The 144179-nt window shown below is 41.6% G+C and overlaps 1 protein-coding gene across 1 annotated transcript; it reads left to right on the top strand.

Moving 5' to 3' along the window:
• Positions 1–28047: 28047 nt before the first annotated feature.
• On the top strand, positions 28048–143814 carry LOC129696341 (protein EFR3 homolog A-like). Its single transcript, XM_055634160.1, has 24 exons — positions 28048–30330; positions 49156–49293; positions 53175–53251; positions 60843–60970; positions 63768–63918; positions 73609–73730; positions 76838–76987; positions 84211–84348; positions 90203–90281; positions 92895–93030; positions 97201–97350; positions 102324–102432; positions 105899–105950; positions 107020–107192; positions 109647–109722; positions 111881–112042; positions 114258–114389; positions 119246–119307; positions 124242–124369; positions 133741–133829; positions 135354–135402; positions 135665–135768; positions 136475–136524; positions 139504–143814. The coding sequence occupies exons 2-24, from the start codon at positions 49203–49205 to the stop codon at positions 139607–139609; spliced, it is 2514 nt and encodes an 837-aa protein (XP_055490135.1). The 5' UTR covers positions 28048–30330; positions 49156–49202; the 3' UTR covers positions 139610–143814.
• Positions 143815–144179: the final 365 nt, after the last annotated feature.

The raw sequence follows: 144179 nt of genomic DNA, 5'->3' as shown, positions 1-144179 counted from the left end.
TCTAGGGTACTGTACTGTCCAAATCATCTTTACCCCATTGTGTACATTGAACTTTAGTTATGGAAATAGTGTGCTACAATGCTGAGATCTATATTCTGCACTCTATCTTCCCCTTTTGTGTACCTATTGTCCTTGAGTTTGACTTGATTGCATTAATGTATAGTATCATATGACCTGATTCGGATAACAAGCTTGTTACTGTACCTGATTCACCACACATGACAATAATACATCTAAACCCAAACCTGACGTTTGGAGACATAAGGAACCGCATATGTTGAATTCTTTGCCGCGCCTCAACCTCTCTTTTCCAGCTTTCTCCTACTATAAACCGTCTGAAGAAGGATCCCGACCTGAAACATCACCTGTACATTTCCTTCACAGATGTTGCCTGATGATGATTTGTTCCTCCAGCACTTTGTATTTTACCATGTAGTATATTGTGCTAATGCTAATCTACATTTAGATGTCACTTAAACAGGCAAGAATAAAAAGTACAGGAATAACTCAATAGGTCAGGCAGCATCTCTGGAGAACATGGATAGGTAACGTTTCAGGTCGGGACCCTCCTTCAGATTGGGCTACTCCTACACTTTATTTTCTTTTTTTGTAAACTGGCTGCTGTTCCTTGTTTCGATCACTTAAACAGGCACTTGGCTCACAACAAGACACTTCACAGGCCAATACCTGAACTTCCTGAAGTGACTAGACTGCACTCCAGTTGCACAATGCAGTATTTTTTAAATTAGTGAACTTAAGGACTAATGAGGAGGAAGACTCGCCTCCAGACTGGTTGGGTTCAGTCGAAGATAGACACAAAATGCTGGAGTAACACAGGCAGCATCTATGGATAGAAGGAATGCCGTTTCGAGTCGAGATCCTTCTTCAGACTCCGTTTCGGGTCGAGACCCTTCTTCAGTGTTTTCTTTAGATGGCCTCCATCCTATAGATAGACACAAAAAGCTGAAGTAACTCAGCGGGCCAGACAGCATCTCTGGAGAGAAGAAATGGGTGACTTTTCGGGTCAAGACCCTTCTTCAGACTATTAATGGCAATTCTGTCTGAATGGATGAAATGAAGCAAATCTTGGTGTTGTATGCATGGACCGTTATAGAGGGGATGTCCGTGGGAGGAATTATACATGCACACATGCACATACACACACACAAACACACTCGCTCATGTCTGCTATCATGCTCCCATGGACATTGCCTCCACAACAGTCCAAACATACAACTTCCATGAATAGGATTCATTTCAATGCTACTTTATTGTCACTTCCCCCCAGGTCCTGCATCATTCTCGGCACCATTCCCCTCCCCGGCCGGCACCTCTTCATATGTTCATAAGTTCATAAGTGATAGGAGTATGATTAGGCCATTAGGCCTATCAAGACTATTCTGCCATTCAATCACGGCTGATCTCTTAACTTCTTAACCTCTTAACCCCATAACCCCTGACAGTACTAATCAAGAATCTATCTATCCCGGCCATAAAAATATTAAAAATATCCATTGACTTGGTCTCCATGCAATGACTTCCACAGATTCTGAGAGTCATTCCTCAGAGAGTAAAAATTAAGCGACAAAATAATATTTATAAGCAGTAAAATCCACAGACTTTTCAATGGCCCCAGAGCAGTTCAAGTCATTATACAGTGATATACAAGGAAATATAAAGTTGTACATGGGAAAAAATGTACAAGAATATAAATTATGAGTAGGAATAGGCCGTGAGGCCACTCAAGACTGCTCCACCATTTACGAAGATCATGGTTGATCTGGTTGTAACTTCAATTCGGCATTCCTATTTGTAGTAACATTATGTATCAAGTATCTAACTTCCTCTCCCTTAACAAATATTTAAAGACTTTGCTTTCACTGCTCTTTGAGAAATGGAGTTCCAAAAATGTATACATTTTTGTAAGAAAAAATAACCACTTTGTCCTACTTCAAATAGACAAGCATCTATCTATATCTATCTATATCTTCTATCTATCTATCTTCTATCTGTCTATACTCTATACTATTACTAATACTCTCATCTTGTCCACTTCCGGTTTGCGTTTTTTTAAATTTGCGCAAAAACAGTACCATATATCGCTAGGATTTTTTTCTCCTCTGCTCCAAGCGCACCCAGTTTGGTTCCGATCGGTGGAATATATATATATATATATATATATTGTAATTTATTAGAAGTGTACAAAAAATATAACCAACGGCATATGACACAATACAGTTATTGTACAGCTATAGTTAAGAGAAAAGAAAGGAGAAAAAGCAAGAGAGAGAAAAGGTGGAATGTGCAAGGATAGAACCCATAGACTACCAAATTAGTGTAGCCAAAGAGTGAGTAAATATAAGAAATAAAAAAGGAATAGAGAAATAAAATGACAAAAAAGAAAGAAAGAGAAAAGTGATGATATACCTGCCTCGCATCCCTCGCCATCCATCACCCTACCCGTATTTAGATTTAACTCCAAAATTGTGTTGCACCATACTATCCTTGTAATAACTCAATGTATGGTGTCCATGTCTTCGAAAAGTGATCTGGTTTTTCTGCTAAGACGAGTCTAATATTTTCAAGATGTAGTGTCTCAGACATGTTTGTAATCCACATTTTAAGAGTAGGGACAGATTTATGTTTCCAAAATTTGAGTATTCGTTTTTTTGCCATTATCAGGCCATAATTAAGGAAACGTCTTTGAAATAATGATAGCTCAGAGCAGGCTTCTGATGTATCTATAATAATCAATTCCTTGTCGGGATTCAATTTTGTTTTTAGTGTTTTTGAGAGAATTTCAAAAATTCCTCTCCAAAAATTATGTAGCTTTATGCAAGAGGCGAAGGAATGTGTTATAGTTGCTTCCTGAAGGAGACGTTTATCACAAATAGGAGATACATTTGGAAAGATCTTATTCAGTTTAGACTTTGAGTAGTAGAGTCTGTGCAGTTTTTTTAATTGAATTAACGAATGTCTAACGTTAATTGAACAATTGTGTATATATAAAAGGCTTTCTTCCCATCTGTCTTTTAGAATTTTTAAGCCAAGTTCCTCGTCCCAGGCTCTTCTAATTACTTCTGACGATGGGACTTCTATATTTAAAAGGGTGTTATACAAATATGATATTAATTTGTTTGACTCCGAATTTCTATTCATACATTCTTCTAGTATGTCTGGCAGCAAAGTTTGGTAGTCTTGGGTATATGTTTTCAGTTAGTCTCGAATTTGAAGGTATCTGAAATATTGATTACCTTTCAGGTGATATTTCGACTGTACTCCTTGAGAGAGAAGAGTTCCCATCTCATAAAGATCTCAGAGTTTTTTGATTCCTAATCTTTCCCAATATGTAAACGTTTTGTCTAAAACAAAACAAACAAGGTGGCTTGAACAAAGGATTATTGGCACACACACATCCCCCCCCCCCCCCCCCCCCCCCCACACACCCCCCTCCCCCACACACCCCCTCCCCCACACTCCCCCTCCCCCACACTCCCCCTCCCCCACATTCCCCTTACCCAACACCGCCCCTCCCCCACACACCCACTCTCCCCCACACCCTCCTCCCCAACATACCCCCTTCCCCCCCACCCCTCTCTCCACTCCCTCTCCATCCCCCTCTCCTCACCCCTCTCCCTCTCCTCACCTCCTTCTCCCACCCCCATCCCTCTCACCCCCTACCCCCCTTCCCCTTCTTTTCCCCCTCCCTCCACACTCTTCCCCCCTCTCTCCATTAACCATCTCCCTCCTCCCCTCCCCGACACACCTCTCTCCCCCCCCCCCCTCTTTCCTCCCGTCCCCACCCCCCCCCTCCCTCTCCCCCCCCTCCTCCCCCCTCCTCCTCCCACCTACATCTCTCTCTCCCCACCCCCCCTCCCCTCTCCCTCACCCCTCTCTCTCTCTCCACCCCCCCCCCCCTTCCCACTCTTCCCCCCCTCCCTCCACTCTTCCCACTATCTCCCCTATCACCACACATCTCTCCCCCTCGCCCCTCTCCCTCTCCCTCTCCTCACCCTTCTCCCTCTCCTTCCCCCTCCTCCCCCCCCATCCCTCTCTCACCCACCCACTCCCCTTCCCTCTCTCCCCCCCCCCCCTTCTCTCTCTACCCCCCCCTCTTCCCTCTCTCCCCCCTCCCCCCCCCTTCCCCTCTGTCCCCTCTCCCCCACCTCCCCAACCTATCCCCCCCCCCTCTTCCCTTTGCTCCCCCTTACCCCCCCCCCCCCCTCCCCTCCCCTCCCCCTCCCCTCTTCCTCTCTACCTCTCTCTCTATCCCTCTCTGCATCTTCGCTACGATACTATATCTTTTCCCCCCCTCCCCTCCCCCCTCTCCTCTCCCTCTTCCCCCCTTCCCCTCCCCCCCCCCTCCCCCCTCCCCTCTCCCCTCCCCCTCTTCCACTTCTCTCCCCCCCTCCCCCCCCCACTCTCCCTCCCCCCCCCCCCCTCCCCCCCACCCCCCCCCTCCCCCCCTCTCCCTCCCCCTCCATCTCTCCCTCCCCTTCCCCCCTCCCTCCCTCGCCCCTCCCCCCCCCCCCCTCCCCTCCTCCCCTCCCCCCCCCCCCCCCTCCTCCCACCCCCCCCCCCCCTCTCCCTCTCCCCCTCCTCCCCCCACTCCCTCTCCTCACCCGTCTCCCTCTCCCTCTCCCTCTCCCTCTCCTCACCCCTTCTCCCTCTCCCCCCCCCCCCTCCTCCTCCCCCCCCCTCTCCCCTCTCCCCCCCCCTTCCCCCCTCCTCCCTCTCTCCCCTCCCTCCCTCCCCTCCTCTCCCCCCCCCTTCCCCTCTCTTCCCCCTCCTCTCCCCTCCCCCTCTCTTCCCCCTACCCCTCCCTCCCTCTTCCCCTCCACCTCCCTCCCCCTCTCCCTCCCTCCCCACTCTTCCCTCTTCCAACCCCCTTACCCCTCCCCCTCTCTCCCTCCCCCTCCCATCCCCCTCTCCCCCCCCCCTCCCCTCCTCCCCCCCCCCCTTCCCCTACCCCCCCCTCTCTCCTCTCCTCCCACCACTCCCCTCCTACCCCCCCCCCTCTCCCCTCTCTCCCCCTCCCCCCTCCCCCCCCGCTCGCCCTCTCCCCCTCCCCCCCCTCCCCCCCCTCCCCCCCCCCCTCTCCCCCCCCCCCCTCTCCCCCCCCCCCCCCCCCCCCCCCTCTCCCCCCCCCCTCCCCCCCCCCCCATCCTCTCCCTCTCTCCTCACCCCCCCCCTCTCCTCCCCCCTCTCTCCCCCCTCCCTCCCCCCCTCCTCCCCTCCCTCCTCCCCCTCTCTCCTCCCCCTCCCCTCCCCCCATCCTCCCTCTCCCCCTCCCCCCTCCTCCCCCCTCCCCTCCCCCCTCCCCCCTCCCCCCCTCTCCCCCTCCCTCCCCTCTCCTCTCTCCCCCTCCCTCTCCCCCTCCCCCCTCCCTCCCCCCCCCCCCCCCTCTCTCCCCTATACCCCCTCCCCTCCTCTCCCCCTTCCTCCCCCCTCCCCCCCTCCTCTCTCCTCCTCCCCCCTCCCTCCCTCCCTCCCCTCTCCTCCCCCTCTCCTCTGCCCTCTCCCCCCCCCTCCTCCCCTCTCTCCCTCCCCCTCCCCCTCTCCTCTCCTCCCCCCCCCCCCCCTTCTTCCCTCCCCCCTATCTCCCCCTCTCCCCCCCCTCTCCCCCCCCCCTCTCCCCCTCCCCCCCCTCCCTCTCCCCCCCCCCCCCCCCTCTCCCTCCCACCCCAGATTCTTACTCTCCCCCTCCCCCCCCCCCCCTCCGGATTGTCTCCTCTCCCCCCTCTCCCCTACCCCCTCCCCTCCCCCTCCTCCCCCTCCCCTCCTCCCCCCCTCCCCTCCCTCCTCCCCCCTTCCCCCCCCCTCCCCCCCCCCCCCTCCCCCCCTCCCTCTCCCTCTCCCCCCTCCCCCACACCCGACCCCCTCCCTCTCTCCCCCCCCTCCCTCTCTCCCTTCCCCTCCCCCCTCCCCCTCCCCTCCCTTCCCCCTCCCCTCCCCCCTCCTCCCCTCTCCTCTCCCCCCTCCATCCCCCCTCTCCCTCCTCTCCCCCCCCCCCTCTCCCCCTCCCTTCTCCCCCCTCCCCCCCCCCCCCCCCCCCCTCTTCACCCCCCCCCTCCTCCCCCCCTTTCCCCCCCCCCCACCCCCTTCACCTCTCCTCTCCTCCCCTACCCGTCCTCCTCTCCCCCCTCTTCCTCCCCCTCCCCTCTCCCCCCTCCCCCTCTCCCCACCCCTCTCATCCCCCTTCCCCCCCCCTCCCCCTCCTTCCCTCTCCGCTCCCCCCCTCCCCCCGCCTCCCCCCCCTCCTCCCTCTCCCCCTCTCTCCCCCTTTCTCCCCGCTCTCCCTCCCCCCCCTCTCCCCTCTCCTCCCCCTCCCTCCCCCTCTTCTCACCCTCCCCTCTCCCACCCCATCTCCCTCTACCCCCTCCCCCCGGGTGGTTGTGTTTGGGGGGTGGTTAGTGTAAAGTGTGATGCTGCAGCCCGTCCCCACAAACGCGCGTTGGGGAAACAGACCCAACGGGTCTGCACTTGGTCTAGTGGATACCTAAAAAATTACCCCATTAAAAATCAAATTAAAATTCACATTTACCAAAAGATTATGTACTTAATTATCTGTTACAAATAATCATTCCCACTGAGACAGAATTATCCATTCATGTCGATCAAATTAGACATTCAATATGTAAATTATTATATTCTCAGTTGCCAACAAAGTAAAAGTGCAGGATTTGACTTGAGAAACCCGTTTTCTGGAGGATACACTTTTAGGTCTAAGTTTAGGTATATACAGTAATTGTCATATGTACTGAGGTACAATAAAAAGCTTTGCTTTGCAAGCTGTCCAAACAAATCAGATATGCCACACATAGGTAGACTCAGTTCATACTCAAGTACAATAGATAGGACAAAGAGGAAGATACGGGGTTCAGATTATTGTTCTCAGCTTTGTAGCACGTGGTAGCACATCGGTTCAATAAACATGTCCAAGTCCAATGCCCCAAATGGGATAGAAGTGAATCAAATAATACCCATGGTTATAGAAGGACCATGTAGAAGTCTGATACCATAGGGGACATCATCAGGCTAGTGGACTAACGAGGGCACAGAAGGGATTCATTGGGGAGAGGGATCACAAACTCCATTGGGAGTTCAGCAGTGTTAATAAGACTTTGCCAAGTGGCACAAACTGTGATTATTACTCAGATACGAACCCAGGCAAGACACCCAGGCACAGGATGTTTTTCCCTGGCATGCTTTGTTGTGTTAGGTTTCCTTCATCTGCGATACATTTTGTTCATCTGCACTTCAATGTCTACCTTGGTGAATCTCAGTAACATACTTTGTTGCTGCTGCTAAGACTGTCACACACTTGCTTAGAGCTAACTTAGTTTTGTTTAGCTTAGTTTAGAGATACGGCATGGAAACAGGGCCTTCAGCGATCCTCACACACTAACACTATCCTACCTTGTACACACTAGGGACAATTTACAATTTTTACCAAGCCAATTAACCTACAGACCTGTACATCTTTGGCGTGTGGGAGAAAGCTGAAGCTAACGGAGAAAACCCACACAGGTCACGGGGAGAACTTACAAACTTCATACAGACAGCATCCGTAGTCAGGATCAAATCTAGGTGTCTGGCACTGTAAGGCAGCAACTCTACCGCTGCGCCACCATGCCGCCCAGAGTTAGCAAAGTCCAACTTGTAATCAGTACTCTAAATGATGACATCAATTTCCAAACATACTAAAGAACAAGCTTAACTACATTAAGGCCAGTTCTGCTATTTTACAGCTCTTTTCTTCGGCTAACTTTCCTCACACAGGGAGGGTGATTGGTATAGGGATGAGCTGCGTATGGAGTTAGTTAGGGCAGGTACAATAACAACTTTTAAAAGACACGTGTACAGGTACATGGATAGGAAAGATTTGGGACTAGCTTAGTTTGGTCATCTTGGTCGGCATGGATGAGTTGGAGCCTTTTGGGTTGGATGATTATGACTCTATGTATGTGGATAGAAGAGGGTTTTACATAGACTCATAAATATGCAAGGATTGGAGTGATATGGACAATGCACAGGCAGGAGAAATTAGTTTAAGTAGGCATCATGTTCAGCACGGACTTCATGTTCAGATGAAGTCAACAGCTTCTGTGAAGTACACATTTATAAACCATGTTATACTGTAGGGTGGGACTAGTGTAGATGGAGCAAGTTGGGCCAAAGGGCCCATTTCACCTCTGTATAACTCTGTGACTATGACTATGGATATAGATTTTTCAGCATCTCTATGGGTCTTAAATAATTATTAATGTTAGCAATATCTAAAATGCCTCCGATGCCTGTATGCTTTATTGATGATAGTTAATTCTCATAACAAAATCTAACTGTATCTGCCAAAATTCTGCATTAAGGAAAATGATTATTAAAACTGAAAACCTTCTATATTTACAAGTATGTTATCAAACCTACATTTGTGTTGACTGGAATAATTTTGTTTATCTCTGTAATTACCCATGGCTACAAGATTCATAATTAATAAAGATAAAATATTGCTTGACTAAGACATATAATTATTTATAACCTTTCCAGCAATTAATTATTCATATTCGGTATGTTTTATTATTATTGTTATATCTATTTTTATTATTATATCAATTTTAAGATCTGATATTTATAGTACAAGTAAAGGCCATTTGCTCCAGGTCAATATCACTGTTAATGCTTCCTATGACGATCCTACCACCCTTTAAATGCCAACCAATCAACAGAACTTTCATTTATTTTCAGCCCCATATACATATACAACTTCTCCTAAACATATCCATGTTAAACATTCCAAACACTCTTTGGGATATTGAGCTCCATATTTTAACCACGCACCAAATTGCCTTTGAATTTCATAAGGTTATAAGGAATGGGAGTAGAATTAGGCCATTTGGCCCATCAAGTCTGCTTCATTAAATCATGGCTGATCCATCTCTCCCTTCTAACCCCATTCTCCTGCCTTCTCCCCATAACCTCTGACACTTGTACTAATCAAGAATCTATCATTCTCTGCCTTAACAATATCCACTGACTTGGCCTCTACAGCCGTCTGTGGCAAAGATTTCCACAGATTCACCACCCTCTGACTAAAGAAATTTCTCCTTATCTCCTATTAAAAGAAGGTCCTTTAATTCTGAGGCTATGACCTCTAGTTCTAGACTATCCCACTAATGGAAACATCATCTCCACATCCACTCTATCCAAGCCTTTCAATCCAAGCTTTTCTAATTCAATTTATCAGCAAATGTCTGATATTTATGGATCTTGGTTCTTGTCATGGAAATATATGTTCTGCTTTAAAGCCTTTCATAAATTTGCATTAGATTTTCCCGCAAACTTCTTTTTTCAGATCTAAAGGCTCGGAAATGTTCAATTCTTTATAAAAGGCTTACCATTTCAGTTCTGATGTAATTCTAGCAAACCATAATTTTCCATCATTTATCTTTTGCTGCAAATTGTTATCTTTTTCACAATGTGAAAATCAGAGCCTGTTTTTTTTGATGGGCATTGAAGCCATGCTCTATAATAGTAAGATTAAACGAGAACTTACCAGTTCGAAGTTTGATCTGTATTTTATGAGGAGTTACGATGAGGGATTACGTGAAGAACCCGCTCAGTGCGCAGGCACGCGCTGCATACTTCCAAGCAGCGGTCTGGAATCACAGATAGACACAGTTATTTGAAGTAAACATAGTAAAGATTAAGGAGACATCAGTTTACTAGTTTGATCTATATAATGAGGGTGGGAGCGGAGGGCACGTAATCCCTCATCGTAACTCCTCATAAAATACAGATCAAACTTCGAACTGGTAAGTTCTCGTTTAATCTTACTATTTTACTTCGGAGTCACGTGAGTGATTCCGTGAAGACTTCAAAGGTCTGTGATTTCAAACCGTGTAACAGTTTTTATTTCACTCACTGCCGAAGTTCTTGAGGGAGGAAGTGTTATCGTAATCAACCAATGGATCTGTTTTTTCAAGAAACAGAAAGGTATTTATTAACAATAACAAAAATAAATAGCTCCCCCGAGCTTAAATTAAATATTTGCAGTTTGTAATATTCTGTCTGCAAATAAGTCAGGCTTTATCAACGGTTTATTATAAAAACATTCTGAACGTCGTTTCCCTCGACCATCCTGCCGTATTGAGAATGTGGTCAACGGGACGTCCATTCGTTCAGCCGCTGATGTCGATGCTGCCCTAGTGGAATGGGATTTAAATGTATTAGTGTCTATTCCGGCAGCTTTCAGTACCTGTTTGAGCCACCGTGAAATGGTTTGGCTCGTTACCCCGCCATGAGGTTTCTTGTGGCTGACCCATAAGGCTTTTTCTCTCCATCTGAGATTGTGGGTTGTGTCTATATATTGTTGTAGATGGGTCACCACACACAACCTTGGCTCTGGTGGGTAGGCCCGGAATACCACCAGAGGGTGATCTATTTATTTTCGGGGGAGCTATTTATTTTTGTTGCTTGTTTAAACCTTTCCTAGAATGATAAACGTAATCTGGGCGTCTGGGGCTTTGACCAGACCAGAATGTTGTCCGTATCTGGTCTGGGGCAGCAACTGGATCTTAATTTGTGCAGCGACTGCCCTCTGAGCCATTAAGTGCCATTAACATGAGCGTCTTTAATGTAGATATCTCGAGGCTGAGGGATCTAGCTCGTGGCCATTCCCTGAGGTATGTCAATACCACACTGATATCCCAAACATGGGTATACCTGGGTTTAGGGGCTTAATATTAAAAATGCCCTTCATGAGTTTTACCACCAGAGGATGGGATCCCATGGCCTGCTGTCCTGCTGGTTTTAGGTAAGCAGACAGGCCGCTTTGTGCTGTATTGATGGCACTGTAACTGATCCCTTCGTCATGGTGTAGATGGGCCAGGAACTCCAGCACGTCGGTGGTTGTGGCAGTTGTATATGTTGTCCCTGTTTCCTGGCAGTACTTCTCCCATTTTTGATACAGGTTAAATACTGCCTCCTGGTGGATGTTCGCAGGGATGCCGACATGGTGGTGATAGTTCATTCGGATAATCCCAGTCCCTGGTAAGGTCTATTCAAAACCTACAACCCAGGAGTTTGATGTTTTCATGGCATGGGTGGCTTATGCCTGATACTGGGTGAGTCAACAACCGTGGTCCACTAGGGAAATCCATAGGTGACTCGACCACTATGTCGTGTTGAAATGGGAACCATGGCTGTGTAGGCCAGTCGGCACCATCAATATCCCAGAAGCAGAGTCCCATCTGTATTGGGTCCCGACTGATGGGCAGAAGGGGGGCAAAAAACCCAGAATTCCCCCCCTGCAGCGTGTAGGCATCTACCGCTGCTGCCTCTCGGTCGGTTCCCGTTGTCATACATAGGTAGGCCGATTCCGTCTTGTTGCAAACAAATCGATATCTGGCGTTCCATAGGTGCTTAATCACTTTAGCAAATATTTTGGGTGGCCGATCCATTCGATGTTATCATTAAATTTTTCCGTGACCTGGTGTCTGCCACTGTATTTAGCTTACCTGGTAGATAGGCAGCCGATAGTAAAATATGTCTTTCGACACACCATTGCCAGATCTGATTGACCAATTTGTCGCAGGATGCTGATTTTATCTGCGGACATATGCGCCGGGAGCCCCACCGTAGTATCCCTGGAGAGAGACCGCTTTTCGGGGCTCCTGCAACGGCGAATTCTCCCGCCCGAGTTGCGGGGTCGAAGAGCTTGGAGCGGGCCTGACACCACTGCCCCCCCCGCGCGGCTGGAATGGCCGCGGGACTTTACGAGCGCACACCTGTGCTCCAACACCAAGACCCGCATGTGCGACCTCGCCCCCACCCGGCGTGGCTTCAATGGCCGCGGGACAATCGCCATCGCCAGCCGGGGGCTTTGACTTTGACTCTGACATCGGGGGGGGGGGGGGAGGGTGCAGGGGGGAGATAAGTTTTTTTTTGGCCTTCCATCACAGCTATGTGATGGATGTTTATGTAAAATGTAATTATGTTGTGTCAGGGTCTAATTTGTGATTAATGTAGTGGCCCCAGAATCGTTATTTCGTTTGTACCTCTATATCTTTGTAAATGACAATTAAATTGACAGTCTTGACTCTCTTGACCACCCCGTCTCGGTGAAGAACTGCGACGAACCATGGCTGTGTAGGTCAGTCGGGCACCATCAATATCCCCGAAGCAGAGTCCATCCTGTATTGCGAAGTACCCGACTGATGAGGCAGAAGGGAGGGAAAGCAAAAAGCAGAAATTCCCCCAAATCCAGCGTGTAGGCATCTACCGCTGCCCCCCCCTGGTCTGGTTCCCAAGTCACATACATAGGTAACTGGTGATTCCCCCTTGATGCAAAACAAATCGATATCTGGCGTTCCATATTGCTTAAATAACTTTAAAAAATATTTTGGGTTTAACATCCGCTTCGATGTTATCATTAAATTTTTCCCCGTGACCTGGTGTCTGCCACTGTATTTAGCTGCCTACTAGATAGGCAGCCGATAGTAAAATATGTCTTTTCCGCGGACACCATTGCCAGATCTGATTGACCAATTTGTCGGGGGCTCCTGCATTTTATGACTCCCCCCGCCCGGTTAATATAAGCCACCACCGTAGTATTATCAATCCGTAACCGCACATGCAAGTGCTGCATTTTAGATGCATATGCTTTTAAAATCATAATAGGCGCTCAACATTTCTAAATTGATGCCCAGTGTGTGTGGTAATGATGACTCTGGTTTAGTCCATCTGGCTTTAATATGGGAGTTAGTTGCTAGTTTGCCCCCCCCCCCCCCCCCCCAGGCTTGAACACTGGCATCTGATTAATAACTCTGAAGTAGGGTTAGTGGGGATGATAGGGCTGAAACTGTGCCACACATTTTCTGCCTTCCCCACCCCCCCCCCCCCCCCCCCACTGTAAAATCTGATATAGCTCCAGTGGGTAATTTGTGTGATTCGATCATAGTGACAGAAACGGCGTTTTAGTGCATGGGTCCTTTTAAATTCTTTGTAGATTTTGATAGTGCAAAGGTCCGATTTGTCCATGGTAGTAGATGGCTTCAACCTAGATTTATCTGGAGTAGGACGAAACCCAGTGTTTCAAGGAGCTGTTTTGTAGCTAATACTGCTGCCACAGCCAATTCCTTTGTTTCCCTACTATGAGAATATCATCCAGATATGCTATGACAATATGCTTTTGTTTCCTTAGTATTCCCATGGCTACTTTTAATATTTTGGTGAATTGTCTAGGGGCTGAAGTTAGACCATTGGGCAATGCTCTATACTACCACAGCTGCCCCAACCAGATAAATTTTAGGTATCTGCAATGATCCTTGTGTATGGGTATTAGATAGTAAGCATCTTTAATATCAATGCTTGCTATAAATTATCCTTTGGAGATCAGTTGTCTGACAGTAACAAACGTCTCCATCTTGAAATGTATATACTCAACAAACTTATTTAGTGATGTTAAGTCTATGATGATGCGACTTCCACCATTTTTAGGTTTTAGTGACTATATTCGATACAAATTCGAAAGGTTCATGTTTGGTCTTTTTGATGACCCCCTTTGTGATAAGCATCACCAGTTCTGCTTGTCCCTCCCGCTTTTCTTCCTCGGAGGGAGTAAGTTCCCTTAGGGGCCAATGTTGAACTGGCGGTAATATCTCTGATATAACTGAATTTTGTATCCACTAATGTTGTTGAGTATATACTAGTTACTCGTGACATTACCCCATGCTTCTTTAAACAAGTGTAATCGCCCCCTGTTAGTAGAGCACCCTTGTTCTCTATATGCTGGCAGGAACCAGACCCACCTACCTCCATGGTTATGGGTATTCTTCTGTTTCCTCCCGGTCCAACGAGTCTTACACGTCGTATGACGTGGTGGGGGTGGCGCATTTTCCCTGGGGCCTGCTCTGGGCCCTGGCCTGAAAGGCTTACAGGATTGGCATGCAGGCCCCGAGCTTTCACCAGTACCATAAGGTATACCCAGCTGGTGGATGCATTAGAGGTACTGCTGACTGGTTTACGTGTGGTGCTCATTCCAGACCCTGCCGCCTTACCCCGATATTTTTGACACGTCGTCCAGTTTTTTGAAAAACTTTGTTTGAAGAAGGGTTTTCGGCCCGAAACGTTGCCTATATCCTTCGCTCCATAGATGCTGCTGCACCCCGCTGAGTTTCTCCAGCTTTTTTGTGTACCTTTTTAAAAACTTGGCTTGATCACGGATCCTGCTGTCTGGCTAAGTTGTTGTGTCGGCGTTCTCACAGTCTTGTGAATTTTGGTTGAAGGCAGGTTTTATAACTTCCTGAGAAGTTGCGGGGCACTGCGAACAGTAGGGTCAGGTGTTTTGCCATACTACCCTGACCTCTGGAAGAGCATGTGAATGATAGCCGACATCAGGCATATCAAATTCATTTTTAAATATTGGGTTTTTTGAGAGCGATGCTCAATGTATCCCCCAATAATGGTGGGCACTTTGAGTAATGCAATTTAGGGGAGGCGTGATGAATCCAACACCTCATGACTACCTGTCTTGGAGAGGTTCTTTGAAAAGAACAGGTAGTAAGCTGGTCTGTCAGTCGAGACTGAAATTTATCTCGCTAGTGGTGAAGCCACATAGTGGCCACACCCAGCAGCTGTTCCTGATCCTGTACCTCAAGCATACTCCCGATGTTGTTCAGCCAGTTCACCCTCTTCTTGACCAGCCCAGCTCTAGTCCCATCAATCCCTCGACAAGGGAGATGGCCAATGCAATAGCACTGGAGTGGGAGTGTTAGCTCCCTTGGCAGTTTTTCTGGAGTTTTTAGCTCCATGACCTCCTCTGGCTTGGGGAAACAGACATTCTTGTTTTTTGTTTGAAGTCCCATCTTCCGTGTCTGTCTCCAGCCTGAGGTTTGGTCCTACCTTGTTGATAGAGGCTGTCTGCCGTTTTTCGGGCGGCATTTCAGCGGTTCTCGGGCGGCGAGTCTCCTTGTCGGGAGTCTGCAGGGGTGCCGGCCGGTTTTTAAATTTCCCTCCAGTCCGCTGCTGTTAGTCAGACAGCTGTTTTAGCTGACCGGTTATCAGCGCAGCACCCGTGTCTGTGGACCGCAGTGTGTGCGGTCCCGTTACCGCCTCTCCCCCCTCCACTGTCGGCTCCTTCGCTGGAGTCGAACGGGGGCCGCTTCCCTCTGCTGCTTTGCTCCCCCTGGAGCAAAAACACAAGGAAAAGACCGATGAAGGTAAGTACTTACCTAACGTTCCTTTCTTTCAGGCTAGTAGCGGGAGTACCCGACTCCCGTCTGGCCGCTGTTGCACTGCTGGCGTTAATGCCGCGCCTGCACACTGAGCGGTTTCTTCACGGAATCACTCACGTGACTCCAAAGTAAAATCATTAACTCTCCAAACCACTCTCCGTTGACATTTTCAGTAAAATTTGAGGGAATGCCGGGTAAAAAATGTTTTTGGAGGTTTAATACACATATTTTAAATGACGTGCAAGGCTATCAACATTTAAAACAACAAATGAAACTTTTTTTCGATACAAATGATATACCAGGTACTGCGCCTTCTTTATTATGGGAAACTTTTAAGGCATTTATGAGAGGAATTATAATTTCATATCAAAGTTTTCAAAATAAAAAGAATAAGACAGAACAATTGTTGTTAGAACAAGAAATCAGACAGTTAGAGTTGGATAATGCCAAAGATTCCACAACAGATGAACACAATAAGATAGTATTACTGAAATTTAAACTTAATCGAATTTTATCGGCAAGTGTAATAAGATTATTCCAAATTACAAAACAGGAACATTTTGAGTTTGGTGACAAACCACATTTTACATGGACACAAATGAAAGCATCAGACTCATATCCGCATTGTTTTGGAAGGATCTCATCAGCTACAGGCAATGCTACTCAGAAGAATATGGACAAAATGGGCTAAAAATGCACTTCTGTGCTGTATGACTCTATGATGATTCCATGGTTCTACCTGCCTGTTTCCCATCAGGTGAATGGTGTGAAAATGGCTTCTACTGTTTCATTTGTTCAATAAATATTTGGAGTCATAAATCTTTCAATTATTAATAAACAAACTAATCAAAAAAAGCCATAAATTCAGGCAGTGAATACTTTTTAAATTATATGGCCATTATTTAACATAATTTGCCATCATTATCATAATTTATTCTAATTTATTTTGCATTATGCCCAAATGTTTCACTCCATTGATGGGCTCAGAATTACTTCCCTACACCTTTTTCCATGTTTCATCTGTCAGCCTTCTGCTCTTTGTCTGACCCTCTGACATTGTGGACTCGGTGGGCCGAAGAGCCTGTTTCCGTGCTGTATCTCTAAACTAAATTAAATCTCAGTGAGTTTTTGATTCTGCCTTTCAACCTTTTTGAAGTACAATCTGGACTTCTGTTGATCAAAGCAATCAGAACAAAGATGCTGCAGAGCAATCATGTTCAGATTCCTTAAAATCTGCTGCATGTGAACTTTTTCCCCATCAGCTGCAGGGTATTTCATTTCTGCTGTACTATTTCTGTAAATGTTACTCCAGGTGTGACATTTCTACTGCATGCGATACCTTCCCTCTGGCTACAGTTATTGGTTCAAGATGTGGCTACTCTTTGACTGCCTGAGGACATCGAAATATTGTATTATTCTGTATTATGTTTCTCTCCAAATCCCACTGCTGATGAATGCAACAATAATTTTCACAATTCAAATTAAAAATACGAAGTTTAGTTTGATTAAAAATATCTAAAAATAAATTTAATGCAAAAAATAGCCTCACTTTCAAAGAAACGTAAAGCAAATTATTAGCAAACACAAAGTGGATAATACAGTATATATATATAAAGTAAAATAAATGTGAGATTTAATTTTTAAATGCCTGAAATGGATAATGCCCTTATCCCTTGCCATTCCAAACATTATTTTTGCAACTGATCATGAATGTGCAATTGAATTTCCAATATTTGTAGATATTTTAGTTGATGGTATTGGCCTTTCTTGTTGCCTTATTGAACATAGTCAAACAGTGGTATTCCTGAAATAATCTCTGTCTTAATTAGTGAGCACTTTGGACCATGTTCAAATTAGACTATTGCGAATAGGCAAGAAACATTGCACTGAGAATAATCCAATTTACATCAAATTCGTCAAGTTGTGATTATAAGAACAAAAGACAAGAGACATAAGAGCAGAATTAGATAATTTGGCCCAAGGAGTATGCTCTGTCATTTCATCATGGCTGATCTATTTTTCCTATTTCCCTGCCTTCTCCCCATAACCTTTGACACCCTTACTAATCAAGGACCTATTAATCTCCATTTTAAAAATACCCAATGACTTGGCATTCACCGCTGCCTGTGCCAATGAATGCCACAGATTCACCACCCTTTGACTAAGGAAATTCCTCCATATCTTCATTCCAAAGGTACTTTCTTTTATTCTGAGTCTGTGCCCTTTGATTAAGCTCCTGATGAGCCAGATGCTAAACTGTTAGGATTTCAGAACAGAGTTTTTCTGCATGCTTATTTTACAGATTTTAACAGCAAACCCACAAGTACTGCCACAATGACGTGTCTATGTGCAGGATTACTTGCTTCATAAAATTGCATAGGTTTGCATACCCTATTTTTGAGCCCTGTATACCTACCACACAATAAAATCAGACACTAATGATTTGAATTTCTTACCAATTATATCTTGCTTTTATTTATATACATGCCACTAAAACAATAAACTTTGTGAATATTAGGTTACATTTTCTCACAGCTAATGTCTCAAATGATCATGTTACAGAATTAAAGATGTACTTATTTCTTAGAACAAATGGGTTTCATCAAAAGTTATTGAAATGTCTTTACAATGATAAAGCTTACAGGTAACGTCTTAAATGTTTATTTTAATGTATAACATTATTTTCAGAAAAACTCAGAAAATAAAAACACTAAGATTTAGTTTTGTAGTGGCATTGTGTCTCATGAAAACTGTCCTGCCAACGTGAGCATATCTATACTTTGAAAGATTCAGCTTTGTCAGGTTCTTCAATACCATTAACATGTCTGCCATTTCAGGAGTCGGTCATTCGGCCCTTCGAGCCTGCACCGCCATTCAATATGATCATCCAACTCAGTATCCTGTACCTGCCTTCTCTCCATACCCCCTGATACCTTTAGCCACAAGGGCCACAACTAATTCCATCTTAAATATAGCCAATGAACTGGCCTCAACTACCTTCTGTGACAGAGAATTCCAGAGATTCACCTCTCTCTGTTTTTCTCATCTCGGTCCTATAGCCTAATGAAACCATACGATTTATTCTATGTTCCAAGGTTGTTAACTATAAATTCACCCACAGTGTACGAGAAGGGGACTATTGTATGAATGATAAAATTGGAGCTCTTGTGGAGATGAAAGTATGATGAGCGTGCAGTCAAGACATATAACAAACCTCTATTGCATTCTAATATTTCTATGTCTGCAAGAGATAATCAAAAATAGACACAATAAGCTGGAGTAACTCAGCAGGACAGGCAGCAGCTCTGGAGAGAAGGAATGGGTGACGTTTTGGGTAGAGACCTCCCTTCAGACCAAAATATGGTTATAGTTGAAAGACTATAAAATATTGATTATAGATAACCACACAATATTGAAACGCTGTCAATGTGAGCGGGTAGATACAGGTTGACTAATTTGTTTTTTTTCCCCCTTTAGATGAGATATACGATCTCTGCATTTCAATGTGAGGATTGATGTTTTCTCAATGTCTGAACTGTAGTCTGATGAAAACATACAATTTATTCTATGTGTGTTTGACAACATGACAAAACATCTGTGTTAACTGGCAAATAAATCAATTAATTCTGTCAGCATATATGAATCTGAATAAAATATATCTCCACATTTGTTTTAAAAATAGCTCTTTTCACAAATTAAAGCAAAATGATACTGGATTAAAAATGAATGTGTATGATTTTTTTTCTTTGTAGCCATTTTGATATTAAAAAGAATCGGGGGTGGCATGATGGAATCAGGGTGACTGGGGCTTCATGATGTTAAAGGCCGCAGGCCGGCCGTCGGAGCTCTTAAAGTCCACACCGCACCAGCGGCTAGAAGCTCCGCAGTCCACGGCTTCAGTATTTACGCACTTACGTAAGAATGCTGTTCATCGATTACAGCTCAGCATTCAACACCATTATACCATCAAAACTGATCACCAAACTCGGTAACCTGGGCATCGACCCCTCCCTCTGCAACTGGATACTGGACTTTCTAACCAACAGACCCCAGTCTGTGAGGTTAGACAAGCACACCTCTTCAACCCTCACCCTGAACACCAGCGTTCCACAGGGCTGTGTGCTGAGCCCCCTCCTCTACTCCCTCTTCACCTATGACTGCACACCTGTACATGGTACTAACACCATCATCAAGTATGCAGATGATACAATGGTGATTGGCCTCATCAGCAACAACGATGAGCTGGCTTACAGGGAGGAGGTCCAGCACTTAGCAGCATAGTGCGCTGACAACAACCTGGCCCTTAACTCCAAGAAGACCAAGGAGCTCATTGTAGACTTCAGGAAGTCCAGAGGCGGCAGGCACACCCCCATCCAAATTAACGGGACGGAGGTGGAACGTGTTTCTAGCTTCAGGTTCCTGGGAGTCAACATCTCCGATGACCTCTCTTGGACCCACAATACCTCTACTCTGATCAAGAAGGCTCATCAGCGTCTCTTCTTCCTGAGGAGACTGAAGAAGGTCCATCTGTCTCCTCAGATTCTGGTGAACTTCTACCGCTGCACCATCGAGAGCATCCTTACCAACTGCATCACAGTATGGTATGGCAACTGCTCTGTCTCCGACCGGAAGGCATTGCAGAGGGTGGTGAAAATTGCCCAACGCATCACCGGTTCCTCGCTCCCCTCCATTGAGTCTGTCCAAAGCAAGCGCTGTCTGCGGAGGGCGCTCAGCATCGCCAAGGACTGCCCTCACCCCAACCATGGACTGTTTACCCTCCTACCATCCGGGAGGCGCTACAGGTCTCTCCGTTGCCGAACCAGCAGGTCGAGGAACAGCTTCTTTCCGGCGGCTGTCACTCTACTCAACAACGTACCTCGGTGACTGCCAATCACCCCCCCCACCCCCCCCGGACACTTGTTATTATTTATTCAAATCATTTGCTATGTCGCTCTTCGATGGAGATGCTAAATGCATTTCGTTGTCTCTGTACTGTACACTGACAATGACAATTAAAATTGAATCTGAATCTGAATCTGAGTATGTTATAGGCCGCAGGCCGGAGGTCGCGCACTTCTTCTAGCAACCCCTGGCAAAGGCTCGCCCGCTACACGATGGAAAGTCCACGCTGCGCCCGCTGCTGAATCTCTGGACCCGACTCCGGGAAAGGCCACACCAATCCAAGCTGTTAGGCCGTGAGGGAGGGCGAAATGCAACTTGGAGAAAAGCCGCATTCCACCGAGTTAAGTGATTAAAAAATAGTTTCTCCCAATTCTGGCCCCCACCCCCCCAACACTAAAATATACTTAAACACACTAAAACACACTTTTGGACATACTAAAAACAAAACAAAAGTGGAAAGGACGAACAGCTGCTAGCGAGGCTGCCGGCTCGCGGCGCCACCCGTCGAATCATGTGTGTGTAGGATAGCGTTAATATGTTGGGATCGTTGGTCGGTGCAGACTCGGTGGGCTGAAAGACATGTTTCCACGCTGTATCTCTAACCTGACCTTACCTAATTAATACTGTTAGTTAGTTCATGTTCATCTCAACTTTCATGGGCACTTGATGTGGAATTATTTTTGATGGAGAAGATCAAAAATTGATCAATGTACATAGTCTAGGCATCAAAATAAGTAGTAAAGTACTTTCAAAATAACTCAAGAAAGGAAAATGTGGATCCTATGAATATTCGTTTCGTGAACACATTAAATAACTTAAAAAAATAACTTATTAGGCACATTTTGTTCCAATATTCAATGATTCTTAATTAATTTTAACACACAATAAATTTGTCGAGAAATTAAATTCTAATCAACCTTTTCTGTCTACACTGGTTGGTGGTTTATTTTGTGTGATCCAGAAATATCCAATAGTTCACATACTTTATCAGGACCTGGCAGACATCTTTTTTCATGTGAACACTGATAGTGCTGCTCATGATGAAATACAGGGAACAGGCTCATGAAAGCACTTCAATAAATGCAACCAGTATCGTCTATTTACTTGTGCAGCCAAGCGTCCCCATGTTTCATGAATTGCTAGCATAAGATTGTGCTAGCATAAGATTACTACTTAATCATTCAGAGACACAAGAAACTGCAGGTACTGGAATCTTGAGCGAAACATGAAGTGCTGGAGGAACTCAGCGGGTCAGGCAGTATCTGTGGAGGGAATGGCCAGGCAGTGTTTCGGGTCGGGAAGCTTTATCATAATGAAGAATGGTCCCGGCTTGAAAAGCCACCTATCCGTTCACTCTCAGAATACTGCATGACCCGCTGAGTTCCTCCAGCACTTTGTGTCCTACTGAATCAATCACCTGACACTGATCAGGCTGGACAATAATGTCATATAACTAGATAGTTAGTTAGTTAGTTTTGTTTATTGTCACGTGTACCAAGGTACAGTAAAAAGCTTTTGTTGCATGCTAACCAGTCAGCAGAAAGACAGTATATAATTATCATCAAATCAATCATGGTGTACAGATACATAATAAAGGGAATAACGTATAGTGGAAGATAAAGCCCAGTAAAGTCCGAGTAACGATAGTCCGAGGGTCTCCAATCAGGTAGAAAGTAGCTCTGGATTGCTCTCTAGCTGTTGATAGAATGGTTCAGTTACCTGATAACAGTTGGGAAGAAACTGTCCCTCAGTTCAGTTCAGTTTTACTTCATTGTCACATGTACCGAGGTATGGTGAAAAGTCTTTGTTGCATGCTAACCAGTCAGCGGAAAGACAATAAATGATTACAGTCGAGCCATTCACAGTGTACTGATACATGATAAAGGAATAACGTTTAGTGCAAGGTAAAGCCAGTAAAATCCGATCAAAGATAGTCCGAGGGTTTCCAATGAGGTAGATAGCTGTTCAGCACTGCTCTCTGGTTGTGGTGGGATGATTTATTTGCCTGATAATAGCTGAGAAGAAACTGTCCTTGAATCAGGATGTTTGCGTTTTCACACTTCTATATCTTTTGCCTGATGGGAGAAGGGAGAAGATGGAGTGGCCAGGGTGTGTCTTGTCCTTGATTATGCTGCTGGCATTGCCAAGGCAGTGTGAGATATACATGTAGTCAATGGAAGGGAGGTTGGTTTGTGTGATGGTCTGGGCTGTGTCCACAATTCGCTGCAATTTCTTGTGGTCAAGTCAGGTCAAGTCAAGTTTATTTGTCACATACACATACGAGATGTGCAGTGAAATGAAAGTGGCAATGCTCGCGGACTTTTGTGCAAAAGACAAACAACAAAACAACCAAACAAATTATACACACAATCATAACACACATATTATTTTACATAATAGATAATGGAAGGAAAAACGTTCTGTAGAGTTAGTCCCTGGTGAGATAGTCGTTTACAGTCCGAATTGCCTCTGGGAAGAAACTCCTTCTCAACCTCTCACTCGGCCTAATGCACTACTCTCTGCAGAGCCTTCTTGTCTTGGATGGAGCTGTTCCCAAACCAAGCTGTGATGTATCCTCATAAAATGTTTTCTATGGCACTTCTGTAGAGGTTATTTAGGGTAGTTGGGGACATTCCATATTGTCTAAGCCTTCTAAGGAAGTAGAGGCGTTGGTGTGCTTTCCTGGTTGTTGCTTCTATATGGGTAGACCAGGAGAATTTGTTGCAGATATTGACTCATAGGAATTTGAAGCTTTCAACCATCTCTACTTCGGCACCATGAATGTGTACTGCCTTGCTTCCTGAAGTCGACCACTATCTCTGTCTTGCTGAAATTGAGAACATGGTTGTTTTCTCAACACCAAGACACAAGGCTCTCAATCTCCTTCCTGTTCTCCATCTCATCATTAATTGATATCTGGCCCACAATGGTGGTGTTGTCTGCAAATTTGTAAATTGAATTAGATTTGTTAATGGCTGCACAGTCGTGGGTGCACAAGGCATAAAGAAGGGGGCTGAGAATGCATCCTTGTGGAGTACTGGTGTTGAGCATTATCACAGAGGATGAATCGTCCCCTTTCCTCACTGATTGGGATCCCTGAATCTGGAGGCATGCTTTTTCACACTTCTATACCGCTTGCCTAATGGGAGAGGGGAGAAGAGGAAGTGACTGGGGTGAGATGTTCTTTATTATGTTGGTGGCCTTGCCGAGGCCCTGAGAGGGTTAAATGGAGTCAATGGAAGGGAGGTTGGTTTGTGTGATGGTCCGGGCTGCATCCACAATTCTCTGCAATTTCTTACAGTTAAGTTAAAAACACATGTTGTCTCAGAAATCAGCCAATTAGACAGGGAGGTCCAGCAAAAAATAATTCTGTGTGCAGAATGCTATATTTAAAGCTCGGATGTTGTTCATATAGGATCGATCTGCAGTAGTTTAAAATGATGGGGAACAAATAAATATAGAACAGAGCCTTATACTTGTTAGTGAGCTGAACCTTGGCACAAGGAGACTGGGTGATGGAAATGGGTAGAGGGATGGCAGTAGAAGTCTTAAAAGTTCAAGAGGACTTACAGAAAGTGATTGAAAACTGACAGCTATGTTCGGTGGCTGACAGTAACAAGCATTCTTCTGACAAAAGCTAGAATTCTGTAACTGACAGAACAAGGAGTTTTTATTTGTTATTTAGTTCACAAGGTATATGTTTCTCTAACAAGGACTGAATTTATAGACCAGCAATAATGGCCCTTGAGATATATATATCAGAAAGAACAATATGATCCTTGAACTGAAGTATCAGTTTTGCAATCCTTTCACATCGTCATTAATTATGGTTGGCAGTTAATCAATCGCCCTCAGGAGAAGCTTCTGCAAACATCCTGATCCTATATGATAGCAGAGCCCTTAATCCTACCAAAGACAAGTTTGCCAAACTCTTAAGTCAAATGTGTTGAGTGGAGAATGCATCAGATTGATTTTGAAATCCGCATGATCATGGTCTTCCATCAATCTGACTATTATGTCCATGACAGGACATAATCAATGCAGCAATGGCTATGTGCCCTCAAAACATCCCAGCTACAGGAATGATTTGTGTTGCGCAACAATCTGCATTCTTAGGTTTAAGTTTAGCTTTATTATCGCTACGTGTATAGAGGTAGAGTGAAAAGTTTGTTTTGCCTGCCTTCCAACCAGGTCAGATAACTATACACAAATATAATTACGTCAAACTCAAGAACAATAGGTAGGGCACAGAATTCAGAATCTCGATTCAACTGATCTAAATTAGAGAATTGTCTGCCTACATTGAAGGAGGATTAATTCAATCTGACCAATTAACACCCCAAATTTTATTTTTACTCGTCGACCAAGTGGAGCACAGGAAGCTGTGGTGTGATTTTATAGAAGTGTATGAGATCATGTAGGGGAATAGATAGGGTGAAGGCAAAGTCTTTTACACAGAATAGGGCAATCAAGAACCAGAGGACCCAGGTTTAAGTTGAAAGGGGGAAGATTTAATAGGAATCTGACGGGCAATCTGTTCACACACAGGGTGAAGGGTATAGGGGAAAGCTGCCAGATGCGGCAGTTGAGGCAGGTGCTACAACATTTAAAAGACATTTGGACAGGCACATGGATAGGAAAAATTTAGAGAGATATGGACCAAATGCATGCACATGGCACCCGTGTAGATGGGGCATCTTGGTTGGCATAGTTAGGCCAAAGGGCCTGTTTCTGTGCTGGATGTCTCTATAACACTATGATATTACATTACTGTAACAGGCCCCGACGAAAGATGAAGTGTTGTTTCTCAGGTCTGTGTTGGGTCTTGTTATAATATTACAGGAGGCCATAGACAGACCACTCAGAGTGAACGTAAATTGGAGAAATAAAGCGGTCGACCACCAGGTCACTCTTGTGACCTAAATGTAACTGCTCTGCATTCGGTTTTCCAATGTAGAAGAGACCATATTTTGAACATTGATTGCAATCTATCATATTGGAAGAAGTGCAAGTGACACTGCTTCACCTAGAAAGGCTATATCCTTGGAGGGTGGGGAAGGAAGAGGCAAAAGTTGCTTCTCTAGTGGTGGATGGGGATGTGTGAAGATGAAGAGTAGTTGATAAAGCAGATCAGAGATTTGCAAAGGGAATTGTCCATTCAAAGTGCTAATAGGGGAGGGGAACAGGTGAACCACGGTGGAATCTTGTTGGTGCTGGCAGAAATTGGCTGAAAAGTTGAAGGATGAAACCTTAAATGCAGGCGCAGGCAGGATGGTAGCAGAGGGCACTCCATCCTTGCTTTACCCAAAAGAAGGGGTGAGAGAAGACGTGAAGGAATTGGTTGAGAAAGACTAAAGCGCTCTGTTCAATATAGTGGAGGGGAATCTTTGGTTCAGCAAGAAGGAAGACATTTCAGAGGCTCCTATAAGAAAAATCTCATAATCAGAGCAAATGTGAGAGTTGGAAGAATGAAATGAAGTTCTTACTGGAAAAAGAATAGAACCAACTTGACCATACTCTAGACCAATGCTTCTTAAACTGATGAATGGTTCACCCAAGGGTGAATGAAACTAGAGGGGTGAATGACTTAATTTATTCAGATATCTATATATTTTTACATACACAATAAGAAAACATTGTTTCTAAGAATCTAATTCTAAGCTCTTTTTACTAACTTTACTTTATGTAAACTAGATAAATTCTAAAAAAATTTCTATTCTTATTTTTTTGTCACTACCATTTGGGAGGATGGGAGGGTGCCAGATATTCAGAACTGAGCAACAGACAATGTTGTGATGATGTTTTGAGCATGCATGTGACATATACATGTCAGTACGCATGCACAACTTTTAAAATATATCTGGATTTGGACGAGCCAGCTTCTGGGGAGAAGTATACCAAATATGGCAAGTTGATATTTGATGGTATTGTGAGCTTTCGTCGGGGAGTTATAGAAGGTTATATTGGATACTAATATATTAAATCACTTACTCATAGTTTTTTTACCTAGTTTTCCAAGAAACAAATGCAGTAATCAAAGCCCAAAAGGGTAGGATGGGGCTGAAGCCCAGTGTTTATGTTCACATGGGTTTATTTAATCATTCTAATAGAATGATTTTCCAACTCCAGTGGTAATCACAACTTTTTTTTCACTCCTAGTTTTCTTTACATAATTTTAGGATGTTCACAAAGTTAAATAAAATAAACACACAAAATGAGTTAATTTATATTTTTTGCTTATGTGAAAATAAATTATATATAAAATGATACACATGGGAGAATAAAACGAAAGTTAACAAAAAACATAAGAAAATTTAGTCGAGGGTGAATGAAATTTGGTGAATGACACTGAAATAGTTTAAAAAGCACTCCTCTGGACAGGAGTTGCTGATCTTTGCTGTCTGCATCTGCATCTTTCATCTGCACTACACTGCATTTCGTTGTCTACTGTACACTGCACAATGACAATAACGTTGAATCTGAATCTGAATCTTTGGAGAACATGGATGGGAGACCTTTCAGGCCCGAAGAAAGGGTGCCGACTAGAAACATTGACTATCCATGTTCTCATGCCCTGCTGACATACTGTAACACCCTGTGTCTTTTTTTGACTATACTCTCATTTGACAGCCTGACGAGCTGGGTGGATCCTCTTCTCCCAGGGGATTTAATGTCATTCGCCTGCCTGACTTGGGCAGAGATGCATCTTGTATTCCTGCACAAACTTGTTCTACAAGATCAAGGTGGAAGGACTCGGTTGGTTGGGTCTGGCCTTGGAACAACATGATCCCGAACCATCCTTCGCACCGAATCGATGAACTTCTCAGGTATAACAACAAAAAAAGGCGGAGAAAAGCAATTTAGCGAAAGATCAACAAACTCTACCTCCAGCCTTGATCCCGCCCATTGGTGACGGCAAAGGAAGGAAGTTCCGTTCCGTGCCGATCGCCGGAAGTATTTTCCCCTTCTGTCCGAAAGCTGCAGTGAAATATGTTTTAAAAGAGGGGGGAAGAAGGCTGAAGATTAATACAGCGCTGCGGTGGCAGGCAGGCAGGAGGTAAAGGGAACGGTGGAAGCTGCGTGGAGGGTGAGGCTGTGGGCGGCGGTGGGACGCCAGGCCCTGGCGGTGAGACGAGGAGGGTGGACTCCCCCTCATCCAACCCCTGGGACTGCTAGAGCCACCCAGGCCTGGGCCACTGCTGGCACTTGGGGTTGCTCCCACCCTGTTACCATCGGGGGATCTGGGGAGAAATCACCGTGTGTCAATGTTCAAAACGTTGCATCCCCCACCTTCTGTCCCTGGAGGGGGAATCACCAGTGTTTACCTACCTACCATTGACCAAAGCAGGCTTGTCCCCACTGATTCAAGTGGTGAAAAAAACTGAGGATGGGGGAGTGGAGTTCAGATTCAGATTCAATTTCAGATTCAATTTTAATTGTCCTCAGCTGCATTTCAGCCCTCAGCTACCAATCATCCATTCAACATTTACCTGATTATTATCTGCTTTGATCTGTTGTTTTCACACCTTACCCTTCCACATATCTACGTCTTCTCCCCTGATTCTCAATCTGAAGCAGGGTCTTGACCCAAAACGTCACCCATTCCTTCTCTCTAGATATCATGCTTGACTCCCTGAGTTACTTCAGCATTTTGTGTCTATCTACGGTGTAAATCAGCATCAGCAGTTCCTTCCTACACATTAGAGTCAAGCATGGTTGTTTGTGGAAAGTGCTGGTTCTTATTATTGATGCATAAACTTCTTGTGGTTTCCAGGTGATTAAATGATTCATTAGACACCTCAAGTAAGTCTCCTGGATCGACTGAAGGAGTGCATGGTTGCCAAGCCCCAGGATGCCAGCAGGTAAAAATAGGAACAGCTCTACCGCTCTCCGATGTCACAGAGAAAACATCTTCTGTACTTCTCCATATCTTTTGTGAACCTTTATTGTGAATAGTAGGTGATTGGCCTGTATTCAAGGCTTTAATACTCGGGCATTATAAAAACCTAGATTTGCAATTTACTATGTTACCTCATTGACTGTATTAATAATGTGGGGGCTGCCTAGTGTTTTGGAGAATATGTTTTAAAAAAACTGGTATTTGTAATAACTTCTGAATAGTTGAGAGAATTTGTTATTACTTCCTCCTTGAATATATTAATATGGTTGATATGTTAACTTTAATTCAAAAGATTGTTGGAACAAATGTAAGTTTTGTCCAATTGGATCTACAGGATAATTTAGTTTCTAGTTATGACAGCTTCGGCACACTAGTCTTTAGTTTTCAGTTAGTATTCTCATTGGTCCTTTGCAATGATTTTGTTTAGTGTTTTGTACTTAAAATAGTCACATAGTTTAAATACAACTGAAATTTGGAGTGACATTGCTTAATGTTATGTATGTATAGATGCAGTAAGAAATAACAATCCGTTTCAGTATTTTACAATAAATTGCAGATTATACCTGATACTGTTGCTTTTAAAAGTAATGTCCACTTACCATGTTTATAGTAAATTAACATTTCAAAAATAGCTTAAAAGTAATTTTGACATGTTTATAGTAATATATGTATGGTGGAGATATGAGGCTCCTATAATCTGGTCCTGTAATCTGGAGTAAAAGTTAAATTGCTGCAGGAACTCAATGGGTCAGGGCGGTCATGGTGGCGCAGCGGTAGAGTTGCTTCCTTACAGCGAATGCAGCGCCGGAGAACCGGGTTCGATCCTGTTTACGGGTGCTGTCTGTACGGAGTTTGTACGTTCTCCCTGTGACCTGCGTGGGTTTTCTCCGAGATCTTTGGTTTCCTCCCACACTCCAAAGACGTCCAGGCATGTATGTTAATTGGCTTGGTAAATGTAAAAATTGTCCATAGTGGGTATAGGATAGTGTTAATGGCTGGCATGGACCCGGTGGGTGGAAGGGCTTGTTTCCGCGCTGTATCTCTTTAAACTAAACTAAAACTATGGAGGTGGATGAATGATTGAATTTTTGGGTCGAGACCCTGCATGAAGATCCCAAATGTGAACAATCCATCTGCCCACACAGATGCCACTTGACCCGCTAAGTTCATGGAATATAGAATAATGCAGCACAGCAACAGGCCCTTGGGCCCATGAAGTTAGTGTCAAACATGATGCCAAATTAAACTAATCACTTCATGATCCATATCTCTCCATTCCCTGCATAGATATATGCCGATCAAAAAGCCTCTTAAACACCATTCTTGTATCTGTTACTACTGACTGCATTCCAGGCATATACCACTTTCTGGGTGGAAAACCTGGCCTGTACATTTCCTTTAAATTTTCCTCCTCTGGCCTTCATGGCACGCCTTCTGGTATTTGACATTTCCACCCAGAGGAAAATCATATTATGACTCTTAACTCTATACCTATTATTATTTTATAAACTTTTATTAGGTCTCCGTTCAGCCTCTGAAATTATTGAAGAGAGCAATACACGTTTGCCCCACCTCTCCTTGTAGCTAACACCTTCTAATCCAGGCAGCATCCTGAAAAACCTTTCTAAAGTCACTACATTCTTCCTGTAATGGGACAACCAGAGCTGCACATAGTATTCCAAATGTGACAATCAAAGTCCTATAAAGCTACAATGTGACTACATAACACCTATATGCAATATCCTGACTGATGAAGGCAACCATCCCATATGCCTTCTTTACCATTGTTTTCCCTTGTATTTGACCTCCCGAAGTGCAGTAACACACTTGCCCACATAAGCTCCATCTTGGTAGTGTGGTAGAGCATAGAGATCTAGGAGCGCAAGAATATAGTTCCCTGAAAGTGGCATTGCAGGTACATAAGAAGGCTTTTGGCATGTTGGATTTCAATCAAGGAATTGAGTATAGAAGCTGAGACATTATGTTAAGTCACAAAAAGGGTCTCGACCGGAAACTTCACCCATTCCTTCTCTCCAGAGATGCTGCCTGTCCTGCTGAGTTAATCCAGCTTTTTGTGTCTATTTTTGATTTTAGATGTTTAGTGTTTGAACTAAATAAGGGCGGTCACAGTGGTGCAGCGTTACAGTTGCTGCCTTACAGCGAATGCAGCACCGGAGACCCGGGTTCGATCCTGACTACGGGTGCTGTCTGTACAGAGTTTGTTCATTCTCCCCGTGATCTGCGTGGGTTTTCTCTGATATCTTCAGTTTCCTCTCGCACTCCAAAGACGTACAGGTTTGTAGGTTAGTTAGCTTGGTAAATGTAAAGATAGTCCTTAGTGGGTGTAGGATAGTGTTAATGTGCGGTGATAGCTGGTCGGTGCGGACCTGGTAGGTCGAAGGGCCTGTTTCCGCGCTGTATCTCTAAAGTAAATGTTAGTCCATGATAAATTTAAAAAAACAGCATTCCCTTACTTTATTGGATGTATTACTAGATTTGTACAACCTCGGAGTGCATAGGAGTTCTGTTGTCTTCTATCCAATAATGGGAAAAGTGCAGAATATGGTTGTGTCTCAGCAATTACAGTTATGTTTTGATCCTAATCACGCTGAATAACAGTGGCAGTTGCGTTGAATGGTACCAGACTAATAGTTGGGGGACAAAAAAGGAGAATGCCTAAACACTCAGTGTGGTCAGGCAGCGACCACGGGGAGAGTTGCAGAGTCAGAATTTTCCTTTTCGCTTTATTCTTTGCAAATGAAGTAGACATAATTTTTTTTAAATGGAGTAAAAGGTCATAATTTTATGTCTTAGGAGCAGGTGGGCAATTTGGCCTATCAAGTCTACACTATTCAATCATGGCTGAACTATCTTTCCCCCTCAACCCCATTCCCCTGCCTTCTCCCCATAACCCTTGACACATTTACTAACCAAGTGTCTGTCAATCTCTGCCTTTAAAATACCCAATGACTTGACCTCCACGGCCATCTGTGGCAGTGAATCCCACAGATTCACCACCCTCTGACTAGAGAAACTATTTCTCATCACCTATCTAAAGGTACGTCCCTTTATTCTGAAGCTATGCCCTCTGGTTCTCGACTCTCTCACTAGTGGAAGCATCTACTCTACATTCGCTTTCGAGGCCTTTCACCATTTGTTGTTCAATGAAGTCCTTCCCTCTTCCTTCTAAACTCCAGTGAGTACAGTGCTAGTGCTGTCAAACGCTTATCATATGTTAACTTAATCATCCTGCATAATTCTCGCAACCTCCTCTGGACCCTCTCCAACGCCAGCACTTCCTCATATTTGGGGCCTAAAACTGCTCACAATACTCCTAATGTGGTCTAACTAGTGCCTTATAAAGCCTCAGCATTACACCCTGGTTGTCTTCCCTATTCAAACTGCCTTTTCACACAATTCAAAATAAATAAATAAAAACCGGCAGTTCATTATTAAGCATGCTCTTTTAAAAACTGTGTTCTGCAGTAAAATTAAAATGAAGCCGAGTTTAGGAGCTTTGTTGATACTTTGTCCCCAAAGCCTCAGAAATAAATCGTTTTATTTCGTAGCCCATATTAAATAACAATTTAGCTAATTTCACTTTAAACTGCTATGTTCAAAGTGATTCCTCCCTGAAACTATACTAAATGAAAAGGCAGTGCTTGAACTTGGAAGGTTAATATTTTGGTAGCTGTAAATGTAAGCTATCATGTCATTATTAGTTGTTATTCATAGGAATGCTTGCAAGAATGATTAGAAATGGCATTCCTTCATTGCAAGTGTTCAATTTGTTTCTTTGTTTGCATTTGTGTTTTCCACTTGCTTTGTATAATGGTAACGGGTAGAGTAGTTTTTGATGGTTGTGACATATTCATGTTAGGAGGGATAAAACGCTGTTCAGGCACCGCTAATACATCTAAATGAGAATGCTTCTTATGACAAAAGCATTTTGCTTAAAAATTGTTTAAAAAAGCATTGTTTACATTTTTTGCCAATTAAATGGGCGTCACGGTAGCGTTGCAGTATAGCTGCTGCCTTACAGTGCCAGAGACCCAGGTTCAATCCTGCCTATGGGTGCTGCCTGTGCGTTGTACCATGACCTGCATGGATTTTTTCCAGGATCTCCGGTTTCCTCCCACACTCTAAAGACGTCCAAGTTTGTAGGCCAATTGGCTAGGTAAAATTGTGCATTGTCCCTTCTGTGTGTTGGATAGTGTTAGTGTGCGGGGATCGCTGGTCGGCGTGGACTCGGTGGGCCAAAGGGCTTGTTTCCGTGCTGTATCTCTAAAAAAAACTAATTGCATTCTACTATCAGGACTGAAACTCCCAGCCAAAGGATGACCTTTGAAGTTCACTACATTCATTGTCTACAAGATAGAAACATAGAAAATAGGTGCAAGAGGAGACCATTCAGCCCTTCAAGCCAGCACTGCCATTAATTGTTATCATGGCTGATCATCCACAATCAGTAACCTGTGCCTGTCTTCTCCCCATATCCCTTGATTCCGCTAGCCCCAAGAGCTCTATCTAACTCTCTTAAATTCATCCAGTGAATTGGTCTCCACTGTCTTCTGTGGCAGGGAATTCCACAAATTCACAATGGGTGAAAAAGTTTTTTCTCATCTCAGTTTTAAATGGTGTTCCCTTTATTCTTAGACTGTGGTCCCTGGTTCTGGACTCCCCCAACATGGGGAACATTTTTCCTGCATCTAGCTTGTCCAACCCTTTTATAATTTTATATGCTTCTATAAGATGCCCTTTTGTCCTTCTAAATTCCAGTGAATACAAGCCCAGTCTTTCCAATCTTTCCTCATATGACAATCCCGCCATCCCAAGGATTAACCTTGTGAACCTACGTTGCACTCCCTCAATAGCAAGGATGTCCTTCCTTAAATTAGGAGACCAAAACTGCACACAATACTCCAGATGTGGTCTCACCAGGGCCCTGTACAGCTGCAGAAGGACCCCTTTAGTCCTATACTCAAATCCTCTCGTTATGAAGGCCAATATGCCATTAGCTTTCTTCACTGCCTGTGCTACCTGCATGTTTACTTTCAATGACTGATGTACAAGGACACCCAGGTCTCGTTGCACTTCCCTTTTTCCTAATCTGACACCATTGAGATTAGGAAAAAGGGAAGTGCATGAACCATTAAACTATTTTCTAATTAATTGAGAATAAACCAATTGATACACTTTTACTAACATCAATAACATAAAAACTGGTTATTATGGATTAATTTCTTAACAAATACAAATTAAAATGTTCATTCTTTAATGTGTTAATCATATACATAATTAACACCATTTACAAAACAGTTAGAATTTTAGGTCCATGCCAGCACACAGGGTGCTTATCTACCTGCTGATCGCAAATAATTTCTGAGTCAGTCCACTGTGGGAATGCTGATCATAAAACCTCAGTAGCAAAGCCGTCTGATGTCACTGTTATCACATGTGGTTTGCTTGCAGAGAAAATAAACGGGAAGAACTATTGGGGAGAAAAGTTTGTATAGGTTTGACTGTTAACGAAGCCAAGCTGGCCTGCTCGGAGAAATTGAGAAATATTGAAAAACTATTTAAAAATGAAGTTAAAAAATTCAACATTAAAATGTTAATGATGGCATCAGATGAAATAATAGTGGATTTGATTTAATAGAATTTTACTGAAGGTACTTGGTTAGCTTTCAACTTTATGCTGACTGCAACAGCAGCACCAACCTTTAAACTATCCAAATCATGGCTGTGCGGATATATCCGAGCCATGCATTTTAGAGTGATTTGAGGATTCAAATGGAAGTGAAAGCATTAGTGTAAGTGTGTTAATCCAATGGATGCATTTAGTTACAATTATTACATGGGTCATTTTTGAGATAATTTTTGTTTAGTTATTGTATTTTTGACATAAATTTCAATTTTTGAGGAGGCAAATGCCAAGTTTTTTGCAAACATTTTGTAGCTATTTCAGAACAAAGAAACAACTTTACTAGTTGGTAGCTGTGACCTGTACTTGTACCATGTGGAACAATTTGTTATTGAACTCCTCCAGGGGAAAGCTAACACAGGAGAAATCATGATGAGTTGTCTTTAGCCATATAACGTACAATAACAATTTGACTAGAGGAGATAAACTAATTTTCTTTCACATTTCATAAGCCTCCTTAACAAAGTACAGATGGTATACACTAGCCATGTCCACTGGCTTTGGGGAGAAGTGAATGTAATGATGCCAGTCAAGTGGACTAGTTTATCTTGGAAGTGTTGTAATAATAAATACCGAAGGACAGATGAGTCTGTATAGTGGCAAATGGATTACTCTATATGAGCTATGAGACATAACAAGTTAGAATTCAATCTAAAAAAAATCTTATTGAGTATTTCGACATTCAATACCTTGATAATTGTCTTTGTATCCTGGAGATCAAAAATCTGATTCAAATATTCAAATATCTGATAGAAATGAAAGAAGAGGGATGTGAATAGTCAACATTTTGGGGGGGAAATAGTGTAACAATGTTACAAAATTTTGAGATTTTAAAAATCAAGTCTGTAAATTATCCCATCAGATAAAACAAAGTTTAATTTGTCACCTAATTCACTTTCATATCTTCAGTATTAAAAAAGGTTATGGCCATTTTCATACTCGGAAATTAGTATCTTGTTCTCTATTGCTTTTCCATTGACTTAACACAAAAGCTGTGATCGCGGACAGTCAAATGTCCATAACTTTCTTAAAAATTAAGAGAACTAAAATAAATTTTCAGTTATTATAGATTGAAGCATTCTGAAACAAATATGAAACAATCTTACTTAGATGACTTGAAATTAAAGCATATAATTAGTTACCTAATTGTAGCTAATTACAAAATTCAATTACTAGATCTAAACATCTATCAATTTCTTAAGAATAGATTAACATTTTTAAATAGCGTGTCCAAATAACATTCACACAAGAATTCACAATAAATATAATTTTTAAACCTCATTGTCATGGATTTATAGGCCAAATGGAAGGAATTTAATGTTTAATACCTGTAAATTAATGGCCATTTAAATCATCTAGCGAGTGGGTTTTTCTGGAACGCGACCATTTGGATGTTGCGGTTTGCAGTGATTTAGACCCCCATATCTGCATGAAAAACACTGCCGGTTGGTATGGGGACTAAATCACCGTTTCGCAACTTAAAATGTGAACTAAAGGTATCTTAAGGGCCACTTTTATACACAAAAATAAACCGCTTTCTTTTACCTACCTACCTGAAATCCGCCCCCGTTGTCGGGGTTGACTGCTTTAGAAGCTGATTTTAAAATTACTCCCAACACTGAATGAGTAGGGCGATTGACAAAAAAAAATAGACAGAACGCCTGTCGGAATGATTCTTCAGCAAAAGCTTGCACTCCAACCAAATATAATCCAGGACAAGGTAGGAAAAAAAACGCGTTTTAACCCCGCCCCCCCCAAAGGCGCCAAAATCGCGCACACGGCCAGTGGCAGAATTGCAGCACCGCTGAAGGAAAGTATTGTAACATACCTAAATAGTGTCTAGGCTAGAATTATTGGTCTTTGTGTATTGGAAATAACATTGTGTCTTACTGTCAATAAGAACACCTAGATCGGGTTGCTACTGATTGACCACATCCCAGTCTACAAAACCATAATACTGAATTGGCTTGTTTAGTTTCGTCTCTAAACTCCTGGGCTTTTTCCTTGAGGCCCCCCTCTATCTGCAATCAGCTTCAGACCCTCCTGACCGGCAGACCTCAGTCATTTAAAATTGATCATAACATTTATTTTGTCCTTGCCCGCAACGCTGGTGCGCCTCAAAATCCTGATGTAATACTTGATAATCATTTTTACTGTCTACAATTCCACCTATGTTCGTGTAATCTGCAAACTTACTAATCACATAGACAAAAAGGAACTTCAGATGTTGGTTCACAAAAACTGCACACTGTGCTAGGGTCACACAGTATGTGGAAACCATGGATAGGCGACATTTAGGGTTGGGATCCTTTATTATATGGGATTATAGTAGGGGGGAAAGTTAGAAGAGAGGTGGTGCTGGGCCAAAGTCTGGCAAGTGACGATGCAGATGGTGGTGGGGTTGATTGGAAGATGGTTGGACGAAGTCCACAGATGAAAAGACAAAAAGTGAGATGAAGAGATATGCATAGAAGAAAGGCAAAATCTGAAATCTGAGAAGGGAATATAGGTGGAGGGGGTTGGGGAGTGGAAGGAAGGGAGACATGGGTGCACACCCAGTTAGCAACTGGGAGATCCAGCAGGCCTTGGCGGACAGAGCAGGGGTTCGGTGAAATGGTTGCCTATTCTACTTTTGGTGTAGATGTAAAGGAGACCACATTTGGGAGCACTAAATGCAGTACATGAGGTTAGGGGAGAAGTAGAATCGGGCCTTATACATTCCCATCCGAAGATAACTAACAACAATGGGCCCAGCACCGATCCCAGAAGCTCACCATTAGTTACAGGCCTCCAGTCCATAAAGCAACCTTTCATCACCGCCCCCAGCGTCCATTAAGGTATTTCTGTAGTCATACAAAGCTGGAGTAATTCAGCGGGACAGGCAGCATCACTGGAGAGAAAGAATGGGTAACGTTTTGGGTCGCTTTTTGTGTCTATCTTCGGTTTAAACCAGCATCTGCAGTTCCTTCTTACACAAGGCATTTCGGTATCCAGTTAGCTGGCTCTCTAGATCCCATGCGATCTAACCTTCTAGAACAGCCTCCCTGTGGAACTATCAAATGCCATGATGAAGTCAGTTTGCATTACAACAGCAAGGGTTAAGTATTGTCAAGGTATGCTACCCTGGTCATTCCCTTTTCTTTCTTCTACTCTATGGGAAAAGATACAGCAGTTTGAAGGCTTCGAAGTACTGACTTGAGAACAGTTTTTCCTACTGCGCTTAGACTCCTGAACCAATCGCCTCTTTCATGCCCCTTCCTGGAGGTGTTGCCATTCTTAACTCTTCCTCATTCGATTATTCCATTATTATTCCTGATTTTTTTTGATTTTTTTTTAACCAATTCAGATTGCAATATTCTTCTAATTGGAGACCTCTGAACTAATTTTAATCGGTCTTTTTCTTGCAATGAATGTTGTACCCTTTATCCTCTGTGTGCACTGTGGACAGCTTGACTGGATAGCATGCAACAAAAGCTTCACAATCTACCTTCGTATATGTGACAATAATAAGCTAAACTAAAACTAAGCTATTTTGTACTTATCGTTGTATTCATCATTACTGTATGTATACCATTTACTCTAAATGATGTACCGCAAGGCTTATTGTGCTGGGTCCGCTGCTGTTTACAATATACATCAATGATTTAGATGAAGGGATTGAAAGTAACATTAGTAAATTTGCAGATAACACAAAGCTGGGTGGCAGTGTGGAGGATGCTATGATAATGCAGGGTAACTTGGACAGGTTTGGTGAGTGGACAGATGCATTTCAGATGCAGTTTAATGTGGATAAATGTGAGGTTATCCACTTTGGTAGCAAAAACAGGAAGGCAGATTATTATCTAAATTATGTCAAGTTGGGGGAAAAGGGGAAGTACAACGGGATCTGGGGGACCTTGTTCATCAGTCAATGAAATTAAGCATGCAGGTGCAGCAGGCAGTGAAGAAAGCGAATGGCATGTTAGCCTTCATAACAAGAGGAGTTGAGTATAGGAGCAAAGAGGTCCTTCTGCAATTGTATAGGGGCCTAGTGAGACATAGTGAACGGCTGGGCTTGTATACTTTGGAGTTTAGAGGGGTGAGAGGGGATCTTATTAAAACGTAGAAGATTATTAAGGATTTTGACATGCTAGAGGCAGGAAACGTGTTCCCGATGTTGGGGGAGTCCAGAACCAGGGGCCACAGTTTAAGAATAAGGGATAAGCCATTTAGAACTTAGACAAGGAAACACTTCTTCACACAGAGAGTTGTTGGTCTGTGGAATTCTCTGCCTCGGAGGGCGGTGGAGGCCAGTTCTCTGGATAGTTTCAATAGAGAGCTAGATAGGGCTCTTAAAGAAAGCGTAGTCGAGGGATATGGGGGGAAGGCAGGAACGGGGTACTGATTGGGGATGATCAGCCATGATCACATTGAATGGCGGTGCTGGCCTGAAGGGCCGAATGGCCTACTACTGCATCTATTGTCTACTCTGAGTTGCATGAGACAAGGAATATAATTGTACCCTGGTGTATAAATCTAATGTATATCCTACAATGTCGTAGGTATTCACATGTAATCCAGGTCACTTTTACTGTTGTTTTTAACATAAATAATTTAAGTGGACACGAACCTGCAGTATCTTTTATATGGTGTTGCTTCTGTTTTGGTTCCTCTTAAAATACTGCATTATAATGAAAGAAATACGTTAATTACACAATACTTCAGCTTGGAGATACAGCATGGAATTAGACCTGGATCATCGATCACCCATTCTCTGTTTGAATGTTCCATGTTATCCTACTTTCCCACTCCATACATACTAGTGGCAATTTACTGAGGCCAATTAACACACAGACCTGCACGCCTTTTGGATGTACATGGAAACCGGAGCACCTAGAGGAAACTCACGCAGTCGCAGGGAGAATGTGCAAATTCTGCACAGACAACACCAGAGGTCAGGATCGAACCCGTGTCTCTGGCACTGTGAGGCAGCAGCTCTGCCAGCTGCACCACTGTGCTGTCCAAAGCTGCAGCTTAATACATTAACTTGAATAAATAAAAACATTCCTTCTAATTCGACCAATATGCATCCTTTGTACACAATCATGCTTCAATTATTTTTTTCCCTCATTTCTCATCATAAAAAGTCCCTGTAAAATTCAAAGTGGTCAAGTTAAAGTTGTAAATATTTTGTTGCCAATGGCTAATTTTTCTCTTCAAGTTCTGATTACAAATATGAAATGACATTGCTTCAGTTTTAAACTCCAAATTAGTGATACAAAATCTTACTCTGTATTATAGTGAGCTGATGTACAGTACATTGTTTTAAAAAAAAAAGCTGTATTGACTATTATGATAGTGGAAACAACTAGTGATTTTTTTTTTTTAGATCAAATTTAAAATGCCTGTTGCTGTGTACCTTTACTAAATATAATACCTATTGCAAGTAGTGACAGCTTGGGGTTCAAGCAGAATGCTTTGTAACTGAAAATATAGCATTTGGCTATCCAGGGTCTTAAATGAAAAAAAGATTAACAATTGTCTATCTGCTATGACCTCGGGTTAACTCAAATCACTTGATGGTCAATGAAGCGTTTGGAAATGTAATCTGTGTTGCAATGTAGGAAATCTTGGTTTGCCCTCCATTGTATTACACCATCTGTTTTAGTTTTCATCTGTAATTAGGACATTGACTTCAAAGGGTACAGAGAAAGGTCACTAGATTAATTCTTAGTCTAAAATTTATGTAGTCTTGAATGGCGGAATGGGTTATGTGTCTTGAACTGTAGTTTAACATGCTAGTGGCAGTTTATTAATATTTAGCGGATAGCATAAGGGCCAAATTACATTTATATCAAACTGGTAATTTCAACTGAGTAAATTGGCAGGGCACTATCAAGTGGAAAACGGGTTAGTCACGAACAGTAAATGTTGATTTCCTATGCTACTACTTATGCAATTGCCAAAGGGATTAAAACAAACCGCAGTTGATTTTCTATCCTGATTGGCCTGGGTTTATTTTTGTTTTCCACCTTCACGAGGTAGAGTAATGCCCCTGTCCCACTTAGGAAACCTGAACGGAAACCTCTGGAGACTTGGCGCCCCACCCAAGGTTTCCGTGCGGTTCCGGAGGATTTTGTCAGTCTCCCTACCTGCTTCCACTACCTGCAACCGCCGGGAACCGCACGGAAACCTTGGGTGGGGCGCAAAGTCTCCGGAGGTTTACGTTCAGGTTTCCAAGTGGGACAGGGGCATAATAGATGTGATAGTATAATGTATAATAATAGCCTAGAGTAGCCTGAATGTTGCTGAAGGTGTTGATCACAGATTCGCATGTTCACATATTTGTAACTAGATGCCATAACCTGAGACCTGAGAAACATTTGGAGATGCTAAATGTAACAATATCAAAAATAATGGCAGTTTAAATGGATGTTGGTATTTCGGAGCACGGACTAGATGCCAAATGTTTAAAGTACCTTTGAAATCAAGAAGAGTAAGGAAGGAAAATGTAGACGCAAGGAACTGCGGGTGCTGGTTTACTAAAAAAGACGAGTGCTGGAGTAATTCAGCAGTAACATCTCTGAAGAGCATTCAGATTCAGATTCAGATTCAATTCTAATTGTCATTGTCAGTGTACAGTACAGAGACAACGAAATGCATTATAGACAATGGTGATGGAAGGAAGGAACTGCAGATGCTGGTTTAAACCAAAGATGGATACAAAATGCTGGAGTAACTCAGTGGGACAGGCAGGATCTCTGGAGAGAAAGAATGGGTGACGTTTTGGGTCAAGACCCTTGAAGAGATGTTCCCTGTCCCACTGAGTTACCCCAACATTTTGTGTCTATGGATAGGCAATTGTTCGGCTTTGAAGAAGGGTCCCATCTGTAACGTCACCTATCCATGTTCTCCAAAAATGCTGCGTGATCTGCTGACTTGCTCTAATACTGTGTGTCTTAAAATTCTTAAATTCTTAAAATAAACTATTTCAATGACTTTCCAATGCATTGCTGAAGTTGGAAGTGCAGTCTTCTCAATGGGTATTTATTCACCCATAGTAAACATTTTGTTGCATTTGAATCCCTTTAAATTATTAGTCCATTTACATTTTCAACCCAACAAAAGCACACAAAATATTGTGCTTAATTCAACATCTAATTTAAGATCAGCATTACCTTGTAGTGCCTGGGTGCAATATTGATCATTAATTAACAAATCAGTTCAAGTTTGAATTTATAATAGCAGAATTGATAAAGACCAACCATTTGATGTGTTGTATTTTGACTTTGGGAATGGCTTTCATAAGCTGTTGCACAAAAGCTTTAGTGAAAATAGTAGTGTACAGAATTAGTACATCATTATCTACCGGTACGGTTTAACGATTAGTGAAAATTTAGGGCTGAAATAAACAGATCCTTTTTTGGATTTGGAGGCTATGAATCTCCATCAGTAAATTGGATCAGTGAATCAAGATCAACACTAAATGCTGGGGTAACTCAGCGGGGCAGGCAGAATTGCTGGAGAGAAGGAATGGATGATGTTTCGGGTCAAGACACTTCTTCGAGAGTAGAATGTAACAGATGGTGAACTAATATGGAAGAATATGCAGTTATTCACTTTGCTAGTAAACAAAAACAGGTTGTGTATATAAATGTGTAGGAAGAAACTGCAGATGCTGGTTTGAACTGAAGATGGGCACAAAAAGCTGTAGTAACTCAGAAAAGGAATGGGTGACGTTCAGACCATCCGAAGAAGGATCACGGCCCAAAACGTCACCCATGCCTTCTCTCCAGAGATGCTGTTTGTCCTGCTGAGTTACTCCACTTTTTGTGTCTATCTTTGACATCTTTGTGTATATAAACGTTGAGCAATTGGAATGGTGTTTGTGATCAAATGAAATGAATCACTATCTGAAAAAGGCAGTGTTAAATAGATTATGTCAGCTAAAATTGAGTTGTTAGCGAAATTAGTAGCAATGCATGCCAAACCTTGCTCAGGTAAACAACTAGGTGTGTTGGAAGAATGCTTAGGCTGTCTTGGAAGGACCGGTAAATCATGAGACCACCTGCGGGGTCATTAAGATAACCATTTGCCTTCCCAGAGACATTTGAGACTAGCTTGGCGTCTGATACGACAAATAACTTGCGTTATTTTGGCACAAGGATAGTTAGTTTTGAAACCCGTTCTTGTATTAGTGAGACTTGTTGCTTTATTAATAATTCTCCTGTATTTGCTTTAATAAATAAAGTTGTTCATACTCTTCAATATGTTCTTCCTCCATTTGTTGATCTGAATCCTTGAAACCACTCCAGGAATGAGTGTGTTAACCAGGGCTCTCACTTAACTTTTTTACACTGTTGCCAGCCGGGCAACCCAGGCAGCTTTTTGGGTTGCCAAATGACAGTTTAGGTGGTCATTTAAGACGGCTTGCATGACGCGTGTGATAATGTGCTCAGCTGCCTGGGTTGCTCGGATACAGAGAAGGTTTACCAGACTGATTCCTGGGATGTCAGGACTTTCATATGAAGAAAGACTGGATATACTCGGCTTTTACTCGCTAGAATTAGAAGATTGAGGGGGGGTCTTATAGAAACTTACAAAATTCTTAAGGGGTTGGACAGGCTAGATGCAGGAAGATTGTTCCCGATGTTGGGGAAGTCCAGGACAAGGGGTCACAGCTTAAGGATAAAGGGGAAATCCTTTAAAAACCGAGATGAGAAGAACTTTTTTCATGCAGAGAGTGGTGAATCTCTGGAACTCTCTGCCACAGAGGGTAGTTGAGGCCAGTTCATTGGCTATATTTAAGATGGAGTTAGATGTGGCCCTTGTGGCTAAGGGGATCAGGGGGTATGGAGAGAAGGCAGGTACGGGATACTGAGTTGGATGATCAGCCATGATCATATTGAATGGCGGTGCAGGCTCGAAGGGCCGAATGGCCTACTCCTGCACCTAATTTCTATGTTTCTATGAAGTGCATAGTTACCAGTCGGAATTATGCTCAATGAAGCATTCGCATATTATTTCTGCTTCAAATAAAGTCACAAACTAAACATATTCACCAATCAAGACATGATATATACACAATGACATGAAACAAAATTATAATACAGTATATACAGTATCTCAACTCTTTTTACATGTAGCAATGAATGCAATTTCTATTAATTCTTTCCACTTCCAAACAAAAATGTGGTTGGATTATTCAGCGTATGATCAACATCGGTGAGACCAAGCTCAGGCTTGGCGATCGCTTGGCACAACACCTGCACTCAGTTTGCAATAACCAACCTGATCTCCCGGTGGCTCAGCACTTCAACTCCCTCTCCCATTCCGAATCTGACCTGTCCTGGGCCTCGTCCATGGCCAGAGTGAGGCCCACCGTAAATTGGAGGAGCAGTACCTCATATTTTGCTTGGGCAGTTTACACCCCAGCGGTATGAACATTGACTTCTCCAATTTCAGGTAGTCCCTGCTTTCTCCTCCCTTTCCCAGCTCTCCCTCAGCCCACAGTCTCCGCCTCTTCCTTTCTTCTTCCCGCCCCCCCCTACCCTCATCAGTCTGAAGAAGGGTCTCGACCCGAAACGTCGCCTATTTCCTTTGCTCCATAGATGCTGCCTCACCCGCTGAGTTTCTCCAGCATTTTTGTCTACCCATTCACACAAGTTCTGTTATCCCACTTTCCTCACCCACTCCCTACACATTAGGGGCAATTTTACAGAGACAAGTTAACCTACAAAGCCAATGTATCTTTGGGATGCAGTAGGAAACCCACACGCTTGCAGGGAGAATGTGAAAATTCAACACAGACAGTGCCCGAGGACAGGATTGAACACAGATCTCTGGCATGTGAGGCAGCGAGTCCACCAGCTGTGCCACTATGTTTTGTTTTCCAACACACAAAAAATTATACGTTGATAACTTTGGTTACTAAAAAAAAGTAACTATCCAGTTTCAGTCATAAATCTCTAAGTGATGCTATGTACCCCTTTACAGCTATTGTATGTTTTAATTCAGTTCAAGACTATGGGGCAGTACATTGGACATAAAGTTGCTGCCTGAAAGTGCCAGAGACCCGGAATTGATCCTGAATTTGGGTGCTGTCTGTATGGAGTTTGCTCCTTTTCCCTTTGATCGCATGGGTTTTCTCTGGGTGCTGTTGTTTCCTTCCACATTCCAAAGGTGTGCAGGAACCTTTTTCAGACCCAACCCAAAACGTAATATTTTCCTTTTGGCCAGAGAATCTGTCTGACCTGCTGAGTTACTCCAGCTTTTTGTGTCTATCTTCAGTTTAAACTAGCATCTGCAGTTCCTTCCGACACACACGATACTATATGATAGAACTTTATTAATCCCAGGAGGGAAATTGTATATATTATTTGTATACATGCGCACGCGCACACGCACACACACACACACACACACAACATTGTTTACAGAGTACTATGTTCACATAGTCTGTTGTGCTGCTGGATGTAAGGATTCCATTGTTCTAACTGGGATGTGAGAATAAAACACTCAGGACCCACCCTGGACACAACCTGTTCCACCTGCTGCCCTCTGGAAGACAGTACAGGTCTTTCAAAACTCGCACAAACCGACTCGGAGACAGCTTCTACCCCATAGCCATACGTGAACTTAATAATGCAAAATAAGAAATAACATTCGCATTCAACTGAATGGCTCTACCTCAGCTGCTATTGTAATTTATCTGTAATTTTTAATTTTTTTTATTATATGTATGTATTTTTACCTTATCTTGTATATTTAAACTGCTCTTGTGAATCGCACCGTGGGATTGACTTTTAAATTTCGTTGTACCATGTGCAATGACAATAAAGAGATTCATTCATCCATTCCTTCATTCATGTCGCTAATGTGTGGTATAGAACTAGTGTACGGGTGATCGACGGTTGGCATGGACTCGGTGGGCCGAAGGGCCTGTTTCCACGTTGTATCTTTAAATTAAACTAAAAACACTAAAACCCGAAGAAATCTAAAGGAGGGTCTCTCCCCGAAACGTCACCCAATTTTTTTTCTACCCAGAGATGCTTGCTGGTCCATGGAGTTCCCCCGCACATTTAAAGCATGGAATAGTCTTCACCCTACCATGGTTACCCAAACCAGACGCAAGTAAATTTAAGGTAGCTCTTTTTTCCCAATAACTCTTTTTTACTTAAGTCAAAATCTTAAAAGAGAGTTTTATTGTCATGTGTCCCAGATAGGACATTTAAATTCTTGCTTGCTGCAGCACAACAGAATATGTAAACATAATACAGTACAGGAGATAAAAGTTCAATGTGTCTATATACCATAGACCATATATACACACAATAAATAAATAAATAAATAAATAGATAAAGCACAATAGGCTGTTATTTTTCAGAGTTTTGAGTTTGGTAGGGGACGGTCCACTCCAGTTTAAATTCCATTTGGATTATTTTCATAGGACCAGGAAACCAAGAAGAAAGAGTCACTCCAGGGAGTGATTCTGCGTTGGTTTTCAGTGGTCGCGGCGAGGCGGCGATCGGACAGCAATGACGGGCAGATCTCCCACAATGCAAAGTGAAGGAGAAAGTGCCCGCCGCCAACCAGTTGCCGTGGCAGTGCGCACGTGCAGGGTGGAAAATGCGCACAACCACGGCCGATGATGTGCTGGCCGTGGTTGTGCGCATGTGCAAGGCGGCCAGCCATGCCGGCGGATGAAGAGTGGGCAGAGAGCAGAGAACCGGCGGCCCGGATACGATTACGGATGGTGTGACAGAGAGAGATGGACAGGGAGCCCACTCAGAGTTGAACGCTAGATGTCCCGGGTGCTTACTAAGCTGGGCAAACTGGCACTGCTTTAAGGTTGCCCGACGGGACTTCTGGTCGCCATTGGCACCCGAGCAACCGTTAATTTCGAGCACTGTTAACTTATGATGAGCGTTTGATGGCACTGGGCCTGTACTTGCTGGAGTTTAGAAGGGGGACCTCATTGAAACGTACCGAATAGTCAAAGGCTTGGATAGAGTGGATGTGGAGAGGATGTTTCCACTAGTGGGAGAGTCTAGGACTAGAGGTCATCGCTGTAGAATTAAAGGACGTTCCTTTAGAAAGGAGACGAGAGGTGGCGAATCTGTGGAATTCTTTGCCACAGAAGGCTGTGGATGCCAAGACAATAGATATTCTTAAGGCAGAGATAGATAGATTTTTTGATTATCGGGGTTATGGGGAGAAGGCAGGATAATGGGGTTAGGAGGGAGATCAGGCATGATTGAATGGTGGGGTAGACCTGATGGGCCGAATGGCCTAATTCTGCTCCTATTACTTATGACCTTATGAACTTGTTTTATATTTTATTACACACCCTAATATGTAGGTACAGCAACCAATCAGAAAGCGAACAGTATTACAAGAAGGTTTGAGTATAATGGAGTATAATGGAGATAGCTGACTGCAATTGTACATGGAATTGTATGTGGCAATTGTACATGGAATTGTATGTGGAATATTATATACTTGGCAAAGATATACATGATTAAGTACAAAGATATACATGATTAAGTACAGTGAATGTTCATTAGATCAATTCCTCAGGTATCAGTGTTAACCTATAAATGATGATTTTTATAGCGTTTGGGGCTATATCCTCGAGAGATAGTCCAATTGAAATTTACAGAATTTTTACAGGCCATGAGATGTGAATTTCATGGTTCCCTTGGGTATCTGAAAATAGTCGTAACTGTTTCAAAACAGTTTGGTCATTCAGAACAAAGGTGAGAACAATTGCTTCATCCAGAAGGTAGTGAATATTTGTACTGATGATAAATGTCTGGAAAGTGCAATAATGAAAGTGAGGAAAAACTCTGAGAGGATATGTTTTGGAATATATGGAAAATAATTAATCAGTTTGGCTTTGGTCTTTGTTGAATATTGGCTGCAAAATAAAGTGAATTTCCCAGTAGAATATTATTTTTTATAAAACCACAATTGATCTCAATTCTAATAATCCAAATAATAAAGAACCAAAATATCATGTACCCTGAAAATCTGATATACAAACAGAAAATATTGAAAATATACAGCAAATCAGGCAGCATTGGTGGTGAGTGAAACGGTTCACTTTTCCACTGATTTCATTAGACATGAACAAATAATCTTAGACTTGTATAATATGATAAAACGACTGGTATTCAATACAAATACCCTGGTATTTACGTATTAAAAGATTGGAGGTAGCGGGGGAAAAAAAATCTTAAATCGAATTGAAAGAGGACATGGCTTAGGAGGCAAAATATATTTGAAGACATTGATACTATGAATTTCAAATTACTTAAGTGAATTAACAAAATGGTGCAAAAGGGGAAATGAGCATTCAACATTTATCCTTTGCGCAGCAGCGCCAAAATTATAATTCTCTGCTTATACTGTATTATGTAAGTGAATTAAATTGAAAAATAATTTTGTTGTATTTGGCAGTGTTGAAGTACTGGGACACCAAGATATAGTGCAGGTGGTTAAATGTACAGAGTTTGAATTATTTTGAGAGAAAATGATATTATGGTAAGAATTGAAATTGGGAGGCATAAATTGTGAAGATAATGAGAGTTGATATGCTGACTATTGAGCCAAAACAATGTAATAAAGATGACATCATGAATCCGTACGTATTATTTTTGGATTAGATGTATGGCAGTGTTTTATATGGAGCCACACTAAACTGCAAATGCTGGTGCCTTGAGCAAAGCACGAAGTGCTTGAGGAACCAATTGGGTCAGGCAACATCTGTGGAGGAAATGCATGGTTAACATTTCACCTTGGAACCCTTCAGACTGAAGTTTGGACAGGATTTTAGACAAGTTGGAATTTTAAGACTAAAATTGGGTTTTGAACTTGTAAGAGCAGTCCTTGTCCTCCTCCAATGTCAGAGTGAGGTCCAACGCAAATCGGAGGGACAGCATTTCATATTTCACTTGGGCAACTTACACCCCTGCGGTATGAACATTGACCTCTAAATTCAAGTAACCACTTGAATTTAGAAATGAAAATAATTAATATATAGATTTTGCAACATGCTTCTCGTTAACTTTTTCCTGTGCTGTACTGTTCTATGTTCTATGTATTAAAGGAGATGTTTTCAAACTAATCGTATAAATTGTCCTTGGTACTGACATTAATTTGTCTTCTCTTGCCCAAGATGATTATAATTCCGCAATGTGGGTGAACAAATACTGCCCCTAATAGTACTTTTAATATTAATGCTATTAAATATCAGCAAGAGCCCAATTCCTGTATTTTATAAATTAATACATTTTATTATTTTGTAAATGCTTGCTTATTCTGAGGCTAAGTTTGTTTCATTAAATGAACTATTTCACCTATTAAATCTTGTCTGATCACTTGAGAATTGTGCAAATGAGTTTCCATGATGTTGTCATAATCTATGTTAACATTTCTTCAGGAAAATGCATTTACTTTTTAACAAAGTAGGTGCCAGTAAATGATTTGGTTTCTTTCTGCATGCTACAGACCTATTGGAATGATTGATTCACAATAGTTTTAGTTATCTACACATCTGATCTATTGAACTACATTTGCTCTTGATGTCAAAGTTGCTCTCTATTATATTGGCATACATTAAGCATTTATCTTTCTTCACTGAAAATAAACATTTTGAAGAATTCCTAACCTCTAATCATGTTGATTGGTTATGCAGTGATTTATGAACTTTATGATACATCTATGAAACTCTATTAACTAATTCTTGGCATGCTTTTTAAGATCTTGTTTTTTGTCTTATGTGCATAAATGTTATATTTCATGTATTTCCTCTGTTGATTTTAAATGCACAATATTAATGTAAAAACCCCATGGTAAATTGCTTATCTTTAGTGGACACATTTTATTATTCCCTACAATTCATCATGCAGGCTTTCCAATCTATTCCAGTTAATCTTTAATTATACCAGAGGAGTATGTTGCCTTTTTTTTTAAATCTATAGAGATCATGAAATGGTGAATAGTTTATGGTTGTTCAGGAAATACAAACATTGCTGGCATTTAATTTCCTAGGTGGCTGAGATTACAAGATTTGTTTAATTAGTCCATTCAAATTCTGTTAAATTTTAAAACAAAATTTCACCATTTGATGAATATATATATATACATAAAATACAATTAAATCAGAAACTTTTTGTTCATTTTGAAATTTCGATTGATGTCATACTGGACTAAATGATTTGTATTATTCTGGTGCTGAGAGCTCTTCTAATGTAAAAGCTAATCACTATAACTTTTTAAAATCTCGTATTCCCAGTCTTGACATTCTGTTTGTATAGCTGTTGACCATCCTTGATTTTAATTAGTAGCTAGTTTATTTGATATCAATTCGTCTAGTGTTACTGTAAATGGAATCCAAAGATCATCTGTCTGATTATGGGTATACAATTCTGTAGGTGCAGTGAAATCTAAGTCTTAAGTCTGAAGCTGCAGAGTGCACAGGATGCGAAGGTATATTCAGGTACCAAGAGCTGAACCAGAACAAGTCTACAGGTTTAACACTGGGTGGGAACCAAGACCCTTGCTGTCCTGTGGTAAGTTAGAATAAAGTATATTATCTGTTTTATTGTTTGTCTGGAAGAATGTAATGTATTTTCTTGGGTACAAATTTATTGGCCTCCCTTTTCAATGATCAATAACTTCTAGATCAGTTTACAACATTTTATAGACTTTCTTATCATGTAGGAAAGAAAGATTCGGTGTACTATAGACGGCAGTGTGTTGCTCTCCAAGTTCAGAAACTCCAGAGAAACTACAAAAGTTATTTTGTTCCTCAAAAGTTTACTGATGTATTACCAAATGTTTAGAGAGTCTAATGCGGATCTAGATAACTTTTAATAGATGCCATATTTTGTATTCTAAAACAGATAGTTTTTTATTTAATGTTTACATAATACAGTGCCCTTCATAATGTTTGGGGAAAAAGACCCATCATTTATTTATTTGCCTCTGTACTCCACAATTTGAGATTTGTAATAGAAAGAAAATCACATGTGGTTAAAGTGCACATTGTCAGATTTTAATAAAAGGCCATTTTTATAAATTTGGCTTCACCATGTAGAAATTACAGCAGTGTTTATACATAGTGCCTGTCCCCCCCCCCCCCCCCCCCCCCCCCCCCCCCCCCCCCCCCCCCCCCCCCCCCCCCCCCCCCCCCCCCATAATTTCTGGGCACCATAATGTTTGTGACACAGCAATGTCATGTAAATTATAGTAGCCATGTTTAGTATTTTGTTGCATATCCTTTGCATGCAATGACTGCTTGAAGTTTGCGATTCATGGACATCAGCAGTTGCTGGATGTCTTCTATGGTGATTCTCTGCCAGATACTGTATTGTATCTTTAGCTTATGCTTGTTTTGGGGGCTAATCTCCCTCAGTTTTCTCTTCAGCATATAAAAGGCATGCTCAATTGGGTTCAGATTGTGTGATTGACTTGGCCACTCAAGAATTGACCATTTTTTAGCTTTGAAAAGCTCATTTGTTGCTTTAGCAGTATGCTTTGAATCATTGTCTTGTTTTGAGGCATTTGTTTGAACTTGAGCAGATAGAATGTGTCTATACACTTCAGAATTCATAAAGCTACAACCATCAGCAGTTGTATCATCAATGAAGATAAGTGAGCCAGTGCCTTCAGCAGCCATACACGCCCAGGCCATAACATCCCCACCCACCACCATTGAACAATTCCTTCTCTCCTCCATGCTTCACTAGGTTAACATAATCTATTGCACCTTTTCTATTAACATTTGTAATCAGTACTCTGTTATTTCAGTTTGAAATATTTTTGCTCAATTTTGTAAGTACATCTCTTCCCTTTTCCATTTTTCCAACTTGGTATTGGTATTTTTTCATCCTCTTTTGTCTATGCATTAGTAGCATGAGTAGATTTTTTAAAATCTTTGGCTTCAGTTTTATTCTTAATTTTGTTTATCTGTGGCATGTCCTTCCTCGTTGGTTTGCTCATCATTTTTAGTCCAATATTTTTTTTGTTGGATGCAATTGGTCATTACTGAATGTTTATACTACGTATTCAGTAATTGCATTTGTAATTGTAATTCATTTATTCGCAAAGTATGTAAACATACAAGGAATTTGATTTGCTAACAGTCATACAAAAAAGCAACAAGATACATAATCACATAAAAATTAACCATAGAGGTCTGTTAGTAATATTTTGTTTTTAACTATTTCAATTCTTACGGGTAGCTATTGTACTTAATTACCAGTGACTGCTGTTATTTAAATATGTGCTATGTCTGTTATTCTTGAAATTTTGTTAATTAATATATACGAAACATATGTTGAATACATTTTGTACTAACCCAAGAGTGCAATGTGTCATTTACCACAGTTCATATTATTTTGGAGATGTTCTTTTGCATTCAGTTTTATTTCTAGATAAACCAGTGCATCAGTTTACCTCCAAATATAAATCTATTTACAATTGTTTGGGTGCTCTATTACTCCAGTTATATTAAACTGATTTTTATGTTAAAATTATCTGAACGTTATCAAGACAACATTTGTTTCCTCCCATTTTTAAATGGTGCTCAGTCAGTTGGAACATTTGATTTTCAGCTAGATCAGGTTTTTTGTGTGCTGCTGATTGGATCTCTCAATGCAGAAAAAGTGTTCTTGGCAGTATTTCTCTCTATTCTCCATTATCTTTCCATCCGGTGTCATGTTGTGATGAATTTAGGACCAGGAGATGAAAGGAATTGTGTCAAAGACGCTGCGATACATGAGAATTGTGAAAGTTGATATTCTACCTCTCATTGTCCCTCCCATTTTACTACAATATTTGAACATCTTCACTGTAAAAGTGGGGGAACCAGGATACGAATATAAATGGAAATGTTCTTTCAGATCATGAATGATCTTAACTCCATTCGCTGCATTTTTTTTTTCGCTTTTCCTCAAAACCTTTAATTCGCTGATGATCTGATAATTTAACTCCAAAGCAAGTATGAAAACGAGCACTAAAACAGTACTAGTCTCACCAAAGAGCTGCTCAGATGTAGCAAAGCTTACTAATTTGTGTAATCAATTCCTCTTACAATAATGACATACTCCATTTGTCTTCCTAATTCTTTATTGAACCTACATGCCAATTCCACAAATTTCTGTTTTGTGATTCTCTTAGAATATATCCATTAATTATGTTGCAATTAGATGAATCGCAAAGCACACGATTCGACTCCAGAGCTTTTCAATTTTTCATTGCGCACTTATCCTTTTTTATATGAAATGTTAAGCTTGAGACTGACATTATCTTTAGTGCAACTGAATTCAATGTCAATATCGAACCAGAATTTCATCTAAGACCACCCTTGCTCTGGCAACGACAAAACTATGATTTCATGTCAATGTGCAGTTGAAACTTGAGTTCCTCAACAATGTTTTGGACTTTGCCAATTGGCATCTTTGTTTCTCACCGACTTAGCTTGTAGCTTTTTATGTGAAAAGTGCATAATGCTGACCTTTAAATTCAACATATTTTACTGATGTGTGCTTCTTACAATCATCCGTATTCTTTTTCAAGGTAATATTTAAGGTTTTTACTGAAATATTTTATGTTAAGACATGAAAATAATAAGTTATATTTTCCCTCCAATTTTCTGCTCTGCTAATTATAAGCATCTGCATATAAAGTATAATTATATTACTTTTTATGATGTCAGGATCACCTCTTGTCTACCTTCCCATAATCCATATCCCTCCATTCCCTGCATATCCATATGCTAATCCAAAACTTAAATGCCGCTATCATTTCTGCCTCCACCACCACCGCTCACAGCGTGTTCCAGGCACTCACCACCCACTGTGTAGTAAAAATAATTGTCCTACACCTCTAAATTTGCTCCTCCCACCTTAAAGCCATGCCATCAAGTATTTGATCTTTCCGTCCCTGAAAAAAGATTCTGACTGTCTGCCCTACATATGCCTCATAATTTGAGATACTTCTATCAGGTGACTCTGGTTTTCTCTTGAATGCCAGAGATTGCATTCAAGTCTGTCCATCCTCTCCCTGTAGCCAATACTCCATAATCCAGGCATCATTTTGGTAAACCTCCTCTGTACCTTTTCCAAAACCACATTGCCTTGTAATCAGGTGACCACAACTGCACGCAGTACTAAAAATGCAGCCTAACCAAAGACCTATAAAGCTGCAGTGTGACTTGTTATAGCTCTAGCTTGTGAATTGTTCATAATAGTTCCCTGTCAGCCCACATGCAAATCAATGCAAGTCTGCTTTGATTGCTTCCTCTAGCTAATTCCTATCCTATTCTTTCTTCTATCTTTGCTGCTTGAATTTTGTCCATGTTTTTTCATCACTGGTATTGCAGCTCTGCTGCTATTAGTGATCCTTCTCCTACTAGTTGGTTTAAAGCCTGATTTTTGTATGTCTGCAGGAGTATGTGGCTGCTGTGGTGCACTGCGCCCGAGATACAAACGCCTAGTGGATAACATTTTCCCAGAAGATCCAAAAGTAAGTGACAATTTTTAGTTGGTGATTTTTTTATTTTTTTTTTAAACCAAAAATGTTTTAGTGGAGCTTTAACTGCCAAATTATGCCAAACATAAATACTGCCATTGACCAAATTAACCAAACCATGCCCAACTAGAAATAATTGGTTAATTAGTATTCTAAAAAAAAAATGTTGGCATGTCATTAATTATTTTAACAGTAATTCAGCAGCTCAACATGATTTAACCAGAGCACAGTAGATTATTGCCTATTCATTGGTTTCATGGTACTTCAGAGTGAAACATTAATCAAGGTGTTATCAATTATGTGGGATTTATGTGGTTGGAGTGAACTTTGCCATAATTTGTAAGAATATTCATGCAAGGTGATTGAGACCAGTGCAATAGATTAAAACACAAATAATACTGCCCATCTATTGCTTCTGGGTGACTGGATCATTAGATGCAAGTTGAAAGCTGTTACCTGCAGAAATCTTGTTTATTACTTTAATTAACTAGTTACGTCAATTCTGGTTAGTTATTATAATACAAAAAATAATACTGCCCATCTATTGCTTCTGGGTGACTGGATCATTAGGGAGGATTACTAACAATATTAATGCACATTCGCAGGAGTAAAAAAGTTGTTTAAAAATAAATCAAAACACAAATCCATCAAAAAAAGTGAATAATAATTGGGCCATTCAGTTAATGGATTTGCTCGCCATGATTCAAGATTTTAAGGGAGACTTTGCAAATATATTTTTAGATGTTCAGTTTCACTGGGATTAATGAAAAGTTGCACCAGACTTAAATTTCTGTAACTCTCATAAAAGCATTAATTGCTTCAAAAACTACGTTAGTTACACGTTGCGTTGTAAGAGGTAGAATGCAAGGTTTGCTTTTCATTTTCGGGACATCCAATTCAAGTTGTTCCAATAAATGTGTTACGTTTGATTATCAGCATATATTAAATAACTTGTTGTATTATTCTGATGGAGGATCTTAGATAAGAAATATTAGATAAGAAAGCAAACTCAATGCTAGCATTTATTTCAAGAGGGATATACAAAACAGGGATGTAATCCTGAGGCTCTAAGATGCTGGTAAGGCTGCATTTGGAATATTGTGAGCAATTTTGGGCACCGAAGGCTGTGGCAGCCAAGTCATTGGATATTTTTAAGGCAGAGATAGATACATTTGTCATTAGTACAGGTGTCAGAAGTTATGGGGAGAAGGCAGGAGAATGGGGTTAGGAGGGAGAGATAGATCAGCCATGATTGAACGGCAGAGTAAACTTGATGGGCCGAATGGCCCAATTCTACTATCACATGACATGACCTTATTAATTTTTCTTTATCTCTGCAGAATAATAGTGTCTAACCATCTGAGTATTTATAATACAACTTTTTAATACAGATTTCCAGCACGTGTAATTTTTCTTTATTTTTCACAGACTATATACACATTTCACTTAAAACTACTCTGCATTAGAATTATTTTTGAGTTGGAAAACTTTAATACCAACACAGTCAATTGCAGGCTAAATACAAGTCTTTTGTGTATTAACCAGTATCTGCAGTTCTTTGTTTTTACTTGAGAGTCTTTCCATCTTGGCAGATAGGCCAAGTACAATTTTTTTTAATTGTCTGGAAGAATTATTTGGCTTGGATGAATATTTACAATCATATTGATTATATTTTGCGGTGAACACATGACGGTTAAGATGAGGCAGTGTGATGCTTGCAGCATGTGGGAGGCCAGGGACATGGATGGAGCCTCTGGCTGCTACAACTGTGGCAAGTGTGTCCAGGTTCAGCTCCTGAAGGACCGTGTTGGGGCACTGGAGAAGCAGCTGGATGACCTCGGGGTCATCTGGGAAAATGAGAGTTTCCTGGACAGGACCTACAGTGAGGTTGTCACGCCAAGGATACGGCAAGAACGAAGGTGTGTGACTGAGAGAAAGGATGGTAACCGTGGAGTGCAGGAGACCCAGGTGGCTGTGCCTAATGAAAACAGGAACGCCCTCTTGGGAGCTGTCGGGGGAGACAACGCTTCCAGTCCGAGCAGTGGACACGCGATGGCTCCAATCCCAGAGATGGGACCAGACCGGCAAGACCGACGCGGGCAGAGCCACAGTGGTGGGTGACTCCATTGTCCGTGGAGCATACTGGAGATTCTGTGGCGGCAGGCGAGGTGCGAGGATGGTCTGTTGCCTCCCTGGCGCCAGGGTTCTCCTCCATGATGGATTTTTAGAGCAGCTTGTATTGGAGCCTACCATGGAGAAGGCAATTCTGGATTTAGTGTTATGTAATAAACTGGATTTGATTTTAAGGAACTTGAGGTTAAGGAGCCATTAGGAGGTAGTGACCATAATAGGGTCAAGTTTAATCTACAATTGGAGAGGGAGAAGGGTAAATCGGAGGTGTCAGTATTACAGTTGAATAAAGGGGACTATGGAGTCATGAGGGAGGAGCTGGCCAAAGTTGATTGGAAAGATACCCTAGCAGGGACGACAGTGGAACAACAATGGCAGGTATTTCTGGGAATAATACCGAAGATGCAGGATCAGTTAATTCTAAAGAGGAAGAACGATTCCATGGGGAGTAAGGAGCGATCGTGGTTAACAAGGGACGTCAGGGACAGTATAAAAATAAATGAGAAGTACAACGTGGCAAAGATGAGCGGGAAGCAAAAGGATTGGGTAATGTTTAAAGAGCAACAGAAGATAACTAAAAAGGCAATACGGGGAGAAAAGATGAGGTACGAAGGTAAGCTAGCCAAGAATATAAAGGAGGATAGTAAAAGTTTCGTTAGGTATGTGAAGAGGAAAACATTAGTTAAGGCCAAAGTTGGACCCTTGAAGACTGAAAAAGGTGAAATTGTTATGGGGAAGAAGGAAATGGCAGATGAGTTGAACAGGTACTTTGGATCCGTCTTCACTAAGCAAGACACAAAGAATCTTCCTGATGTACTAGTGGCCAGAGGATCTGGAGTGACGGAGGAACTGAAGGAAATCCACATTAGGCAGGAAATGGTGTTGGTTAGATTGATGGGACTGAAGGCTGATAAATTCCCAGGCAGGGCCTGATGGTCTTCATCCCAGGGTACTTAAGGATATGGCTCTAGAAATTGTGTACGCATTGGTGTTGATTTTCCAATGTTCTATAGATTCAGGGTCAGTTCCTGTGGATTGGAGGGTAGCTAGTGTTATCCCACTTTTTAAGAAAGGCGGGAGAGAGAAAACAAGGAATTATAGACCAGTTAACGTGACATCGGTGGTGGGGAAGATGCTGGAGTGAATTATAAAAGATGAAATAGCGGCACATTTGGATAGAAGTAACGGAATCGGTCCAAGTCAGCATGGATTTACGAAGGGGAAATCATTCTTGACTAATCTTCTGGAATTTTTTGAGGAGGAAACTAGGAAAATGGACAAGGGAGAGCCAGTGGATGTAGTGTACCTGGACTTTCAGAAAGCATTTGAAAAGGTTCCACATAGGAGATTAGTGGGCAAAATTAGGGCACATGGTATGGGGGGTAGTGCTAACATGGATAAAAAATTGATTGGCAGACAGAAAACGAAGAGTAGGAATTAACGGGTCCCTTTCAGAATGGCAGGCAGTGACTAGTGGGGTGCTGGGACCGCAGCTATTTACAATATATATCAATGATTTAGATGAAGAGATTCAAAGTAACATTAACAAATTTGCAGATGACACAAAGCTGGGTGGCAGTGTGAACTGTGAGGAGGATGCTATGAGAATGCAGGGTGACTTGGACAGGTTGGGTGAGTGGGCAGATGCATGGCAGATGCAGTTTAATGTGGATAAATGTGAGGTTATCCACTTTGGTAGCAAAAACAGGAAGGCAGATTATATCTAAATAGTGTCAAGTGGGAAAAGGGGAAGTACAACTAGGGGGTCCTTGTTCATCCGTCAATGAAAGTAAGCATGCAGGCACAGCAGGCAGTGAAGAAAGCGAATAGCATGTTGGCCTTCATAACAAGAGGAGTTGAGTATAGGAGCAAAGAGGTCCTTCTACATTTGTATAGGGCCCTAGTGAGACCACACCTGGAATATTGTGTGCAGTTTTGGTCCCCTAATTTGAGGAGGGACATTCTTGCTATTGAAGGAGTGAAGTGTAGGTTTACAAGGTTAATTCCCGGGATGACGGGACTGTCATATGCTGAGAGAATGGAGCGGCTGGACTTGTGTGCTCTGGAGTTTAGAAGGATGAGAGGAGGTCTTATGGAAACATATATACGATTATTAAGGGTTTGGACATGCTAGAGGCAGGAAACATGTTCCTGATGTTGGGGGAGTCCAGAACCAGGGGCCACAGTTTAAGAATAAGAGGTAAGCCATTTAGAACTGAGATGAGGAAACACTTTTGCCTCAAAGGGCGTTGGAGGTCGGTTCTCTGGATACTTTCAAGAGGGTGCTAGATAGGGCTCTTAAAGATCGAGGAATCAGGGGATATGGGGAGAAGGCATGAACGGGGTACTGATTGGGTATGTTCAGCCATGATCACATTGAATGGCGGTGCTGGCTCGACGGGCCGAATGGCCTACTTCTGCCTATTGTCTATTTTCTATTGTCTATTTTCCAAACCTGCATCTCTTCCTGAAAAATGATCCCCAGGATTGTGTTAAAATAGCATTGTACTGTGTTGTATTCCATCAGATGACATTTTTTTTTGTTTTTTTTTTTTTTGTTTATTTTATTAGAAGTTAATACAGTACAAAACAGTACAGTGGAACCTAATTTTAGATGCCAACTATGTCATACCGTAATCCATTCTATGTACAACCTCTAGTTTTATGTTTTGAGAAGGAAGTAAGCAAGACAAGAAAAAGAAAACAATAGAAAGAGGAAAAAGTGGAAAAATAGATGGAAGAGAGTAGAAAAACGTGAAGTGTGTATATAAAAAATAAAAAAATAAAAAGAAAAAGTGGAAAGTAGAAATAGAAGAGAAGGCCCCTTAAAAGAGAATTTTTCAAATCTGTATTCGGAGATGTAGATCTATCCGCGTAATGAACTGAAATCAGCAATCTTTACAGTACCGCTGCATCACATAATTCCAAAAAGTCGATGAAAGGAGACCAACTCCTTAAGAATTAGTCATATTTATCTATTAGTCGGAGTCTCATTTCTTCAAGGCGTGCTATGTCCATCATATTCCTAATCCACATTTTAACAGTTGGTACGGTTGTATTTTTCCAAAATTTAAGTATCAATTTCTTTCCAATTATTAACCCATAATTAAAAAAAACATTTTGGTCTTTATTTAAATTGGTATCTTCTCCTATTATTCCAAATATAATCCATTCCGTTTTAGGTTCTATTCTTGACATTTCTGCATGCTAGAAAATCAATCTGTGTTCTGTTCAGGGAATGCACATGCTCGAGTTTAGATTTATCATTGAGGAAATTTTACACCTATAGGCTCAAAATTCACAATTCTGATAAGTAAGTTTAGGCACATCACCAATTCCACACTTCAATCCTTTTATTTACAACAAAATCGTAAATGGAGGAACACTTCAAGATGCAAATTCAGCACTGGGAGGGGCATTTTGGTCAAATTGAGGGAGATAAATTATTTAACAATGCAGAATTTAGCCATTTAGAACAGACGAGGAAACACTTTTTCTCACGGAGAGTTGTGAGTCAGTGGAATTCTCTGCCTCAGAGGGCGGTGGAGGCCGGTTCTCTGGATACTTTCAAGAGAGAGCTAGATAGGGCTCTTAAAGATAGCGGAGTCAGGGGATACGGGGAGAAGGCAGGAATGGGGTACTCATTGGGGAAGATCAGCCATGATCACATTAATTGGTGGTGCTGGCTTGAAGGGCCGAATGGCCTACTCCTGCACCTATTGTCTATTGTCTATTAAGGTATGTACACTGTAAATTGATCGATTGTAATCATATATTGCCTTTCTGCTGACTGGTTGGCACGCAACAAAAGCTTTTCACTACACCTCGGTACATGTGACAATAAACTAAATTGAAAACTGAAACGTGAGAAGTGCAAGTTATAGTTTAACAATTTCACGCCTGAATGCATCTGAAGAACATTGAGATTACACCATTAACCATTAAACTATTTAAACTCTTCACTCAGTTGAGCACAGTTTCATATTTTAGATTTCTGCATAATTGGGAAATGGGCTGTGAGGTTTTCACACACTTATTGGGATAGTCACCCAATTATTGGGATAGTCAGCGTTAACGAGGGGGAATTTAAAAAAGGTACTAAACATTGCTGCTGCCATATCAGTTGCCTATTCTGTAATGGAGATTCATGTTTTGCTCTTCAGAACATTCAGTTAACACTGCTAGTGTTACTCTGGTCTTTTCCACATGCCAATTAATGACTTGCAGCAATAAGCTATAAGAATGGTTGCTAAATTACAATGAGAGCAATTGTAAACAGACTAAGATTGGAAGTTAGGATTGTGTATCAATGTTTTTCTTAGATGGTATTATCATGGTTAAAAACGTACATCTTTGAAATGGACTGCCACGAGCTGATGTCAGTCAAATCTATGCAAATAACTAATTAAATTGACCCATTGTAATATTATGGGTCATTTATAAAACTATGGGCTGTTGTTTATGGAGCCATCCATTTGGCATTCTTCACTGTATCCTGTAATCAGACTATTTCTACCACTTATGACTGTGCTGCAGATCCAGACGTATAATGTCACCTAGTGGTCAAAGTGTTCGAAACAAATAAAGGGCACCCATTCTGAGATGAATTCTTGGAGAAGAAGAAAATTACTGTTTATGCCATGAACATAAACTCTGAAATTTATAGATGGAGCTTTATTAAATATTGTTGTCCGTGAACTGTAGGATGCAGTTACCTTCATTTGACACTGATGACTGCTTTAAACCAAAAGTCACCTGGAGAGTCTTTATAGATTTACTAGTACAAAGGGATGCCTTTGCTTAATCACTGGAGGGAAAAGCTGTTGAATTTTCTGAATTCTGGAATTGGAATTTGTAAATTTCTGAATCGAATTTCTGAATTATTTCGTTTACAAAATGTTATGGATTTGTGAATTGTAATATGCAATTCTTAGAATAAACGGGAGGTCATTTAAGACTGAGGTGAGGAAAAAAACGTTTTCACCCAGAGAGTTGTGAATTTATGGAATTCCCTGCCACAGAGGGCAGTGGAGGCCAAATCAATGGATGGATTTAAGAGAGAGTTAGATAGAGCTCTAGGGGCTAGTGGAGTCAAGGGATATGGGGAGAAGGCAGGCACGGGTTATTGATGGGGGATGATCAGCCATGATCACAATGAATGCCGGTGCTGGCTCGAAGGGCCGAATGGCCTCCTCCTGCATCTATTTTCTATGTTTCTTTGCAACATCAATGCATTGAGGTTTGACGAGTATGTTGATGAAGAAGAGTGGAGTTTATTTTTGGGAATGTTGGCTGGAAATGTTAATTCTCAGAGGTGTTCTGATCCCTCCAGGAGGATTCTTTGCTTCGAGTAATAACAAGGTATAGGAGAAAAGCAAGGCATAACGGCAAATTAGCCTGAAGGGTAGAATTTTAAAAAAAAATGATTCTAATTTTCTCTGTACTTTCTTATTAGGATGGTCTTGTAAAGGCTGACATGGAGAAGTTGACATTCTATGCAGTTTCAGCACCAGATAAACTGGATCGGATAGGAAAGTACCTTGCAGAAAGGCTCAGTCGGGATGTTATCAGGCATAGATACGGGTAAGTGACATTTAATGCTTTAAAATTTGTGTGGTCATTTATTTCAATAAAAGATGACTCGAGTGTAATCAGGACCTATTTACATTGTTCTGGTGATTTATCTTTTAAACCAAATGCAATAGGAGCTTTTTGATTTTGGTCACATCACATCTTGGGTTTATTTAAATGATGGCCATCAAACGGATTAAGCATAGCAGGCAAGTAGTCCAGGAATCCAGCGTTCATCCTGGTACATAACCAGAGAACATAGGTTTAAGATGAGGGGGGATACATTTAATGGGAACCTGAGGGACAACTTTAACAAGCTTGGCAGGGAAATTAAACATTGAGTATTGTCAGAATGGACAAGAAAAGCTAGAAATAAGAACAGGAAATGCAGTAGGGAAAATAAATAAGTGACGACAACACAAGCCATTGGCAAATATGGTCAAAATCTGGAACCATATTTAAACCATATTCAAAGGTGCTATTTCCAAATATGCACTGCACCTGCAACAGTGGATAATTTAATAGTGCAATAGTCAGAAATGGGTAAGAAGTAATTGCCTGCCAGGTAGATACCTGTAATTGGAACTAAAGACCACCGAGTATTTAATGTTTAAGAAAGACCGACAAAATAAAAACCTGGGGTTGTAATGTTTGAAATAGGATAGCAGAGGTACAGAATTAAACGAGATCTTAGTTTGGCAGATCACTATATAGGTATAGAATTAATTTGTGTGGATTAAAGCAGCAGCAGCAGGTAGAAAATATTAGTGGAAGATGTCTAAAAACGACCAGTTTAGTAGATGTGGTGCAAATGAGGAAATTAGAGGAGTATGTAATGTGAATAGCACAGTTGTTTTGTCCGAGCATGGACAGGCCAAATCAAATTAGTATTAACAGTGTTGATGATTAATACGTGGATTGTGCATGAGATTGTGTATGAGATGAATTTATAGGTTGTTGAGGAACCAACAAGGAGACGGACTGTTTGGGATCCATTACTCTGCACAAGAAAGATTTGACTAATAATCTAGTTTGTAGAGCAACACTAAGGAAGGATTGACAATAGTATGGTTGAATTTGACCTTGGGTTTAAATGAGGTAATTCAATCTAAGCAAATGAAACAATGATAGTGTGAACAGTTGGCTGTGGTAGATGGGGAATCTACTTCAAAGATCGTAAGTCCGTGGCTAGCATTTAAAGAAGAAAAACAGGGTTTCATGAGTGACAGGAGCAGAATTAGGCCATCTGGCCCGTCAAGTCTACTCTGCCATTCAATCATGCCTGATCTATCTCTCCCTCCTAATCCCATTCTCCTGCCTTTTCCCCATAACCTCCGACACCTGTACAATACACCTACATTCACACTTTGCAACACACATTTGCAACACACGTGCATTCCTTTAAGGCATAAATACAAGGAGATAAGTGGTTCAACCATAGATTCCAGGAGAAATTCAAGGGAATGGTTTGTAAAGTTGCCAGAAAAAGCAGCAAGCTTGAGGATTGGGAGTGTTGCATAATTTTTCAAAATTGCCAAATAAATTATTTTTGTTTAAGAAAAAGATAATGGAATGTGTAAATCAGAATAAAACATTCAAAACATACCTAGAACCTTTGAACCTATGTAAAAAGGAAAAGGCTAGCATGGACAAATGCAGGTCCTTTACAGAGAATAGAGAATTTATAAGGATATAGAATATGGCCATAACAGGAATGTAATCAAAAATGTTTATGCTCCTGTATTTGAAAAGTGATTGTTGATATGTTTCTCGGTGTATCACGTTTTGCCTGCCCACCCTTCAGCTACTGCTATCAATATTCATCTTGGTCCATGTACTTTTGGAACATGGCAGAATTTATCCCTCACTGCTTATGATAAATATGCAGTTTAATAACATCCATGCATGGTACTCCAATTCTGGAATTTGCTTCCTTCGAAGCTGATCTTTTGCTTCTATTCACGTTCACTCCATTTTCATGTTCAAAGAGCAGAATTAGGTCATTCGGCCCTTCAAGCCTACTCCACCATTCAATCTTTGCTGATCAAAATTTCCCTCTCAACCCCATTCTCCTGCCTTCTCCCCATAACTACTGACACCCATACTAATCAAGAATCTTGTCAATTGCTGTCGTAAAAATATCCATTGACTTGGCCTCCAGAGCCATCTGTGGCAATGAATTCCACAGATTCACCATCCTCTGACTAAAGAAATTCCTCCTCATCACCTCCCTAAAGGAAGATCCTTTTATTCTGAGGCTACAACCTCAGGTGCTAGCCTCTCCCATAGTGGAAGCATTCATTCCACATTCACTATCAAGGACTTCCACTCTCCGTGGAATAGTTAATTCATATTTTATTGCTGCTTCATCGCTTTAATCATTTAATCCACCATCTCCTAGCCTTTTTACCTATTCTTTTCATCTGCCTCTACTTGAACTGTTATATTTCGAGCATTTTCTAATTCTGATCAAACGCAATCAAAGTAACACTACGTCCTCCACAGTTGCTGCCAAAACTGAATCTTTCTCATACATTTTCTTTGTATTATGTATGTTTGTCCTATGCTGCGCATTGAAAAATAAACCTTGTAAAATATTGATGGAATAAATGAATTTTAAGATTTACTTTGTTTTCACAAATGATCTTTTTATTTTGCCGTTTTTATTTTCCACACTTTCCCTGCCTTAAATCTTAGATTAATTAGTACAGATTAAAACAGTATAGATTATGTGGAAACGATGGAAGGAAAATGGGGAGAAAAATGATTTGTTATGCATTAAATTTGATTATTTTTGTTTTGTGTACAGGTATGTTTTTATTGCGATGGATGCATTGGACCAGCTGTTGATGGCTTGCCATTCCCAAAGCATTAATCTGTTTGTTGAGAGCTTTCTTCAAATGGTAGCCAAGCTACTGGAATCGGGAGAACCTGAGCTACAAATCCTTGGATCCAATTCGGTATGTGGGATGACCAGGCTTATAATAATAATAATAATAATAATCTTATTTATATAGCACATTTTTAGTCAACTTGCATTGACCCCAAGGTGCTTCACATAATTACATTACATTTACACACAGGCAAAGGTGGGTGAAGTGTCTTGCCCCAAGGACACAACAACAGTATGCACTCCAAGCGGCTTGTTCATTTAAATTGGATAGATTTTGGGTCATTTTTTGCTGGCATTTGACAAATGTGTTGCCAATGCTGCTCAGTGTGATGTGGAAGCTAGAATTTGTAAAATATGTGCAGATTTTCTTGGTGTTTGTGCAATATGTCACTTTCTCTGTATTTGTGGAGCATATGCAACATAGAAAAGAAAACAACAGAGCAGGAATAAGCCCTTTTGAGCTGGCTAGCTATTCAGTACCCAGTTCTAGTTGTCTCCTCAAATTCCTTGGTACCTCTAGTCTAAACAAAAATATCTATGTCCTCGAATATATTTAATGAGAAGTTTTCAGTTGCTTTCTGTAGTAGAACATTCCACAGGTTCACCTCGATCAGGGAAAGAAAATTAATCTTAGCCTTAAATAGTTTATCATAATATTTATACTGTGACCCCTGATGTTAATCTCCCTACCAATGGAATGATGCATCTAATCAGTCCAGTTCTATCAGAATTGTGTAACTTTAATGAGAGATCCTCTCGGATTTCTGGAATCTATTTGCTATAAACCAACTAGATCTAATCTCTCTCCATACATCAGTCTTGCACTCCGAGGAATCGCGCACATTCAGCCTTCACTGAGTTTCCTTCAAAATAAGAACATTCTTCCTCAAGGAAACCAAATCTACCACCTCACTTGTACAATTGCAGTACAGTGTCTTTGCTCTTCTCTAAGCAGCTTACTATGAAGACCTGCGTACAATTTGCTTTTTTAATCCCCTGCTGCATTTGTTTGCTTTGAGTGACAAAGGACACCCAGGTCTCGCCTCACTAAATGTATTTGCATTGCCCTTCATCTACCATGTACCTGATTAGTTCCTCAACTGTCCAAATCGACGTGAAGCATGATTCTCAAGGTCCAATCAGACTTATGTTGTTCCTAGACTTGGCAATGCACCATGTTATTATATCAGTTGCTGCCTTACAGTGCCAAAGTCCCGGGTTTGATCATATCTACAGGTACTTGTCTGTACAGAGTTTGTATGTTCTCCCCGTGACCTGCGTGGGTTTTCTCCAGGATCTCAAGTTTCTACCCATACTCCAAAGACGTGCAGGTTTGCAGGCTAATTCGCTTTGTAAAATTGTCCCTACTCCGTGTAAGAAGGATAGTGTTAGTGTGCGGGGATTGCTGATCAGTGCAGACTCAGTGGGCCGAAGAGCCTGTTTCTGCACTGTATCTCTAAACTAAACTAGTCACTGCCTGCCATAGTCATACAGCTATACATGAATAACTGTTTCTTAAGTGTGGTGATAGTCTCTGTCTCAACTACCTCCTCTGAAAGCTTCGTTCCATGCACTCACCAGTCTTTGTATGAAAAGGTTAACCCTCAGATTCCTATTAAAGCGTTTAATGTCCTCTGGTCCTTGATTCCCCTACTCTGCGCAAAATACTTTGTGCATCTACCCAATCAATTCCTCCCATGATTTTATACACTCGACAAAGGAGCCATCTGCTTCCCTACTGTTTCATGCCATCCAAACTATTCTATTCTTATGAGCATCTCGTTAATCCCATTTACTTTTATTGTGCAAAATCTTTTGTATAAAGCTTTCTTAATGTCCAAATGCATAATACCCATTGCTCCCCCTTCATCTATTTTGCTATAACATCCTGGAATGAGAGTGTTGACCTATCAAGAGAGCCTAAATATTTTGAGCCTGTATTCCTTGGAGTTTAGAAAAAATAAGAAGTGACCTTGTTCAACTATGCAATATTCTGTGAGGACTTAGAAGCATAGAAACATAGAAAATAGGTGCAGGAGTAGGCCATTCGGCCCTTCGAGCCTGCACCGCCATTCAATATGATCATGGCTGATCATCCAACTCGGTATCCTGTACCTGCCTTCTCTCTATACTCCCTGATCCCTTTAGCAACAAGGGCCACATCTAACTCCCTCTTAAATATAGCCAATGAACTGGCCTCAACTACCTTCTATTGCAGAGAATTCCAGAGATTCACCACTCTCTGTGTGAATTTTTTTTTCCTCATCTCGGTCCTAAAAGATTTCCCCCTTATCCTTAAACTGTGACCCCTTGTTCTGGACTTCCCCAACATTGGGAACAATCTTCCTGCATCTAGCCTGTCCAACCCCTTATGAATTTTGTAAGTTTCTATAAGATCCCCCCTCAATCTTCTAAATTCTAGCGAGTACAAGCCTAGTTTATCCAGTCTTTCTTCATATGAAAGTCCTGACATCCCAGGAATCAGTCTGGTGAACCTTCTCTGTACTCCCTCTATGGCAAGAATGTCTTTCCTCAGATTTCCTCAGACCAAAACTGTATGCAATACTCCAGGTGTGGTCTCACCAAGACCCTGTAGAACTGCAGTAGAACCTCCCTGCTCCTATACTCAAATCCTTTTGCTATGAATGCTAACATACCATTCACTTTCTTCACTGCCTGCTGCATCTGCATGCCTACTTTTAAAGACTGGTGTACCATGACACCCAGGTCTCGTTGCATCTCCCCTTTTCCTAATCGGTGACCATTCAGATAATAGTCTACTTTCCTGTTTTTGCCACCAAAGTGGATAACCTCACATTTATCCACATTATACTGCATCTGCCATGCATTTGCCCACTCACCCAGCCTATCCAAGTCACCTTGCAGCCTCCTAGCATCCTCCTCACAGCTAACACTGCCCCCCAGCTTCGTGTCATCCGCAAACTTGGAGATGTTGCATTCAATTCCCTCGTCCAAATCATTAATATATATTGTAAATAGCTGGGGTCCCAGCACTGAGCCTTGTGGTACCCCACTAGTCACTGCCTGTCATTGTGAAAAGGACCCGTTTACTCCTACTCTTTGCTTCCTGTCTGCCAGCCAGTTCTCTATCCACATCAATACTGAACCCCCAATACCGTGTGCTTTAAGTTTGTATACTAATCTCTTATGTGGGACCTTGTCGAAAGCCTTCTGAAAGTCCTGGGTAGATGTAGGGATGCTTTCACTCATGGGAGAGTCTCGAACAGCATAACTACAAAGTATTGGGCCGTTCCTTTATAACTGAGATATGCAGACATTTATTTTCGCAGAGGGTGGTGAATCTCTGGAATTCTTCACCCTGGTTAGTGGTGGAAATTGAAGCATTAGAAATAATTTGAAGTGGAGGTGGATAAATATTTAATAGATTACAGAATGGAGGGGTAAGGGGAAATGGCACAGCATGGATCCAGCCATGATCATATTAAATGGTGGCACAGGCTTGAAGTTCCCGATGGTCTACTCCTGTTTTCTTGTGTAAATAGTGGGATACTGCAGGGGTTATTACTTGGCCTCAGCTATTCAATATCAATGATTTGGATGAGGGATAGAATATGGATCACGTTCAAAGAGCCAAATGACCTATTATTTTTTTTGCTTCTAACTTCCCTATTACAAATTAAATTGACCATTACTCTCCCAAAGTAGTTCACTTCTGATCATTCAGAGAACACTCTGATCCATCTATCTTAGACAGAGTAGGTAACCTTGCACTTATCCACACCCACCTCCATCAACCAGAGCTCTACCCAGTCATTTAATCCCAATATCCCATTGCCAGTTACAATTTCCATCCACGTGACTTTGCCATCTAACTTGGTATTGTCAGTAGATTTAATTATAAGGCTCCATGTAGTTTCTTCAACACCAATTATAAATAATTGTGAAGAACAAATGGTCTAGTGTGGTTTCCTAAGATATGTCATTAATCACATCCCACTAGTCACGTACCTCTTGTCCTTTCCTACCTCCTAACCAAATCTCATCTTTTCTCTTGTTTGCATTTTCTTTAATATTTGTCTCTTTCTATTTCAATAAAAGCACATATTATTTTATTTAAAACACCAGGAGAATGATATTTCAGTAAAATTGGAAAATTATAAATTGCGCACATTTTCAGTGGAGTAATATTTTGGGCAGATTAAGTAATAACTGTACATTCAAATAATTAGAAGATAGACATCAAATGCTGAAGTAACTCAGCAGGACATATCAGAATCTCTGGAGAGCCGAAAAGGCCATTTTTTTTTTAAATTACCTCCCTTAACCATTTTAGAAAAGTAAATTAAGTATTTAAACTAACCGCTCTGATTTTGCAGTGGGAGTGCTTCGATAATATACTGCACGCACAAAATGCATGTGTATTTGACTATAACCATCAATACAGCCATTAGGACTGCCATTTAAATTATTTTTCAGCAATATTGCAGTGATCAAGCTGTTTTAGTGTTAAAGTATAATTTTTATATTGGACTCTTTAGGAACTTCTAAAATGTTACAATATTGAACATTTTGTGTTTCTCAATCAACTAAGTAAGTTTAGGGAAATAATATATCTCAACAGAAAAGGAGATATGATGCCGTTTTGACCCATTCAGACATGGATAGGTGACTTTTGGGTTGAGACTTCGTCAGACTCAATAGAGTTCTCCTGGTCCTTGCCTTTCACCCGCCAGGCTCTGCATCCAACACTTGTTTTAGATTTTCTATGTGCTGCTGACTTGTGGGGCTGAAGGGCCTGTCTTTGTGCTGCTTAATTGACCCAACATGTAAACGCCATGCAGACCGCATCAAGATTGAACCCAGGCCACTGGAACTGAGGCACCAGCACTGTCTGCTACTGTCTCACTTAAAGCGGAGACTGCATAGTGTCCTGTTTTTCTTTGCCAATGGAGCAATATAGTCTTTGCAGAAACTGATTAACATTATGTTGCTGTAGTTTATTAATTTTCACACTCTGGATGTATTGAACATCCTTTGAAAATATTATAAAACTCCCAGAAACGACCAACTTGTCCCATCTTCTTGCATTTAGTCCATATCCCTCTAAACTTGTCCTATTCACATACCTATCTAAATGTTTCTTAAACGATACAAAATATCCACCACAACTATTTCCTCCGACAGCTCGTCCCATTCACCTTCGTGTGAAAAAGTTAACCCTCGGGACCCTATTAAATCTTAACACCCCCCTCCCCCACCCCCTCGCCTTACAGAAATGCGTAGGAAGGAACTACAGATAGACACAAAATGCTGGAGTAACTCAGCAGTGAGGGTCAAGACCCTTCTTCAAACTGATATCGGGGGACAGGGCGGGACAAAGATAGAATGTAGTCGGAGACAGTGGGAGAACTTGGAAAGGGATGGAGAGAGAAAGCAAGGGCTATCTGAAGTTGGAGAAGTCAATGTTACTGCAAAGTCAATGTTACTACAAAGGAACTGCAGATGCTGGTTTAAACCGAAGATAGCACAAAAAGCTGGAGTAACTGCAGCAGGAAGCTTCTCTGGAGAGAAGGAATGGGCGACGTTTCAGGGGTGAGACCCTTCTCCAGACATGGAAAACACATAGAAAAAAATAGGTGCAGGAGGAGGCCATTCAATATGATCGTGGCTGATCATCCAAAATCAGTACCCTGTTCTGGCATTTTTCCCCCTATCCCTTGATTGTGTTAGCCCTAAAAGCTATCTCTCTTGAAAGCATCCAGTGAATTGGCCTCCATTACCTTCTGTGGTAGAGTTCCACCGATTCGCAGCTCTCTCAACCTAGCTCTGAAGGGTACATTCACTGGAGTAAGGTTTGATTCCCACAGAATGAAGTGCTACCCTTGTTGAAAGGCAAAATGGAAGAACAGATCCGTTAGTCCCACAGTTTCACACAGAGCAGAATTCCAAAATGCCGACAGGGATCAAGCATGCAGAAATGGCAATTGTGCCATTGTTTCCACTACTGATCTGTAGCTCCTGCCACTGCATTCCGATGGGCACAGTTCACATCCCTCATAACTGGTGTAACTCTCTGCACTTTTACCAAATGCCATTTTGCTAAGTCTCAGCAGAACATGGTTAATACGTGTTTTTTATGCAATTCATGGCCTGTCTGCTATTGATGCCTTTCGTAGGTAAGGATGCTGCAAAGTGTCAGAAACTGCGTACAGAGCTCTTAGAAACATAGAAAATAGTAGGCCATTTTGCCCTTCAAGCCAGCACTGACATTCACTATGATCATGGCTGATCATCCAGAATCAGTACCCTGCTTTCTCCTCATATCCCTTGATTCCATTATCCCTGAAAGGTAAATCTGACTCTCTCTTGAAAACATACAGTGAATTGGCCTCCATTGCCTTCTGTGGCGGAGAATTCCACAGATTCACAACTCTCCAGGTGAAAAAGGTTTTCCTCATCTCGGTCCTAAATGGTCTACCCCTTATTCTTAAACTGTGACCCCTGGTTCTGGACTTTCCCAACATCGAGAACATTTTTCCTCCATCTACCCTGTCCAGTACTCTTAAGAATTTTATATGTACATATACAGGGGATTTGCATTCCTAAAATATTTTAGTTTCCAGCCATACACACCGTATATCATAATGGAATTTCAACTAAAAGCACAACGATCTTGAACCTCTTATATCTTGTGATGCTTGATGTTTTCATAGATGTATAAAAAGCCATATCCATTATTCAGAACACTAATTATTTGCAAGATCGATTTGTATTTGTCACTGACGCATTGGTTAAATCTGTCAATCTTATTTTTTTTACATCTGATAATTGTAGTGCAGTTGAACATTAATCAGGGATAGTCAGCATGGTTTTGTAGGTGGAAGGTCATGTCTCTCAAATCTTTTTGATGATGTGACCAAAAAGGTTGGTCAAGGTAGAGCTCAAGACGTTGTATATTTGGATTTCAACAAGGTTCTACATGGTGGTCTGCTCGGGAAGGTAGGATTTCATGAGATAGCTGAATGGATATACAATTGGCTTCATGGAAGGAATGGGAGGGTGATGGTGGAAGTTGGTTTTCAGATTGAAGGCCTGTGACTACTGGTGTGCCTCAGGGTTCGGTGCTGAGCCCGTTACTGTTTGTCATCTATATCAATGATTTGGATGAGAACATACATGGCAAGGTTAGCAAGTTTGCAGATGATACAAAAGTGGGTGGTTTTGCAGATAGTGAAGATGGTTGTGAAAAATTGCAGCAGGATCTTAATTGATTGGCCAGGTGGGCTGAGGAATGGTTGATGGAATTTAATACAGAGAAATGTGAGGTGTTGCATTTTGGGAAGATTAACATGTGGCGGACACTATTGCACCGTTTAAGAAACATTTGGGCAGGTACATGGATAGGACAGGTTTAGAGGGATATGGGCCAAATGCAGGCAGATGGGCCAAGTTGGTTGGTGTGGGCAAGTGGGGCCGAAGGACTTGACCCCACATTGTATCACTCGATTTTTGAACTTTAGATAACATAAACAGATCACACTGGGATTTAAAAACTCTTGGCTTACATGTTGGTGCTTTCTGTACCTAATTTACAAATCAGTGTGCCTCCTAAGTTTGCGAAACTATATGTTGGTTACTTCATTGAATATTGTAAATAACTATTTGATGTTGTAAATGCCACTTTTTGTTTCACTGGTCCATTTAACATTCACACCAGAACTGCACTCGAGTGTAAAGATGGCTAATTGGGCAGGGTTTAAATGTTGGGGTTATTTTAATGTTGCATCCTACCGTATATATATATTTTCCTCGTGAAGTAAGCTTCAAATTAAATAAGCTCATTATTTTTACCAATAAATTGATAATGAGCCTGCTGCAATTCCCAGACTCGAGTAGCAGACATCCAATGCCAATCATCAACATTTAAGAGATTCTGGAGATTGTGAGAATGTTGATTATTACCTCTCCACTGCTGAGGCCCAGCCTTTGTGCAGATTGAGGTGTCATTCTCAAATTGATTGCAACAGCCATTGAAAATTTTGGAAGAAATTATAACCTTTCATGCAAAATGCTAATTAATGCTTTCATAAAACAACACGTTTTAAAAAACAGAATTACTTTTGAACAATGAACCACATTTGGTTATACTGTTTGGAATTTTAAAAATGTAATTGAGAGCATTAAATGTGGAGATTGTGTGCTTGATTCTCAACAATCAGAATAGTTATAGTTATCCGTTTTAAATACCCTTGTAATGATTTGCAAAAATACAAATAATGGAACTCCAAGTTCAATCCAGGAATTACATTTATTATGTTAAGAATGGAGTTGATAAATGCTTGTCTGTACCATATGTTGAAATTGCAACTAATAATTGAACCAGATTGCACAAATTACTTAGCCAGTTTCAGTGAGACGCCAGCCAGCTGCAGTGCATCTGTTGGAAGGATTGAAAATTTACGCGTTGTAAGGTTTCGTGCCAAGGGGCTGGATTTCTCTGAGCAATAGAGACATTTAAACGTAGTTGAAAAGACCTTCTGAAGATGCGACCTTTGGACTTTAGAGATACAGTATGGAAACAGGCCCACCGTGCGATCACCCCGTACGTTAATACCATCCTACACATTAGCGACATTTTACAATTTTACAGAAGCCAATTAACCTACAAACCTGTACATCTTTGGAGTGTTGGAGGAAATTGTAGCATCCGGGGAAAACCCATGTAGTCACAGAGAGAACATACAAAATCCTTACAGACTGCACACCCATAGTCAGGATCAAACTCAGGTCTCTGGGGGTACCCCCAGGGGTAGCAACTTCACCACTGAGCTGCCCCCCCCCCAACTGTCAACAGGTCTTTAACATTGCTTTGGGGAAATTGGGCACAGACTTAAAAGAGTAATAGTTTGGTGGTTCCCAATGAGTATGATTGAGTAATGTTAACCTCTTAAGGTCCTGTCCCACTGCGGTGACCTAATTTGCGAGTTTGGGAAAGTTTAAAAAAGTGTCTTGGTTGTGTTGTATCGCCGAGGTAGAACACCTCCTACGACCTCCTTTGACTATGTAGAGAACCTCCTATGCATATGTAGAAGACCTCCTTCGATCTCCTTCGACCATGTTGAAGACTAGCTTCAGGAAAATTGGACACCGAATAGTGGAGCGTGAAGACGACCACCTTCGACTACCTTCAACCATACAAACACTATCCATGACTACCTTCGATTACATTTGATTGCCTTCGATTACCTTCGAATAACATGTCGACCTACTACGACCTACTTCGACTAAACCTACGAGTAAAAAAAATATCGTGTTTTTTTTTCCATACCGACCTTTTTTTACTCTTCAGCATGCTTAAAAAAACGTTTCAGCATGCTAAAAAAATACGCCTCGACCAAACTGAGGCTTTGAGTATGCGGGGACTACTATCGAGCATGAAGGAGAGTTACATAGACCTCCTAGGACCACGTGTCGAACCATGCTGCGAGTATGAGTCGAGGGCAAAATCTTCTAAACTCGCAAATTAGGTTCCTGCAGTGGGACAGACCCTTTACTTGGGATTCATCCAGTTTATCCACGATAGACATTAATGTTTTTTGTGCTTGTGACAGTAATGGTTCTTGTGCTTATCTCTTTGACTTGATACTTTCTGAACATTGAATGAAACTAGCCTTTAAATCTTGCCATTGATCCAGATTACTTCAGCAATCAGCAATGCTCTAAATGCATTGTTGCAGCTGGGAATTGCATTTTAACAGTTTGCATTTTCTCCTAGTTTGTCAAGTTTGCAAATATTGAGGAAGACACTGCTTCATACCATAGACGCTACGATTTCTTTGTGTCTCGATTCAGTGCAATGTGCCATTCTTCTATTGATGATCTGGATACCAAGACCAAGTGAGTACAAAAGGCTGTCCTAAATTTGTTTTTTCTTTTCATTATTATAAAATTGTTATCAAATTGATTTGCATTGCAGTTATTTTGTTACAGAAGGTGCTCAAAGATCCAAAAATATGTTTTTTTTTCCCCACATACTTTACAGATGGCATTCTGAATCAAATAACTCTTGATCTGATTAATGGAGACAGGTTTTCACATAACGCCTTCACACAACTGATAGCAAGAGCTACATCCCAGTTTTTTTTTTAAATAAATCGCTCAAAACTTGAAATTTCTGCGAGTAAGGGTGATAATTTAAACCCTGAACATGTGCTAATTATTGCAGGAAAGTATTCGGATGACGCAAGCCGTGTTTCAGTAGCAATGTTTCTATTTTTGTTCGGTTCGGTGCATATAATATGTAAAGCTTGTCAGTGACTGCACATATTTAATTTGGAAGCTGATGGTCAGTGACTCAAAAGTAATCTTAATCCACATTACAAGCTAATCATTTCCAGCATGTGTCTTTTTTTTGATTGTGTGTAGGATTGTTTTGGATTTAGTTTTTGTGCCAGACACAAAGTGCTGGAGGATCTCAGTGGGGCATTTGTGGAGGGAAAAGATATTGCACGTGGGTCAGGATCCTCCTTTAGATTGCTGCTTGGTCCACTGGGTTCCTTCAGTACTGTTTTGCTCAAGATTACTGTATCCACGGTTGAGTCAACTGATGATATATTAGAAATAGACAATAGGTGCAGCAGTAGGCGATTTGGCATTCGAGCCAGCACCGCCATTCAATGTGATCATGGCTGATCATCCCCAATCAGTACCCCGTTCCTGCCTTCTCCCCATATCCCCTGACTCTGTTATTTTTAAGAGCCCTATCTAGCTCTCTCTTGAAAGCATCCAGAGAACCTGCCTCCATCGCCCTCTGAGGCAGAGAATTCTACAGACTCACCATGTTCTGTGAGAAAAAGTGTTTCCTCGTCTCCGTTCTAAATGGCTTACTCCTTATTCTTAAACTGTGGCCCCTGGTTCTGGACTCCCCCAACATCGGGAACATGTTTCCTGCCTCTAGTGTGTCCAAGCCCTTAACAATCTTATATGTTTCAATGAGATTTTCCTCTCATCCTTCTAAACTCCAGAGTGTACAAGCCCAGCTGCTCCATTCTCTCAGCATATGACAGTCCTGCCATCTCGGGAATTAACCTTGAAAACCTACGCTGCACTCCCTCAATAGCAAGAATGGCCTTCCTCAAATTAGGGGACCAAAACTGCACACAATACTCCAGGTGTGGTCTCACTAGGGCTCTGTACAACATCTGAAGGGCCTCTTTGCTCCTATATTCGATTCCTCTTGTTATAAAGGCCAACATGCCATTTTCTTTCATCACTGCCTGCTGTACCTGCATGTTTACGTTCATAGACTGATGTACAAGGACCTCCAGATCCCATTGTACTTCTCCTTTTCCCAACTTGACGCCATTTAGATAGTAATCTGCCTTCCTGTTTTTGCTACCAAAGTGGATAACCTCACATTTATCCGCATTAAACTTCATCTGCCATACATCTGCCCACTCCCCCAACCTGTCCAAGTCACCCTGCATTCTCTTGCGGTACCCCACTAGTCACTGCCTGCCATTCTGAAAGGGACCCGTTAATCCCTACTCTTTGTTTCCTGTCTGCCAACCACTTCTCATATTGTTGTACAAGATGGTTAGAAACTGATTTATAGTATTTGTGAACCACAAGACCTGTATCTCCTTCTGTAGTCCCTTCCCACCTACATCTGGAACACCTTCCATACCAACCATGGTTATATCAGATTACTTTCCTTCATAAGCAAACGGCGAGGACAAATAATAGATAGACACAAAATGCTGGAGTAGCTTAGCGGGAGTTGTGGACGGTTAATGAAATTTTGGATGGTTAATGAAAAGTACCGTAGTTAAAACAGTTTTCTTAATTAATCACCCTTCAAATACCTCATTGATTTAAGATTAGATTAGTCTAAAAAGGGGTCTGGCTTACAAAGAATTCTGATACTTTTTGTTAACTAACTGCAGTGTGAGGCTCTTGTCTGGATTTCACACGCTAAATAAGATGTCTTTTGTCATTTTTTGAACAAATATTCCAGTATTTTTATTTGAACCTGAAAGGGACAAATATAGATGATACTACCTGAATGAAATGATAAAATTACTTTTCTGGCATTGCTGGGCAAAAGAGAATAATGTAATTTAGTGGGTCTAAATGTATTGTGATTATTGGGCACAGAGAATAAAAGATGTACTTGCGACGTTATTGTTGCTCATTTTGGTTATAATCATTCTGTGTGCTGCTGAAGCTAGAATTCTGCAACCATATGAGTGTACTTGCACATGGTAGTGAGCTTATTGCTCTGAATTTTCCCCTCACACACTTCTTTTGTAAATCTCATTCCACCAACTGTTTGGAAATCCAAAGCCCTTGGCAATGCCAGTGTGACAATGTGAAAGGCAGAAATTACCACTTATTTAAAATTGCAATTCTGTCATTTGGTGGTGTTGAAACATGTGGTTTATTTTTAAGCAGTGAAGATATTTTATAGAATCCCAGACAACTGAAGTCCTTTGTAACATAACACTGTTCAAACAACAGAGATTTAAATATCCATTGTTTGTGCCAATATAAAATCTAGATAGACAACCACAGCTGGAATATCATCGGCAATAATCATAACATTAACAAAGAAAATTCATTTTTGGAGCATGGGTTGTTTTCATCCTACATCGCCTTCACCTGATGTGCTACTTTCAGGGAACCATGCACTTGTACTCCCAGATCTCTCTGTTCTGCAGCACTCTCCAGGGCTTTGCCATTTACTGTCTATATTGAAATAGGAGAACTATGATTTGTTCTGAAAAAAATGTGGCATCTTACGTTTTGTAATTGGATGGCATAGAGTGCAAAAAATGCAATGGGACCTTTTGTCTATCTTTGTTTGTTAACATTTTGATAGAATATTCAGTACAATCTATGGCATTAATCCAAATAGGAGAGGCGTTTAGTTGAGAGGTTTGTTAAAGTTAAAAAGTTTAATAATGGATGGTTGTTGAAAGGATAAACTCTGCTTTTGCTGACAGGATCAGGATTGCAGGCATTAAGGGTATTCAAGGAGTTGTACGGAAAACTGTGAATGATGAGCTGCAGACCATAATCTGGGAGCCTCAACACATGGATAAGATTGTTCCTTCACTTCTTTTCAACATGCAAACAACAGATGAGCTTAACAGGTAAGTCTACAACCAGAGGGGAATTAGAGTGCTGTGAAAATCTTTGAAGGCTCTTCCAGTTCCAGTTTCCCATTAAAAGGGAAGGCAAGTTTGGTTTGTAAATACAGCATCTCTGGATAGGAGATGATTTGGGTTGGGGCCCTTCTTCAGACTGATTGTACCAAAGATCCTATAGCGGAGCAAGATAGCCTACTCCTGCGAAATGCAATGGGCTGATGTGTAGTACGCTACGGAGGGGATCCTGGGCATTTTTCCCCGCCCATTTTAGTAACTGGAACCTACCTGACCCGACCCGACGCAGTGTAATCAACGTTGCGGGGCAACAGTTTGTGTGTGATATAGGGTTAGATTCATAATTCTGTCAGTTCATACTTCTGTTAATTCTTGTCAAGAATAAAATTTGACTGGTAATTGTCTTTTTTAATGTTTTTTAAATCATTTCTTTTTAAATGGCTCACAAGCAGTGTTTGAGTTGATTTTGTATTAACCGGAACCGACCCGACCCGACTCGCAGGGTAATTAACATTGCGGGGGAACAGTTTTTGTGCGTGATATAGGATTAGATTCATAATTCTGTTAGTTCATACTTCTGTTAATTCTTGTTAAAGAATAAAATGTTTATAAACACACATACATGAATGTGATATAAATGTATATAATCATATAACACACACAATTATATTTATTCTGATTTTTATATCCAATGATGAACTGTATTTCAGTCTAGACAAGGGACAGTAAATAAGAAACATTTTAAACCTCCCCGCAACTTCACACCCACTAGGCCCAATCCCACCCCCAACTCCCACCCTCCCCCCCCCCCCCCCCCCACTCCCTCGCCCCCCCCCACTACAATGTCTCCCCCCCCCACCCCCCTCTCCCCGCTGCCCTGGGCCACACCACTCCCCTCTCCCCGCTGCCCCGGGTCGCACACTCCCCTCTCCCCGGGCCCACCTGCACACCCCTTCTCCCCACTGCCCCGGGGCCGCACACACCCCTCACCCCAGGCCGCACACCCCCTCACACCGGGCAGCACACCCCCCTCAACCCGAGTCACACACCCCCTTCTCCCCCGCTGCCCAGGGCCGCACAACCCCCTCTCCCCCAGGCCGCACAACCCCCTCTCCCCCAGGCCGCACAACCCCCTCTCCCCCGGGCAGCACACCCCCTCTCCCCGGGCGGACCAGAAATAAAAACTGCTTTTTTTCACAAGTAGTAACTCTACTCAATAACCAAAAATCTGTAGCCTCCTTTTGCTCTGGTATTTCATTTAATTTACGTTCAGTCAATAATGTTTTATTATTAATGTTTAATGTTTTATGTGTCATTCCTAACTGTCACTGTATATCATGTTGTCACTTGTGGGGGGAGCACCAAGGCAAATTCTTTGTATGTGAATTCTTGGCCAATAAACTTATTCATTCATTCAAACTGAAGATAGACACAAAAAGCTGGAGGAACTCAGCGGGTCAGGCAGCATTTCTGGAGCAAAGAAATATGTGATGTTTCGGTTAGCGACCCTTCTTATGACTGAGTCAGGGGAGAGGGAAATTAGTAATATAGAAGGTATTTAGAACAAACAAATGAAAGAAATGCAAGAAGCAAAGATGATCAAGGTAAGGTGGAGCCTGCCATGGTCCATTTGTTGCCTGTGGAGAAGGTGATAGTGATACAGTGAAACTTAGCAGGATGACAGTTAAACTAGTACGACACTAGGATAGGGGAGGGGCAGGAAAACCGTGAAACTTGTATGATGACTAGTGTGGGGGAGGGACAAAGCTCGTCAACCATTAAAATAGCTTGGTTTGATTTTTAACTGATTTCCGTCAACCAGAGAATGCTGTTTTTGAAATTGGTAATTTTATTTTTTCAGTAGGCTTCCCTACGACTGGGAACAGTTGCAACATACAGTGCATCCAGAAAATATTCAGACCCCTTCTAAAATGGATTAAATTCATTTTTTTAATCATCAATCTATATAAAATACCCCATAATAAAAAAGCAAAAACGCATTTTGAAATTTTTGCAAAGTAATTAAAAATAAATAGCAGAAATTTCACATTTACATAAGTATTCAGACCCTTTACTCAGTACTTTGTTGAGGCACCTTTGGCAGCGATTACAGCCCCAAGTCTTCTTGGGTATGACGCTACAAGCTTGGCACACCTGTATTTGGGTAATTTCTCCCATTCTTCTCTGCAGATCTTCTCAAGCTCTGTCAGGTTGGATGGGGAGCTACGATGCAAAGCTATTTTCAGGTCCCTCCAGACATGTTTGATCAGGTTCAAGTCCGGGCTCTGGCTGGGCCACTCAAGGACATTCACAGACTTGTCACAAAGCCACTCCTGTGTTGTCTTGGCTGAGTGCTTCGGGTCGTTGTCCTGTTGGAAGGTGAACCTCCGCCCCAGTCTGAGGTCCAGAAGGCGCTGGAGCAGGTTTTCATCAAGGATCTCTCTGTACTTGCTCCGTTCATGTTTCCCTCGATCCCAACTAGTCTCCCAGTTCCTGCCGCTGAAAAACATCCCCACAGCATGATGCTGCCACCACCATGCTTCACCGTAGGTATGGTATTGACCAGGTGATGAGCGGTGCCTGGTTTCCTCCAGATGTGACACTTGGCATTCAGGCCAAAGAGTTCACCAGCTCTATGAAGAGTCCTAGTGGTTTCATTTAAGAATGACGGAGACCACTGTGCTCTTTGGGACCTGCAATGTTGCAGAAGTTGTTTTATACCCTTCCCCACATCTGTGTCTCGACACAATCAATTCCTTTGTCTTCATGGCTTGGTTTTTGTTCTGACATGCACTGTCAAACTGCGGGACCTTGTATAGACGGGTGTGTGCCTTTCCAAATCATGTATAATCAATTTAATTTACCACTGGTGGACTCCAATCAGGTTGTAGAAACATCTCAAGGATAATCAATGGAAACAGGATGCACCAAAGCTCAATTTTGAGTGTCGTAGCAAAGGGTCTGAATACTTAAGTATATGTGATATTTAGGTTATCTATTTTTAATTACTTTGCAAAATTTTCTTAACCTATTTTCACTTTTATTATGAGGTATTGTATATAGATTGATGATAATAACAAAAAAAGAATTCAATCCATTTTAGAATAAGGCTGTAACGTAACAAAATGTGGAAAAAGTGAAGGGATCTGAACACTTTCTGAATGCACTGTAGAAACTGTATTGCTGGAACTAACTAGCTCAAGCAATGTGGTTCTATAAATAACTTTCCAAATGTGAAATCTCCTGGGAATTAATCATGTGCTTTAATTGGACATGTTATACATTGAGTACGATATTGTAAATGCGAGACGCAGAGGGCTGCAGATGCTGGTTTTATTCTTTTTTAAAGGAAGCAAAGTGCTGGAGTAGCTCAGCATGTCAAGTAGCATATCTGGAGAACAGGGAAAGGTGATGTTTTTGGTCTGGACCTTCGGACTGTTGTAGTAAGATCAAGAAAGCTGGAAAACAGATGGTGTGCGACAATGTCTGGCAAGGGATAGGTGGATACAGGTGAAACATAAAACTGCTAGATGGACTATGTCAAATGCTGGACTATTATAAATTTGGCTTGTAATTTGAGAAATACATAACGTGTTTTACTCACTTCTGAAAAGACACCCTTGAAACAGGTCTATTTTTGTTCTGCAACTTTCATAAATTATAACAGCTTTTGTTTTGAAGAATGAAGAGTTACATAGAAACATAGAAAATAGGTGCCAACGGAGACCATTTGGCCCTTCGAGCCAGTACCGCTATTCATTGTGATCATGGCTGATCATTCACAATCAGTAACCCGTGCCGGCCTTCTCCCCATATCTCTTGATTCCGCTCACCCCCAGAGCTCTATCTAACTCTCTTTTAAATTCATCCAGTAAATTGGCCTCTACTGCCTTCTGTGGCAGAGAATTCCACTAATTCACTACTCTCTGGGTGAAAAAGTTTTTCTCATCTCAGTTTTAAATGCCCTCCCCTTTGTTCTTAGTTGTACTGTGAAAGTTTGAGTAGATATGCTGGTCACACAGGTCATGCCCAGTGACTGGAGCACGGATTCCTATGTTATCATTTAAAGTCTGAGCATCTTTTCTTTTTATAATGGAAGGTAACTTTTAAAATGTGAAACATTGCACGTTGCCTGCAATCCCTGTTGACCTCCAAAGAAAGATTAGTTAACCTTGTGTGATCAGCCAATGGCAAATTTTGGGGGCAAAAGACAAAAAACAAACATTGCAACCAGGGCCTGCTGTAATGTAAATGTCATTGTGTGGCTGGTGAGAACAAGACAACAGAAACAACAAAACAACAGAAAAGTGATTTTGGTTGTAGTCAAATATATTTGATCTATTAAACTTTAAAAAAATATTAATGCCTGAACTAGTGTTCATTTGAAGTTCTAAGCTGAAATGCACAGTGAGTTTTGACATTGAACCCTCCTTTAAAATGAAGTTTGGGATTGGATACAAGAAAAGGCCTTGCCCTTTATTGTGTATTTAATTTACCACAACAATCATGTTTGATCTGATGTAATTTCTTTTTTAAATAGCTGACCTCTTGAGAACTTTTACTTCATTGCTGCTACTAATATGAGTGATTTTTTTGCATTGTCACAATTGCTTGCAGTGCCTGTTCTACACAACTTTTAGGAACAGTTTGCAAATGCATGCATTACCATTGTTTTTGATTCTTTCCCCTTTTGAAATTCCACATATTGTTTTACCTTCAAGCAAAGATTAAACTGCTTTGTTCAGGCATAAATGAGCAATGAGAAAATTGAGATTTAGTAACAAGGTAAAGAGGAGAAAACTGAAACTTTGATCCATTACAGTTCTTCTTGTAGAAGATGCTCAATACTTTGTAGGGAGTTTTAGGGAGAAATCATTAAAGTTGATGGGCTTCATGTTCAAATGGATGTTGTTCATTCTCCTTAGCAAGGTTAAGAATGTGGTGGAGTGGAGTGATTTTAGTTAAGTACTAGACTGAGTGGGACCCGTTGGGTCCCATGTTCACACGGGAGGGCTGGTCCCCCAACGCAATATTCCAGCTCACCACCAATTCCAATATTGGTGGCCAATGGGGGGGGTGGGGGTGGCTTTCTGGAGCGCTAGTATGGGTGTTGTGGGCCAAAGGGATTGGTTTCCAGAGAGCTAGTATGGACATTGTTGGTCGAATGGATTCTTGGGCTGGCAGCTCAGTCACTCAGGCCTGGTGGGCTGGCAGCATAATCACTCGGGGCTGGTGGGCTGGCAGCTCAGCGACTCAGGGCCGGTGGGCTGGCAGCTCAGTCACTCAGGGCCTTGTAGGCTGGCAGCTCAGCCACTCCGGCCTTGTGGGCTGGCAGCTCAGCCACTCCGGCCTTGTAGGCTGGCAGCTCAGTCACTCCGGCCTTGTGGGCTGGCAGCTCAGCCACTCCGGCCTTGTGGGCTGGCAGCTCAGCCACTCCGGCCTTGTGGGCTGGCAGTTCAGTCACTCAGGGCTGGTGGGCTGGCAGCTCAGTTACTCAAGGCTGGTGGGCTGGCAGATCAGTCACTCAGGGCTGGTGGGCTGGCAGTTCACTCACGGCTATTCCTTGAAATTCCATTTCAAGCAGAGTGCAGGCCAGCAAATTCAATTTCATAGCATTTCAAGCCGAGTGCAGGCCAGCAAATCAAATTTCATAGCATTTCAAGCCAAGTGCAGGCCAGCAAATCAAATTGCATAGCATTTCAAGCAGTATGCAGGCCAGCAATTTCAATTTCATAGCATTTCAACCACCTAACAAATCATTTATTGCAAGTACATTGCAAACTCGCAGTTCAGTTGATTCACAGCTTAGAATCACAGTCGTGGACTCTCCCTCGCGATCTTCCAGAGTGACTGACTCGTGTCCAGGCATCCTGCCCCCCCCCCCCCCCCCGGGTGTGGCGTTACCTTCATGGTGGTGATTGACAGGCGAGAGGACCAATCAGCTGATCTCAATATTTTTTAAACACTCATAACTTTTTTATTTTTCTTTGGTCGGAAAAATCCTCGTGGCTGCCTCAGTGGAGGAGCACTGTGAGTAAGGTGGCCAAATATCATAGCAATATAGGGTAGCGTTTTTTTTCTAAAATCAATATACAGCGCAGACAGGAAGTGGTCAAGATGAGACTTTTAATTATATAGATAAACAGAGAATTGTACATATTCTGAAATGAAGTTGTTTCAGTTTGCTGGTCAGTTGTTGTTCATTAGAGTCAAGAGTGTTTTATTGTCATATGTCCCATATAGAACAATGAAATTCTTGCAGCAGCACAACAGAATATGTAAACATAGTACACTGTAAACAATAATAAATATTCTGTTTGTGCGTATACACATACGTACACATGTAAAACAAACAAACAATAATAGTCTATGTTGTTCAGACTTTAGTTTAGGTTGTCGTGTTTAATAGACTAATGGCTGTAGAGGAGCTGTTCTTGACATGACAGTTTTTAGGCTCCTGTACCTTCTTCCCAATGGCAGGAGTGAACTGAGTGTGTGGCCAGGGTGGTGTGGATCTCTGATGATGCTGGTTGCTTTTTTGAGGCAGCGACCCCAGTAAATCCTTTCGATGGTGGGGAGGTCAGAACCCTTGATGAACTGGGCAGTGTTCACAACCTTTTGTAGTCTTCTTCACTCTTGGGCATTCAGGAGCCGAACCAGGCCATGTGATTCAACCAGTCAACCTTTCTGAAATACCGAATTTCTGTAGGCTTCTTACGAAGAAGAGGCGTTAGTTAGAAACATTATGGTAGAAGGTGGTGTAGGCAAGTATAGGGAGCGGGAGAACAAAACAACAATGGTTTTTGCTTGCTATTCATTTCTTTGTCACATTACCCTATTTTGGTTTTGCTATAGCAGAAGAAATATCAATAACACATTCCTGTGCATCTGCTACATAATTGGACTAAATGTATTACTAACATGTACAAGATTTATTTAATGAGCCATGATTTTCCTGAGAACTTGAAAGGCTAAGAATTAAGATGTTGAAAGGAGAAAGTCATGCACTACTGTTTAGACTAAAATAATTGCAGATCTGTCCTCTATCCTTGGCTGTTATGATGTGTAGGATTTTAAAACCTCTGACCTCCATATGAAATTGATTTTTGCTTTACCGACTATCTGGTTTAATCCATTTATTATTAATCTAATGTGCCACAATGCAAAAATAAATTGTACATATTTTTCTGTATTTTGCTTTCACCTTTTAGCAAGAACAATCCACCATCACTACCACGAAGTGCTGATAAAGATGAGAACCCAGCTACTCTAGCAGAAAGCTGTTTTCGAGAATTACTGGGCCGCGCAGCCTATGGTAACATGAACAATGCCATCAGACCTGTACTAGTGTAAGTCAAATAGTGTTTAGTGCCAATTATGATGAGAGAAAAGGGAGTAAAATCTGAAATAGCTTATAGGCAGAGGAAGGTAGCTTTGATTGAACAATGTGTTAATTTAAGCATGCCGTGTGTTCGTGGGGGATGGAGCGAGATGCCGTTGGTGAGTATTGTAAGGGTTCCTCAATAAAATGGAAGGGGACAAATTGTAAAGCATCCTTGTGTGCCAGTTGGTGGTTCAATTGTGAGATTTGTTTTTCTTCAACTGGAGAAATGGAGAGGTGAGGGAGGCCTTGTGTCCAGTAAGGTATGAGATGCTGGCAGCATGAGGGAAGAAGCGGGCTGATTAGAATACCTTCTGGTGTTCAGAAGTGAAGCAATACTGTAATAATGACAAAACTCTTGCTGTGGTAATGCACATGTTGGGTGGCGTTGGGCCCATTAGATATGCCTGAGGAAGTCCGGAGACTCACTCTGAAATGCCGTATGTAGTACATTTTTTAACATTTGTATAAAATTAATGTGTTCATATTTCTATGTTGTGCTTAATTTTCCATGACTGTAGAAAGGATGCTAATCCTTTTGTTCCAGAATTAAATGTAGTAGCATTTAATAGTACTAGACCAAGTGCAGACCCGTTGGGTCTGTTCCCCCAACGTGTGGTTTCCGGGGGTGGGGGTGGGGGGAGTACCTCAAGGCTGCGTGATCAGCCCTCTGCTTTACTCACTCTATACTCATGACTGCGTAGCCGGACACAATGCGAACTCCATAATCAAGTTCGCCGACGACGGGTCAGAGTATAGAAGTGAGATCGACCGATTGACCAAATGGTGCCAGCGCAATAACCTGGCTTTCAACACCAGCAAAACCAAGGAACTGATTGTGGACTTTGGAAGGCGTAGGATAGGGACCCACAATCCCGTTTATATCAACGGGACGATGGTGGAAAGGGTCAAGAACTTCAAATCCCTGGGCATGCACATTTCAGAAGATCTTTCCTGGTCCCAGCATACTGATGCAATTATAAAGAAAGCACATCAGCGCCTCTACTTCCTGAGAAGATTACAGAGAGTCGGTATGTCAAAGAGGACTCTCTCGAACTTCTACAGGTGCACAGTAGAGATCATGCTGACTGGTTGCATCGTGGCTTGGTTCGGCAACTTGAGTGTCCAGGAGCGGAAAAGAATGCAGAAAGTTGTGACCACTGCCCAGTCCATCATCGGCTCTGACCTCCCCACTATCGAAGGGATCTATCGCAGTCACTGCCTCAAAAAGGACCCACACCATCCTGGCCACACACTCATCTCTCCACTACCATCGGTTAGAAGGTACAGGAGCCTACTTCCCCACAGCCATCAGGCTATTAAACTCGCCAACAAACAGACTCTGAAATGTAACAGCCTATTGCACTTTATCTGTTAATTATGTGTATATGTGTGGTCTATGCTATATAGACACACTGAACTGTTCTGTATTTATGCTTACATTATTCCGTTGTGCTGCAGCAAACAAGAATTTCATTGGGACGCATAACAATAAACTCTCTTGACTTGAAGTGTTGATTGGAGAGGGGTGGGGGTGAAAGGGTCCAGTCTTGTATATATGTGTGTGTATAATCATATCTGTTCCAAAAAACGACGCCATTACCTTAACATTTTTACATATTCTTGTAGAGTTTTATCTGGTGGAGTCCAAAAATTGTCTTACCTGAAAAATTCATTCTTTATTTCCCAAGATATTTATGAAAATGTCAAATAACTTCAAAATTTCACAACCGCTGGCTTTGGCTGATGACATGATGACGTCACAATGGCTGCACGTTGTGTTCACGCGTTGCGAGTTACATCGCCCTGCTGCGCTGCTCGCAAGACCTTTGGGAAAAAAAAAACCCGCTGTCTTCTTGTCACCCCTGATCTGAGGGTTAAATGTTTTCACTTAGTATCTGGAGCTACAGAGGAGGTAGTGGAAGCTGGAACATTTAAGAAGCATATGGGGGATATGGAATTGATACAGACGTGTAAGAAAAGTCTAAGTAGTTGTGGGTCAGTATAGATGTCATGAGCTAAGGGACCTATGTCTGTGCTATACATATGTTTTAGGGCAGCATAGTGGTGCAATGATAGAGTTGTTGCCTTGCAGCACCAGAGAGGCCGGTTTGATCCTGACTACGGGTACTATCTATATGGAGTTTGTACATTCTCCTTGTGACTAAGGATTTCCTTCAGGTGCTGTGGTTTCTTCCCACACTCCAAAGACTTACAGGTTTGTAGGTTAGTTGGCGTAGGTAAAAACTGCAATATTGTCCCACTTGTGTAGGATAGTGTTAGTGAATAGGGTGATCGCTGGGTGGGCAGAGGGGCCTGAATCTGCGCTGTATCTCTAAAGTGTAAAGGCTAAACTCTGACTTTTTTTAAATGAATGTAGTTCATTTATCTAGCTGGTAAGTATGGGTTTTTTTTTCTGGGTTGTTATTGAACCTTTCTCCAACTTTGAAAGGATCAGAATTTCTTTAAACCTCAGTTCATTAGCTGATTTGAAAGTAGGTCAATTAAAAGGGAACAATAAGCAGACAAATGACATTTAACTTGTCCCACAGCTTGCTCAAACCTTTAACAAGGTAACTAGAATGGGCGCTTTAATCTGCTCGATCTTTGTTCACGTCAAAGAAATAGCAGATGAAAGAGTTGTTGTACAGCCAGTAACTGCTGTGAAATGCTAATTTCCTTATTTAAAAGTTGCATTGCATGTAATGAAAGTATAGCACTGCATAATATACATAAATCAAAGCAGGTCCATTTTCTCCTGGTTAATTTATGAAAATGTTTTTTATCATTCAGTCCATATTGGTGTGCTTGAATTGTAAAATGACTTAATTCTTGCACATTTAATTGATGATGACATACGTTCAAAACCCGTTATTAAAATAAGATACTTTGAAATATTTCTGAATATTTTACTTTAGACAAAATGTAAGGTATGTGGAACTGATTGATCTTTAAAGATCGCTCTGTAGTTCTTTGCAAATCATTGAATCACATGCAAGATAGACACACAATGCTGGAGTAACTCAGCAGGACTGGAGAAAAGGAATGGGTGACGTTTCGGGTCAAGACCTTTCTTCAGACTACAGTTCCTGCCTACACATTGAATTACAAGTATTGTGAAACAACAGAGCAAAATGTTTTATTTCTCACTTTATGCTGAGATCTCTCTGGATTTTCTCTTGGTGTTACTTCAGGGGATGTTTGAAACAAAACCTTGCTGAAGCCCACTGCCCCATGTGAAAGATTAAACCGGAGTCAGTTAGCTAGAACTGAATGAATAATGTTGGCACTGAGCAAAACCCTCAAATTTAATCATGCCACACCTAATCTCTGTACGTACACCACTTCCTCTGAATCTAAGTTAGGCAATAATGAGACAACTCCTAATGGACATGTTTTGCTGTTTCTTAACTGCCCATGTTTCAACCGCTGACCATCGTTTTCGTACCACCTTAATTTGTTTGACCTTATCTTTTCAACTGCCCTGGATACACTATATGAACGGTGATTACTTTTAATAGGCATTTTAAACTTGTTGGAACAATTATCACTTTTCCACTCCCCTCAGTCTCTCCAACCTTGCTTCGGCAAAGGCGCAGCACTCCATTCACTTTGCACCAATCCCCAATTTATCATCAGATCCAGAGCCATTGTAGTCTGGGTAACTATTCCAAGTGAGGCAAATATTTATTTGCACCCCCTCCAACCTTGTCTACTGCATTAATTGCTCCCAAAGTGGCCTTGTGTATGTCGGCAAGACGAGACGCAGACCAATTTGCCTCTGCATTCTCTCCTCAATTCCCATTTCAAGTTTTAGTTTGTATACTGTTTCAACTCCCCTTCCTGTTCCCACAATATCCTTTGTGTTTGGCTTTCTCCACTACCAGGGTGAGGCCCATCACAAGGTGGAACAGCGCGTATTCCACCTGCATAGTCTATGATATGAACATTGAATTTTTCAATTTCAAGTAACCTTTGCCTCCTGCTTTTTTTCAATTTTCCAATCCTCCTATGTTTGTTCCCTTACCCATATTCTCCAGTCCCCACCAAACACCAATTTTGTTCTCCCTCCCCAATATTTTATCCACCTCATTCCCCCATTTCCCTCATCTAATATGGTTCCATCTGCCCTTTACATTTCCCCTCGCGGTTCTTATTATCATCCTCCTTATCATTTTCCAACACTGCTAGCCTTTGTGCTCTCAAGTATTACCTTCCTAGCTGGCCCTGCCTTCACCCTCCCCTCCGTCCGCCTGGCTCCATCTACATTTTTTTGTCTGCTTCCACCTGTCATCCACTCTCCCAACTCTACCTCTCCCTTGCCTTCATCTGCCTGTCATTCTCCACCCTTCCTTGGTCCACCCATCAGCTACTGGTCCCTATCTCGTCATTCCTTCCCTCTTTATACTTGCTATCTTCTGGCTTCATTCTCATTGTGGGTACGGAATTTCAAGCTGAAATGTCAAATCTTTTCACCTCCAGGAAAGGCAGTGGAATCTTTGGCTTTATATCAGAGGAATAGCAGAAACATTTATGAGGATACTCCAACACTCAGTACCTTTTTGCATTTGTACACATCTCTTATTTGAATGGCACAGCATTATCACTGCTGCCTCACAACCCAGTTGCCCAGGTTCAATCTTGACCTAGGGTTTGGCTATTATATAGTTTGCAGATTCTTCTTGTGATGACGTGGGTTTTCCCCAGATATACTCCTGCTGTCCCTCGGGTCCCAAAGATATACTGATTAAGTTAATTAATCACTGCAATGTTTTTTGGGTTTTTTTGGTTATTGGGTGGCAGAAAAAAATGGGAGGGGAAGGCGGTTGGGCGACTGAGAATGGATTACATGTAAATAAACAAGGAATAAATCTGAGAGGAATGCATTGGGAGTCTTAAAGCTGCAATAGAATATGTAAATCTGTCTTCACCTGTACTAAGTGTTCTACTTTTGTCTTGTCCAAATTTGATTATATGACTGTTCCCCACAAAAGATGTGTGGAAAATGTGACCATAGGTTCCCAAGGGCAGAGTTCACAAAGTGCGAGATGCATTTCACAGAAAATTCCACAGAAAAGCATGTTCTTATTTTGTCCTCCCTGCTCTCTGCTTTTGCCAAAACAAGGAAAAGAGAACTAGAATTTTTGGGAATCTAATGGTTAATGACTTAAAGTCCACTGCAGTGTAGATATGAATGGCAACCATTTCAGTTCAATGGACTAATGTATGATTGAATCGTGAGTTGAGGATGTTAACTAGTTGTAAGGTTGCACACATGCTTATAGCTTACTGGAACCATAGCCAGACCACATTCACTGCCGGTAAAATAAGTCACTTTGAGCGACAAAATTGTTTTGCCGCTTGAATTTCTAAAATAATATTAATTCTAATTAATGTATGAAGCAGTAACAAAAGTGGGATATTGAGTTAAATTTGCGATTTTGACATTAGTAGTACTTTTAAAGCATTTCCTACTGGGGTAATAATTAATGCAATGTGCCAATTTTGTGATAAATCGCCATCCAAACTGTAATTTAGCTTTTGAGGTGAGTCATAGTCTTAGAGCTGTACAGCATGGAAACCGGGCCTTCCGTCAACCTTGTCCATATCAACCAAGTTGTCATACTGGACCGAGTCTTTTCTCTTTAGGCTCTTCCATTTATTGTATAAATCCTGTTCTGGTATGATATACCAAAGTCCCAACACCTCACATTTGTCAGTATGTACTTATTTTCTCTGTTTTGACTGGATCCATTATAAACCTAGTGTGATTATTAGTTTCTGGAATGTATTTTTAAATTTTATTTTTGTGGCATTTGTAGGCATTTAGACAACCATCAACTATGGGACCCAAATGCATTTGCTGTTTCCTGCTTTAAAATTACAATGTATTCCATACAGGTAAGTGAACAATATTTTGCAATTGGGACAAACGTGAGTTCTATTTATTCAAAAAATCATGTTGTTACTTTTCTGCACCATGGATGATAGAGAGACAGATGAGTGTAAAATGAGGGTAGAAGCAATAGGTAGCAAGGTGAAAAGTAAACGTGGCAGGCAGACAAATCCAGGGCAAAAATCAAAAAGGGCAACTTTTCAACATAATTGTATAAGGGGTAAGAGTGTTGTAAAAACAAGCCTGAAGGCTTTGTGTCTCAATGCAAGGAGCATTTGTAATAAGGTGGATGAGTTGAATGTGCAGATACTTATTAATGAATATGATTTAGTTGGGATCACGGAGACACGACTCCAGGGTGACCAAGGCTGGGAGCTGAACATCCAGGGATGTTCAATATTCAGGAGGGATAGACAGAAAGGAAAAGGAGGTGGGGTAGCGTTGCTGGTTAGAGAGGAGATTAACGCAATAGAAAGGAAGGACATTAGCTTGGAGGATGTGGAATCGATATGGGTAGAGCTGCGAAATACTAAGGGGCAGAAAACGCTAGTGGGAGTTGTGCACAGGCCACCTAACAATAGTAGTGGAGTTGAGGATGGCATCAAACAGGAAATTAGAAATGCGTGCAACAAAGGTAAAACAGTTATAATGGGTGACTTCAATCTACATGTAGATTCGGTGAATCAAATTGGCAGGGGTGCTGAGGAAGAGGATTTCTTGGAATGTATGTGGGATAGTTTTCTAAACCAACATGTAGAAGAACCAACGAGAGAGCAGGCTATTCTAGACTGGGTATTGAGTAATGAGGAAGGGCTAGTTAGCAGTATTGTTGGGCATGGCCCCTTGGGCAAGAGTGACCATAATATGGTTGAGTTCTTCATGAGGATGTTGGGGAAGTCCAGAACAAGGGGTCACAGTTTGAGGATAAGGGGAAAGTCTTTTAGGACCGAGATGAGAAAAAAATAATTCACGCAGAGGGTGGTGAATCTATGGAATTCTCTGCCACAGAGGGTGGTTGAGGCCAGTTCATTGGCTATATTTAAGAGGGAGTTAGATGTGGCCCTTGTGGCTAAAGGGATCAGGGGGTATGGAGAGAAGGCAGGTACAGGATACTGAGTTGGATGATCAGCCATGATCATATTGAATGGTGGTGCAGGCTCGAAGGGCCGAATGGCCTACTCCTGCACCTATTTTCTATGTTTCTATATGAACATTTTGAAAAGTATAGTTAAGTCTGGTGTCAATATTCTGCACGTTTGAAGCCATGGAATTAAACAATTGATTATCTGCAGAGTTACTGAGATTTCTAAAATGCAAACTTCTGGAAATGTTTAGCAGGTCCGGTAGTGCCTGGAGAAAAATATACTGGTATCAATTCAGCTTGAAGATCCTTCATCAGAACTGGGAAAGATAAAGTTGATTTTAATTTGTAGAAAGGGAGGCAGAGGAATGGTTAAGACAAAAGTAATATCTTTAGTGTCGACTAAGAGAAACCACAGTCTGAAGAAGGGTTTCAGCCCGAAACATTGCCTATTTCCTTCGCTCCATAGATGCTGCTGCACCCGCTGAGTTTCTCTAGCATTTATGTGTACCACAGGGATAAACTGAGCAAGGTCATCCAGGGGTGGGTTAATGGTTAGTCTGAACAAAACATCGAAATAGCAATAGAATGTGGCCATTACAGTGTATAAATTCAATGAATGTAAATCATCATTCATTTCTTCTCTGACCTGAATGTGTTCTCCTGCAATGTTATCACAATACCTAATATTAAAAAACCCATTACAAGTTTGAGGAACAGTACTTCACCTTCCACCTAGGCATAGTGGAGCCTTCCTGACTTGAGGTTGAGTTCTACAACTTCATAACACTCTTTATCAGAACTGGCCATTTGTGATATATGCTCGTTTTCCTTTTTAGTACAGACTAAACTATTTGGCATTTTCCAATTTTTTACCTTTGCTATGTTCTCACCCAAGCTATTGATTCCATTGTTTTTATACTTTGTAAGGATTCTCTCTAACTGTTCCCATTTACCCATCAAAAAATATTCTTGTTTACTGTTAGTCTCCACGACAATCCTAAACTATTCCCTTTATGTTATTTATTCCTTCCCATCCTCTGCAACTTGAAATACCTTTTTTTAACTTCCTATTAGTTCTGGTAAAGGGTCATCGATCAGAAAAAATCCACAAATGCTGCCTGATCTGCTGAAGGTTTCTGGCATTTTCTGTTTTGTTTTAAACCATATGTTTGTTTTGTGTTGATCCATTTGTAGTGCAGTTGTAATGTTATGGGGAGAAGGCAAGAGAAAGGGGTTAGGAGGGAGAGATAGATCAGCCATGATTGAATGGTGTAGACTTGATGGACCAAATGGCCTAATTCTGCTCCTATCACTTATGCGCCCTTATGCAAAATAAATTAATATTTTATCTAATTCGAGATCTGCAGTGAGATCAAGTAAGATTGTGGTTAAATTTCCCGTTTCAGCAAATTTAAATTGTTCAGCATAGTTTTCATTTTGAAATTCCTTTCCTTACTGGTATGAAAATATTTTGTAGTGTCTCAATTGCATGCGCTTCAGGTGTGCTTGTTACAATATATGCCTAATGTTACAGGCTCAACATTCTCATCATGTAATTCAGCAAATTCTTCGACACCTGGACACTCACAACAAGGATTCTCCGAGAGTTAGAGCTGGCATTGTGCAGGTTCTTTTAGAGACCATTACGATTGCAGCCAAAGGTTCTGTTGGTAAGTAGGGTGAACAGTGAACGAAAGAGTGAATGCTAAGATAATTAACAATGCTGATTGTTTGAATGTTCACCTGATGTTCACTAGATGTAACGGTGAGGGTTATGGTTTAATTCCTTCGCCAGACACCACAGAACCAGAGAAAACTCTTCTGGTTTGCCAGAAGATAGACACAAAAAGCTGGAGTTACTCAGCAGGTCAGACAGCATCTCTGGAGAAAAGGAATAGGTGATGTTTCGGGTCGAGATCCTTCTTCAGCTTTTTGTGTCTATCTTCAGTTGAAACCAGCATCTGCAGTTCCTTCCTGAGTGGTTCTGAATGATAGTGAGATGATCTTGGAAGAGTAAATGATTATAATGCAACATGCAACACTTAATTTAGTCGTTTTTAACTGTGACTATTTAGTTTCTGAATCCGTGTCCATGGAAACGAGATATTAACCAATGCAAGCATTATTGTTGTCAGGCGTATATAGTTAACAACGCTTGGTGGACTCCAGTTAGTGGCAGGTGGCTCCGTACGCAGCTTGACTCACAGATTTCCCTTGTCAGAGGCCGAAGTCCCATCCATCGAACGTCCCCACCCACCACCCCGTCCAAGCTGTCTTGTACTCTTGTGTACATGCAGATCAGCTTGTTATTCCTTTGTGCACTTTAATCAGACAACTACTTTCTTGCCTGCACCTGCATCCTTATCAGCAACAAATTACTGCAGAATGTGCACATTCAATCTTTTGGCGGGGTTCTAAAGTAGCTCCATAGCCATTCTCTAGTCACCCTCCACTCACTCAACCTGTTACAACGTAACCCTTTCCCTACAACAATCATCAGTCAAATTACCTCACACACAGAAACTTTTTTAAAGTATCATCTTTACTATATGATGCTTCAGTTCTAACTCCTTTCCGATGTTGTCCTGTGATTATTTTTTAGAAACATAGAAACATAGAAATTAGGTGCAGGAGTAGGCCATTCGGCCCTTCGAGCCTGCACCGCCATTTAATATGATCATGGCTGATCATCCAACTCAGTATCCCGTACCTGCCTTTTCTCCATACCCTCTGATCCCCTTGGCCACAAGGGCCACATCTAACTCCCTCTTAAATATAGCCAATGAACTGGCCTCAACTACCCTCTGTGGCAGAGAGTTCCAGAGATTCACCACTCTCTGTGTGAAAAAAAGTTCTCCTCATCTCGGTTTTAAAGGATTTCCCCCTTATCCTTAAGCTGTGACCCCTTGTCCTGGACTTCCCCAACATCGGAAACAATCTTCCTGCATCTAGCCTGTCCAACCCCTTTTGTTTTAAAAATCTCACTCGCTGGCCCACTCAGTTTTCCAACTGTTGCTGCATTAATACAGTTCATTAGTATCTGACATTTGTTCTAAAATTCAGTTTTGCATAGAACAGTGGATTCGTACAATGTAGAAACAGACCGTCTTAGCCTACCTTGCCCATGCTGACTACGATGCCTACTTTTTCTAATCCCATTTGCTTGAATTCGGTCTGTATCCCTTTGTGAATTTTTTCATCCAAGTAAGCTAAATATATAATTTGAGGAAAGTAGAGGTGACCCGCTGTGTTATAAAGTGAACTGACTAGCTCGGTATTCGGGCAAATCTTGTGCTGTTCAAGATTGTCAGTTGTCTGTGTTTCTTCCTGCTCGGGTCTGATGCAGCTTTCTGCTGGGAGGCTACCCCTCATGTCCTGGTGAACCTGGGACAATGTAGAAACTGTCAAAAGCTAGTTTTAAAATAATTTTAATTATTAAAAAAACATGGAAGCTAAAAGACTACTGACATGCGCATGTGTACTTTAATACAACAAGAATATTCAAATTAACGATAAACAGTATGATCCAGTACCCTTTCCTTCCGCGACATAATAGTACCAGAACAAGGGGTCACAGTTTAAGGATAAAGGGGAAATCATTTAGGACCGAGATGAGGAAAACTTTTTTTCACACAGAGAGTGGTGAATCTCTGGAATTCTCTCCCGCAGAAGGTAGTTGAGGCCAGTTCATTGGCTATATTTAAGAGGGAGTTAGATGTGGCCCTTGTGGCTAAAGGGATCAGGGGGTATGGAGAGAAGGCAGGTACAGGATACCGAGTTGGATGATCAGCCATGATCATATTGAATGAAGGCTCAAAGGGCCGAATGGCCTACTCCTGCACCTATTTTCTATGTTTCTATGTACTCACTCACCCGCTGAGTTACTCCAGCATTTTGTGTCACCCTTTCTGAAAGAGACAAGTCCCAGGTCGTGACAAGCGTTGGCACCCAGCAGAGACGGCACATCCTCACAAATAATATAGAAACTCGGGTTGTGGACACGTGAGTTAAGACAGCAGCGTAACTCGACTTGACCAATAGGGTGCACTGGACCTCCTGCAAATGAGAGAAGGGAGGCAGCCAGAGACAGTCTCTGATTTTGTTAACTTTTTCAACACAGCTAAACCGATCACATTACATCTGGCCCCTGTATCAACTTTCAGATAAATGTTCTTGCCATTAACGAGCAAAACGACCTTGGGGTCTAGTTGTTTGTGTATTGAGTCAGACAGGGGATGCACATCCAAGTGAATTAACAGATTGCCTTGTTTGAAATCTGTTGCTACGCGAGCGGCAGCATTTGAAGAAATAATTCCTTTTGTTACAAAATCGACATAATTTTCCACACGCAGGGCAATGGTCAAGAGCAGCAGCATGCGGACCCCTACAGTTAAAATAATTGTCTATTAGTCTCATGATAGAGTTGTCGGGCACTTGAGGAGAATGGCGAGAGATTTGATAAGACATGCGGCAACATTAATTTCATGACCAGCAGAGTGCCCTAAAACATTTGTGTGAGCGTCAGCCATTTCAGCAATGCGACAGCGGTTTTCAGCGGTCTCAAGAGTAAGCTCAGCATCCTGCAATAACTCGTCGCGTGATTTATCATTGCGGACACCATAGACCAAATGGTCACGGACTAGGCTATCACATATATCCCTGAAATCGCATCGATTGGCAATGTGCTTCAACGCACGGACATACATCTCCACAGGTTCATCCTGTCTCTGGCTTCTGGAAAAGAACAAATGCCTCTCCATGACCAAGTTAGTGCGTAACTCACATAACTGTTGGAATTTGCGTGGTAGGCAGTCAGGGTCACGGATAGACTCAGCGGGACTGATCTGGGCACCAGCCGGGTCAAACCTAGCCAGTTCATAATGAAATCCTCTGGCACGTCGAGCAACTTCTGTGCCTGCTAGATTAAGTAGAATTGACGCTCGAACACCAGGAGCAGCACTAGGGTGAGCTGCTTCAATGTAAATGGTGAAATCTTCTTCAAATACGCGCCACCGTTCTGCGAGGTCCTCGTCAAACACCAGGATCTCTGGTTTTCTGAGAGCAGAAGCCACAGTAATATGTACCGGTGAAAACAACAAACTAAAATAAAAGCAATATAATTAAGCAAAGAGTGAGTTCGTACACCCTAACATCATGTCGAGCTTCTGCTGTTGGAATAACTTAGGTCACACACAGTGATTAAGATACAAAGACGTTACAGCCTAGGTAACTTCATCTTAATATGTAACTCAAGACTGAGGGAGAAAGGGCTGCAAAGCTTTCTGTTAAACTAGTGGGCGTAGCTACAAAGTATCTCATCGCATGAGTGACACTGATCTACAGAGATGCAGCATGGAAACAGGCCCTTCGGCCCACCCAAGTCCATGCCAACCATCGATAACCCATTCTCATTGGTTTTATGTTATCCCACTTTCGCATCCACTCCCTATCCATTAAGGACAATTTTACAGTAGTCAATTAACCTCCAAACCAACATGTTTTTGCGATGTGAGAAGAAACTGGAACACCCAGAGGAAACCGATGCAGTCACAAGGAGAACGAGCATACTTCACGCACACAACACCAGAGGTCAGGATTGAACCTGGGGTCTCAGATGCAGTGAGACAGCAGCTCTGCCAGTTGTGCCACTGTGCTGCCCCTTATCATGTTTTTGAAGCTAAATATGTAATTGCTGTCTGGCTAATCCAGACTGTGCTTGTGTATTGGGGTATGATTGCTCGAGTTACCTTTCTTTGTATTCTCTTTCTCCTTTTCTTTTCAAAAGATCACAACTTAAAATTTAAGTGAGTACCAACCCTGAATTTTCTTTTCCAACCTAGGTCCAACTGTTTTAGAAGTATTTAACACTTTGTTGAAACACTTGCGCCTCAGTGTTGATTTTGAGTTGTCCAACCTGCTTGCGTCTTCTGGTGCTTTATCAACAAACAATGATGAGAAAGTAGTTCAGGATGCAATTATACAGACCATTGGTGAGTACAGTTCTTTAGTAGTGAAATTGTGTATATTATTTCAGATGACATTAATTCTTCATGTATGTTAATGGTGTAAATTGGAATGGAAAACATTTCACATTTTCGTTCGGTGAATTTTTACAACTTCTGTGCCATTTTTATTTTAAGTTTTAGTGATCTAATTTCAGTTTCCAAATCAAGCATAATTTAGGGCTGGCAAATGCTGTGAAGTGCTGGCACTTAGGCGGTTAAATGTCAGCAATCTGGTATCCTGCATTAGAATGCAGAAGCCCAGCATTTTAATAGTTATCCAGCACTTAATCAAAGGAATTAATCTTCTCACTCAATATAACTCAGTTTGGACAAGACAAAGATATGTGACCCTATTCATTGGCACTGCAGGACAGCTGTAAGAAAGAGCATTAAGAAAGAGATTGAATATGGGTCACCACACAAGACGTCTCCTGTCTATTTCCTCCAAAGATGCTGCCTTAACTGCTGAGTTATTCCAGCACCTTGTGTTTTGCTCAAGATTCCAGCACATGCAAATGCTTGTGTCTCCATTAAGAATGAATTTTGTTTTAATTGCAATTGCTTTGATGCTGAAGGAAGCAGCTGATGAAGGCAGCTAAGCACAGACTTCAAATACAGGTAGGAATGGGCTATGAATGCTGGCCTTGCCAGCTATACCTATTTCTTGTAATTAAATTTAAAACAAATCTTTAATAACCCCAACACATATAGTTGTCAGTATTCTCCCCTGCAAATTTCTGGAAACAGATTGGAAACCATACAGTAAGAGAAAATGAGACATGTGGCATCTGAGAGAACACGGCAAGCAGCAGCCTGCTGGTGTGAAGCTTTTTGAAGTTTACAGAACAGAGACTGCAAAAAGAACTGTGTTTTGGAATGAAGAATTCAGTGTCAAATCATGTACGGAAAGGGAAGATTCGATTGGGAGAGCAAGGTGAAAATGAAAGGGTGTGTGTGGTATCTGTAAATTTCCAATGACAACATCAGGAAACAAATTGCCTCCTCAATTTTAAACTAATTTTCAGCATCAATTAATTTGACATGCAGTAATTAACACTTAGTCATTTTATCTAAGTAGACTGTAAAATTGAAGTGACGTGTCAATGCTGGAATCTCATGAAGAGCTTGAGCTCTAAACAATTATAAAAAGCCAACAGTAAATAATGGTGGAGGACCACATCTAACAACAGCTTCTTAATGTCAATTAATGGCACATCTTGCTGCTCTAGTGGTATTTATGCATAAATAAGCAATAATTTAAGAACAAAATTAGGGCCATGGCAGCTAGGCTTTAGACAATTAATTAGCGTCTTAAAGACGTTTTGGTCTTGTTGTGATGTTTTGTTTTGATATATGGAGATAGTGTGGGCAAAATATCATGTGCAACTGCTTTAAGTAGGCAGTAAACAATGAAGTGTTTCTAAAAGTATCTATACTATTACTAAAACTCACATCTTGACCACTTCCGTTTTTTTTTTAAATTTGCGCAAAAACAGTGCCCTATATCGCTAGGATTTTATCGCCACCTTACTCACCATTCTCTTCTGCTCCGAGTGCACCAAGTTTTGTTCCGATCGGTGGAATATTACAAAGGTTATGAGGGTTTAAACAATCCTGAGATCAGCAGATTGGTCCTCTCGCCTGTCAGTCACTATAAAGGTAGCACCCCTTCCGGATGAGAAGAAAAATCCCGGAGGCGGGGCTGAGTCCACAAGCCGTGTGGAGTCGGGGGAAGCCGCTGTGAGGAGTCGGGGGAAGCCGCTGTGTGGAGCCGGGAGGTGCTGTGTGGTGCCACGGCCAGTGGCCGCTGAGTGGAGTCCCTCCCCACCCCCTCCCCTCCCCTCCCTCCCCCCCCCCCCCCCCCCCCCAACCGTCCTCCCTCCCCCCCCCCCCTCCTCCCCCCCCCACTTTCCGATCTCCCCCCCTCCACCCCACACCCCCCCCCCCACACACCACCCCTCCCCCTTTCCTCCCCTCCCCCACACCACCCCCCCCTTCCCCCACACAGCCCCCTCCCCCACACCACTCCCCCCCCCCCACGCTCCCAAGTCCAAGTCCGTTGATCATATTGATTCAGGCTTTGGTTCGTGACATTTTAATTAAATGTTTTTATTGTTATAATGCTGGCAGTATTTCACGGTATTTTCAAAAGCAGGTACACATTTTTTGTGCGGGATTGATGAATTAGTAGCAGCTTGGCCCAGGTCTGTGTCGGACAACGATATTGCTTAAGCTCACAAGAAACTCCAGTTGCTGGTTTACACAAAATGCACAAAGTGCTAGAGTAACTCAGCGGGTCAAGGCAACATCTCTGGAGAATATGTATAGGTGTTGTTTTGGCTCGGGACCCTTTCTCAGACTGGAGAAGAACTTCTTCAAAGAAAGCATCCCTTGAGGAGAATTTCTGATTTAGTCATGTCGTAGCGTTAGGAGTAGAATTAGGCTATTCGGCCCATCAAGTATCTCCACCATTCAATCATGGCTGATCTATCTCTCCCTCCTAACCCCATTCTCCCCATAACCTCTGACACCTGTACGAATCAAGAATCTATCTATCTCTTGCCTTAAAAATATCCTCTGACTTGGCCTCCACTGCCTTCTCTGGCAAAGAATTCCACAGATTCACCACCCTCTGACTAAAGACATTTCTGCTCATCTCCTTCTTAAAATAATGTCCTTTAATTCTGATGCTATGACCTCTAATCCTAGATCCTAGTGGAAACATCCTCACAACATCCACTTTATCCAAGCCTTTCACTATTCTGTATGTTTCTATGAGGTCCCCCCTCATTCTTCTATACTCCAGCGAGTACAGGCCCAGGGCCGACAAACGCTCATCATAGGTTAACATACACATTCCTGGGATCATTCTTGTAAACCTCCTCTGGACCCTCTCAAGAGCCATCACACCCTTCCTCAGATATGTTGCCCAAAATTGCTCACAATATTACAAATGCAGCCTGACCAGCGCTTTATAGAGCCTCAACATTACATCCCCGTTTTTGTATACAAGCCCTCTTGAAATAAATGCCTTGAGTTTGCTTTCTTTACTACTGATTCAACTTGCAGATTAACCTTTTGTGAATCCTGCACCAGCACTCCCAAGTCCCTTTGCACCTCCGATTTCTGGATTCTCCACCCATTTAGAAAATAGTCTACGCCTTTATTCCTTCTACCAAAATGCATGACTCCACACTTTACAACACTATATTTCATCTGCCACTTCTCTGCCCACCCTCCCAACTACCTGCCCCTCCACCCATTTTCGTATCATCCGCAAACTTTGCCACAAAGTCTTCAATCCCCTCATCCAAATCATTAATATACAACGTGAAGAACAGTGACCCCAGCACTGATCCTTGCGGACCTCCTCTACTCTCTGGCAGCCAACCAGAAAAAGACCCCTTTATTGCCACTCTTGGCTTCTGCCATCCAGCCAACCTGCTAACCATGTTAGTATCTGCCCTTTGATACCGTGGGCTTTCATCTTCCTTAGCAGCCTAATGTGTGACACCTTATCAAAGGCTTTCTGAAAATTAAGTAACTGTCCTGCTATTTACTTCTTCAAAGAATTCCAGCAAATTTGTCAAGCAAGACCTCCCCTTCACAAAGCTTCGCATTGCATTGGATGGAAGGACTGATTGCTGATGAAGTTCAGTTTATCCATGACATTAACCATCTGATTTGCATGTGCATGAGAGCATTTCTGTTGGACCTATTCATTATGAAACCTGCAGTGACGGTAGTTGGTTCTGTCACAAGTATAATTAATGCTGTCATCTCAAGCTTTTTTGTGCAAAGTGAAGACTGCTTGCCCAGATTATTCGATTGAGCAGCCAAGAATATTGTACATGAAAAACTGGAGTAACTCAGCGGGCCAAGCAGCATCTCTGGAGAGAAGGAATGGGTGTCGTTTCGGGTCGAGACCCTTCTTTAGACTGGCATGTTTAGAATGTTTAAATTAGCATCTGCAGATTCTTCCTACACAAGAATATTGTACATATGTAGACAAAAAATGTTGGAGAAACTCAGCGGGTGAGGCAGCATCTATGGAGAGAAGGAACCGAAGATGCTAAATGCATTTCGTTGTCTCTGTACTGTACACTGACAATGACAATTAAAATTGAATCTGAATCTGAATCTGAAATTGAATCTGAATTGGCGACATTTCGGACGAGACCCTTCTTCAGACTGATGTCGGGGGGGGGGGGGGGGGAAAGGAAGTAGGCGGAGACAGTAGGACACTTGTGGGAGAACTGGGAAGGGGGAGGGGAAGCAGGGAAAAGGCAAGGGTATCTAAAATTAGAGAAGTCAATGTTCATATCGCTGGGGTGTAAACTACCCAAGCGGAATATGAGGTGCTGTTTTGTGCTGGGCCTCACTCTGGCAATGGAGGAGGCCCAGGACAGAAAGGTCAGTGGGAATGGGAAGGGGAGTTGAAGTACTGGGCGATCAGGTTGGTTAAGACGGACTGAGCGGAGGTGTTCAGTGAAGCGATCGCCGAGCCTGCGTTTGGTCTCGCTGATGTAGAGAAGTTGACACCTGGAACAGCGGAACATATGTGTTGGGATCTGTGTGCAGAACTCCAAAATCTGGGCAATGTATTTTAAGATTGTCAGTGCCACTCACTAAAATCAATACGGAAATAGCAAAAACACAAATTGGATTTATATAGTTTGCAGGGGTTTTTCAAATGATCAGGGATTCGTGTTTTCCTGTTTTGGAACTCTCCAAACCCGAATGAGCTGTCTGCCAAATGATAGGAACAATTTAAAGACATTGCAGGTTTAATATAAACATAGAAAATGTTACGTCTTTTTTAAACTTCCATTTGTGTTACTGGTTTGATTGTGTGAGGATCTTAAAATGCAAAGCTTTATAACTGAATTAGCCATTATGCATTTAAATATTTTCAAAATTTAACACAAAATGACTGAATTTGTGTTCATATTTTTTAGGTTCTTTTGGGAGCAATCTTCCAGATTATCAAAGATCAGAAATAATTATGTTCATTATGGGAAAGGTACCCACTTCTGATGCTGGAGCTCTAGAATTGAGCCACTCTGGGTGAGTGTTGATTGCTGTACAGCCAGTGTGGAATTTAAATTTGTACCTCTTCACTAATAAATTCTCTGTCATGGATCATCTATTAAAATTCAAAAGTGATGGGAGCATAATTAGGCCATTTGGCCCATCAGGTCTACACTGCCATTCAGACTATTGGTGCTTGTCTATACCGAGTTTGTACGTTCTTCCTGTGATCGCATGGGTTTCCTCCGAAACCTTCAGTTTCTTCCCACACTCCAAAGACGTACAGGTTTGTAGGTCCATTGGCTTGGTATAAATGTAAAACATTGTCCCTAGTGTGCGAAGGGTAGTGTTAATGTGCGGAGTTTCGCTGATCAGTGCGGACACGGTGAGCCGAAGGGCCCGTTTCCATCCTGTATCTCTAAACTAAATTAAACTTGCTTCCTGTGTCTTATATCTGCCTAATTTAAACCCCCATACACTGCTCTGGTGAAACTCCCTGCAAGGACAAGGACAAGTCCCATCTCTGAGGGCCAATCTTTTTGGCCAATGCGGCTCCCATCTTTCCCACAACTTCAGTTGCCATTCTGCCGCAATCAAGCACTCTCTGCTTTGTTATTTATGCAGCTGCATGTTTATCTGGGCTGTTCCCCAATTTCCATTCTAGCTGGCATAAAACACAGTGAATTATCTAGAGACAACCAACCTTTGAAACCCTGCTTTTTAATTCTGTTTTTCCTAACTCCTGTGTGTCTGCCTGCAGGACCTTGTCCAATGATATTGTTACCAATATGAAGTACGTTTTTTCCCCAGTTTAGTTTAGTTTCTAGGCTTGGGTTAGACTGTAGGGCTGCCAACATTGGGTGAGAGTTGAGAGTGAGAAATTGCGAGGGAGCGTAGCGACTGATGGGGGGAGGACGTGGGAGTGGGTGTTCCCCCTCCCATATAGGCTCCGGAGGCAGCACCAGTGCCCCCACTCACCCGGTCCGCTCCTGGCTCCGGGCCGGGGTTAAAACTCCCTGGGGTGTGGACAGAGCGGCCGACGGACATAGAGCCACCGGAGTTGAGGGTGGGAGGTGTGTGCCGTGCCTCGGCCGGGGAAGGGGGAGAGGGGTTGGGTGCTGGGACCACCGCAGTTGTGTCTCACCTATCACACCATCTGCATGGGAGAAACTAAACTACTTTTTTTCCCCCAAAATCATCCCGCAGGCCGGTAGTTTGACAGCCCTGCTTTAAACCAATCCCCTCTAGTGCTTGAATCACATATCCCGGGAAAAAGACTATGCATTCACCTGATATTCCCCTCATGGTTTTTACTCACCTCTAAAACAATTTTTGCTTTATGTTGAACTTTCAGCACCCGCAGATATTTGAGCGTGAGAAATTTTGTGATCAGCGTGAGAATTTTGTGAAATGCGTGAGTCTCACATTCAATGCGTGAGAGTTGGCAGTCCTGCTAATAATGCAAACATTTTATGCAAGTTCCAATTGTTTGAACAAAAATCACTTATTACTGCTTTATAACAGTTAAGTTACTCTAAGACCATTTCAGAAATGATGGCACTCAACAAACAATCAACTAACAAATTAAAGCAAACTAAAAAGAAATAACATGTTCCCTTTCCTGACTCTACCTCATAAGTACTTTAACGCTGTTAACAGAGCAAAGGGATATTAATCACAAGAATCAAAATGAGGAAAGTGGGGGCAATTTTGCTTAAATGGTCATTCTAAGCCCATTCAGATCTGCATAGAGTCAGAGTTATACAACATGTACGTGGCTGGCCCAATTTGTCCATAATGATCAAGTTGGCATTCTGCGTGCCCAGGGACTGGCTGCCGTTCCCAGATCAGCTCGCGTCCCAGGGACTGGCTGCAGTTCTCAGGTCGGCTCGCCTGCCCCGACCCTGCGAAAACAAATTGAAAAAAAACGTGGTTTTTCCGGTTACAGGCCAGATTCAGCACGTGTGCCATAGGTCGCAAAACCCTGTCCTAGATGTTTGGCCTCATTGTGATCACGCCCCCCCCCCCCCCCCCCTATGTTTTTACAACCGATTCACCTGGTTAGTTCTATCTTCGGCTGTTTCATGTTGTTAGCGGCTGCACATCCAACCAAGAAAGAAGACAAGAGAAGAGATGCAACGTCACTCACAGCCGCCAACTGACGCGCTTCCCCAGAGTGCACAGATCGCTGTGATGTGGCGCAAAAGAGACAAACTGTGCAGGGACTGAAGACAGCGTGAGAATTCTGTCATCAGCGTGAGAGTTGGCTGAAATGCGTGACTCTCACGAGCGTGACAGCCCTGTCTAAGGCCAGGATGTGACAACAGACGCACAGGGAGACACATACACACAAGACACACACACACACACACACACACACACACACACACACACACACACACACACACACACAGGGAGACACACACACACACACACAGGGAGACAGAGACACACACACACAGACACACACACACACACACACACACACACACACACACACACACACACACACGCACAGAGAGAGACATGCACACAAACACAGGGAGACACACACACAGGCACACACACACACACACACACACACACACACACACACACACACAGACACACACACACACACACACACACACACCTATCCTCCCCACTCCCCCCTCCCTCTTTCCTCCCCCTCCCTCTTTTTCCTCACGCTTCCTCTTTATCCCCTTTCTCCTTCCCTTCATCCCCTTTCTACATTCCCTCCCCCTGCCTCTTTGCCTCCATCCCTCCCTTTTTTTCCCCCTCTCTCTCTCTCTCTCTCTCTCTTCTCTCCCTCTCTTTCCCCGGCCGCCCCTGGCGGGCACGGTGTAGCGTGGATTGGCGGTGCTGGAGCTGCCGTGTGAGTTGAAGGGAGGGAGGGAACGAGGTTGCCGCGGCAGCCGGCAGCGCAGCTCTCGCAGACGGCGCACAAAAACGCTGACACCCGCTGTCCGGGGCCGATGCGCTTCCCCAATCCGTGCAGATCGCTGTCATGTGGCGCAAAGAGATAAACTGCATCAAAGATCCTACGGCTCAGCTATAGGATCTTTGCTGTGCAGGGACTGAAGACAGCGTGAGAATTCAGTCATCAGCGTGAGGGCGTGAGAATTGGCTGAAATGCGTGACTGTCACGCTCAAAGCGTGAGAGTTGGCAGCCCTGGTACTGCCTGACCTGAATGTTCCCAGTATTACCTGTTTGCAGTTCATATTTTGTCATCTGCATTTTCTTTAATTGATTGACAATTGACTGCTTTTGAAGTACAATGGACTGTGCAGTGTCTCCAAGTGGAATATTTATGTTTGGTAGCTGTGTTTTTCAAATGGAAATAAATACCCTCAACATAACAAGCTAATTTTGTCATTTAATTGAAGATTTAAAATGTTGTTTGATCCCGATTGAGTTAGAAGCAGTACATCGATGCTTAGATGCCGTAATGTTGCATTTTCCAATCGCAAGAAACTTAGACTGATTTTGAATTATTCATAGGGACCGTGGAACAAGAACCATCCAGGTCAAGCTACTGAGATCATTACTAATGGTAAGATTGAATCCGGAAATCTCATATATCAAAAAATTACTCTCCAGGAGATTACTTCACTTGAATTTCAATTATTGAGCAAATAATTCTATCAAGTAATTCAAATAATTAACATTCAGACTCTGCACACATCATCAGCACTGAAAAGGAGAATAATGTTTTAAGAAGGGAAGGGGTACAGAGAACAATGGCATGTCTGAGAGGTTGTTAAGGTCGGATTATCAAGGTCACGATTACTTTAAAAAAATAAGTCGACACAAAAATTGAGACAGGAGAGTACACACAACTCGGTGACAAGAAGGGGGGGGGGGGGGGGGGGACTGTTTACCAGAAATTGTGAAATTCAATTGATTTCTGACAAGATAACCATGACATGCCCAGATGAAAAATCAGATGGCGTTCCTTTTGTTAACATTGTTGGAGCAATGCAAGAGGCCAAAGACAGAGGTTAGAAGGGAGTAAGACAATTAATGGAATGGACAGAGAAGAGTAGCCTGGGATCCCGACCCGAGACGTCACCCATTCCCGAAGCAATCATCCAATCTGTGTTTATACTAAAATGTAGTACGAGCAATTACATTGGTGGCTTTCTACTTTGTTGCTATACCATCATTTACAAGGAATGAACTCGCAGCAGTGGGCTCATTTGAGGGCTGGCTTTGGAGAGAGATTTTGTATAGTTCCTATGAAAATGATAAATAAATAAAAAATGAATTATATGGGGGGAAGGGAAGGGAAATCAACTGATGAAAATTATGACAGTTGAAAGGTCCAAATATTTAATAATATCTCCAAAACAACCTACAGGAGTGTGGATTACCTATACATAACACGAGCGAAAGGGGGTTGAAAGTACTATTTGGCAAAAAAAATTCACAACAGAAGCTCTTTCCTTGTACTGAGGATCTTGCTTCATCGAAAGTGGATGTCAGAACAGAATACCGGCACAGAAGCATTTAGTTTAGTCAGGATTAAGCACAGTTGAAATGAGGCTTTCAAATAAATTTGACTTGTTTGTAAATTCAGCTAGAGTAATTCTTTTTTTTTTTTTGCTTTTTAATTAATGTAGGTAACTTCAGGATACAAGGCCAAAAGTATAGCAGCTGCACTTCCTTCTCCATTTTTAGAACCAATATTATCAGTCTCTTTAATGGAGGACGGTGAACTAAGATTGCTTGTCCTACATATACTACACAACCTTATTGATCGTCATGAGAACAAAGCAAAATTCAAAGGAATGAGGTAACATTATTTTAATACTAATATTATTACAAATGCATAAATGTTCATGCATTTCATACATATGAATGAGAAAGTATTGTAATGTAGATTATCTCTCAGTGAAGATCCCTTAAATGGGACCATGTTTTTTTGTTTGCCTAGGTATTCAAGTACAGTAGAACTATGGGCATAGTTTGATTTGAATTTTATGGAGATGGGAATATTTTGAAGATATCTTCTTATGAGAACATATCAGCATGGCAAATAATCATTGCATGTTGAATTAATTTATCCATTTGTCTTTAACCTCTCTGGAATGCTATGAAATATTCTTGTATGAACAAAAATGAAAGTATGCAATTGTTTATAATCTTAAAATTATAAGATTGTCAAATGTGACATTGCATATGAACTGAGACTTGTTCTGAAAACTGCAGTGTTGCTTGGTCACAGCCGTATAAACATCATCGGCTATTTGTCAGAATATATAGTGTAATAGGATGTGTAGTCTGAAGAAGGGTCTCGACCTAAAACGCCACCCATTCCTTCTCTCCAGAGATGCTGCCTGATCCACAGAGTTACTCCAGCATTTTGTGTCTACCTTAGTGTAATAAGATTATTTGAGCTGGTGTTGTAAGTAATCTAGGAACCTAATCTTGTCGTATTCCCGTATAATGTTGAATTGTAGTACAGGTGCACAACCTTTTATCCGAAAGCCTTAGGACCAGACACTTTTCGTAATTCGGAATTTTTTTTCGGCTTTCAGAAAGGAAGATTTTTAGCGTAGATTTTAACGGCTGGCTCAGTGTTAGAGTGCTCGGCTCATATCCGCAAGGTCGCCAGTTTGCACCTCGATCCTGGCAGTTACTCAATCGCAAGTTTGAGTCTCCAATGTAGTTTTTTCTTGCAGAATAGGAGAGAATAGGGAGGGTTAGGCTGGGATCATTCTCTGCGAGATGATCTTAGCGCGGGAGACAAGTGTAGGAGAGGTGTACTGACTGTGTGAGCAGAACTTTGGAAGTGATTGCCCACCATTCTCAAAAGCCGCAGTGTCTCCCTGTCCCTCCAACTCCAGAGGAATCCGCTCCCCGATGGGCCGCTACGGCGACAAGTGGCAGTTCGCCCACAGCCCGAGCTGCGCCACCCCAAGAACAAGACGTACCTTGCACACCATCAGCTTCTGCCCCTACGGGGAGCGTGTTCCTCTGGAATTGGAGCGGGGCTGGGCTGGAGTTGCTGATCTGGGATCTCCGTGCTTGCAGTGGGCCTGGGAGTCGGAGTCCCGATGAGGGGGGCGCAGCTCGGGCTGTGGGCGAACTGCCACTTGTCGCCGTAGCGGCCCATCGGGGAGCGGCTTCTGGTGGTCCTGATGCCTCTCAGCTCCTGTCCAGGGGGGTGGCCGGAGACATCAGGACCAACAGGAACCCGCTCCCCGGTGGCCGGAGACGTCACAGCCCGAGCTGCGCCCCCTCATCCGCAACCCCAAGAACAAGACATACCTTGCACACCATCAGCTTCTGTCCCTACGGGGAGCGCGTTCCTCTGGAGTTGGAACGGGGCTGGGCTGCTGCTGGCTGTGGGTCTCTGGGATCTCCGTGCTTGCAGTGGGCCTGGGGTTCGGTGTCCCGTTGGTCCTGACCTCTCCGGTGACTGGCACTGACCTGCTGGCATCGCCGACGTGAAGACAGTGCAAAGCCCCCGCGCCGGTGTAATGGGCGGGGAGCTGGAGAGGGGAGGGAAGGGGTCACACACATTGCCGGGAAGCAGAGGGGTGTAGGTGGGGTGAAACTGAAGGGAGCGACAATCTGCTGCTGCCTGCCCGCTGAGTTAAAAAGTTACCACGCAAGACTCGCGATACACTGTGTATCGTGAGTCTACCATGGGAACTTTTTAACTCAGCGGGCAGGCAGCAGCAGATTGTCAATTATTAACCCTCCCGTGCAACATACCCTCACCTTCTATTTTATGAATGGGGATTTAGTTCCCCTTTCTTCGAGGACCGACCGGAGGTTCCGCTGTCACCTCTGCGGGCCGCCCTCGGTGAACGTCTTCAAGGACCTTTCTTCAAGGACCGAAAAAATATCCGCTCTTCGGAGCTTTTCGTTATTTGGAATTTCGGATAAAAGGTTGTGCACCTGTATTTCAATGAAGCACTGATTCACGTAGTCAATATTGTGTAGCTGAAAAGTAATTTGGGATGTACGTTTTTAAAAACTACTTCCATATATTTTTAATGATTTTGTGCAGTAATAATTCATGCCATTTTAATTTCAAATAAAGGCTGTATTCTTATAAGTATTGATGATGAAAGCCAGTTATACCAAGTGGTCACTGGTCAAGTATAATTGAGATGGTAAAATGATATGAAAATTATTTCAGGTTTCAGACCGAATATATTATTAGTGAACCATCACTTTTATTAGTAGTGACATCCTACAAAATTATTCACTAATAATTTCATTCTTTTCTAATCAGAATCATCCCTGATGTTTCAGCGCTGAAGATAAAAAGAGACAAGAGCTCAAAGCAAGACATAAGTTTCATGAAGAAAGTAATTGACATAATTGTTTCATTTGGCTTGTAATGAATAGCTAATTGAAAATGTTGAAAAATGTCACAGGCATCAGTTAGGCTTGTGAGCGAACATGCTGGTGGATTCTTGTAGTTCCTCAAAGCACTTATGATTATAAGAAGACAATGTATCGGCTGGAGTTCTAAATTATTTAAACATTCTATAAAAATCCTGTAAATTTCTCATTATTTCCTTTCATCAAAAATGTCATATTCTCTTATCCCTGTATTATTTTTTTTCCTGTTTGCGTTGATTGTGTTATGGTTCCTGGCCCTGTGTTTACCTCCATACAGGAGGCTGACAAATTTTGGGCATTGAATAGAAACAGTAAGTGGTCACATTGCAGAGTGTTCAACGCACTGAAGCAACTCTCATTGCCAGTTGATCTATGCTATTGATTATATCCCACATGAGACTCCTCCAATTTTTTTATTCTACTGTTGAGATACTGTTTTCTTCATGGGTTTTCCCCTTCTATTATTTCTCCCCACACTCCACGTGTAAGAACAAAAATAACTTGCCCTGCACATCTCCTTTAAACTTTGCCCCTTGCACCTTGAAACTATGTTCTCCAGAAGTTGATATTTCCATCCTGGAGAAAAGCTTCTGACTGTCTACCTTATCTATGCCTCTCATACATTTTATATAATTCTATCAGGTCTCTCCTCAACTGCTGGTGCTCCAGAGAAAACAAACCAAGTCTGCCCAACCTCTTCCTGTAGCTAACACCCCCTAATCCAGACATTATTTAGGTAAACCCCCTCTGCACCCTTCCAAAGCTTCCTTGACCTCCTTGTAACGGGAGGGCCAGAACTGCACACAGTACTCCAAATCTAACATGACCAAAGTCCTATAAAGCTGCACCATGACTTCCCCGACTCTTACACTCAGTGCCACAACCATTGAAGGTAAGCATACAATATGCCACCTTTGCCACAATTTATTTGTGTTACCACTTTCAGGTAGTTATGGACTTGGACCCCATGATCTTTCTGCACATTAATGTTGTTAACGGTCATACCATTCATTGTATATTTTCCCCTTGCATTCAACCTTGCAAAGTGCAACACCTCACACTTGTTCGGATTAAACTACATCTACCATTTCTCCACCCGCTTCTGTGGCTGATCTGTATCCCGCTGTATGCTTTGACTCCTTTCCTATCCATGGCATAATTCCTGATACAAAATTGAGTTTCAATTTAAGGTATTAAGAGTCTGACATCTATTTGGGTGATGTTCTGCAAAATGTATTGCATTTTGGAAATATATTGTAATCACAATGCAGTTTAAAACAAAATCTGAAGATTTTACTATTTCAGCCACCTAAGACAGACAATTAAATAAAACTTTGTACAAAATATTTAAATTGCTTATGGTTTTAGTAATGCAGTTGGTAATGGCTCAATTATTAGATTTTTCAGGATTTAAAAGAAAATGGTCTTGGCCACAACTACCATTGACCTTGATTTGAGTATTCTCAAATTGTGGGGAGCTTTCATTATATCCCAATTTAATAGGTTGAAATCTGCTACATCATTAAAGGCAAGGATTTCTAAAGGAGCAAATAGTTAACTCTAAACCATATAGATCATCATATTATAGAACCAAGGAACTGCAAGTGCTTGTTTTCAAAAGATAGGCAAAGTACTGTAGTAACTCAGTGGGTCAGGTAACATCTTTGGATCTCATGTTCTCCAGAGATACTGCCTGACACATTGAGTTACTCCAACACTTTCCTTTTTTTTAGGCCAACATATTGGCCTTTTATATACTGAAAAATATATGAGGAAGAGGTGGCATGCAGGAAATTTGACAGAATTGTGAAATAATTAGTTTAAGATATTAAAAGCAAAGATGGTTGTGTTATGTCTGGCTGTGTTCCTGGCAGTCATGCAAGATTTAGTGCAAAATAAAATTGATATAACAGCAATGGATTATAGTCATTAATTTTCTTCTAAATAAGTTATTGACTACCAAAAAATGCCACTTGAATAATTAATCTTAAAGCCCAATCCACTACTCTGCAATGATTTGGGGAGGTTTTGCTATCACAATTAAGTGTATTTACCATTAAACAGTCATTAACTATTTTCTGATCGAGGTAACCAATAATTTAATTTCATTCCACTTTACAGCAAGGACAACAGTTGTACAGACATATATATGTGGGATGTAAAGAAGAAGATAATGATCAGAAAAACTTTGAAGCCCTATTCATTGCTTTTTTACTCGTTACAATTGAACTGGCTAATGACGAAGTAATCATAGACTTAATTCGTCTTGCCCTGGCTATTCAGGTACAGTACACACCTTTGCCTAAGTTTATTGTTTTTTGTATAGGAAGTGATTTTTTTGTGGTTAATAACCTTTAATGTTAAATGAATGCAAATAATTTGTCAAAACTAATTTGAGGAATTGACTGGGATTTAATGTCTAAAATTCGACATCAATTGTTAATTGTAAGCTTTTAGTTTAGCATTTTAAACACTGATAATTCGACTGAGTTTTTTGAAAATATTTTAGAATTGAATAACGTTTAGTTATATTTGTTCATAAAAAATTCTGTGTGGAATAATTTATTGGCTGCCAGGGGTATGGAACCATTTATTACCACCAGGGGCGCCACATGATGGCAGCTCTGACGGCAGTCTGTACGGTTTTTCATCTTTTATTAAATTTTTAGTGTTTGTTAAAAGTTTGTTTTAATGTTCTCAGGTTTGTCTTATGTGTGTGTGTGTGGGGGGGGGATCGGGAGAAACTTTTTTTCAGGTTCTTACCTTGCCGGAGATGTGATTAATTTTCGGATCGCATTCTCCGGCACTCTGCGGCCTTCCATCTATGGAGCTGGAGGCCTCCTCGGACTGTCGTGAGCCCCACCGCGGGGTGTGGACTTAACATCGGAGCTGATCCCTTGCCTGGGATTGCTCCAACCACGGCCTGCGGACTTACCATCAAGAGCTGGCACTCGGGAGAGGCCGAGTCGGGAAGCTCCAATGACACAGAAGGTTCGACCAGCCCCGAAGCGAGGTTCGATCGCCTGGCGCGGGGGAGCTGACATCCCCCTGATGGGGGAGCTGATCGCCTCGACGCGGGGGAGCTGACATCCCCCTGATGGGGGAGCTGATCGCCTCGACGCGGGGGGCTCGAACGCCGCCGGCTATGGGAGTCACGATCGTCCCTTTCAACGGAGGGCTCGAGGCCCCCGACCGAGGGAGAACAAAGGGAAGGGACGAACTTTATTTTGCCTTCCATCACAGTGAGGAATGTGTAGGAGCCACTGTGGTGGATGTTCATGTTAAAAAGTGTTTTAGGTGATCTGTTGCTTTTTATTTGTATGACTGACTTGGCAAATTAAATTCCTCGTATGTTGCAAAATATACTTGGCAAATAAAGTACTATTCTGATTCTGATTCTATATTATTGTTCTGTAGTTTTTAATTTTATTAAAGTTTATTATTAATGAATTTAGACCTTTGAAATAAAAAATAGTAACAAAGCTAATAACCGTTTGATTGTAATCATGTATAGTCTTCTCATTCACTGGATTGCACACAATGAAAAGGCGTTTCACAGAACCTTTGTACACGTGACCATAATAAACTAAACTAAGTAACAAGAGTATGAGAAATAAGACCAGGTATGGCCAAATGGCTCCTTGAGCCACTTTCACCATTCAATAAGATCAAAAGCCTTTTAGTTTTGGCTTTGAATGTATTCAGTAATTCATTCTCCATAGTAACTAGGAGTAGAGAATCCCTAGAGGTTCATGATCTTCCTCCTCCTCTTTATCTTAAAAAGGCAATCCTTATTCTAAAATTATGTCCCCCTGTTCTTGATTCCAACCTCACTGTTCTTAAGAGCTTAAATGTCCACTCAGCACCTGTGTCCTTGCCCTTCTGCCTTAGTGCACTTACTTGATTGAGCTATGGTAGGTTTTTTGGTCATGACCAATGTAATGTTTCTTCAACTAACAGAAGAGATCACCTGGAACGTAGGAAGTAACTTATGCTTAAAATTACTTGATATTTTGCCGCATTGTAGATGATTGAAGGTGAACAAAGAACATTTGACATCAGAACCAAAAATAGCTGCTTTGAAGTCTGAGTAGATAATTTTATTGCATGGCAATACTACTTAAAGTTGTGTTGAGTGACTTAGATAATGATTACCGGATCTAATGATGTTTCGAAAAGAAAAATCCATGCCCTCGTTAATTTTCTTAAATGTCTTGTCCTTTGTATCCTTCCCTAATATACCTATAACAAAAGTTCCATAAGCTCCAATACATGACTTAATTTTATTCATGAAAACATCCTCTATTTGTTTATGGCATTGAAGTTGTACTTTTCAGATTGAAATGCAGTAATGCATTGCCCCGTGTTAGGGGTAAAATGTCCGCTTGCTGTATTGTTTCTAGTTATCTAGGAAAATATCACATCTTTCAGGAGCACATTTAAAATCACTTGATTATTGCTTTTATTTCTAACTTTCTTTTTCTAATTATCTTAATAGGATTTGGCTCTGACCAATGAAGATAATTTGCCCACTTACAACCGCTGTGCTATTCAGGCTCTTGTGGCTGGGTATTTAAGCTTCCTGAGTCAGATGATCGCAGTGCCAGCTTTTTGTCAGCATGTAAATAAGGTAGGTAGTTTTGTTCTAAATACTTTCTCGGGTCATATAAAGAATGGATGCTTGAATATTTCAGCAGACTGTACAATGTTCAGATGAGCTATTAGCTACAATTGATTAAAATATTTAAAAATGAATAATGCATTTATTGATTATAGATAGCCAAATTCTGAAGTAGATGTTGGTGTAATGGAAGGTTATAGGCATGTGGCTAGTTATGAGCATATAGAAACACAAGAGACTGCGGATGCTGGAATCTGGAACAACATTATCAATTTTTGTTTCTTGCCTTTCCTTCCCCCCCCCCCCCCCCCCCCCCGTTCCATTTACTTGCTTCCACACATGTCAGCCAGAGGATTTACCCTCTACTCCCTTGAGGCTCCATCTGTCTTCCCATTATTACTTTCCCTTCTTATCATATTCCAGCATTGGTGGCCTTTGTGTTTCTGCTTATCACCGTCCATGTGCTGTCTCCACCTTCACCCTCTCCTCCGCCTCCTCCCTCTGCATCTGGTTCCGTCGACCTTTTTTTTCTGTTTAGTCTACCTCCCATCTATCATCACCGGCCTCTAACTCAGAACTCCATGCCTCCAATCTGCTGGCTCCACCATTGTTCATTTCGCCTCAATCACCTCTGGGTCCTGTCTCGCCACTCTCACTCTCTTTATACTTGCTATCTCCATTCAGTCCTGATATGGGCTTTTGAACTAAAATATTAGCAATTCCCCCGCCCAACAGTTGGTGCTTGTTCTGCTGAGTTCTTCCTCCAGATTGTTTGTAGTTGAGTAATGTCAGTAGGATTGGGAGTGAAAATGTCATGCTCCTTGTCCGGTGGTGTAAACTTGGAGTAGTTAAAATGCAGCTAGGGTTCAAATGCCTTCTTCTCTCAATCTGGCTAACTGCAATTTTAAGTTCCTCACAAATAGGATAATTACTTGAATGTAGTTGAGAGCTTCTTTAAATCTGTTCCTTGGATGCAATAATATAACCAAGACCCAATTTCAGTTTTAAGTGCTGACTTGGAGCAGAGGAGAAATGTAAACACAAATATGGCAGCACAGAGATGCAGCGATAGAGTTACTGTCTTACAGTGCCAGAGACCCGGGTTTGATTCTTACTATGGGTGTTGTCAGTACTGAGTTTGTACGTTCTCCCTGTGACTCTGGGTTTTCTCTGGGTGCTCCAGTTTCATAGAAACATGGAAAATAGGTGCAGTAGGAGGCCATTCGGCCCTTCGAGCCTGCACCGCCATTCATTGTGATCATGGCTGATCGTCCCCTATCACTAACCCGTGCCTGCCTTCTCCCCATATCCCTTGACTCCACTAGCCCCTAGAGCTTTATCTAACTCTCTCTTAAATCCATCCAGTGATTTGGCCTCTACTGCCCTCTGTGGCAGGGAATTCCATAAATTCACAACTCTGGGTAAAAAAGTTTTTTTCTCACCTCAGTCTTTAATGACCTCCCCTTTATACTAAGACTGTGGCCCCTGGTTCTGGTCTCGCTCAACATTGGGAACATTTTTCCTGCATCTAGCTTGTCCAGTCCTTTTATAATTTTATATGTTTCTATTGTGATCATGGCTCATGTGTTAGACAAGGGGGAATTTTGTCCCCAGTCCTTTTTAATCTATATATTGATGATCTGTCTAAACAATTGAAAGCCTGTAACACTGGGTGCGTGATTGGTAATATTTTAGTGAACCATATTATGTATGCAGATGATCTTGTGGTCTTTAGTCCATCTAGCGCTGGTCTCCAGCAGCTCCTTACTATATGTTCCGTGTATGGTGTGGAACATGACATTAAATATAATGCTAATAAGAGTGATGTTATGGTCTGTAGAACCAAAGAGGATAAATGCCTAAAATATCCTGTTTTTAAATTGTCTGACAACAATCTTAGTGTCTGTAATAAGATAAAATATCTAGGGCATATTATTACAGAACAAATGACAGATGATGAGGATATTTATAGGCAACGACGCATGCTGTATGTACAGGCAAATATCCTCTTGCGTAAATTTGGTGCGTGTGCAGATGTGGTGAAGATGTCGCTATTTAGAGCATACTGCACACTACACTGCGCACCTGTGGTCGAACTATTTAAAGACAAGTATGCAGAGACTAAAGGTGGCATATAACGATGCCATGAGAACACTGCAAAGGCAATCTAGATGGTGTAGTGCCAGTAATATGTTTGTGGCTGCAGGAGTCAGTACTTTAGAAGCTATCCTAAGACACCACATGTATAAATTCATTTGCAGGATAAATGACTAAAAATGTGCTTATTGTGGCCTTGACAAACATAAGGGTTAGCACTACACGCTACGAATCCCAGTTGTGGAGACACTGATATCGTTGTCTCGTTGTAGGACATTGATCATCTTTTAATCTGGATTTTTAACTTAAGTATTGTGGGTTTTTGTTAAATATAAATTATGATGTTTTTATGTGATATACCATGATTTGATATGCAATGCATTTTTAATGTAATGTTGCCCCTTGCCTGGACCTTGAGTCCATAATAAAGTTTATTATATTATTATTATAAGATATCCTCTCATCCTTCTAAACTCCTGTGATTACAAGCCTAGTCTTTTCAATCTTTCCTCATATGACAGTCCTGCCATCCCAGGGATCAATCTCATGAACCTACGCTGCACTGCCTCAATCACAAGGATGTCCTTCCTCAAATTAGGAGACCAAAACTGTACACAATACTCCAGATGTGGTCTCACCAGAGCCCTATACACCTGCAGAAGAACCTCTTTACTCCTATACTGAAATCCTCTTGTTATGAAGGCCAACATTCCATTAGCTTTCTTCACTGCCTGCTGTACCTCCACGCCAACTTTCAGTGACCGGTGTACAAGGACATCCAGGTCTCACTGTACCTCCCCCTTACCTAACCTAATTGAGATAATAATCTGCCCCCTTGTTTTTGACAAGAGACCCACATTTGACTTTGATACCCTTAACATATCTAAAGAAGCTTTTACTGTCCTTCTTTATATTCCTGGCCAGCTTCCCTTCATACTTCATCTTTTCAGCCCGTATTGCCCGTTTTGTTTCCTTCTGTTGTCCTCTGAAAATTTCCCAATCCTCCGGTTTCCGGCTACTTTGCTGTGGTATACATCTTTTGTTTTAGTTTTATTCTATCCCTAACTTCTCTTGTCAGCCATGGTTGCCTCCTACTCCCCTTAGAATCTTTCTTGCTTTTTGGAATGAAATGATCCTGCGTCTTCCGAATTATGCCCAGAAATTCCTACCGTCCACCGTCATTCCTGCTAGGATCCCTTTCCAGTCTACTTTGGCCAGCTCCCCTCTCATGCCTCCATAGTCTCCTTTGTTCAACTGCATCACTGCCACCTCCGATTTAACGTTCTCCTTCTCAAATTGCAGATTAAACCTAATCATATTATGATCACTGCCTCCAAGCGGTTCCTTTTCTCTTATCATATCTGGTTCATTGGACAACACTAAATCCAGAATTGCATTTTCTCGGGTCGGCTCCATTACAAGCTGCTCTAAGAATCTATCTCGGAGGCACTCTACAAACTCTCTTTCTTGGGGTCCTGAACCAATCTGATTTTCCCAGTCTACCTGCATATTGAAATTCCCCATCACCACAGTGGCATTACCTTTGTTACATGCCAGTTTTAACTCCTGCTGCAACTTACACCCTACATCCAGGCTACTATTTGGGGGTCTGTAGAATACACCAATTAGTGTCTTCTTGCCTTTACAATTTCCCAACTCAATCCACAGTGAGTCTACCTCGTCAGTCCCTATGTCTTCCCTCGCAAGGGACTGAATTCCATCCCTCACCAGCAGAGCTATCCCCCCCTCCTCTGCCCACCTACCTTTCTATAGGATGTATAACACTGAATATTAAGTTCCCAGGCCCGATCCTCCTGCAGCCACGTCTCAATAATCCCCACAATGTCATATCTATCCAAAGACTTGCAGGTCTGTAGGTTAATTAGCTTACATACATTGCCCCGAGTGTGTAGGAAGCAATACTGGCATTTCATAGTACTAGTGTGCGGGTGATCATTGCTCAGCGCGGTCCCGTGGGCCGAAGAGTCTATTTCCATACCATCTCCAAAACTAAATATTGGAACTCAATTCCGCAGTTCAGATAGCATTGGTAGAGAGGGAGTTATTTTAAATCACTGACTTTCAAGCTCAGAAAAACATCAGTTGAGCTTTTAAAACACTTTTTGAGGTCCATGTGTAAAGATAAGCAGGGAAGTATGCTTTGGCCTCTTGAAATGCAGATCTTGAACTGAAATTTCTATGGACCAATGCTTTTTCCAGCATACACATGCACAACTACTGTTTGGTAGTAAAGAGCTTTGCTTCCTACGGAATATATGCTAAGCCAAGTTCTGTAACATTTTATCAACTGAGCATAGGAAAGACCCAAACCATTGCCTTTGGCCCCTTCCACAGACCAAGCCACAGATTTAACCCTGAGTTGAGCTTCCCAACCACATCAATGCCAATAAAGGCTATCTATTTTCATCTTGTTCTGAAAATTCGCCTCCCTACTAATCTCTAAACTGTACTTTTCCAGTACCCATTCTGCTTTCTCTCTCATTTTATCCTCTGTGAACATAAATAGTCAGAATCCTTTCTGTCTCCTTTCTTACACTATATTCCATTTGCTCTTCACACCACTGTTTGTTGCCTTGCATACTTCCCAAGTTAATTTATTACTTGATTTTAAAGTTCTCGCTTGTGCTTTCAAATTCCTCCTTGACCCTGGCCCTCCTTATTAGTGTGTAAGAAGGAACTGCAGATGCTGGAAAAATTCGAAGGTAGATAAAAATGCTGGATTATATAACCGTGATGTTCTCTTAAAGGTGATTGAAGTACGAAACAAAGAAGCACCATATCTTCTGCCAGAAAATCTCTCCAGAGAAAAGTATGTGCAAGTGGTTATTCCTTAGAAATTTACTTAATTTATGCTTATTTTGATCTAACAAATGGCTGTGGTGTAGCAAATTAATCTGATCTATTTGCATATCGGTATTAAATTCTGCATTTAAGTTGATTCTAAAATTAAGAAGCTCATGGAGAAAAATATATTAAAATCACTGCTTGAGCATAGTTTTGGATGTACAGGTGCACAACCTTTTATCCGGAGTTCCGGAAACCGAAAAGCTCCGAAAAATGGACATTTTTTCCAGGGTGTCGTCTGCACACCAAAGCTCGCGTTTGCCGCCAAACTTGACCCGAAATGACCCACGGTCAACCCAGGCCTGTACTACTGTAGCAGCTGCCTCCTCGGGCCGCGGACGGTGCCGATTGTAGCTCCGACCCCGGCAACTCTACCCCTGGCTGCGCGGCGCTCCAAATCCAGCGCCGCCCGCGGCCAGACGCCTGCAGCCCCAGCTCCGCGATGTTGGGAGTCGGCGGCCACAGCGCTCCGGAGCTTACTGCACGGCGACCCGGTAAGGCATTGCCCGCTCCCCGCCTCTCCGACCAGGTAGGGGACTAAGAATTAAAGTTTCCCCCTTCACCCCCCCCCCCCCCCACCCCATAAAATCCCTCCAACCTAACTGACTAACATTTAAGCAATGATTTACAATGATTCCCCGGTCTCCGGGGAGGAGGCAGCTGCTCCAGACTTTTCAAGCCGCCCGCGCTACCTACCTAATCTACGCTAAAAATCTTCCATTCCGAGATCCGAAAAATTCCGAAATCCGAGAAGTGTCTGGTCCCAAGGCTTTCGGATAAAAGGTTGTGTACCTGTATCATGAAAAAGAAACCAATCACTAAAGTTGGCATGAAGGTTTATATATAAACAATCCTTCAGATCCCGTTGGAATTATGTGAATTAAAGATGATAGATGTATAAGAATTGCTCATAAAGAAATGTTGAAATTAAGCATTATATTGTTTCCATGCTTCACCAGCATCATTGCATAGGCAAAAAAGAAAACTAGAGGCCAGTTTAAGAATTTAAAAACTGCAGATTTCTTCTCTGGGCAACAAAGGTGATCAAAACAAGTGCGTAGGAAGGAACTGCGGATGCTGATTTATACCGAAGATAGATACAAAGTGCTGGAGCAACTCAGCGGGTCAGACTGGTCTCCAAAAATACTGCTTGACCTGCTGAGTTTCTCCAGCACTGTGTGTCTATCTTTAATGAAAACAAGTTTATAGAGTCATAGAATTATACAGCACAGAAATGGGCATTTCAGTCCACCTGGCCATATTCATATATAACTTATGTACTAGCTGTTATATTATGGCACTCAGCCCTGAATCACTGTTTTGTGATATTTAAAGAGATTGTCAGTTGTTTCCAATTAAAGTTTAGACAGACTATTTGTGTACAACAGAACTGCTGCGTGCATCAGATAACATTTGCAAAGTCAGATAAACAATGTTTTGCGGAATACGTTTCTACTGGAATTAAAAAAATATATAGAAACAATAACTTTAAGATACAAAGAAAGGGTAAAGGAAAAGTGAAATGTTTATGATGTCAAAGCCAGGAAATGTTACTCTAGTGTGTTTGGGCTCGACCTACATGCTCTATCAGACAAAACCCAAGCTTACTTATCAAAGGCTTTCTGAAAATCCAGGTCCACTACATCCACTGGCTCTCCCTTGTCCACTTTCCTAGTTACATCCTCAAAAAATTCCATAAGATTAGTCAACCATGATTTCCCCTTCGTAAATCCATGTTGACTCGAACCGATCCTGTTACTACTATCCAAATGTGTGCTATTTCATCTTCTATAATCGACTCCAGCACCTTCCCCACCACCGATGTGAGGCTACCTGGTCTATAATTCCCTGTTTTCTCTCTCCCTCTTTACTTAAAAAGTGGGATAACATTAGCTACCCTCCAATCCACACGAACTGTTCCTGAATCTATAGAAATGATGACCAATGTGTCCACGATTTCTAGAGCCACTTCCTTAAGTACCTTGGAATGCAACCATCAGGCCCAGGGGATTTATCAGCCTTTAGTCCCATCAGTCTGACCAACACCATTTCCTGCCTAATGTGAATTTCCTTCACTTCCTCTGTCACCCGAAGTCCTCTGGCCACCAGTACATCTGGGATATTGTTTGTGTCTTCCTTAGTGAAGACAGATCCAAGTACCTGTTTAACTCGTCTGCCATTTCCTTGTTCCCCATAATAAATTCACCTGTTTCTGTCTTCAATACAATATACAATACGATACAATATTTTATTACATGTCATTTGAACCTCAGTGAGGCTCAAACGAAACTCAGTTTCCACAGCCATACAAATAAAGACAATTCCTACAAGACACAAACAATTCAATTTATACAAACATCCATCACAGTGAGTCTCCTCCTCACTGTGATGGAAGGCAAAGTGTTTTCTCTCCCCTGCACCATATCTCTCCCGATGTCGAAGCCACAGACGGGCGATGGTAAGTCCCACGGCCATTTAAGGCCGTGCCGGGCGAAGTACGGCCCCGCTCTAGGCCCAAAAGTCACAATGTTGGAGCCCCCGGCAGGCGCTGGAATGTCCCGCGGCCATTAAAGCCGCGCCAGGCGATGTACGGCCTGGCTGCGGGTCGTTCCAACCCCGCAACACGGGCTGGAGAAGTTGTGTTGCGGGAGCTCCGAAAAGTGGTCTCCACCCAGACCCGCGAGCTCCCGATGTCCCAGTCCGCCGGTCTGCAGCTGGAGCTTCCGAGCTCCGGGGTCGGGCCGCAGCAGCGAGCCACCGCCACTCCCCACGCTCCGAGGCTGGCCAGTCCGCGATGGTAAGTCAGCAGACTCCGTGACTGGAGCCCCCAGGTCGTTCCGGTTGGAGGCCGCTCCACGGTGCTAGGCCCCAACGACAACGGAGACCCGACAGGAAAAAGGTCGTGTTTCCCGTGCAGGGAAGAGATTTTTTAAAGTTTCCCCCGTCCCCCACATATACACAGTTAAAAACAGTATTAAAAAAACATAAACAACTACATTTAACTAGATAAAAAAAAAAGACTGCCAATTTTAACGATTCAACTTGCACCCTATATCCAGACTACTGTTTGGGCCCTGTAGATAACTCCCATTATGGTATTTTTACCCTTACAATTCCTCAGTTCTATCCATACTGATTCCATATCTCCTGATTCTGTCACCCCTTAAAGTTTTCCATCTATTTTCTTGCACAAATCTCCTCCAACCCTGCAATACACCGACATTTCTGTGCTTATCTAATTCCAGCTCTTTGTACATTTTGTTTACTCATTTTGTATTAGCAGCTATGTCTTCATCTGGCTAGCCAATTTGTTGTTTGGTATGGGAAATAAATAGCATATTAGATATTCAAAATGGTTGTAATTATTCCCATTGTTTATTTGCAATAGGCACTGTCAACAGATTGTGTGTGTGCGCCATAGTGGTCAGGAGAGAGATTATGTATCCAGTTTGTTTTTTGAATGCTTTCTAATTCTGAAGCATTTTTAATCTTGACGAAAGTAGTGTGATTATCATTGTTGTAAATTTGTTTCTTGGGTTTCTTTTACAGGGCTAGTTGTTTTACACTTTACAGTGTTTACTGTCTTTGACTTTATCTTATTTTAGATACGTTTGGCTTTTAATCTTATGAATGCATTTTTGTGCATTTTGATCATATGCCAGCTACCCAGTTGGCCATGTATCTTTATGCAAAATTAAAGTTTAATTCAAATGTCAGTGCCAGCATTTCCATATCATTACTCAACCAACACATTAGAACTGATTATTGTAGTTAATTTGTGGAAGAAGCAACTGCAGATGCTGGTTTAAACCAAAGATAGACACAAAAAGCTGGAGTAGCTCAGACTGAAGAAGGGTCTCGACCCGAAACATCACCCACTCCTTCTCTCCAGAGATGCTGACTGTCCCGCTGAGTTACTCCAGCTTTTTGTGTAAATTGTAGTTCATTTCATTGGTTGCCACCTTGCAAAGAGATTTGTTTTTATCAGCCCCAGATTGAATTCATTAATTATTTTGTATAAAATATCCTTTAATTTCTTCAACAGTTATCTTTTGTTCTTCATTCAGCTGATGGATGAGGTCCAAGATTACCAATTTTAATATTGTTTCTGCAAATGGGTGGTTGGCAAGGGGATGGAAGATGATGGGGCAGGGTGTGGCAAGAAAGGACCAAGCAAGGAAGGTTTGGAAATTTAAATGGTGGAACTATGTCAAATGCCAGACCTAACTGTAGTCTAAGGTACACAAAAATGCTGGAGAAACTCAGCGGGTGCAGCAGCATCTATGGAGCGAAGGAAATAGGCGACGTTTCGGGCCGAAACCCTTCTTCAGACTGTAGTCTATATTATCTCTGACCTGTTTACAGAAGCAAGGGGGCATCAAGGATCCATACCAAATTAGTTTAGTTTAGAGATGCAGCATGGAAACGGGTCCTTCAAGCCCTCCAAATCCACACTGACCATCGATTACCTCTTTATACTAGTTCTATTTTATCCCACTTTCTCAACCACTCCCCACACACTTGGGAGGGCAATTTGCAGAAGCCAATTAAACTCCAAACCCGGACATTTTTGGAAGGAATTTTGAAGTCGGGATTGACCCCAGTTGTTCTCTGGTGTTGTGAGGCAGCAGCTCTACCAGCTGTGCCACTGTGTCCTCATTGCATGATGACCATTTTCTAAGGCTTCCAGACTGTAAATGTTGCAGATCTGGCAACATTTCAAATATGGGCAGATGATATTTCAATAGTTTTTCTTGCACATTTATTGCACGTCAGATTTCATAAATGTTGCAATGATTTAGCACTGTGGATTTAAATTCTATGAAAAGGTAACTGGATTACTGGTTTTGCATTTGTGGAGTTTTGTATGATCTTACTTTATAATTTCTATCTATTTAGATTGCCCAAGTCCTTGGAGACACAGGACAAAAGCTGTATTTTTTTGCAAAACAAGATTGCTGATGCACTCGCTGGCAGTGGCTACAGTGTAGACAGGCTGTCTGTGCCTTATGTTCCCCAACCTACAGGTAAGTGTATGTGTTATAATCTGTAGTATCTGTCTTTATGATAATCAAGGCCAGAAACGCATGATTGCTTTGATCTCTTACAACAAGATTCAAAAAAAGATTGATTTTGGATGATTTATTTGACACTGTGCCGAAACAATTGAACACTGTGCAAACAGTAATTGAATCTGCGACTTTTTTTAGCAATAGCATTCGGAGAGTGAAGGTTAAGTCAATTGATTACACATCTGCGAGTGTAGTCTAAGGGTTTTTTAGGAGTGATTTTCAGCTCACTGAGTATCTGTTTACAATCTTATTCTTTCTTTAATATGGTGAATCGAGTTGTGTGGTCAATTGTTTATATGGTTGGCTAGTACCTGCCAAATTCTTTGTCTTGAGAGTTAAACTGGGCATTTTGCTCACATGTTATATTTGAAACTTGTTTTGAAAATCTGCACAAAGGGTGTTTGCAGGGCAAGCAAGTAGATAACTTGACCTCATACCAAAAATAGTTTAGTTTAGAGATGCAGCATGGAAACGGGTCCTTCAGCCCTCCAAGTCCACACTGACCATCGATTACCTCTTTATACTAGTTCTACGTTATCCAACTTTCTCAACCACTCCCCGCACACTTGGGAGGGCAATTTGCAGAAGCCACTCCCGGACATTTTTGGAAGGTATTTTGAAGGCGGGATTGACCCCAGTTGTTCTCTGGTGTTGTGAGGCAGCAGCTCTACCAGCTGTGCCACTGTGTCCTCATTGCATGATGACCATTTTCTAAGGCTTCCAGACTGTAAATGTTGCAGATCTGGCAACATTTCAAATATGGGCAGATGATATTTCAATAGTTTTTCTTGCACATTTATTGCACGTCAGATTTCATAAATGTTGCAATGATTTAGCACTGTGGATTTAAATTCTATGAAAAGGTAACTGGATTACTGGTTTTGCATTTGTGGAGTTTTGTATGATCTTACTTTATAATTTCTATCTATTTAGATTGCCCAAGTCCTTGGAGACACAGGACAAAAGCTGTATTTTTTTGCAAAACAAGATTGCTGATGCACTCGCTGGCAGTGGCTACAGTGTAGACAGGCTGTCTGTGCCTTATGTTCCCCAACCTACAGGTAAGTGTATGTGTTATAATCTGTAGTATCTGTCTTTATGATAATCAAGGCCAGAAACGCATGATTGCTTTGATCTCTTACAACAAGATTTTTACAGATTTTTTTTAAACAAAACAGCTAAATTGATCAAATATATCTTTGCCTTTGGCAAAAAAAGATTGATTTATGGATGATTTATTTGACACTGTGCCGAAACAAATTGAACTTGCAAGCAGGTTGCATGTATTATCGGAAGAAGTCTAGACAATTACCTATCTGCGAGTGTAGCCTGGATTTTTTAGGAGTGATTAGCAGTTCACAGAGTAGCTGTTTACAATCTTATTCTTTCTTTAAATATGGTGAAATCAGGAGTTGTGGTCAATTGTTTATATGGTTGCTAGTACCTGCCACATTCTTTGTCTTGAGAGTTATAACGTGGGCATTTTGCTTCACATTTATATTTGAAACTTGTTTTGAAAATCTGCACAATGTTGGCAATGACGTAGATAACTTGACCTCAATAGAAGAAAATTGTTGTGAGATTGAAGTGAGGCTAAGATAAGCCCAGTGTTTCCCACGGTTACACGCAACATGGTGAAAGGTTTTAATAGCCGCAGCTCAGCTGAATATCAAAGGTTTTTTATGGATAGAGCTTGGTCCGTGAACATTATCAAACTGCTGCATTGCAGAATGTCCTGTTAACTTAATGGTGGAGGTATAAGATTTCCATGCTGAAAAATCAAATACTGGTAAGTTGCAGCATGGTTAAAAATTCTGGGCTCAACCCATTCTCTAGAATCAACGTCCACTCAACCTCAACCCCTCCCTCACTCCGCAAATTGTACACACGTTTTATCGCTATTCTTGTAATGACCAAGGGTCATAAACCTGAAATGTTCACTCTACATCTCTCTCTACAGATTTATATTTTCTGCCCCCAGTTTTGCTGCAGCTGGCATTTTTACATTTTGTTCCAGATTTGCAGAGTAGCCATATTTTCAAAAAGGTTGCTCATTGCCTTAATTAGTCCAGCAAATAATATTTAGTTGATATGCCCAGCTTCTGTCATTAAGTGACAGATAAATACTTTGTATCTTTGGGACTCCTTGTCTTTCTAGAATCATTGCATAAAGTATAATTGAGTCGGAAATTTCCTTTTAAAGTTTGTAGACGTATCATAATCAATTTTTTTATTTTTTATGCTGTTCAAATACTGCTGACTAATAAAGGCATTTGATCATGGAAGTGGAAACTATTTTAAACGAGCAAATGAACATTTAGTTTAATTTTATTTGCGCATAAAATACGGTTAAAATCAGAATTGTCACCATTTAAAATGCATTTTTAGTTTTTTTTAATGCATGAGATTATGTACATTGCCCATACTTGAGGGTGATATTATTATAGTTCTTTCAAAAATAGAAATATTAATGTTATTTCTCATAAATATACATTTATTTTACACCTTTCTTCACTTTCCTCTTTACTTTGTCTCCTATGCCTAGTCCTCAAACAGCTTCCCACTTCAGGAAAGCCCAGATATAATTGCAGGCGGAAATCGAGAGGTAAACATTAGCTTAGTAGGAGCCGCATCATGTTTTTCAAAAACAAAAGCATGGATGCTGCATCCCAGCATGAGACTCTATTTCACCAAATTGTTACTGCCTTGCACTAGTTCATAGACATGAGCTAAACACCCGTAAGAAGTGCTGCTGCTGATTTCAAAGCAAAATGCATAAGTGTGCCATATCACTTTAGCTTACTTGCCTCTTATAAATTGTGTAAGGATCACAGACAAATATTGCACAATGCAAAATATCTTAAACTGATCAATGCATTTTCTTGATATTGCTGAAAGGTAAAAGCTATCAAAGATAAGCTATTGCAGAATTCAGCTAATGATTGTATCAGTAATTACTTGAGTAAATTGGTTAACTCAATTTTTGAACTTGTTCATCATGAAATTAAAAGAAAACTGTTGAACTCTGCATTGCATCACTTAAACTCAATTAATGGGCAAGTCCATCGGTTATCTATTCTAGGAAGAGGAATTTCTGCCTGAGCTGGGTGCTCAGTCTCCCGTGTTTCAGAACCAAGGTTTATTCAGAGCAAACCGATACATTGTGTTTACGAAGGAACTGCAGATGCTGGAAAATCAAAGGTACACAAAAATGCTGGACAAACTCAGCGGGTGCTCCATAGATGCTGCTGCACCCGCTGAGTTTCTCCAGCATTTTTGTGTACCATACATTGTGTCATGAGTTTATAGTGCTGATGTATGCTGTATTCCACTGTGCTTGTCAAGTATTCAAGGTTTCAAGGTCAGTTTATTGTCACATGTACCAATTAAGGTACAGTGAAATTCAGATTACCATACAGCCATACTAAAAACAGCAACAAGCCACACAACTACATAAAAGTAAACATAAACATCCACCACAGTGGATCCACCACAATTCTCACTGTGATGGAAGGCAATAAAGTCCAATCTCCTTCCTCTTTATTCTTCCGCGGTCGGGGCATTCGAACCATCCGCAGCCGGCAGTCAAAGCCCCCGTCGGGGCAATCGAAACTTCCACGTCGGGGCGGTCTAAACTCCTGCGGCTTGGAGTCACCGATGTCGGTCTCTGCCAGAGACCGCAGGCTCTGCGATGTTAGTCTCGCAGACTCCCACGGTTGGAGCTCCAAAGATGACCCCCCCCCCCCCTACAGGGATCGCGAGCTCCGTGATGCTAAGTCCTGCAGGCTCCCACGATGGAGCTCCCGGTCGATCTCCTGCAAAGGCCGCCATCTCAACGATGCTAGGCCGCAGTGCAGACGGAGATAGAATATGGAAAAAATCACATCTCCGTTGAGGTAAGCGATTAGCAAAAGTTGAGCAAGGCGGCAGTCCCCTGTGACACCAGCACACAGTACGGTACACTTGACAATAAACTAAACTGAACTGAGGTACAGTGACAAGTGTTTGTTGCGTGCTAACCAGTCATCAGTAAGACAATACTTGATTACAATTGAAAATAATTTAGCGAGACCAAGCGGGTAGAGCAAAATGGTTTTTATTGTCAAAACAACACTTGAACCACACGAGCACTTAGTCGAGAGAAAACGTTTTTAGCTCTTGTCGTTGTGAAGAACACTAGCTACTGAACACACTGAAAAGCCCGCAGACGAACCCTGTGGCGTGACAGTCCTGACCTATAACGAGGGTTCTGCATACGCAGTTTAACCACTAGGTGCCGCTATAAGACCCCCGAAAACTGTACACGCCCCATAAGTCCGGATAGGGCTGCCGTTGACGGCGGTCAGGGCAGGGTCTTGCTTGCCGCAACGGGTGTCGACTTCGGACAGGGGTAGTATGCTGATCGCTGCTCCCGTGTCGACAAGGAATTGGAGCCCGGAACAACAGTCCCAGACGTGGAAGCGATGTTTCTGACCAACCGCGATAGCCTCTACTGGCGATCGGCCAAAGCTTTTCCCGGTTGCGAGCAGGGAGAACGGCCTCAGCAGGCCTCCACACCCCAGCGTTGGTGGTAGTAACACCACAGACGTTTACCGATATCCGCTGCAATCGAGGCCGTCGCAGAATGTAGACCCCCGGCTAATGGAAGTGCCATCTTGCTACTTGGCTTACCACAGCTAGTCCGCTCTTTCGGCTAGTTGCAGGGGGTCAGTGAAGTTGCTACCGGCGAGGAGCAGGCGGATGTCATCCGGCATCACTTTGGTCAACATTGGCTGTTTTAAAGTGCTTAACAAATAAAGTTGGATTGGATCTGTTCGAGGAACGCCTGCTCAAAGAGACAACAAGGCTGGTGACTGTCCATCAGTGAGAGCATTTCGCTCATCAGTACTGACGGCTTGCGGTCACCGTGCAGGATTCTGAAGGCCTGATCGCGGTGGCTAAGCCCAAAATTATGCAGCAACAGTGCCTTGAGGCCCTCGTACTTGCCGTTGGCTGGTGGTTGTTGAAGGTGAGGAATTAAACAACCGGCGGTTTCTTGGTCCAGCGCCGACCACATAGAAATATTTAGTTGAATCGGCGATAATGTGTCGAACCTGGAATTGGTCCTCAATGTGCTGAAACCATACATGAGGTTGTGTCGTCCAGAAAACGGGCAGCTTTAGAGAAACTGCGTTTTGCTGGGCAGGGTTGGTGTCAAGGTTAGTGGCTGCGTCCATAATAGCGGATCCGAAAAATGTTCGGATCGACGGGGTCACCAATTGTAGCGAGACCAAGCGGGTAGAGCAAAATGGTTTTTATTGTCAAAACAACACTTGAACACATGAGCACATAGTTGAGAGAAAACGCTTTTGGCTCTTGTCGTCGTGAAGAGCACTAGCTACTGAACACACTGAAAAGCCCGCGAACGAACCCTGTCACATGACAATCCCGACCTATGGCGAGGGTTCTACATACACAGTTTAACCACTAGGTGCCGCTACAGTAAGACAATACATGATTACAATGCGTTACTTCTTTCTACATACTAACTAATTATTATCTCTATGTTTGGTCTTTCTGCTGACTGGTTAGCATGCAACAAAAGCTTTTCACTGTACATGTGACAATAAACTAAACTGAAATCGAACTGATTTTTTAATTTTCCTATTATCGAAGCAGTCTTGCAAATAAGTTTATTGCAAGGATGTTGCAACATAATAAATGAAGCTGATGCGATTGACTGGTTAAACCACACGAGGGACAGTTTGGATGTTTCTGTTTGCTTTGTTCTTGTATGTGCATTGGCAGGCAAAGGTTTGCAAGATAATCTCTGGAATGAGGGAGCTATGCTGCAGGAAGATAAGAAATAGAAGCAAGTCTTGGTTATACATTAATACATTGGCTGATCTCTTGCCTCAGTGTCACTTTTCTAAACTAACTTTAAATCCCTTAATGGTTTTCATTTCAAAAGATAATGCCAATCCCTGCATTGAATATATATAATGTCTGAACGTCCTTGGCACATGAATTGCAAACATTAGTGCCCCTCTGAAGCAATGTCTTTCCATCTCAGTTCCAAATGGCCAAACCCTTGTTTTGAAACTGTTTCCTGGAGGTCATTCAGGAGAGAGAAAGTCTTTTAAAATTAAAACAACGCAAGGCAATACAAAAATGTGGGGAAATTGGGGCAGGAATAGACCACTGGAGTAGGCCCCTCCATCCTGCTCTGGTGTTCAATATGATCATGGCTGATCTATGCTGGTCTCAATTCTGCTCTGCATCAATTTCCTATTACACTCAATCCTTCTCCACCATGAAGATGTCTCGTTATCTGACCTTTACCACTCTACGGCGCAGAGAATTCCAAAGATTATCTGACCTTGAAATAAATATCTAAGCACCTATCTAACAGACAGCTATAAAAATATCTGATTTATAAATGACTGGTAACTTAATTTATACAGTGCCCTCCATAATGTTTGGGACAAAGAACCGTCATTTATTTATTTGCCTCTGTACTCCAGAATTTGAGATTTATAATAGAAAAAATTACATGTGGTTAAAGTGCACATTGTCAGATTTTAATGAAGGGTATTTTTATACATTTTGGTTTCACCATGTAGAAATGTCAGCAGTGTTTATACATAGTCCCCCCATTTCAGGGCACCGTAATGTTTGGTACACAGCAATGTCATGTAAATGAAAGTAGTTATGTTTAGTATTTTGTTGCATATCCTTTGCATGCAATGACTGCTTGAAGTCGGCGATTCATGGACATCACCAGTTGCTGGGTGGCTTCTCTGGTGATGCTTTGCCAGGCCTGTATTGCAGTTTTGGGGGCTAGTCCCCTTCAATTTTCTCTTCAGCATATAAAAGGCATGCTCATTTAGGTTCAGATTGGGTGATTGACGACCACTCAAGGATTGACAATTTTCTAGCTTTGAAAAACTTTTTTTTTTGCTTTAGCAGTATGTTTGGGATAATTGTCTTGCTGTAGAATGAACCGCTGGCCAATGAGTTTTGAGCCATTTGTTTGAACTTAAGCAGATAGGATGGGTCCATGCACTTCAGAATTCATTATGCTACTACCATCAGCAGTTGTATCATCAATTCTGCTCTGCATCAGTTCCTATTACACTCAATTCTTCTCCACCATGAAGATGTCTCGTGATCTGACCTTTACCACTCTACGGCGCAGAGAATTCCAGTACCTTCAGCAGCTATACATGCCCAGCCCATAACACCCCCCACCACTGTGTTTCAAAGATGAGGTGGTATGCTTTGGATCTTGGGCAGTTCCTTCTCTCCTCCATACTTTGCTCTTGCCATCACTCTGATATAAGTTAATCTTCGTCTCATCTGTCCACAAGACCTTTTTCCACAACAATGGTTGCTCTTTTAAGTACTTCTTGGCAAACTAACCTGGCCATCTTATTTTTGCAGCTAACCAGTGGTATGCATCTTGCAGTGTAGCCTCTGTATTTCTGTTCATGAAGTCTTCTGCAGACAGTGGTCATTGATAAATCCACATCTGACTCCTGAAGAGTGTTTCTGATCTGTTGGACAGGTGTTTGGGGATTTTTCTTTATTAATACTGCCGAGAGGATATTAACTATAAGGAGTCAACCTCATATTTTTGACTAGTTCCAAAGTCAACATTTAATTCACCAATTTCAATTGTTGCGTATTTCCACCATTTTTATGAAATATTTCGAGCATTCACTCTCCATTACTGAGATACTTTCTGTGTTTACATCTCTACATTTTAGTTACATTATCATCCCTTTTAGCATGTAATCACTGCAGCCTTCCACCCCATTAAAGACCTTATCTCTTGGTTGCTCTTCTCCCTACTTTCTCTGCAATTTTGAAGTTGTTTATCTACATCTGTTCCTCATTCAAAGATTATTAAACCCAAGCATTAACTCTGTTTTCTTCTCCTTGGGTGCTGTCAGATCTGAGTGTTTCAAACATTTTCCATTTTATTTTGCCTGTCATCAACAGTCAGAAACAAAAGACTTATTTCATTAGCATTGGTTTGAGCTGTGAGTTTAAATAGTTAATCCCTTTCTGCCAAACCTTTCATCTACCATGATTGTGCTTTAGTATATTGTGCCCATGCCCAAGGTTCACCCTAATGGTTATATAATTAGATTAATATATATCCACAAATAAATACTCTCTAGTATGCCATATTTTAAATGTCACAATCAAATATCCTGAAAGAAATTCCTTTTCTAGAGTAAAACATCCCAAATATCTTGACCCTTTTTAGTTTAATGGCTTTCATCTAATCATCTAAGCTTCTTACAGGCTTTCTATTACCCACTGTATGAAAGGAATGGAAAATCAACACAATCATTTAGTTGCAACCTTATTAAAAACTTAAAACTCAACAGTGCTTCAACAAAAGAATAGGCCTTCTAATAATCCTAATGCCCAAACCACAGTGCTAACGCTTTCTTTCGACAGTGGGCAGAGATATTACCAAATGCCTCCCCTACATTTTCATTAAACTTCACCTTCAAATTTGATTCGACCAAGTTAGTCAGACTTTAGCCCTGACTTGCCGAAGGAAATCAAGACCTGATCCCAATGAATAATTAAATGTTTGTGAGTAGGTACCTTTGTTCTCGGTATTGACCAAGAACTAAAGGTTAGGTAGCTGGCGTACAAGTAGCTTGACACAAATTAACAATATTGTTGTTCCATCGAATGTGTATTACCAGCTTCCAAGTGCAGACAATTATAAAGTATTGTCAAATAGTGGGTTTTGTTTCTTGATCAAATCTGAGAGAGCATATAGTGCCGCAGAACATATGGTCTCCATGGATAATGTAGATTAAGGTTATGGGCCAAAGCACGGTGGATGTACATGGGGCTGTGTGCAATAATTGTACCACCTGGTTGATGACTATCTCAGTTGAGTGAGGTTTGTTCAACTACAATTACTGGCAATCTCTGCGTTATAGCTGATCGACGCATAAATTTGTCCTTGCAAAGTTCACATTGCTATCCACTATGGGTGCTAGCCAACTGGATACAAAATTAGTTTGGTGGTGGAGGTCAGAGTGGGTGTATTTCAGACTGGAGGGCCCTTGACCAGAAAGATTTGTACTGCCTACATTTATTGATGCATTTTACTAGACATTTTGCACCAAATTAAGATAACACTCCCGTTGTCCTAAACTGGGCCTGTGATACCTTATGAAATGGGATGATGGCAAGGTTAGATACTACAGCATGTTCTTAAAAACTAAGTTCCAATATATCTATATGTTTTAGTAAATGGTTTAAGTACTATGAACAATTAACTTTTGATTTATATTGCCCGTATTTTTTTTCAGATGAAGATAGGCTGTCCAGAAGAAAAAGCATTGTTGACACAGTGTCAATCCAAGTTGACCTCCTTGGTGTCAATGTTCAGCAGGACAAGGTATAGTTAAAATAAATTCCTACATGTAATATTGTTCCTAATTCTCTGACAGTTGTGCTGTTATGAAATGAATTCTTTGAAACGTAAATTACGTTTCCTGTAAATTTCTTTCACCCCCATCAATAAACTGAATAACCTCTCCCTAAAAATAAATGATTTTGTTGGAACTATATTTTTAGGTATTTGCTTAAAAATGTAATTACATTATGAAGTATTTTATTAAATAGTCTCTAATGTGCAGGGATAAGAATTTTATTGACATTTGTAGAATTCCAGAATTGTTAAATTCTAGCCGTAGGGGGCTTTCAATTCCCAGTCTGCCATACATCAGTAGTGCCCATGGAATAAATCAATTTGGGCTGCTAACACTTGCCATCCTGCACTTCCATAATATCTATCTTTAGTTTAGAGATAAAACACAGAAACAGGCCATTCGGCCCACTGGGTACACGCAGACCAGCAATCCCCATACACTAGCACTATCCTACACATTAGGGACAATTTACAATTTTACAGAAGACAATTACCCGACAGACCTGCACGACTTTGTAGTGTGGGAGTAAACTGGAGCACCAGGAGAAAACCCACGCGCGGTCACAGAGAGAACATACAAACTCCATACAGACGGCACTTGTAGTCAGGATCGAATGGGGATCTATGGCACTGTAAGGCAGCAACTGACCACTGCACCACTATCTCCTAGCCATACTAGCTGTCCAGCTTGGTGAAGCATAATAGCTTGGTGACCGTTTCTACAACAAATTCTTAAAAATAATGTTCCATGACAGAAGCATGTAGTGACAAAGAGGAGTGCAGCAGAGGCAATAGTTGCAAGCTGGATATCTGAGACGGGGTAGCACAGTGGCGTAGCTGGTAGGGCCGTTGCCTCATAGACCCGCTGTTCGATCCTGGCCTCAAGTGTTACATGTGTACTGTTTGTAAGTTCACCCTATGACCGCATTGATTTCCCCCAGGTGCTCTGGTTTCCTCACACATCCCAAAGACGTGCAGGTTTGTAAGTTAATTGGCCTCTGCAAATTGCCCCTAGTGTGCAGGGAGTGGATGAAAAAGTTGGATAACATAGAACTAGTGTGAACAGGGTGTGAAGGAACTGCAGATGCTGGTTTAAACCAAAGATAGACACAAAATGCTGAAGTAACTCAGCGGAACAGGCAGCATCTCTGGAGAGATGGTATCCAGGTTGAGGGGGAAGTAATGGAGGGCATTCATTTTCAACATTCAAATGGAGATTTGATATGTTCTGGCAAGAAGAAAGTATTTGAAATTTGCTATTTTGTCTGCTGCCAGTGGAATTAGCAAGATTGCTCCTACTTAAGAACTGTTAGAGACAAGATTGATCAAATGGCATCCACCCATGCTGTTACTACACTGATTCTCCAGAGTATCCGCATAACTAATCCCTGGAATCCTGCTAGCAAGCCTCCTCTGTGGCCTTCGTGTCTTTCTTAAAGTGGTGCAAGGTTTGATGCAAGATCTACAGAAGTGTTCCTTTTATTTCCACAGGCTAAGATAGTTGAAGAAATCACCTTTGAAACGCTAAAGAAAGCTATCGGTATGTGTTTCGTGGTAAAGCAAGTCATAGCATAACATGACAGGGTTGGGGGTGGAGAGAATTTCGGAGAGAATTGGAATATGGAATAAACTTTGAGCTATCCAGACTAGCATTTATTGAATGTGTTTTACAGGCTGGTTCTGATGATAATGGCATGTGAATACATTCCATGGAATGGATTTGTGTCAAAGTTTGTGGGCACTTATTTTAATGGATTCAGTGTTATCTTGTCATTTTTATGAATTGGAATTCATCATTTCAGATAGCCAAAATCTTGAAGAACAAGAAAGGGAGAAGCGCCGCCAAATAATTGAGAAGTTCCAGAAGGCACCATTTGAGGAGATTGCGGCTCAATGTGAATCCAAGGTTAGATCAAGCAATGGTGTATTTAACATATCTGCTCTGTTTATTGCATTTCTTCTTTAGATTCCACAGCATGGAGACGGGCCCTTCAGCCTACCGAGTCTATGCCGGCCAGTGATCATCCCGTACACTACCACCGTCCTACACACTAGGGGCAATTTGCAATATTTTACAGAAGCCTATTAACCTATAAACCTATACGTCTTTGGAGTGTGGGAGGAAACAGGAGCACCCGGAGAAAACCCGGAGAACAGTCACCAGGAGAACGTACATACTCCGTGCAGACAGAACCCATAGACAGACCCGGGTCTCTGGCGTTGTATGGCAGCAACTCTACCGCTGCGCCACTGTGCCATCCACTCTCTTTCCAACTGAAAACGTTCTTTGTGAGAGGGTAGAGGTTGGTGATTGTTGAGGAGGGCACATTGTTCATTTTGGGGTATGCTGGAATTGAAATATTTTGATACATTTTAATTAACATCTGAGTGCAAGGAATCATGTGCCTGTGAATAAATACCAACATTCTCTTTGTCGTGATATTCAACATGATTTATTCAGCTATTTAAACAAAATCTAGTCAAACACTTATTAGAGGGCTAGTCTTAAAGCTTAACTAGTAACTAGTTTAAAAAATAGATACTTTTATACTATATCAGTTTGTCTTTGGTTTATTTCCCACACCACAATGTCTTATTTACCTCTCTTCCAGTCAAACCTTCTCCATGACAAGCTTGCAGAGATATTTGAATTGACAATAAGGTGAGTGCTTCTGGTTTAATAAAAATGTTTAAATGTATTTAATTTAATAATAGCTAACCAGTATCTAGTAAAGTACAATAAAATGAGTGTACAATTATTACACAGCAACTAAAGAATGTTAACTTGCATATTGAACTACCTTCTGTTATTAGTCTTTAACTTTACCTAAAGAAGTGACCGAACTGTTGAAATTGGTTTCCGCACGTACCTACAAGAAAATCATCTTCACAACCAAAACAGTTTCTAAATTTTGATACATTACATTGAAAATACATTTTTAAGCCTTTTAAATGAGTCCAAATGTTAAAACAATTATGAAAATAATGTGAATTAACCCCACCAGTGAATAATTAAATTCCTCAACTTTTAAAATTTCACATTCAACAGCTTGCTATCCAAGACTAAATTAGACAACATATTCCAGGTAGTGGTTAATGACCAGTACAAAAAAAATCACGAACAACCAATGTGACGCAGTTAAAGTTATCTCTTTGCAATCAATTTATTGCTGGTCTAAAATTTGATCTTTTTATGCACCTTTGATTTTCTTTGTAAACCTATATGATTTACAAGACAGAACAGGAAAGAGATTATTGGATATTTTCAAACAAGCTGATTGTGTTCCGTAGATCTCACCATGAATTGAAAAGTTGCACAACTCTATCCTCTACCATTTCCAATAAATAGAACGCTATGTGTCTAGCAATTTGTTCATTGTTCCTCTGTTACTCTTTGGCAAACAGGACTATCATATATCCTGAAATTGAGCATGAATTATTTATCTACTACTCTATCCCCTACTCCCGATTTCCCCCGTCTACGCCGCATCTGCACCCAGGATGAGGTGTTCCAAACCAGGGCATCGGAGATATCCTCTATCTTCAGGACATGTTCTCTTTCCCCCTTGTCCTCTTCCCCCTTGTCTTCACCTTCCACCCTATCAGCCGTCACATACGACAGATAATCCTCCAACATTTTCTCCACCTCCAACAGGATCCGACCACTGGCCACATCTTCCCATCTCCTCCAGTTTCCGCTTTCCGCAGAGACCGCTCCCTCCGTAACTCCCTGGTTAATTTGTCCCTTCCCACCCAAACCACCAACCTCACCCCCCCCCCCCCCCCCCCCCCCCCCCCCCCCCCCCCCCCCCCCCCCCCCCCCCCCCCCAGGCCCCCCAGGTATTTTCCCTTGCAAACGCAGGAAATGCTACACTTGTCGCTTTATCTTCCCCCCCCTCGACTCCATTCAAGGACCCAAGCAGTCTTTCCAGGTGAGGCAGAGGTTCACCTGCACCTCCTCCAACCTCATCTATTGCATCTGCTGTTCTAGGTGCCAACTGCTCTACATCAGTGAGACCAAGCGCAGGCTTGGCGATCGCTTCACCCAACACCTCCGCTCAGTTCGCATTAACAGCACTTCAACTCCTCCTCCCATTCCGAATCTGACCTTTCTGTCCTGGGCCTCCTCCATGGCCAGAGTGAGTCCCACTGCAAATTGGAGGAGCAACACCTCATATTTTGCTTGGGTACTTTACACCCCAGCAGTATGAACATTGACTTCTCCAATTTCAGGTAGTCCTTGCTTTCTCCCTCCTCCCCTCCCGTTCCCAGCTCTCCCATAGCCCACTGTTTCCGCCTCTTCCTTTTATCTTCCCGCCCCCCCCACCCCCACATCAGTCTGAAGAAGGGTCTCGACCCAAAACGTCACCTATTCCTTCGCTCCATAAATGCTGCCTCATCCACTGAGTTTCTCCAGCATTTTTGCCTAACTGATTTTCCCAGCATTTGCTGTTCCTTCTTAAATATAAATTATTTATCTATATGCTGTCTGACTTGAGCATCCGTAAAGTAATAGTTCTATTAGAGCAAAAACAGGCCATTCGGCCTGCCAAGGAGTGACATAGTATATGAGTTCAATCCTGACCATCAATAACTCTACACGTAATTTTCCTAAATCATAGGCAGAAAAAGTAAACCAATATCAGCATGCTTTCCTGACCTAACATCCCCAGATTGAATCCTAATTACAGTCAGGTGGTTCTGATGGACAAACCACATCATTAGCGCATCCAACTTCAGGCACCCAAAACAGGCAGGCTGTTCCAACTCTATATCGGCAAGAAATTATGTTGAAAGAGGAAATTATTGTATCAAGTTCCCAAAGCAACCTCGGAAAAAGTGCATCATCCTAAACAACCCTTGGGGAATTTCTGACCCATAATCTCACAGAAAATAGAGGAGGAGTGTTTGAGGTGGTCCTGAGTAGCTCATTCAAATGTTGGGAGCATGACATTGAGTATAAATGGTGGTAGAAGCACATCAGAGTGCCCTGCATTCGCTCCAGCAACCCCCTACTACTTGTCCTACATTAGCCTCATCAGCCACATCAGAAACCAGAAAACCTCAGTAGAAGCAAGCCATCATTATCCCATGAGAAGAAAGTTATGCAAAAATATAAAACCTCTTTAGTAAAATTGAGCATAATTTGAAAAGTGTGATTGGATAAATGGAAGTTTTCTCTCCAATAAATGGAAGTTTTCTCTCCAAAAACCTTTTGCATAACAAAATAATGTTTTGACGTACTACTTTTAAATAATTGAACACATTATTTTGTTATACAAAAGGTTTTACTTTGGAGATAAAACAGAAACTGGAATTAAAATAACTTTAATGACTTGGCTGTAGAATTAATCTTTGGGATCCTGTGTATTCAAAGCTGTGCATCAGCTACTACAGTTGCAAGATTATCAGGAGAACATCTCTTCGACAGGATAATTGGACATCTTCCATACTTGATATGTATATTTAAATACAATTTTATTAATAAAATAAATTAAAAATAACTTTTCTTTGATAATACTATTTGTCATTTAAGAACAGTTTGACCTATTTGTGTTATTCATTCTAAATGTTTTTAAATTACTTTTTTTTCCAAAGATGGAAGAAAGTCAATAATCTGATTTAACCTCTTCTCCAGCAGGCCACCTCCAAGCCCATCGGGATCCATGAGTGTAACAGCGGGCCATGTTCAATACCATTCCATCCCGGTCTATGAAATGAAGTTTCCAGACCTTTGTGTTTATTAGTCGCTGCTTCTGTTTAAGATACCTCAAGGAAACAATACAAAGCATGCATGTTTTCCATTGATTTAATATTTTTCAAAATGGTGTTTGTCGAATACTTTCACCGAATCAAAATAAATTAGTTGAAGAGTCAAGTTAATTTTTAGGGCTTGCTGAACTGGTGTTCATTGTGATGAGTTCTAGTTCTTCAAATGTATAATGTCTAAACATGCAAGAATCCGGCAAAGGGTGTGTTTAAGAACTTAATATTTGCGTTGAAAATTATTGTTTCACCTGGCCAGAGGGGCAACATATGGGAGGAATTGCCAACATTCACAACTATGAAAGTGTAGTTATGACCACTATAGTTAAAATAGATAATTCAGCAAAAGAATGGATTTTATCAATGAATCTGATACGTAAATGTCTTCAATTTGTCATATTTGTTCATTAGAACTACTTTTAAATTTTGTTCTGCAGCATTCCAAACAAAAATGTAACACATATTTCTTGTTAATTTTCAATTGTAATCTGTTCATGCATCTACATTGAGCATTGAAGTATATTGAAATTACTATTCAAAACTATATGTGAAATTGGTTGATTTTATTCACTTTTGGTACATAGAATTCCATCTAGATTGTTGGTATTTAGTATTTGCACAACTATTATGTAAGTATAATCAAATTGATTATATACATGTGTACCATAATCTGGAGGACCTACCATTATTCTCCACCTCTCAAGTCTTCACAGTGCTAGACTAGAATCAAACTCAACAGGGTCGTCTATACCCACTGATTCTGCCAAGCCTGTGCCCTTGGCTGTGTTTTCACTATATAATAGATAGTGACAGTGGCAATTTTGTTCATCCATTCATGCGCATCCAGTATGCCTCCCTTTCCGAGTATTTCCATTTTTCGTCTAAGTGGGCGAAAACTGCTGGGACGGTTAAAAAAATACAAAGAAACAGAATACACCATTTAGAGAGTCACCCATGAGAGCCTGGGCCAGATCATGCAAGTAAGATTGTTATACATTACCGTTACTTGATGCGTGTTATTCAGGGAATAGCCAGATCAGCTAACTGCTTTATTATAACAATATTAAAACTGAGTGTGAGGAAGTAACAAAAGAAACTGAGATATTAACTTAGAGGTAAACAAATTGTCCATAAAAAACATTAGGGTGTTAATGGTTCCAATTAAAGCATTCCTAATCATCTGGGTCACCTCTCAAACCTTCTGATTCTCAGGGGAACTATGACCTCCTTGCACCAACGATGAAACCAAACAAGGCAACAGTGGCAACTGCATGTTTCCTTGACTGTCTCCTCTGTTCACCTTCTCCAAGAAAGCTGTACCCAGCAAGCCTGAGTTATCCTCAAACTATACCGAGACATCATCAAGCACAGCACTTTACTAAGATGGCATTGGGGATTCACGTATTCGGAGCTGGCCATTTTCCTCTAATAGGTCGAGAACCTTATTGTGATGGACGATCCTCGGGTTCTTAGCAAAAAAACTTCTACTTGAGATGTGTCTGAGGGTCTCCCAAGTCGGCCGGCATCTCATATACATGGAGGGAGTATAAATGGCCAGCATGTTCCACGCAGGGTCAATGTTGGAGCATAACTTGAGGGAGGTAATGAGCAGGGACTGATTCAGGGAGGAATACGCACTGAGGTGAACGCCCTATTAGCCTGTGGGTCAATTTTAAAATCGAAGACTTCTATTACTTCTGCTGATATCCTCGCTAAAACTGTGCCTAACGGTGTCTTCAAAGAAGCTTACTGCCGTGAGACAGTTTCCTAATCTTTAAAATGTCCCTGTACAGGTCAATTCCGGCAAACTCAAGTCAATGCCTCCATTTGGTCACTGGCACTTGAAATCAGAGTAGTACTTCATGATGGGTAGTGGGATTTGTGTCTCAAGCTTAGGGATCCTACGTAGCCCTAGTGCATAACATGTCATTAGTGGTAGTAGACAGGTGTAGGAACTTTAGAAAATGTCTACTAACACTATTTAGCCTAACTAAACCATTTTGGGAGGCCTCGTATAAAACTAAGGTGATATTTAAAAAAAAAAAAAGGGGGGAATAAAATAGATTTTTTTAAAGTTCAACCTTCTGTAAAGGATGGAGCCCAGCTTGCAGAAGGTTGTTCCCACATTCCTCCAGTTTGTCACTCGAGATCCCTGGAGAGCAACCAACCCAGGAGTCTATTCTGGTGCCCAGGTACTTCTCCCAATCTCCAGGATTAATAAAACTAATATTCTGTTTGTTAAAAGACCAGCTATCGACAGCATTAATAAAGGAAGTTTTTTTTATTTTGGATGTCCTATAAAAGTTGGCAGTTTTATTGAGATTAATCTCGAGGTTCGTCCAACAGAGGTTGTCTTGGACCTTGAGGTTTATTTTGACATGTCCCTGTGAGAGCCACTCACAAGGACCATGTCTTCAGCAAATGCAGGTGGTGCAAGTGTCCAGCACACCAAAATAAAATCCCAAGCCAGTCCAATCCAATGAATATAAACAAGTTAAATACATAAATCAGATAACTTTCCAAAGAAATGCGAGATATCTAGGATGAAATATCTCCGAAATCAATTGCAGATAATGCCCGTACAGAACAACATTACTGCCATCAAAAAGCAATTTTTCCTATTTGAATTACACCTACAAAATAGCACTATAGTCAGTTTATATATTTTAGCAATTGACCCATGAGTAAGAAAAACCCGAGGATCCAAAACATTTGAATCCTTACTATAGAGCATTTTTTTCCATCCTTCCACACACCAATTCTCCACGTTGAATTAAAACACTTCCCTTTGAGAGAAAAAAAAAACAATTTGAATCATTGCACCACTGGACATTCACTTAAAAATAATCTTTCTTAAAAAAAAAATAGTATAAAATAGTACTATACTACAGAGCTGGCTGGGCCATGTGCATTTACATCAGATTGTATATTCATTCTGGCACTGTTAAACAAAAAGTCACTGCAGTTATTTTACATTAGAATATATTATAGAAAATCTGCTTCTGATGCATAAACCTTTCATGAAGTGCACATTATTAATGGACAATTTTTTTTTGCATCCCTTTGAATTCTATTATGCCCCAAGTTTGAAAACCTAGAATATAAGCTGCAAATCAAGCCTTATAAATAATGATACGGTATACATTACTCAATGAGTATTCTGTATTAATGTACATTTGGCCAGTTTTTATTCTTTTGAAACTTTTTTTTAGTTGATTGTTTTGTATTAATCTGGAGGGCACATGAGAAATATCTATGCATTGGACCAGTTTAAAGAAATCTGAGAAGCTGAGGTTAAAAATCTGTGGGCAAAATTTTTTTTTTAATATTATATCATTAAGATGTGTAAATGCAGATAGAAAAGTGCAAAGAATATTAGTTTTTGGAGATTCTGCGGATCTTTCACCAATCGGCCAAATTTAAAGCAGAAATTCTGAGATTGGCAGGAATATGCTGTTTTATAACAGTAATGAAATGTATTCCTTTTGCTATTCCAGTCAAATTATACAACAAGCTTTGGTGCTTTACACATGATTATGCTTTGTTTTGAATAGCTTTGCTTACAATGTACAATTCAATGTGTATTTGGAAGTAATAGATATGTTCCTACCTGTTTTTAATCTATATGTAATTAAACAAATTGATAGCTGTATAATGTGGGAAAAGGTTGCATTAGACAAATCTCTCCATTTATGATGTTTAATGATTTAAAGCAAATAATGGCAAATCCAAAACTTTCAATGCTGGAATCTGCGGTTTCCTATGGACTTGATTGTACTGTGAGCAATAGAATTTTTGTATTGGTTCAAGTCACATTTGCATTCGGTGAATGTTTTAACTTGATTGAGCACTTTTTTAAAACACCATTAGTTCTAAAGAGCAGGTCTTTTTTATGGTGTCTGTGCAAGACTTGTGAATTTATGCCATAAGACCAGCGTGTGTTTATAATGCTTCATGGAAAATATTACTTCAAATTTAGTCAGCTTTGTTGCATGTGCTTAAACTATTATCATGTGTGATGTATTATGTAATCCTAGTCATGTATCATCTCTTCAGAATATTCTCTACACCTTGAATGTATTTGTAAATGTCTAAAATGTGGGTTTCTATGTATTATTGAAGCTTTATTCATCTTCAGAAATATTATAAACTTAATGTGAAGGATAAAATAAACAGCTTTACTGCAGCCTGTAGCATTTTTCATTAAGATATAGGTTTGTTATTGTCATATGAGCTAAAATGCAATGGAAAAACTTGGTTTGTGCTACATATTCAAATCATGAGTACAATCAAGCCATACATAAGTAATACACATAAATAAACTAGCATAATGCAGAATCTAAAGTTACAGCATTGTAGCTACCGAGAAAGTGCAGTACAAGAGCCACAGTGAGGTAAGTTGGTAAATTGAGACTCAGCTTACGAGAAGTAGGATGTTAACAGTGGAAAACAAGATATCTTGAATCTTGTAGGTAGACAAAAATGCTGGAAAAACTCAGCGGGTGAGGCAGCATCTATGGTGCGAAGGAAATAGGTGACGTTTCGGGTCGA

Source organism: Leucoraja erinacea, chromosome 4 (assembly GCF_028641065.1).
Source record: "Leucoraja erinacea ecotype New England chromosome 4, Leri_hhj_1, whole genome shotgun sequence".
NCBI classification, from domain to species: domain Eukaryota; kingdom Metazoa; phylum Chordata; class Chondrichthyes; order Rajiformes; family Rajidae; genus Leucoraja; species Leucoraja erinaceus.
This window is presented reverse-complemented; position numbering and strand designations above follow the sequence as displayed.

Coding starts and splice junctions, on each gene's coding strand:
- LOC129696341 (XM_055634160.1), top strand. CDS start 49,203: ATGCGAAGGTATATTCAGGTACCAAGAGCTGAACCAGAACAAGTCTAC. Junction 124,370..133,740: donor TTATGTTCCCCAACCTACAG/GTAAGTGTATGT, acceptor ATTTTTTTTCAG/ATGAAGATAGGCTGTCCAGA. Junction 135,403..135,664: donor AACGCTAAAGAAAGCTATCG/GTATGTGTTTCG, acceptor TCATCATTTCAG/ATAGCCAAAATCTTGAAGAA.